The 144179-nt window shown below is 38.7% G+C and overlaps 1 long non-coding RNA gene across 1 annotated transcript; it reads left to right on the top strand.

Annotated features, from left to right (window-relative positions):
* The first annotated feature begins 30237 nt into the window (after positions 1-30237).
* Positions 30238-137829, top strand: LOC138068501 (uncharacterized). The gene is made up of 3 exons (XR_011143333.1): positions 30238-30359; positions 32068-32124; positions 135671-137829. It is a non-coding gene; the product is annotated as an uncharacterized lncRNA (long non-coding RNA).
* The last annotated feature ends 6350 nt before the right edge of the window (positions 137830-144179 follow it).

The raw sequence follows: 144179 nt of genomic DNA, 5'->3' as shown, positions 1-144179 counted from the left end.
GGAAATGCCTCATTCCTGGAATGGATCAACCTGAAGCATGATCTAGACACAGATCTTTCAGTCATATCAATAGATGGTCTAACAGTGATACTCGTAGGACCAGGCCTCTAGAAAAGTGTAAAGGAAAAATATCCCGAGATGTCACGTCAGTAAGTCACCTTCCCCAGTGGGAACCAGATGAGCCTAAGTTCATGGGACCATAATTTTGGATTATGGTCCTTAAATTCTGCCCAAGTCCCACTGCAAGCACCTGATTTCTTTTTAAATATTAACTCCTACTGCAGGTGGCCACCAAGATATTTTTCAAAATACCACTGATATCTCTTAAAAACACGTTAAAAACCTGTCCGAAAGCTTGACTCCAAGTCTTTAGGAGCCAGCAGCAGAGCAAGAAGCTGAATCTAGGTACCTCAGATTCTAGGCTGGCATCCAATTCTCAGCAATTATTAAACTTTCTCTAACAAAATTGGCCCTCTATATCTCTGTTACCCTATTCTTTGCAAGCCAGCCAAAAAGTTGTTAAAAAACAATCAAACATTTTAACAGAAATCTAGATAGGACTTAATGTGGCCTATTTTCAGTGACACGCTGCAGCAAAGATGGTAGAAGTATTATAATGTTATTTCAGGTCATGATAGCTTTGAAATCACTTATCGTTAATAAAAACACTATGAAAAGTTGCCACTGTGCGTGCCTAGCAGCCCTTTCATAAAGTTAACATCTTTGTTCTGTCAAAGTCACTTATAAAATACAGCAAATGATACTTGTCTACATGACTGACTAAATCCTGAAAAATTTGCTCTTTTTAAATTAAAGGAAGCTGGTGTAAAATCAGTAAGACAGTGTTTCTTGTCTTTATTGCAGTCAATAGTTTAGCTATTTAACTCCATTTAAAAATAAAATGAGTTTTCAGTCAGCACGTCAAACAGCATGCAGAATGTCAGCAATAGGTATTATTATGGAACTATTAAACATATAACATATAGGTTTATGCTGGAAACCTGACATGCGGGATGAACCTTGCTCAAATCAGAATGGCATTACATCCACAATGCCAGGCCTGGACTGATTGCCTGGAAAAGAAATTAAGGTAACGTTTACACACACATTCATTATTCATTTTGTATTTGGTGTTGTTGCTTCACTAGCTCCAATAAAGCATAGAGAAGCTACTCTTAGACTCATGGAAATGCCCAAACAGGTGATTGGCATATGTGTTAGCAATCTGACAGTTCCTATGAAATCAGGGGAGTTCTGCACCAGGCTGGTGCCAGGCAGCATCCCAAATTTTATCCATTACACATTTCTTCTCTACCCATGTGCAAAGTCCCATGTTCTGGGCGAGGTGACAGGGCCAATGAGGAAGGGGAACTGGAAACTGCTCCTCTGTAAGAGGGCAGAGAACAACAGATCTCTCCCCCGTGGGACCTTAGCCTTGCAGAGTCATCAGCGTCAGCAGATCACAAAATAAAGCCATGGAGAAAAAAATCTAGGCCGGGGATCACGATAGTGTTGAGAGGCCATGGGGTAATACTGCACAGTGGAGCAATACAGACTTTAATGATGGAAGAGAGGAAAATGGGAGATTCTGTGAGACTGGTTGTCATGGCAGAAGGCCTGGTGGGGCAGCTCTGCAAAAAGATATTCATGTTTATGCTTAACAAAAGAAGCCAACATTGAAAAATACCGTTCCACAAGAAACTATGTTCCTACGCTTTAATTCTAGCTATTGCTGTTGAGCAAAGTTGAATTTTAAACGCACACAGAAGTGGAATCTGCCTAATTTGTGCAATGCTATTTTTTAATAGGTACTAGTCCTTATAAATGAGAGTCCTTCATTAGAAAGAAATCTCGGTTATCACTGCTCCAGAGAGAAAGAGAAAAAAAACGTCTTTTAGGAGTTAGCTCTTTTTTTGTATATATCTTTAAAAAAAAAACTCTAGGAAAGGCTAACTTATTAATGCTCATTCTGTACTATATGTTATTTCATCAGAAAGCATTTTAAGGATCAGCGGCCTAATTACAGATCTATCACAGAATCACAGAAATTAGAAGTGGAAAAGGCTTAGTACATCACTTAGTTTTGCTAATGCAGGAATTTCTCTAGAGCATATTTATTCTTCATTCACTTCTCAGGTCCATTTTAAAATGAGCATAGATGGCTTTTGCTAATGCAGAAATTCCTCTAGAGCATATTTATTCCTCATTTGTTTCTCAGGTCCATCTTAAAATGGATAGAGAAGGATAGAGCTCGATGCATTAACTTTGACGGTGCAGAAACAAGCATATCATGGGACTGTCTTTGCCTCTTTTGAAATACATTTTCAGTTTCCAGGTTATTTTACTACACATGTTGTGTCTATTCACCATCAACGTACTTCCTCTTAATTTATATCACTAGTCAGAGTATAATTACACACCACTGTAAGCAATCTCTCTCCTCCTTTTTATTAGTAACCTGCACGTGTTTGCAGATGGTTATAACATTTTTCTCAGTGAACTCATTATTAATTAATAACAACAGATTTAAATATTTATTTAAAACTCTTTATACTGCAAGTGTGCAGAGATGCACAAAAGAAAGAACAGGAGTATTTATGGAGTATTTATTGTTCTAAAGAAATAAATTTGCTTGAATCCTGCCTTAGAATGTGTCTGGTTTATTGATTATTTCAGTATATTTGCTTTTCAGGGAAACATTAGTACGTCCAATGATTTGATAATGACAAATGACATCAAAGATGGACTAATCAAGAAGTAAATGTTAAACCAACGTGGAACAGGAAAGCAGTATGTGCACTAATTTTAATAGACACCAGTTGTCTGTTTTGGGTTATTTCTTTTCTTTCAGTTGCAAGGTTGTTCTACCAAAGTGATTTTCCATGAAGCTGGTGACAGTCTCATTTTTCACTATCAAGTAAGTCTGCATTATCAATTACATTCTATCTTATTATAAAGCTGTCTGTTCCAACACTCCACAATGATATTGTTAAGGGGAAACAGCATTATAGAAAACTTTCAGCTATGAAAGATTCACTTCTTTAATAACATTTCTATAAATACACTTTCAGAATGTAGTATGTCAAAGGCAAATAATTTTGAATAATAAAAGCTGATATACCTAGGGGTGTGTGGAACAGATAAAATATAGATATAATAGACCAATCTTCAGCTGCTCTCTAGCCACTTTGGGTCCAGCATCTAATAAAAGCAGCAGCCCAGGGAGCAAAGGACTCCTAGAGAGCATAGGATCTCTACTTTTTGACAGTCCCCAAATAACAAAACAGACCCGGAAACCACTCCAGTTTATATCAGCGCTTATCCATACTCAGATCTTCACGTACCCCAAGGCTGAGTTCTGATGTCAGAGTCTGAGAGACCAAATATAATGCTAATGATCTTCACTATTCTTAAATTAAATGGTTGCATAAATCATATCCGCAATGCTTCCTGAACTACATCTCATCACCTTCCCATGCTTGCTGTGATTTTCACTTTTCTTACAAACCCAATGAAATGAATTCCTTGAGAGAGAATTGTTGTATCTCTCACATTGATCTGTGTTTAGAGGTTGAGGCCCTTCTAAGAATGATAATTTTCAGCTCCCTCTGAGAATTATAGCTTCTCTCTCTACTCCTCTGGAAGCAGTTTTAGGTAGCAAACAGGCAGGAGCGTAATCTGAACCATGAGTGCTTCAGTGGGCCCAGAGATGGAGGGATCCATAAAGAAAAACTGGTTGCTGCTATGCAGTTGTTCAGAAATACGTCTGTCTTGCTTAATAGGGAACTGTGGACTTCCATTTTAAAATACTAGCTCCAAATCTGAATTCAAACTATCTCCTTTTTTTTCAAGGGTCAAAGCATATCACTAGAATGGCGAGACTGACTGTCTTCTCTGGATGTACTTGTCCAGACAGTCTTCATGGAAGACAATGAGAATATCAGGCACCAACATCTCATTTCCATGAGATTCTTCAGTGTCATATCAAATCACTTTGGATTTTGTTCTTTGACTAAAATATATGGTCTTGCTATTTATAAGATATTGACATTCTCTGAAGAAACAGCAGTTTCATTTCTCCAGAAACCCAAACAAACTCAAAAACTGTCTAAAAACACTTTCAAAGGGAACCTTTCAATCAGTCATTTTATATCATTTTAAGTGATATATTTTCAGTCTGTGAAAGATGAAAGCATACTGTTTTGAGAAAGATTTCCATTTCTGTAACCATTATTGCATTGTGCTAAGGGACTGCGTTTAGTGCTTTGTGGCCAAGTAGAAATTAGTGGTATTTCTTAAGAACTGCTGATAGCATTGATGAAGGAATACGCATTTTTTAAGTCAATGAATATGATACATCCAATGTCCTGAAAGCTCCCATATGTGTGACTCCCATTAATGTCAGCAAAAATTCCTCAGGCTTGTAGTCCTGAACCTTAAATCAGATTCTCACATATTACAGTAGTCCTAACTAAGTATCCTATATAACACATATTATGACATTAATGAGCCCTATAATCACATATATGCTAAATGGGCAGAAGAAATATGATTTATATCCTACCCATGTAAAGCATATTGCTCCATATACAATGTAGGACCTATAAAACTTATTATGCACAGAAATACAGATATGTTAAGCTTATACCCCCAACAAGATTATGAAAAGGGTCAAAATTACCTCTTGCCAAAAGATTGCAGCTCATGCATTTATCATTGCAGAACGTAGATGTGTTAACTTGACAGACTCCGACTGTGAGATAATAAAGTTCTCTCTCAACTGAAAATTAGAATAACAAGAATGCAAGGCAACAACAATTCGTATTTACTTACTACAACTCTGTGTTTAAATTAGCTCAGTTATTGTCTGTCGAAATGCATAAAACCCAGTTTGATAGGATGAATCCCTTGTACACGATGGATACAGCTTGAGCAAGCTGGCTGTGTTATTGTATCAGCTACTCATTTTATGACACGTAACTTCATGAGAACCATCTTGAGAGACAATGACAGAGGCTTTTTACTAACCCAGTAATTCTTTAAAGTTAGTATGAAAGTAAGTTGAAATCAAAAAGTAGGGGAAATCTAATCTTTTATATTATCTGGTCATGTTCTTGAAAACTCAAAACTTCCTAAATATTTTTATGTGAAAAACAAAGACAACGTGGATCTTGCTAGTCACTACCTACCTGCCTTATATATCTAGTTTTATATAGATAGTATCCATTATGGTAACCTGCATGTCTGGAGAGATAATTACTGATACAAAGACTAGAAAATGGAAATAACGCAAAAGACTGGTTCCTGAAACAAAGTTCTGGATCTTTTGGTAAGCAAGGAGGAATAAGTACTTCAAACGGAAGGTTACAGGTCTGCAAGAAGGTCATGCTCACAGGAAAGGAAACTCATCTACCCTAGGAAGCAATGATTCTGATAGGAACAAGGAAGTCATGGTGAATAAGTAGAAGAACATGAGCTTGTAGTGAAATAATAAGCTCCAAACAGATTTACACGATCTTTGGATCATGTAAGAGATGTGGTAAGCAAGGAAATATTAAATAGGATGAAACAGGTCATATCGCCTTAGTACTGGCACTTGTCAAACCACTCTGGAATAGCGCGTCTCTTTCTGGTATCTGCAGAAGTACACTGAAGAACTTCTACTCCTTGAATTTCCCAAAAGCTGCTTTTATTTCTACATAGCAGCAGAAAGCCCTCTAGTCCTCTATATTGGAAAGATATAACCATCAAAAAATTATTCCATGAGTGCAAGAAATGAGGCAATTGTTTCCATCCAGTTTCTAAATGGAAAAACACACACACACAACCACCAAACTGGATTCTAAGTCTCTCCCACTACAATGTTTGCCAGTTCTTCCTACAGTAGGTGCCCCCAAAGATGGAGAACTTTATTGATACTTTATCGATAATGAGGACACTTCCACAGTTTGTTTGAGGGCATTCTAAAAAAGATCTCTGCTATTGACTGATTTTTCCTATTCCAAATTCATTGGAGTTTTTCTAGTAGCATTACTCTGAGAAGAATCCTCCATCAAACTGAGTCGTACAGAACAAATGGTTCCACTGGCTCTCAGGAGCTTCTGCTCAGGAAGCTGGAAGACTTTTTCCCCCCCCTCCAAAAGAGTTTTGTTATTTTAGTAGGAATGTTACTGCCTCAAAAAATGTCTGATTAAAAAAAAGAAAAGTAAAATCCTCCTCAGTGAGAGCTTGAAAAGTAGAATAAAATCTGTTTCTGAAGTTCTCAGGGTGCTCTTTAACACACAGGCTTCAACAGAACTAGCGTTCTTTCTTTTGCAGACAGAAAATCTACGTAAAGTGCTGTGAAGTTTGGGATTCTCCGGTTTTGTCTGTCCCCCAAATCTGCACGTTCCTACTATCAGCAGTTCTTTTCCCATTGCTGATGTTACTTGGAGTCTTGCCAACAGCTTGACTGGTACCAGACTTAGAACTTAGTTCTGTTCCTCTTCATCCAGTCTCTCATCATAAACTCTGTGTAACAACCTAATTCCCAGTGTAATTGCTATAGGAATAGTAAACAGAGGTTTTTTTCTAAATATACTTTATATTTTGGTTTGGATTACTCAAATATATATTTTAAGCCCTATGTTGTATTCAACGCCTTTACATTTGTTTATTTAATACATAGTAAGGATACTTAACAGTTAAAGAATTTCTTATTCTTAGATCTAAACATTTTCTACTGATTGGCACACTGCATTTTGGTTTTTATATATATAATCTATACGAAACAGCACAATTTGAAAAATGGAAAAATGTAAATACAATATTAACTAGTAATCAAATATATGTTACTCCTAACAAAAATCTGTTTCTCAGTAGAGAATATGTATGTAGTCCTTTATGTTACATTTAATGCAGTGTGTTTGCTCTACAGCTTTGTGTTGGGGAAGAAATCATGCAGATCATGGAAATAAAGACATATAAGAAATCATGGAGAGAAAAATGTGATATCACCGAGGTTAATGGTAAAACTCTTTTTGACTCTAATGAGGTTAACTTACACATTTATTATACAGTGATAATCTTACTTTCTTGTTTGCCTCCGTTAGTTGGAGGCTTGGGAACAAAATATTTTCCTGGAGCTTTGTGCTGAGGTAATCCTGTCACAGAGTCACACAGAACAACTCCCTCAGTTTTTTATGGCATAGTACCAGATTATCTGTACCCTCACTAAACAAAAGGACTTCACCTAGTCTGAACATTTTCTTTTTAGGTCACTGGTCACCCTTGATTTTGTTGTTCAACTCATCTAAGAATTAACTTTCTCTCCTTAAAGCGAGAGGTTCATAGTGATTTTGAAAATCCTACCTTTTCCTGTTTGGACTACTACTAGCTTTAGTGACAAGAAACTGATGGACATTCATTTTTTAATTCAAATGGTAAAATTTTCAACCTCATCTTTATGCAGGTCCCTGAAGTGACAGACCCCTTAAATTTGTAAAGTGAAGTACAGAAAAAGTGAATAACTGATATAAGAAAAAGTAGAGGCTTACAGGGAAAAAAAAATCATTAAATGAGGTTCACAGACAACTTATCTTTTCTTTATATTAGGTAATATTTATCTATTCATTTTTCCTGAGCATGACTGATTAGTCATGCTGATTAGTCCCTGAAACTTTGAAAATATATGAAGGATATTGGTCCCAGCACACAAAGCTATACCTAAATAAAATAAAGTAACAGACCGAGAATTGTTAAAATTATCAGAGAAAACTTTAAATTATTAATTCAATAATGAATGCAGGAAGTATTACAAAATATCACAGTATGGTATCATCCAAATTTTACTTACCAGATGTGTTTTATTGATTTCCAGAACTGATAACTCAAACGTTCTAAAGGAAGTATAGTGGGGAAACCATGCATGCATAAATAAATAATTGCATGTGGAATGAAAAATGCTGGTGAGGAAAGCTTTGTGCACCACAGTCATTTTAATCCTTCTTTTGAAACATGCAGACTCAGGTAGGAGTCATGCAGAAATATATGATAGAGATTTTATTGGGCTTGTGGTTTGCATAGACACTCAGTTCTATTTCAGGCATCTACCTCAGGAGGAATAGTTTATATAGATATTCCAAGTGGCTCAATTTACCCTTCAGTAATTTTATTAATTATTAAGGCTAGGTACTCACACAAATCCATATTAAGGGATTTACCTAAGTGACCTAATTTTCAAACTAACAGTTTGCTCATACATCTTGTTGCAATCAAAGTTAGACTGGTTATGCAAGATCTCTACAGTCTTAACACTGTGGGTAGTAAGATGGTCCAGATTTTATGACAGCCAACCTCAAACTTGTATACTATACCACTGCAATGAGTTAGTCCCATGTAGTGCATATCTATAAAGCTCGTTTGGCTTGAAAAAAGACACAGCAGCCACATCAGCTGAGGACCTATCTAATTTTGAAACCTCCCTAAGTAAAGGAAAGTTCATCTCAAATTTCACAAGAACCATTTAGAAATTATAAAATGATGTAAGATCTACTGGCAGAGGGAGAAAACTTAGACAAGAGCTTAAGAACTTGATCTTTTCTGCTGCAAAACAACAGCAGAACGTAATCCATCAGTCAGACCTGCCTGAAACGGTACACAAAATATTGCAGGACAGATAGCGAGGCTCCCAAAAATTGCTAGAAAAGTGACTGCCTAGAACTGAACAACGTTCTGTCTCATCAATATTCCACAATGCTGGGCCGTCGTAAGGAAGATTACATAAAAAACCAAACCACAAGGAAAGCAAGTGAGCAGAGACAAAAATTCAGAAGAAAGTAAGATTTTTTTTAGGCCAAAATGCTGTGGATTTTCTCTGTGGCTATTCTACCTCCCTCCCAGTCAAGAAGTTGTTATATACTACATTCTGCAAATGTACTTGAGAGCTAGGTAGCTAGCAGCCATGCTTACCATATACAAATGCATTTTAGAAAAGACAACTGTTATACAAAAAGGGAGGAATGTGTCAATACCCCATGGCACTAACATAATAATAATAATTACTAATAACGCCACTTCATAACAAACTCCTTTGTTTCCCCCTCTCAACTTCCAGATTCTGCCTTTTATTTTTCTTCATTAATGGAAACTAGATTGTTTGGAACTGAATAATGCTGAGAAGAGTAGCAACATCTGCTAGGGTGTTTATTACTATTATTATTCTTTATATGAGTGCTAAAAGAGCCTTTATATTTGCCTTCTGTAGCTAGTTGACTAAATCAAGAAGGAATAGAGGGCTATATATATTCATCCTGTTCATAATAAGTATAGGCCAGGAAGCACAGAAGTGAAACAGAAATGTATGAGCAATGAACAAAGTATTTGCATGAGGTTCAGGCTCATACCTCAAGCTCACACTCACCGCCAGGAGGCTCTATGTTCCTGAGAGAACACTGAAAGGTGTTGCCTCTGACTGACTCGGAATTTTTTTTCCTACAGGCTGAACAGGAAACATGATCCATCTTATTTCAATCGCATTATGAGCTCTTTCGGTGAGAATAAAGGGAGCTATGAGAGTATCCATAGACCTACCCCGAGCCACTTCTGAAAGAAAAGATAAAAGAAAGCAGAAAGGGAAATAATTATTGTATCAAAATGCATCTTTTGTACTTCCTTTCTCTTTAAGTGATGAGCCACCTGATAATCTTGGAGGGCACTATTTTATTTGCCTCATGCAAAATCGATTCTTTAAGAAAATTAACATAGCTACACTCTCTGTCTAGAGAGCTGAAAATCCTGTGGCAGAGGGAAACTGTCTTTACAAGAGTGGTGGCGAGAATATGCGATCAGATAAAAAGAGGGGAGCAGTGTGGAAAACAGTTGGACAACGTGGCCTTTTCTTGCTCTTTATTTGACCATCCTGCTTCACTTTTCTATCATGTACTTACACTAAAGTGAACATAAAAAACGCTCTTTTCTGCTGAGAGTAGTTAGGTAGCCCCATTTCTAAGGTGTCCAAATACACTAAAGAATATAGATTGGAAGTATCTTGACACAAGTTTTGTGTACTTGCTTCGTCATTAGCAGAATGAGCATTAACTATGCGAAAGAAGTAACAGATCGGTGCTCTTTCTTTTCCACAAGCATTTGTTCTTTGAGAGAATCTGAGGAGGAAAAAGTTAGATATTTCCCTTCATTGCCCTGATATGTAAAGAAGGGGAAGGCAAGACTGGGAATCAATATCCCTCCCTAAACATAGAAAGGAGAAGGAAGGGACCAGTTATGGAAGGAATTCAACTGCAGCAACCCTTCCTCGAGGGGGTGGAGGGAGGAAGATGCCTACAAACTAGCTAGAGAACATATGTGTCAGTATCAGTAATATTTACAGTTGAAGCTTCATGAACAGCAACAAAGGGCACAGACATACACCAGACAACACATCTTGCAGATTGTGTTGAAGCGGCTTAAGGAGAGACTCTCTCAGTTTAGGCTAACATGTTCTAATTTCTATTGAGAGAGACCTGGAGGTGTCAACAAGGGCATTTACCACATCCTAGCAATTGAGAAGGGATGCTTTACTTTACAGAAGGATGCTTACAGTCACAATCACAAAATTGTGAACCTTTCCTACTCAGTTTTCAAAAGCCTGTCTGTCTGCCTGTGTTCCAGGCTGCTAAGATCTGCCATGGTTCACTAACTGCAACATTTTGCAATGTCAAGGATTCCTTGCTTCTACCTGCATTTACAATACAGGTTAGGCAGGACAGGCTTTCCAAGGAACTGCCACCCTATGGATGCATCTGAGGCTTTATAAAGGGGAAAAAAAATGCTATGTGGAAAGGACATGAAATTAAATCCCAGAACCCCAGAATGGCTGAGGTTGGAAGGGACCTCCACAGATCATCTAGTCCAACCCTCCTGCTCCAGCAGGGCCACCTAGAACAGGTTGCCCAGACTCAGATTCTCTGTACACTTCCACTGTACAGTGATCAGAACAGGGTGTCCAAATTAGTGTAGCAATTATTCTTTAAGCTCAGAAACAATCTCCAAAGCTAAATGGACAGTTTCCAGTAGGGACAAACGGCTTAAGTGGCCCTTTTCAGGGTCTCCAGCAGGCTTAACAGCACAAGATCTAGGTGAATTTACCCCCCATTCTAGGTCCAAAGCTGTTCCGCCCACTGAATTCTTACAAATCCCTGAAAGCTGAGGAAGGCACCCTGAAGTGATTCACTTCTGCTGGCTGTGATGACCTCTGGGCTATTTTTCCCAAGCTCATGCAGTGATACAGCTATGGAAATGCCTCTCTTGCGTTTCTGAGGAAAGTCAGAAATGGTGTATACGGACTTTCAGCACAACCGTAGACACTTTCGTTCCTAGTTATATACACTTCAGGTCCTGCCATGTGCCTGTTGTGTGGAAACAGAAAGCACATACAAAGCACTGGTACAGTCTGAAAACTAACCTGGTTTCTTAGGCACTCTTCAGCAGTGTTGTTTACTTTAAAGAATTCCTTTTGAGGCAGAGAAAATAGGTTAATGCTCAGAGTAGACTCAATGAACTGTTAAGAACAATCTTCACACTTATTTCAATGCTTGCTCACAATTAAGTTGTATGGCTCTGATTTTGGGAATTTGGTTACGTATTACTGTTTGATGCTGACAGAACACTGAAATTAGTCTATACTGCTATAAAAAAGCACACCGAGGTACAAGAAAAAGCGCATGATTGATTAATAAATAGAGACAGATAGACAGATGTATCACTATGACACTTCTGCCATTATTATCATCTCAGCCATAAAAAGATGGGATGGAACGAGCTTTAAAAATATCCTCCAGTTACAGATCGTCCACTTGCATTTTACCACAAATATCTTAACAATTACTTGAAGAGACATTATTCTTCCATTTAAGCACAATGCTATACGTGAATGATGCTATCTGTAAAGGTAATAAATTCAGTCACAGCAGCACAATGTAATTAGGGTATTTTTCTGTGACAGAATTGATTTTGGGTAGGTACATTAAACTTGTTTGTAACAAACAGACACTGAAGTTGCAAAGCTAATATTTTTACGTGATGAAGTTTGCAAATAAAGAAAGATTTCCCACTTACAGGAGATTAACTTTTTAAAGATTATCGTGAGACATTTAGGAATCAATGAGTAGCAGGCTTACGTGATGCGAACGCAGTTTACATGGGTGAATGGAGACAAGGACTTGTTGGCAGCCTATCATCAGGCGACGATAACTTCCCATCGTGACCATGAATCTATTTCAGGCAAGGATGGCAGAGTCACATCAGAGATGGATGAACCAAGGCCCATGCTTATAACTTTTGTGGCCTACTTAGCTACTACTTTTGATGTACCACGCCACAAACGGATCATCATTTATTTTACATCATAGCATGTAACTAATGGGTAGGTTTCAGTGTCTTCCTCGACAGTGTAGCATAACTCCAGAGCTCTGTTAAGGTCTGCTTCTCAGGGAGCACAAGCGCTTCTTGTCGCTGCTTAATTCTACAGGCTATCAACGCTTTCAAACGAGTTCCACAAGATGAGATCTTCAACTGCACAGCATCCGTAATGGAAACGGGTTGTCAGAAAAGATTTACTTCAACTCAGGTGTATAAAGATCTGATACTAAAAAATAATTTTGGAGTGTCAATCCTTAATTTGACATATTTTAGTACATTTTCTGCTATATTTACGCCTACTGATACATTTGACAACTAAAAATTTTCACAGTATAGGAGTCCATTCATTCAGAAATTTTGTTTTCCTTGAAAAATACTGGCTTAACATGAAGAAACAAAGGGCTGTAGAGAAGCTAAAAAATAACTGATGCAATTTAAAAGTATTTTTCAAGAACTACTGTCAAATAGCTTACTTATCCTGTACCTTTTTTTTTTTTTTTAAATAGAAGAAACCATAACATTCTCAGCATTAAATCATAGAGGAAAATATGAACTTGCTTCTCCTCATTTGTCCTTCAATACTGTGATCTGATATCATTTTGCCTACTCAGGATAATTGTATAAAAGATAAGAAGAGATACCTCTAGTGCCGTTATCCAAAATCCATCTATTCTATCCTGTTCCATATAGATTTTTTAAACTGTGTCAATTCCTGTAGCACATTAAGCAATGTGCTACATCCAGTAGCACATTAAGCAATGTGACTAACATCTGTTGATGTGTTGTTTATTTTCTCATCCTTTCTCTGAGGAGAGAAGTGTGTGCAGTGCTACTTCTTTTAATAGTGGTTTTCTTTGCTTTATTTTGCTTTGTTGCTTTTTTTTTTTTTAAAGTAAACATTGTTTTATTTCTAAACTTAGAAAAGGCAAGGTCAAAAAAAATACTCCTGGTATGTGGAACTGTAGGTGGTGAAATGGTGATGACCCTTGGTTTCTGGTGGCAATTATTCCACCCTGTCTCCTGCACAGTAAGATTTAGTCCTGTAGAGATTTCCATGGGGCTGAAAGGTGAAGTTTTCTGCCAGACTTTATCTTTAGAAATCTGGGATAAACGCCACAGAGTAAGGAAGGAAAGGACTGTGATACAGCATTTGATTTAACTTTGTGAACATGTGGTCAGTCAGTGGAGAAAAACAGGAGAGATTTAAAGTGCAAGTCACCTTTTGCTGAAGAGATGTATTTCAGCATTTCTTTTATTACGTGGTTTTCTAAGGACAGCAAGATTCACACCCTGTTATGTCCTACTGTACAATCTAGACAAGAGGTGACAAATGTATGGGTAACTAAGTCCTGCCATCATTCTTCTAGTATAATAATTTTCTAAGACAATAGAAAATGATTGAAATAAATACTATGGATACTGCTACGGAAGAGCTTAGTAACAGAGAAAAGTCTTAGAATGAACTAACTGACTGAATTAGACTCCTGTTCTTTAGGATGTTTTCATTTGTTCACCATCATCATTTCTTCCTTGCGCTCATTTTAAGGTAATTTCTCCTTATTTAGTTTTCATCAAAAAAGCATAAAGCTGGCGTAAGCGGTAAGAAAGGTTTCTCTACAGGTGAGCGAGAAACGCTGTCGTACTATAGGGCATACTAAAGATTGCTCAAGTCTCTTTTTAAGTGCAACCACCTGAATTCTCACATGCAATTTCTCATTATCATAAAAAACATCTTTTAAGATTAACATTTGAGAGAAAGCCAAACAAAGGACCCAGTCATGCAACAGCTGACATAATGCGACCAGAGCCAACAACTGTAGCACAGCTCTTGACTGATAATTGCTTATTGACCCACATACTCCAAGGAATCATTAGTAAAGCTGGAAATTTTCAAATTACTAGCACAGTAGCCCTAATGCAATTTCAGACTGACACTGGCCATGGTTATAACTGACAGGGTGAAAAAGGAAACTTTACCTGAGCTATTGAGGGTTAGTAATATACGTTACAAAACATAACCTTTTTAGGAGTTAACAAAATTTGTCTGGCATAATAAAAACAACAAACTCTTCAACTTGCCAGTGAGTAGAACTTATATCCTGAATAATCAGCACAGCTTAAAGTTCATATGCGCTACTAGTTGCTTCATAAAAGAGAGGAAACTGGTCAGACCAAAAGGTCATTGTCAACTGCAATGGCTGGACATTCTACCCAAAGCAAGCTGAGGATGGTATTTTGAACTATTTTCCGAACTAGACAAATAATCTGCTACCTTATGAATGGAAACTCCTGACCACTATAAATAATGTACAATACTCATTATACAATAGTTCAACAGTTGTTATATCTCTGATACCGCTTCCGCCCTCCTGTACAAAAAGGGAGGTAGCTAAAATGGACCTGCCTGCTGGGTGCATTATTCCTCTGCTATGACTGTCTTGATTAGACGAGTAAAAACTCCACTGATTTGCTTTATTTAAAATTAATTTCTTCTGCTTCCAAAAGGATAAGGAAAAAGTACATATTTCTCAGTTACATTTATTTACAAAACAACATATGTTTACCTTTTAGTAAGCCAGTTCAAGCTCTCATTTACTAAGTTAATAGACACACATTTAGCTGTTTTACTAACAGCTTCAGTCTGTAAGAAGCTTCTTGGTGTCTACAAAAACTCCAAAATGATTCCTACCCACCTATCACAATAAAGTTACATTCATTAAGATAAAATTCCTCCCCTGTTGTCCATTCACTGTTGTCTGTGAATCAATGCAGCAAACTGCACATGTGGCAGACAGCTAGCTCAGCACCAGAAAACAAAAATGGATTGGTAGAAGCATTTAAAACTTCACTTTTTTTTTTTTTTTTAAAAAAACAACTGACAATGTGGCGGTGGTGGGGAAAAGGAAGACAATCCTGACACAGCACAAACTGGGCAAAGAGCACGAGAGGTAGAGTACTCAATAGGCATTTCAAGGGTGTCAATAAAAATAGACTTTGAGGAAAGCTGGATATGTAGGAACGGGCTAGCTTAAAGATTTGCGGAAGGTTTTTGTCAGTCATCAGTTTAGGACGAAACATCAACTTCAGTTTCCTATTTCATTAATTTCATTATCAGTTATAACAGTGAAGCTGGAAATACTATTAATAAATCCTATTTATTGAGGGGCAAAAAGAGAAAATCAGAATTCAAAATAGGTTCTACATTTCACACTTATATTGAACATTCACACTGCACAGCCTTGAGTATGAAATGTATATCTAGTAGTTACAAGGGATAAACAAAATACATTTGCCAAATTCACTTCTGATAGTACTCCGGAATATTGTTTTACTAATTTCATTGCCTTATACAATAGAAATAAGTTAATTACATAATTTTGACAAGAAAATCCCTAATATTGCCATTTTAAAACGCTCAGAATATAGAACCCCAACTAACTCTATAGTAATTATTTAAAAAATCTGTGAATATTATAATAAAAATTCAGAATTATCCACTATCATATATTTCAGCATGACAGAACTAATTTATATCACAGTTTGTTTCTGTGAAATATTTGCATTTATGATCATGCATGGAATACTCCCCTCCTCCCAGATATAATTTGATAAAAAACATTCACAGCTAGAGATGTAAGAGACAAAAATCAAATGTCCATGAATAAGTAGAAATGGCCCGGGGAAGAAAAAGAACCCACAAAATGAAAACACAATTCCTCATGAGTTTCTCATACATGGTTAAAACTGAAAGCCTTCAACTGAGCCTTCTGGTGTTTTTGAATGAACCAGCAGTTTTCACAAAAAACAGAGCAAACCCTGGGAACAAACACAGGTGTGGTTCAAAAAGAGCAACTCATCTTAATGCCTGCAGAAATTTGCCCTGCAAGGTATCAGTCCGTAGATTAAAATGAAAAGTGTTCAAATGGTGTCATGATTTCAGGACATGATTTGTTACTCCATTCATAACATTCCATTGAATAACAGCAAGCCAGGCTCCATTCATCATGCTAGGAGCTAGAGAGCTATAGGTCTTAGCCTAGGTCCAGCAGCCCAAGAAAATACAATTTTGCATTTGTTACAGTCCTCAGCTGCAGGGCGTGGCATAAACCTCCATAACCTGCAGGCAACAAGCATCACTCTATCATGTCAGCTACCTTCAATATTGGTACTACTAGTACTCAGAGAAACTGTTCCCTAAAACTTTTCATGAATGATTCTGAACAAAGACTAATACAGCTTGAGCATTACAATATCACACGTAAGTCATATCTGGCAAAAAAGCACAAAGTTTATGGTTACAAGCACAGATCAGTGCTCTGTACCATGGAAATGGCCACTCACACCTCACAGCATCAAACCTTACCTTCCTTTCCAGTGCAAAGAACTAACATACACTGGTAAATTTGAGTTGAGAATCTAAATTACTGGGCACCTGAAAAATTCTTTTTCTACTCCTGCTTGCTGTCATGGTTCTCACGAGTAAAAGACGCACCTCACGGAATTCCAAACACACTTCAGCTCCAAATCACACGAGAGCAAGATTTCTAACAGACAGGACAGGAGCTAGTACGATACACCTGTGAAGGCGCTTACTTTTTTAACTACAGATTTCCTAAATTGTTTTCAAAAGCTTTAACATTTCAAGATGAGCTGCAGCAGAGGCTGCAGCTCAGGCTCAACTCTGCTAATAACTACTCCAGGTGAAGAAAATAAGTACAAATGCTGGAGTAATTGGGAAGTGTGTGATTAAAGCTGACTCCCTGAGGGATAAAGGCGTAGCTAGAAAGGATAGTTTGTGATGCACAAGGTTGTTTTGGAGAGCCTGAAGATGCTCAGAAAGGTGCATGCATCAACTAAAGCAGCTTGTGAGATTTATGCATCTAAGCGAGGGTGAGAATACCAAGGGTGTTCAACCACAAAAACAGCATTTTGGAAAAGCTAAACTTAAGTTGCTTGTCTTAATGAGAGGCAGAAAACAAACTGAGGTAGAGAGACAGCGTCTGAAACAATATACAATAAATTCAGGCATTCTTAATTTCTTAAGCTGAAATGCTCACCCCTATACCATATTAGTAGTTGAGCCCTAACAACTCTCAATTCTGTACTTTTGCACCTTAATCAAAGTTAAGTAGAGGGAGTACATCAGTTAGTAAGAAAATACAGTATAGCAAATGGTAATTTGTGAAGGGCATTGAGACGGACTTGCGACAGGGGGGGTAGAGAGGCAAAAGCATGTGGAAGCAAAGAACAAGGGAGCTCTAAACAGAGAGTTAAGCATAGGCTTGCTAAACGCATGCAAGGAAAGGAAAAAAGATGTGACCTTTTCATAGCGTACTTGGGCTAAATATGGAGCGTAGGAGGCAAAGGGTGAAGCAGTTTGTTAATGGAACACTCGCACAGTAAGCCAGCATTATTGCAAAAGCTAGAGTTTTATCAAAGGCAGGTTTCTGGACAGCAAATGCCTTCCCTAGACTCAAATCTTTCCAGGCATCTCTGAAAAGAGACCTTGATGTAAAGGAATGGACTAATGCAGATTAATCACACTGTTCAATATGCCATGCTGAGATGCTTGAGGGGGGTGACAGAACTGACACATGTTCTTGTACAGAACGTATCTACAGGTGTATAATTCTGACTCTATCTGCTCCTCTTCAGTATCTTTCCCTTATCCAAAGATCCTCTTTGACACACAAGGAAAAAGAACAGGAAAGGAAAGCCACAGTTCTGGGTTACAGAAGTAGTTTTGCTCCACTGAATGGCAAACCTGAGTTTGATCAAGGAAAACAGTAAGTTTTTTCTGACCCATATTAATGCAGCTTGATTATTTCTCAATATAGCTAACCCCGAACTCATAATACAGGGGATCACTTTATTAGCAGGGCTGAGTAAAAACAATAGCTCAGGTATTTAGTTCTATTCACAGAATGGCCGAGGTTGGAAGGGACCTCTGGAGATCATCTAGTCCAACCTCCCTGCTCAAGCAGGGTCACCTAGAGCATATTGCCCAGGATCACATCCAGACGGGTTTTGAATATCTCCAGGGAAGGAGACTCCACCACCTCTCTGGGCAACCTGTTCCAATGCTCTGTCACCCTCACAGTGAAGAAGTTTTTTCTCAGGTTCAGATGGAACTTCCTGTGGTTCAGTTTCTGCCCATTGCCTCTTGTCCTGTCGCTGGGCACCACGGAGAAGAGGCTGGCCTCATCCTCTTGACACTCCCCCTTCAGATACTTGTACACGTTGATGAGATCGCCTCTCAATCTTCTCTTCTCCAGGCTGAACAGGCCCAGCTCTTGCAGTCTTTCTTCATAGGAGAGGTGCTCCAGCCCTCTAATCATCTTGGTAGCCCTCCGCTGGACTCTCTCCAGGAGCGCCATGTCTCTCTTGTCCTGGGGAGCCCAGAACTGGACACAGTACTCCAGGTGAGGCCTCCCCAGGGCTGAGGAGAGGGGCAGGATCATCTCCCTCCACCTGCTTTAAACATCTATTCAAGATGTTTAAAGTCAATTGATCCAATTCGTTAAGGTTTTCTATGTTTAGAAGGATCTGCATTACCTTCTTCTCTCCCCAAACAGAAGGCTTGACCAGGGCTGGCCCGTCAGTCAAGGCATGTACTAGAACAGTCTTGACTGGCATTTTGTGCTAGTGAGTACTTTGATCCAGAGCGTTTAAATCTGGCTGGAAGCTGCTCAGCAAAACTAGCTAATCTGGACAAGCATAACCAGGGTCATAATTAAAGCACAGTTTTAAAAAATACCATGGTTATGCTGTGAATGAGTTTGCCCTACAAAAGAATATGCTTTCTATAAAGCTAGCAAAGGATGGAATTATGCAGGCTAGGTTGCCCTGGACCGGTCACAAGTTTTATTTTAAACAAATCAAGCCAACAATCTTCTTTCATTACTCAAAACAGAAAGGAGACTTTGTGTGTGTGCAGTCAATTTCTTAACGGGCATGAATTACCTAAATTCTTTTCCTATCAATGGATGAAGATTCTTAATTTCAGCAAAATTCATAAAATTTAAATAAGAAAATGTTTCGACTTGTACACACCCATGACAATTAGTTTACAAGGGCATCTGCCAAAGAACGTTTGCCTTACTGCTCAATTTGGAATTTCAGAGAGGTGTGAAACTGAGCATTGGCTCAAATCAATGCTGTGACAAACAGTTAGCAAACTTTTATTTTAAAAGTCATGCAAAATATTAAAGTGTTTTGAATGTGTTGATTTCCTCTTGTCAGAGAGACTTGCAGGCCAAATTTTCAGATATTTCAGATGTGCAGTTACTGTGACTATGCAAGCAATTGTGCAACAAGTTACCATAAACCGGCATTTGAATGTTTACTTACCCAGATACTTGGCAGATATAAGAGAAGTAATCGTAGTCACAAATTAGTCCCACAATTGCTTGCTTAAAGAGTTCTAGAATCATCTGGCTCTGACTGTCCAAGTATGATGGCTTGTTTCCAAGAAAATAAATTGTGCATCTGGTTGTGCCAGACTTGTGCCTTTCTTTTGAAGCCAGCAATTACAAGCTTTGCCTGAATTTGCAGGTAGGCTTTGAGCACTTTGTAGAGCTCCAGTAGTGCAAAAGGCCTTAAAACATAAACTATTAAGACTAGTTGATGGTTCCTCCAAGGACAGGAACCTTACAGGATAACTGCAACATTGTATCTGACCTGTTATTTTGAAGAGTTTTCTGCTATTATGAATCACAGTACTGATATATTATTCATATGAAACATTAAGGGCTTGATTCTTCACTCAGAGCTACTCAGCTTACAACTAAGTCTACTGGAATTGCTGTGGCTTGAAACCAGTGTAACTTTGTGAAACGAGAATCGAGCTCTTCGAGTTCACCCAGAACAGTGGGACAATGATTTATATAATATTAAAGAATCTTATAACTCTTTGTAAATGAAAATTTGACGGGAAAGCCTCAATAGGCTTGGCAACTCAGATAAGTGCCACAAAGTCAGCTTGTTTATCCACAGATTATCTGAATTATTCAGGCCTCTTGGGTTTTCAAAATTGAGCTGGAAATCTTGCACAGGCAGGCTTTGCCAATTGTGTGTATAGTAACGAGAAAAAAATATTCCCAGAGAAGTTTCCCATGACAAAATATCCCCGGTAATAACAACTTTTTTTTAACTACATGAAAAGATCTTGTCAATCAACTAGAACTATGGTGAAAATGTTCCTGAAATAGCACTATAATAGCTACTGATAATCCAGGAGGTGACCAATGGTCTTTCTTCAAGGGTGAGATAAAAATGTTCTTCCAATTAAATTGTCTCTTCAATAGATTTTTTTCCTATTTTTCGCAATAATCGTTTACCACAAAGAGTCAGGACCTATCTTGACCTGTAGAGGACTAGGACTGGAACTGCAAAGATGCTGGACAGCTACAGTCCTTTTCTCCATCTGCATGCTTACACCCTGACCCAACCTATTTTTCTATTTTGAACTGTACATTAGCTATGGCACTACAAATAATCAACTGCACCCTGCCTAGAGCAGAGTTAATTATGATGGGTAACACACATGGATGATATACAAATGAACAATTTTGTCTCTGCAATTTCAAGAATATGAAGAAGATTGTAGCCGGCAAAGGACATTTTACAAACCCAGAACAGAAACAATGAAAATTCCACAAAAGCTATTCCTGCATTTTCTACCAAGGTAGAATTTCTACTGGCCTTAATAGAAACGATAATCAGAGCAAGGAGTAAAAACCTTGCTTGAAATTTCTTTCCCTTCCCCCCTCCCATCAAGCTGATATGATAGCAATTGCTTTCCTTTGCATCCTTTGCGTTTAGAAATCCAGAGCGACTTACTTAAAAGCTAGGCTCCAATTTCAATCCACAAACCCTTTTCAATTAGATATTATCATGACTGCCTGATTGGGTTTTTAAAAAAAAAAAAAAAAAAGAAAAAAGAAAAAGGAAATCTGCCTTCCTTTCCTTCTAGTGTCCTTTAAAAGCAGTACTATTCAGAACTTGGTGGGGGGGGGGGAGGGATTGGAGGAGGGGTGGAAAGCATCAAGGGGCACTAGTGACTATGGACCCTTCCTTTGGGAGGAAGGGGAGAAGGGCAGCACATTAAGATAAAAGATATTCCTAAATTTAAAATTCTTGTAATAATGAAAATAAATCTATGTAAAAACAAAAATGGGTTTCACAGTGCAAAGATCTCAGTCTGAAGAAAAGTTTTTCTGTTTATGCACACCATCTTCTTCACTTCTCCCCCCATTTGAAAAATATCTGGATTCTCTCTCTTTAATCCCTTTTCAGAGTTATAAAGGAATGGCACGGTTTTTAACCTACAACCACTGTACTGAGGTATGATAAAGAACATTTTGATTTACTTTGTTCCTGACAATATTCTTTGGGATTAGCTTGGGAGAGACGGTAGCAGGGAGCAGACAGCCGGGCAACAGGGAGGTGATGGAACTTTTGGGGACCAGGGTTTGATGAAGTACAAAGTCACTGAGTTAACTTCATTTGAACCTTGAAGTAGGGGACTACCTGCAAGGACAGGCTCTTTGAAAACATGTATAATTCCTTTTCTGTCTTCTCCGGTAGCTTTGAATTTTCTCTGTTTAAAATATAGATTTATCCTGTTTTGATCTTAGAGGATCTCAGGATACGAGACAGTCTGGACACAACCACCTCAAAGCTCTGGCCAGCTCACATTCCTTGTTATCCTTCACCTGTACCAGCCCTCCCTCTTTCTCCTGCAAATTCTGTTAACAGAGACCTTGAGAAAGCAAGACTTCAAACGGCAGGGCAAAGAGGTAGAGTATACAAATTAATGGCAATCAGCAATTGTGCAACTTGCTTCAGCTAGAATTATCTAACTGCCCTTAGACCATTTCCTGCAAAGATGCTAACTCTTAATAAGGACATTAGCAATGATAATGAGGAATGATGAGCAGGAACATAACCAAACTAATATTGAAAGAAAAAGTCTGAGAACTCAAGATGTGCACAATACTGAATAGATGTTTTTCCCCACATATGTTATAGACTATGATTGTTTTTTTAAGAAAAGAGACTGGAGGTTATGAAATTGTAATTGATTTGATTAAATGTTTACCTGTAGGCTAAAACCTGATAATAACAGATATCAATAACAGTACAGTAAAATTATTATTATTAGTTCTGAACCACAAGAGATCAGCTCATTTACAATAGCTAATAAATCAGTCTCTGATGGTAGGTTTCTGAATACTTTTCCGACACCTGATTCTGAGTCAGCTTTTGAGTTACACGTCCAAGGAGTCTGATCTGCAACAGCCACTTCTTTGATTTCAGGAGCTTCTCAATCTGAGCAACAGTTGCACTGCATTTTTAAATGAAAACCAGAGAGAATAATGGAGGCTGAATGCAGAAAACAGTGAAACAAAATAATAACTGTCATTCTTTGTTCAAGAAGGTAAACATTAGAGGTAATAAACAATTCTGGCAAGTTCTTACTCCTCTCCAGCAAACTGAAATTGCATTTTCCACACTGCTTAAAGTTTATTTAATTTTGAAATACTTATTTGAGGGGAAAAGAAGACTAACAATCTAATTCTTAATGTTGTATGGAGGTTTCATCACTGACCTCCATGGATACAGAATCAAGACTGTGTAACTGATGGACCACAGTGCATTTCAATTTTCAATAAAATCATAGAAGTACGTCACTGAAGTACAGGGTCAAAAGAATTTTTAGATACACTAAAAACAAGAATGATTGTTTTCATAAAAGAAGATTTTCTCAAGCAATAAGACTTGTGACAAAAAATAATATTAATCAATGAGTTGTATCTGAAAGGGTCCAGCAATGAATTTCAGTTACATTTAAACTACAACATTCCTTGTTTATTGTTCAGCATGAACTACAGCTTATAAAGCTACTGATTCAATACAAAAAAAATCAACTGTTTTCAATAAAACAAAATGAATGGGATCCCAGGGCTTTATGAAACTTCACTGCTGCAACCTGCATGCTTATTTTCTGACAGTCGGTTCACGTTATTGCCGATTTCCAAATACCTTCTCATAGCATAAAGTGTAATTATAATGGAATTAATATGCTTTCCATTAAAACTCTACAGCGGGGAATTTATAAGAAATACTTCTCCCTTCTTAAAGGTTTTGTGAACGGTATACGTGCCCAAAAGCTTACAATGCTAGTGTACTATCTTTCTTTTATCTGCAAGTAGCTGCTGAATTCATATACCTTTAAATTTAGGCTTCTAAAAAGCCCTCTATCAGGTATTTATCAGCTATGTGACATGTTGATTATATGAATTTAATTTGCAAATGAGTATAAAATTGACTTACCAGTTCTTGCTACTTGAATAATACTCTTTTAGCTGTTTTTACTAACAGCACAAAACCCTAACCTGCTAAAGTATATAGCAAAACTTCTTTGACATTAAGACTGGGGAATCAGTAATACCAGTGAGGTCATCAGCACTGGGATTTTGCTCCTAATTGAAGCAGTAGCTACACCAGCTACTTGTGAAAAATGTCACTAGTGAAGGACAACTACTGGGTAAGCAGGGGCTCCACCTATCCCTGGTACTCCCCATAAGTACGATGTGGGACTCATCCGTGAAACCAGCAACTGAACTTCAAGATTTAGCTGTGTAATAAGAAGCAGTCTTAACATGATAATATACATATTACTGAAAAGTAAACAGAGCTTTCAAGAATATCATAAAAGGTGAGTCACAGAACTAATGAGCTGTGGCATTAAGCTGTGGCATTTATAAAAACAGGATTTAGCAAATGCTTTTTATTTTTACTTCAGTCCTTCGGGGAAAGAAACTCCTCCCATAAACACTCCCATGGAATGTTGATATGAAGCATTTATATTGTAATGAACTATCTCCTAAAATATTTTTATGTCATCTCAAGCTCTGAAAATATATTGTAGGCTGTAAAACATGTCCACTATCATATCGTTATATTAATGGGATCAATAGGAGATATTAAGTGCACCACAAAACTGTAATGGAAAAAGCATGTGATTACTTGTAGTCAGCACTAATATTTTCAATAATGCATGGCAAAAATATTATATAAAATGCATTATTCATGCACTTTTCTCCCACACACAACTGAAAATGGAATGGTTCACTTTGTCTTAGGAATTTTTGTCAGGTGTGTTATTCTGTTCTTAACTTTCTTACCCGCAACACTTTTTTGCCTAATTGTACTGTCAGTCAACTGTATGGCACCTTCTCTTGTTGGATAACTCATTTTAACTATGACTTTTTTTCTTTATTTGGATTCTTGAACAGGAAAAAGAGATTTCTAGTATTCACACCACACACTTTCTCTGCAGGTAAGTTTTTCAGATGAAATCTACAGAACTAACCTGTTAGTCATGCCTCTTTTATTTTTATGAGTGAAGGAGGATGACATTCCAAGTCACTGGGAATGGAACGCATATACTTCTGATAATATATTCGGCTTTGGCATAGTAATATCTCCATTGGTTAAGACTAGTAAGGATTATGAAACAGCATGCAGAAGAGTCCAAGTCTAAAATGCATACATATAGTAGAAGCATTAAACATCCATCTTCATACTTAGAATTGACACTGAGCTTCATTATTAACTCAAATTGCAGTCTTACAAATATTGCTTGTTTTGCTTTGAATGAATGTTTAAAAATGCAATGGTAAATCATTGTTCATTCTGTATCAAACAGTATTATCACTCAAGTGTAATTTTTTTTCCATTAATAGATGGGGCTGCATACATTTTAAACTTCAGACTCTTCCTGGAAAAAGTAGTTTTGACTAGTTAGCACTTACAAGTGGAGCCAAACCAGCGAGTAACAGGAAGAGAAGATAGCAGACTTGCTTGTGATTTCCTAAAAATATTGAAAAATTCAAGTTTGGAACTAACTAAAAAGCTTGGATTTTTTATTTCAGATACAGAACAATCAGTTCCTATAGCCTTGCTAACAGTCCCTGAGGAAGATCACAGTCCTGGATAAACCACGTGCAGAATATTGTATTTCTGTTGTCTTTATATACCATGCAGCGTGCAGGATTTGGTTGCAGAAGAGCTAGTAGGGTTTTTATATGCTTACTCCTATTGAAGGAAAAAAATGAATTGCAAAGAGGCAATCAGGTCAGATCTGTCAATATGCTTGTCAGAATATTTTGACACTTCTTTTGATGACTCCCATAATCTAAAACGGTTATCTTCTGAATCACCATTTTTCAGACAATCTTTATTGTATTATTACAACCAAAAGGTTTCAGGTCTCTGTTCCATGGAAGTAAAGGCAAACATTACTGAGGATTACCAAAATAGAAGCTTACAGAAACATATATTCCTGACCAACTCTCCACACCATCCCCCAAAACAGTCTAAAAATCAAGCTGGGTGCATCTTTTCCAGGTGAGCTTTTTTAAGCTATCCCACTAAAATGACAGAGCTGGAAAAGGGAACAGCTAAAAAAACAAATGAACAAACAAAAACCACCACACACACCAAAGGATCATGAGAATGAGGGTTTTTTTTCCCTGAGCCATTGTTATGACTGCTGAATACTAATCCCAACTACGGCAGGAATTCATTATTATAAAACAGGATAGTAGTCACAGCTCCCCAACACTTTAAGTTAAAAGAGCAACTTTAATAAAATGCTGCGCTTGAGCAACTGTCAAGATACAGGGAATGGCCGTGAATCAGGAGAAACTGTGTCAGATGCATTGGGCTGATGCAGGAGCAGAGTTTTTAAATGCAACGGCCTTGCCTTTCTGCTGTCTTCGTGAAATAGTTTTGTATAGCATGTACACAAATGGAATCAGAACCAGAAAACAGTGGGTTACGCTGTAGGATACATAAATGGCTACACAGGATTTAAGACAGAAAAGAGACTGTCACAAACAACAACATGTATTAAGAGGAAATGATTAGCAGTTCCAGTGTGGAGGATTTGCTTCAGACTCCTGTAAATCAGGAGATGATTCGTCTCTGCTTTCTATGTTAGACTCCTTGTGCCATTCTTCACAAAAGGAAGATGTTTTTGTTAAATCACATGGCATCTCCTATGCTCCTCTCATCATTTAATAACTGTTAGCATCACCAAAGGAGAAAACTTTTCTCGCTACCCCCTTTTTGTCATTCAGCGTGGAGTGTCTTTTATAGCAATATCAGTAACACCTATTAGGATGGGATAAAGGCATGTAGCTCATCACTATTTCTTGAATGAGACCAGACAGGATGGTAATCAGTTTGGGTGATTGACTCTTCATCAGTCTTTCCTCTACGGAGGCTGTAAGACTAGAACAAGAGATAATATGTAGAAACTGTGCTATTCTAATAACAGATGCAAACAAATAAGAAAGAGCCCTTTAAGCTTGGGCGGATCGTGGTTCTTCTCAGCTCTTGATATTACATGGCTTTCCTAACCAAAAAAATCCAAAAATAAAAAGAGTTGTGATGGAGGAATATGCAAGGAAAAAAGGCACCAAATGAGCTACCTAGCTTAGGTACACTATTAGTATTTTAGTCATGACAGAACAAGTAAATATTAGCTGTGAAGTTCTAATGAGAAGAGGCTTAGACTAATACTGCACACCTAAATCACAGAATCACATATGTAAGTTATCTTACACATACGTAGTAAGACTTATTTATTTAGATAGCTAATGTGATTTCCAGTAGCAATTTTAAAAGTTGCTAGAACAAGTCTACACCGGCCCTAGGAATATCATTTCTTCCATTCTCAGCTCTCTCTGCAGTCCAGATTTGCACCAGGCCAAACCTTTCTTCTCTAACTTGCTAACCATCTGGGCTAAGCTTAGGCTGCGGCACCTGCTGGTTTGGGCCTTATTTTGGCAAAAGCCAGAACTTAGGAAGGTTTTGTCAGAACAAATCTATTCTCTGTGCTGTAGCTGTTAGTCAGGTTCTGCTTCTCCAGGCCAGAATTTTCAGACTGTCAAATATCAAAACCACGCTGTTTCAAATAAACTGTATTTCCTGCACTGACAATAAAATAGACAGATTAAAAACCATGCTAGTCTTCAAGCTTCCCCCTGCCACATGCATACCTTCCTTTGAGCCCTGGATTAGCAGTTAAAACTATATTTTTTGGAAGTGGAAGAGGTGAAAAGTTTCCAAGAATGACGACATTATTTTAAAGATGACGGAATTTCAGTTACATTATAGAGACCCTCCCCCCAAAAAAGTAGAAGCTTTTCTAGTCCTGCCAAGTTATTGATCTACTTTCATTCTTTGTATGAAAATAATTAAGTTTTAAACAAACAAGTTCTAAAAAAAAAATTGGTGGAGTTACTTCCTTATCTAGTTAACAGCCCCTGTATATGACGTTGTAGCCTTGCTAAGCAAGACAGACGCTGATTTATCGGAGCAGCTTTTTCTTTCTGCTAACTTCCCTCTGTTTCCAGCCACATAATTTTGTGATAGAAAAAAAATAATTTCCACTTTTAAATTATCAATACTTGCTTTTCATAAGACCCATTTTTCATATATAAGAGTTTCTAAATCAGAATCACAGCTCTCTGCATTTCAGAAAATTCTTTTCACTTTCTCTCAGGTAAGATTCCGACTCCCTCCTTTTCTCCCAGATTACTTAACCATTCTGCTGGCTCTACGCTAGTTTCTTCAGTAATTCAACATCATTACTCTAGCTCCTTCCAGTGGTAAATCATAACGTTCAACAGGCAAAAGAATAGAGCTTTTACTATACCTTACACCATTTTGGTCTACAGAAACCAAATAATTACTGTCTTTTAATGCAGGTCTTTTTGCTTGCCCCAGCTTTGAATCAAGGGTAAAGGGTAAATGAAGCTCAAAGGTATAGCTCAGTTTCATTCACAATTCTAGCCTATTTTGGTTAAATAGGTAACATTGCCATTGTTTGCTATAATGCCATGCAGATAATAGCACAAACAGGATAACAGCAAATCTTCATTTCTGGCTAACTATGATTTGTTCAACTCAAAAGGAAGGAGAGCAGCTTGAACTGAATTCAATTCTTGACAGGTTTGAGACTTTTATATGCTTTTTGAAATACTGTTATGAAACTAGGGAAACAGAAAAAACAACCAACATTTAAGTAAGTATTTAAAGAGATACTGTTCTACCAGGTCATTAAAGATTTATAGATATTTGAAAAACCCTGCATGAATCAACAGAAAGATGAACTATGAACTCATCTGCGACAGTTTAGAATTAAAAAAAAAACTAGCTATAAATACTAAAAACAAGCTTGTCAAGAATACTCTGTGGCACAACATTATGGGAGAAACGTGAAGGACTGTTGATTACAGTCCTGGAACATATTAAAGTAAAATAAACTTGTTAAAGGTAAATCAAAAACCGAGGGAACAATTCATTACAGAACCGCAGGCATGTTAACAGTATTCAGCGGTTCTGCAATCACAGCCATAGACTGTCAGCTGAGAATATATGTCATCATTTATTTGATTATAAAGTACCTAAGAGCGTTCAGCAGGTCAGATTTCTCAACTGGCTGAGTTTCCTAATAGCTCTTCTCAATCAAGGGACTGTGCTGCACAGCGGAAGACTGAGCGCAGATATGACAATGATGGGGGTCACTGACCCATCCATTTAAACAAAAAAGGACCGTCCGCAGCAACTCTACAAACGCTCCTTCCTACAGGATTTTGTTAAAAATCTTTGCTTTTGCTGTTCACGTATGAATTTAGGCCCTTGTCATCGGGTACTGTTGTGGAATATGCTGGAGCTAAACAGACACACAGGGAATCGTTAGTCTGAACAGTTATTTGACCTCTACATATGATTTAGACCTCTTTCATAACATTATGCACATGCTTCAATGTATCTACATGTAAAATGCTATTACAATTAATCACCAGGAGCTAGTTGGTTGAGGAAATCAGTGAAAGAACATTTACTCCATGTCTTATAATTGGTTGAATCTGTTTCTTATTAATCAAACTCCATTTAGCATTTAAGTATTCTTAAATTAAAAGCTCGCTGCCCGTTTTGCTTCCCAGTTCACATTTCTCTTTCACAGGGAAAGCTTTTCTCAGTCATCTCTAGTCTAAGGACAAGTTACGATCAAAAATGAACAATATCATCCAAAGAATTGTAAACCTCTTGCTGTACTTAAGGGCCTTAGGGCCAAACTCAAAGAAAAAACATAGACTCACAACATGGGACTCAAGCACCTAAATTCCCCATGAGTCCAAAGTCAGGATCCTGACAAGCTTGCTCACCTGCCAGCTGATCCTGCAGGTGGCTGAACTCCAAAATGCTTACTTCTTTACTTAAACTTCCCTGAGCAAAGCTGCACCTTAACTCAGACCGGTTTTGAGAGGACTGAGTAAGTCAACACTCACCTCTAAACCAAGCCTAAACAGGAGGTAGGAGCCGGGAGTTGACAAAACCCTGATCAGCAGATGCTCTTGTAGGGAATATGGTATTATGGTGCCTGCTCAAACCCACAGAAGTCCATCCCTGAGGAGATGGGCTTACTTAGCCTATATTTTTCTATCTTCCTCATTGAATTCTGCCAAAGATAACTCAGTATGCGCTGGTCAGGAAAGAGGGGCCCTGACACCACAACCGAACAGGCCGGTACTTCAGGAAGAAGCAGGAAGCTTAGCTTTTGTCTATGCACAATAACTAACAAAGGGTAGAAACCGCGCAGGCCTCCACACCACTCACCTCCTGCGTTTCCGCTTTCTGGTACCGTTATGGCGGGTCGCTTTCCCACACGGCGGCCCAGCACCGGCAGCAAGGCGGGCGGGCGGGCAGCGCCGCGGGCGCGAGGCCGCGCGGACACCTGGCCCTCGCCGCCATTTTGTGGCAAGGGCGGCGGCCGCCCCTGCCGCTTTAAGGAACAGCCCGCCCGTGGGGGCGGGCTTCTGGTTTTGCTTTGTTTTTAGAGAGAAACGGAGGCGCTCCCTCAGGAGGTGAGCGGGAGCAAGGTGAGCCCCATGCCTACCAATCGAAGGGTTTTTTTTTTTTTTTTCCCTCTTCCTCCTCAGCTGAACTTCTAAGTCCTGTATGGCGATGGAGGGCGAAGGCTGGTCAGAAGGGCGGGAGGCTCCGGGCCGCGCTGGCGCCGTGTGGCGGCGGCAGGCCAGGCAGGACCCGAGGCAGGTGGGTAGGCCGGTCGGTAGCCTGGCCGCCCCCTGCTGCTGATGGCGACCGGGGCAGCTTGCAGGGGGAGGGAGGGACGGAGCCGTTCCCGCCGCCCCTGGGGGCTCTGCGCGCTCCAGCCGGAGCGCCGCTCTGAGGCCGGGCCAGAAGGACAGAGCAGTCTGTAGGGATGCACAAGTAAAAGTTTGTTTTCAGAGCTTTCGATGTAATATCTCAGCAGTTCTGAGTTTTCCTTTTAGACTGTAGGGTTTTTTTTTCCCCCCCTAGCTTTATTTCTGTGTTCTAAGGAGACTTGACTTCAGAGTTTGCAGGTCCGATCTGCCCCTTTCAGGAAAGGGGCTCCTTTAGCCAACCCAGGTTCCCGCTTCGCTAGCTCAGAGCTGCTCCCCCGTTCCTCATAACAGCAAATCTTTATAGAAAGATAAATTGCCAGATTCCCCTCATGCCATGCGTAGATAACAAGTGCAGATGCCACCTAATATAAGGTTCTCAATTCAACTCCCAGGGCAAAGAGCTTAATGTTTAAGTGATACGGGCCTACTAAATTGAACCTAGCAATTGCTTTCTGTATACAGGGCTTTGGAGAGGTACGATGATTGCCATCTTTGAAAGCTTAAAAACAGTTAACATAAAATCACTAGGTAGTGAAAAATAAGAAACCATCAGGTTCCATATGGTTTTTTATCCTTCACTCTGCTGAAAAATCTGGCTATAGCGTGTGGGGAGAGAGTGCCGAACAGCTTGAGAGGTTAGAGTGTGATTAATGGGATGATGTGTGGATACCACACGGTAATCCCCCTACATTATGTCCAATTCAATTTGGCCTATATCAGGCCAGAAGAATAACATTATCACAATCCACTATTCCCTTTTAGTGTAATTCTCCTGAAAGTAGGTTTAGTAGGGAGAAATAGTTTCAATAACAAATAGAAATCAGTTAAAATAAAAGAAACCCAAGCCCCAAAAATAAGTAATTGTGAATTACTTATTTGTGAGTTAAGCTATTATTTTCAGGCACAAAGTTGCATTAAGGACAACTCAAACTTGGAAATTACAAAATGATAGCAGGCAGGCCATTAACAATTTTCCCTCTTAGAGAATTTACAGAGGAAATGGGAAAGAGAAGTCTACATGCATAATAGAGTCAAAAACTCAACTGATTAGTTTTTTTTTTTAAAAATATTGGTCATGCAAAAAGGTATTTGAAGGGCTTAAGAAGAAACAACGTTTCCGGGTGACAAAAAAAAAGTATACAGTTAGTTTTTTTTTTTTTTTTAAAGACAGACTCTGTTTTTCTTTCGACCTTGTTTTGTCTGTGAACCGTGTTAATCAGAATGCTGGTAATGGAGCCTTGTATATGCATTTTAAAGGAGATAGCAAGAAAATGTCTTTGGCCACTGAGTAATCATATTATAGGGTAGAATTAATTCACTTGAAGAAGCATCCTGTGCATCTAAGGCCGTGGAGGTCAAACTTTACTCGCAATATATTTTACTACTATTTAAGAATCTTTATCTCTGAAATCATTCACAGAAAAGAAAATACATGGTCATGGACTGTCTTGACACCTGCAAGAACATGATATTTAAGGTGCGTGATACTTCTCCCAGGAGATGCTGAATACTGGTAAATACAATTCAGTAAGTAACAGCCATGTATTCTAACCGTATGTCGAAGAAACAGAAGCTAGGTAGGAAGAGATGTAAAAAAATCTCTTCATGGACTTACTCAGTCTTTTGTTCCCTTTTTTTATTTTATTTTTTATTTTTTTTTAACTTGAGAGGACTTGAACTTAAAGAGGTGGGTAAGTGCTTTTTTTGATCCAGACTCAAGTTATGATATATTTCTTTGTTATGAACAAAACTAATTTCTGCTCTACAGTCAACTGCCACATTTTTCCTTCTGCTGCAAAATGTCTCTCCAAAGTTCAGTTTTCCTTATTTCTTTTAATTCCTTTTTGTATCTTTCTTCTAATCACCTTTCAGTTTATGACCCGCAAAGAATGTGAGAGTAACTTGCAAGCATTCAACTGTCTGGTTAATGAGTGTAAGATGTGGAGATTCGTTTGTCATTTTAGCGTTTGCTCCCTTTAGTGAGTTGTACTTCAATTTTTCACAATCTCTGTGTGTGCTATTGATACCTTTTCTAAGGCCTAATCTTTTCCATTTAAAAAGAGCTTGAACAATAGTAAATCCAGATGTCAGAGGCTTAAAACCATCACCTCTCATTCTGCTTTTTAAGAAGTGGATCTGACAGTGGCAAATGCAAACTCTGTTTCCTAAGAACCACTGAACAAGTCTGACCTCCTTAGACCTTTAAAAAAATGTAAATTTGCTTGCTACTTTTATGAGACTGTTGGCTTGTAAAATGAGTGCAACTATTCCTGAGAATGTTCTGGTAATATGCCAGAATTATGTTTTTTTAAATTATTTTTTATCCTCCGTGAAGATAGCTGTAGAGCTCCTCAGAGCCATTTGAAGTTATATATCTGCAAGCTCTTCGTTCTTTGGCCAAAATGTAAATGCACTTTTATGTATTTATGTTACCTATTGGTGTGGATCAACTTTCTACTTGGATCTATTAGTTGTCCATTAAAAACAAAGCATCTATACAATGAAGATTAAGTATCTAGTGCCAAACATTGGAATGGTGAATTTCTGCATGTAAGTCACAACCTTGACGTAAGGAACTAGTATGCACTTGCCCAATTTGCGTGCATCCTGTTTGTGCATATTGAAGACTGAATTTACAGGCAGTGTTCTTTCTGCTCTGGAACAGAATTGGTTGGGAGCAAAGAAAGGAAAAGGGAATTGGGAAATGACATGAGGAAACAAGACTGTAGATGGCATTTTTCTGAGATCGCATTTTTTTATGAGATCGTTGTTAGCTCTATGTGTGCCTCAGAAATATCACTACATAAATAAATGCACACTCGCAAGAAGGGCAAGATTTCCGTAGTATTTTATGAACCAGAATCAGTAATCTAATTTGTGGGTCTAACAGGCCTTTGTCTGAACCATTATGAACTCTGCTCATTGAGGAACTTTTCACAAATGCTGCCAAAATTGGTTCTGCCTTTGAATACAGTATCTTTAATTATTGCTACTAGTTAGCAAGCTGCAAGTTCCTCTTTCAAGAGTGGATAGTGTGAGCTGACATGTACTCCTTCAGCACACACAAAATAGGTGTATCTGACCTTGTCAGAACACCATGTTATTATCGTCACGGCAAAGCTTCGGGTGGACTACGGAGAAACTGCATGAACCCCTCTTGGGATGAGAGTGCGTGTTGTCAGTGCTCAAATTTTTGTGCAGGTTACATGTGTGTTATTAAGGGTAAAGCTTCTACAGAAAATGTACCTTACTCATAGGAACAGTTAGTAAGCCAGGATCTGTTGCAGCAGGTACACCTGCAGAGAAATAGAGGCACAGCTAATGCTATACTATATGTAATGGATACATATTATGCATCTGTTAATAAATGGGTTGGTACTGCTACAGTACCTTTAAGGTTATGTTCCTGGTACCTCAAGGTTCCCATTTACATAAACCTTTTACTACTGGGATCTGCACATGAAAAGCACTAGATTTGCATTTTCTGTTCTGAAGAAGAACACTTTTTTTCAGTATTCCCTACCAAACAGAATAACAAAATATTTTGCTCAACCTAACATTTTGTACATGATCAAAATATTATATATAATATATAAAGCTTTGATGTTTGCATTGTAAATATATTTCAGGTATAAGTAAACATATCTTTAAATAATATCAATGAAATAGAAATACTAATTTATTTTTAAATGAAAAGCAAAATATTTTAAAAGAAGATTGAAATTTTTTTTTGTTTCATTTTTGTCCTGAAAATGCATATTTTGAAACTGGCATATTGGAACATGCATTTTGCTTTCAACAAATTGTCCTTATGGATGTGTGTATGTTTACAAGATTTGTGATCAGCTTTAGTCTGATGCAAAATTTCATGCTTATTAAACCAGTGTTCCCTTTACTCTGCAGGTCAGTTTTATAAGATATAATCCTCTCTGTGTCTTAGTTAGCAAAGAGCGTCCTTGATCAAAGTTAGCTCAGAGCGCTGGGAGGAACTACATTGAAAGAAGAAGAGATTATAGTCCAGAGTTAACGATAATTTGCCTTTTTCTGAATTAACCTTCTAAAAGCTATCTGGTTACATGTATCAGTAATTTTTAGCTATATTACTGGAAACCAGATACTTTTTTGGCTCTTGTATGGTGCAATATTTTTTTCCTTGAGTTTGTTGGAGTCATTGTTTAAGTATACAAACAACACATTAATAATGTCTTACAACCAGATTTAGTGGAAACTTGGTGTGATGTACTAGCCCATGCTTAACAGTATGTCTAATTTTTGTAATCTAGACATCTAAAATGACGTTTACAATTGATTGGATTTAGGAATTGATAGAATTAGATATTTATACTAAAACAGTTGTCATTAATTCTGTATGAATATTGTATACAAGTTAGTGATGGTGAATTGGCTCTAGTGCACTGCTTGCTTTTTGAAAAAAAAGTTTTATAAACTGACTGATATCATCCTGTAGATGGTAATTAATGGAGGAAGTAAAACTATTTATGCGGTAAACAGATGGTGAAAAATATTTTACGTTGCGATATACTCCTCTTGACACATTAGGTTATTGTCATATGATTGGAAATGATCAGTTACACAGTTTGTAAACGTTTAGCTGAGCTAGAGTTGGCTATGTGTGCAATCTTAATCCAACCCCAGATTCATACTAATATGTGGAGTTTTAAATGATAACTCTGTTAGTTTAGAGTGCCTATGACCTTGTTTGTAGCCCTCATGTTTTCCAGTTCTGGGTAGTTCCCTGCCTCAGCTGCGTAGATGAGATCCTCTCCATCCCTCAGGTTCTCTCCCAGAAATACTCCTCCTGCAGCAATTCTGGGAAACCATCAGAGTTTTCTGGAAGCTCATTCCCAAAAGTGTGTCTATCAGAACAAGGCAATGTTAATATGAAAGCCTGTTACCAAGCTAATAGGTTAAGTGGGTAGATGGGCAACAACAGTATCTGCAGGCTCCTGAACATCCTGTATTCGGTGGATCATTCTGTGCTAAATTTAAGGATCTTGGGAAAGCAGCATGAGAAGTTGTTTTGCACATAAGGCATGCAGCACTGTTCTGGGTGTTGTTTCATTGCAGTGTCGCAAGTTGGTTAAATAATGCTAGTCATCACTAATCACTTTTCAACAGGAATTACCCGAAAGCTTTCATTTTAACTTGAGTATCAGAATAACAGTAACTCCTTTCATATTCTCATACTTTCAAGCTCCTCTACCACTAGCACTAGGTGGAACCAAGTGGCACCAGGAGCCAGGAACTTCCTGAATTCCTCTGGAAAATGGGAGACTTGGATTCAGCTCCCTGCTGTAGACTGGGTCTTCTTACTAGACCCTTCTCTAGACTGACAGCTACTGATTAAGATATTTTTTGAAAACCAGCCAGTCAAAATCATGGAGAGGTAAGATGAAAAATAATACAAAGCTATGGTCCTAAAAGGCAGTTAGAGTTAAAAACCACAGAAGCCATTAGTCCGTGTTTTCAGCAATATTCAGAAAGAAAAATAAAATGTCGGTTAATACAGTCATTCATTTCCCTATGCTGATAATAATGTTTTAATTTTAGCATAATGTATTTTCATGCCATAACAGCTTATTGGAGAGTGTTACAGAACATAATACTTTGGTATTTTTTGAAGGAAATGACTAATCTTATCATTTGTAGTATTTTGCAAGGTTTCACTGCTTAAAACTTGCTTATTGGGCATAAACTAACTCTAAACTTTATGTGAAAGCTATCAATAGTAAGAGTTCAGTTCATTCTTTCTAGATGTCATTTAATGAGCTTTGCTAGATACAATTTTCTGATTAAAATAAAGCTGATTAAAAAGTAAATTAAAAGTAAACTCTCAATGATTGTTTTATATTGTAATGTTTTTAATCAGGGAAGTCATATCAGTTGGAAATATGTTTGCATTACACTATCATGTCTGCCACGATGCTGGTGTATTTCTGAGTGCGTGCACCACCGAGGACTTTGGTTGTTCTGCAGAACTGCTGAAGTTGGATTATGATAATGGCAATCACACATGAGCATTATTAAACAAACAGCCTGATTCAAATTATATGTTTTATTTTTATGCTGGGGAATGAATGTTCCTTATCAGCAGGGTTCCTGGTGCTTTCATTGTTCTCTGATTTCAGAGAATGATATCAAAGTTGTTATTTAATATTTTTAAAACCTTAGGTTTCGGGAAGGTAAATTACCTTTACTCTCCATAGACTATCATTTAAAGCGTATAATTTGTTTGTCTTTTTTTACCGTAAAAATAACTGAAACAGCTGCACTCTTGTTCGTGGCTCTGTTTTCTCTAAATCACTCTCAATAATTTAAGAGAGCCCACACTGTGAGAAAACCTTGCATGTCAGTATTAATTGTTCCTTTGCCAGTCACTGTGAGTTAGAGAGCTGCTTGTTGTACGGCAGGACCCGTTTATCTATAACGTGTGACTGCGCACACTGAAATCATGTTAAGTGTTGATTTGACCAAACTAAACTTGTGTCAGAAAGTGTGCAAATGTGCCTCAGTTATGAGGAGTCAGTAGGAATCCACGTATTTCAAAAGCTAGTCATTTTCTGTCTTCCTGTAATGTAATGATAGCTCCATGTGTACAGCCAGCTTCTCAGCTAGTATCTTAAATCATTTTCGTTCTCTTAGCTTCATTGAAACTATATCAGTTTACACCACGTAAGGATTTGGTCTTACTGCTTGTTAGAATAAGACCTGCTGAAAAACAGAGCTGAAATAAATTATGTTTTTAAAGGGATGTTTCTCTAAGTGCTTGAACTACCCTTAGGGGTTACTAGAGCAAGCAAACAAAAAACATCACAGAATCTAGCATGGAAATAAAAATCAAACTCCTTTTAGGTCTTCTAGACAACAACAGCTCGATGTAATATCAGAGCACCTGATCTAATCATCCCATTCTGCTTGTCTGCATCTTTCTCAGTTTGATTTCTTGAGCACATCTACTTCCTCCAGATCTTAATCTCTTGTGGCAGTGTCTCTCTCAGTGTTGGGACAAAAACTGAGACCACACAGACCTTGAAGGAGCATTGAGGAAGTACAGAGGTTCCTTTGAAAAGCTACTTTTGAATTTTTACTTTGCAATTCACAAAAGGTTGATCTTGCCTCCTTTATCCTAGCAGAAAGTCTGAAAGGAAAACACTCCCTTCCTCTTTATCTGCTGCCTGTCCCAGCCAAGCTGTGTTGGGGTTGCAGGGAAAGGTCTGCTCACCAGAATGCTAAAGCTGATGTAACAGACCAAATCTTCCATTTCAGAAGACTTCTCAGAATTTTCCTTTACCACCAAAGCAAATGTTAAGGTACGTTACATCTTGAATATTCATGCAGCAAGCATTAAAGACGCTGCCGCTCCCCTTCCCTGGCTTTGATTCACTGTAATCCTTAAATTAAGAAAAGGAGATGTCCCCGTGTCAGCCCTGTTCACTTTGGCCAACTAACTGGCCAAAGTCAGCTCATTTAAAACTCTTTTTTTTTTTTACAGAAGTCCTTAGCAAGCGTGTCTTATGGTCAAAGTGTAACCCTTTATATGTTGACAGCCAGCTCCCATGCTATGTCCTTGTTATGGAAGCAGAAGGAAAAGAGAAGGGGGAGGATTGGATTAATTTTTTTTCTTTTTTTTTTTTTCTCCCCTGTAAACTTCACTCTAGTAACATAGCACTGTACAGCATCAACAGTAATGTGGGTGGTAGCTGAGAGCTTGCATGTTCGGCTCAGGCAGTGACCGAGGAGCCAGGGTGAGTGAGGCTCAGAGGAGCTCTGAGACGCTAGACTTTTTTCTATGGTGATTTCCATTTTTCATTGTGTTTGACGTTTTTGAGGGTGAGGTTTGTTACAGCCTAGAAATTTGCAGCACAGGGCTAGAAAGATGAGATTTTACTGCAATATAGAAAAGACATTTTGAAGGACATGAGTGAAGAATTGAAACAGGCGGGTTTGGGAGCTTTTTGTTAGATAGTTGCAATAAATTATTCTTTTGTGATGTAGTCAAATGAAATATGTACATAGACTTCTTAGAACTTCCAAATATAAACAAATAATTAACTTTAACTTGGTATGAAAAAGCTGTCAGGATAGCTTTTGATGAGTACAATTGTACAATGCAACTACCAGACACTACTGAAGTTTCATATACATTTTTACCTTATTTTTCTAATTTGAAGTTTTGACTTCTCTGTCACTTCATGACAAATGGAAGTATTAAAAATAGGCTATGCTTTCTTGTAACTTTTTGTTTTTTTTAGTAAAGGAGCCGTACTGTCTTTGTGAATAACCTTTTTAGTGTAGGAAATATTTTCAGTGTTCAGAGGTAACAAAGAGAGTGTCATTCTCGTAGTTATGTACTGTTTACTACAATTATAGCCCTCAACCTGTAATTCAATCTGTGTGGGCAGACCGTACATCCATGTGAAACTCCATTGACTTAAGAGGTTTTGGTTGGTATAAAGACCAATTTGCATGTTTCAGATTATAAAGTCAGGCTAATGTGCATATCCCATAAGCATTTAAGGACACATTCATAAAGTGTGACATGCATAGAAATTGCATTAAAATGAGTAGTAAGTCCATGTTTATCAGCTGTATATTTGTTCAGCACATAGTGAAATCGTGGAACTCATTGCCACAGGTGGCTGGGGGGGCAGAGAGTATAAAAGAGGTCTAAAAAAGATTAGACAAATTCATAGAGGAAACGTCCATCAGGGCTATAAAGCCCCTGAATCAGGAAGCCCATTAACTGCTCATACTTGGAGGCTGGAAGGATATGCCTAGACAGGATTGGTCTATATTTGTCCTCTTTCTGAAATCCATTGTTGGCCTTGGGTACTTCCAGGCTTCAGCTACTGGGAAAGGAAAATTATCAGCTTTCCTGGAAGAAGAAGGTGGAGATACAGAAACTGAAAACAACTGGGGTAGGGAAGGGGAGCAAGACATGAATAAGGAATGGGTGCAGGTCAAAGGGCCTAAAATTTTAAGTGAAGGACCAGAAGGGAGCACAGTAGGAAGAGGATACTGGACAAGATGGCTGTTTAGTCTAGTCCTCTACCACTTTTTTACTGAAAGAGAGGTAAACAAAGAAACACGGGAGAAGCTTCCTTTATTAATGTTATTCTATATTTAGTTTAGAAAAAGCAGAATATATTTCAAATTGCTAATTTTTTTCAGGGCTCTCTCAAACTTCCTTAAAGGCAATAATAATTTTCTTGAAGTACTGCTAAAACCATAAGAGCTGAAAATAAGAGGCTATAACTTAGTAAGTACCACAGTCATCTGAGCAGCTATTTGAAATCAAAAGAGATGCTATGTATTATTTGTAGTAGTATTTCTACTTACCGTCTATTTGGAAGCGTCAATCAGAAATATGTGGTAAATAACAGAGTTTATGTGTACTTGTATTGTATATCTCACAAATCGAAGGTGCGTCTACATAATGGAAAAGCATTTATTGTTTAAAGTGTGAAGCAGGAGATACTAAAATAGTTTGTCTTTTATTTGTACTTGTATAATAACGAGTAGATGTTCTAAAGTAAAATCTGGATACCATGAGCCAAAACAGCTATTAGAAAGCATATAGGCATAGTTAATGTACAATTGGGGGATTATATATACCCATCAACAGCTTACTGGAGGCTGTCTGCAGAGTCTATAATTTTCTGAGGCTGAAATTCTAACTACATCATTCTTTATCATTTATCATTCTTTATCACGTAAAATGTGTGACTTGTACATTACTTGTTTAAGAATAACTGAGTCACTCCGTTAATGCACTACTGATATATAACTGTAGGTCAATCCAACAAATTAAAAATTACAATATATAACTACTTTCCTATTTTGTAAGTACCGTAAGTCACTGGTCATAGTTTTGTGTACTAAGATGCATTGTTAAGTTGGCAGAGTTTACATTATTGGTAAAGTAGGAAGGGAAGTTAAGCACAGAAATGGAAACGCTTTTTTTGAAACTGCAGAGCAAAGTAGAAGCAAAGCTGGAAATAGAATCTCAGAACTCCTGATTCAAAGTCAGATACTGTAAGGACTTGAACATACTTTCATCCAACCAAAGGCCTAAGACAAAGTTGGAATTGAAAAGGCTTTCTATTGGTTTCAATAAATTAGAGTTTAAATACCTTTTGAATTCTTTCTTATCTTTTTCCTGTTATTCCTTTTTTTCCCCCTCTATCTATTCTGACTCCTCTGAAAATGTAACAATTTTCAGAGTAACCTACAAGCTTTTTTTAATGACATTTCTGTTTTAACAAAAGTAAAGAATGACCCAATTCTGTATTTTTCAGGACTAATGACTACCTTCTTTTGATTATATTTAAAGTATTATCTCTGAAACCTCATGGAATGCTAGTCATGAGCAAAAAGATGAATATGGAATAGCTTAGATAAGATTCTTCCACTTCCTACCACCCACTCTTAATGCTGATGTTGATATTTTTGGAAACAACAGAACAGCAAATAATTACAATAGGGTGAAAAGTAATAAAACTACAAACCTAAGAATCAGTCCATAAGTAGCAGATTTTTGCCAGTCTTATTCTAATTAGTTTTACTAAACATATCAGAAACACTTGTTCCTCTGCATGGTACCATGAAACTGCTTGATTTCCCCTTACTGATTTTTTTTTTTATGTCATTTGTGGAAAATAGGTTAGCTGTGGGATGCCTATACTGAAGTACATAACTGATCTTCTGTAGTCACACAAATCTACGTTTTGTGTTGAAATTGGTACCGAGTAGCCTAGACTGTGTCATGAAGAAAATAAACTATTTTATATGTTTACTTATGCTTTCTTTTTCCTAATACAGTCGTCTACTTCAGAATATTGTTTATGATGCAGAGTGTCTTATTATATTCAGGATGTTAAAACCTTTACGCGTTCCCTAAACTCTCTTGTATTCAAGGCAATCATTTCACTAGAATGTAGGCACTTTTCATGGCAACTGTTTGGCCTCTGAAGATTTTATGAAGTGCAAGAAGTGTACTACTTTACTTCAGTTTTATAGAGTACATAAGCCCCTTTAAAATGAAATTGCTCAATAAACTAGACTAGTGCAAATTACAAGATCAATAAGGAGGACCATTAAAATCTATCAATCTCAGCTATTGGACAAGACAAAAAAAGGAGCAATTCCATGAATATTTGAAAGTAGCATTCTCGCTGCAGTAATAATGCATCACTTTCAGCCTTCATAAACATATAGCAAATACAGCTAAGAAGCGTTCTTTACTTTTAGACTCTTAATCCAGTAAACTAGTGACCAGCTTGCAGCGGGACTAGTGTAGTAATAGTGCTGATCGTAGAGACTTTGTGGTAGGGCTGTAAGCAGGCTAATATCTAGCAGATCCAAGATGGGGAAGAAAATGCTATAAATAGAAACAAGTCTCTAAGGGAGGGTCAAAGAAAAGATAATTAGGGAAATAAAATTTGAATATGCCTAGAAATTATAGTGATCCTGATGAGTCATTCGTGGTCTAAGCCAGCATACCCTCCCCCACAAAATCAGCATAGGAACTGAAATGTAAGAATTATTATATTGTGATACTTATATCCCATTATGATAGTGTCTGATATGTAAATTTGTGTAAAAATAAAGTTACCTAATAAGTCAGGCAAAAATGCAAATAAACACAGTCTCTTCCATAAAGAACCGATGTCCTAAAACAGGACCAGGCATAAAGGACAGAAGAACGGAGTGGCTTCATAGAGCTGCTCAGCAGAAAAGCATAGGTACAACCTAGGTTCTCTAACTCTCACGTGAGTAAGCAGTCCTATAGGCAGTCCTTCCGTAGTAAGCCCTAGCAAGACTGATGAAACAGCATGCTAGTGGGGAAGGATGTTTGATTGTAATTTATTAAGAAACAAAACAAAAAAACAGAGGATTGTACGTTTGTATCTCTCTGTATCAGCTGCTGATTTGAAGCTCCACTGGAGCTTAAGAAGGAACAAAGCTGTCTTAAACAGCTGCTTTTCAAACAGCTATTCTTTATACAACTTTACTTTATACAACTGCTTTTCATTTCCTGATCAGAGCTGAATTTTAAAGCTCTTAAAACGTCAACTTCCATCTGAAAGTGAAGGTAGGAGCAGCCAAGAAATTAAATGATTTACTACTAGTCCATTTTTATTAGCAGTATGCCTCCCCACTGGCGATGCAAGTTATGAGCCTGGAGCAATTCACTTTTATTCTGTAATGGGTTCCTTCCATGGCCTTCATGCAGAACAGCCAAGAGCAACAGAAGGAGCTTGTGCCTGACCTTTACTCTTAATAGGAAAGAGGTAAAGCTATAGCAGTGGTTTCTTGGAGCAGTTTTACAGCGTACCACGACGGCTCATTACATACGGCAGGCTGACCTATATATTGAATAGGTCAGCCTTTCAGGCAGCCAGTCTTCAGCCTTCTAAAATGTCCCATCAACCTCTCCCTGTCATCTCTTGTTCTGTGTTGTTTCTCAAGTTGTTTATACGTGTTTGCCGTAGACATGCTATGTAGCCAAGCATTCCATTGTAAACAACTTTCAGTGTCTTTTAGGTCTGCTCTACAGGCTTGTCACCCTAAATTTTCTCCCTTTTCTGGATTCACTTTCACCACCAATTGGGGAACAAGTTCTTCCTTCTTCTCAAAGGTACGGGGCTGCTTCCCTGAAACGCGTGCTAATACTGCAATAGCTGTTTCTCCGTTCTAGAGAGAAGGGACAGGACTAACCGAGGAAGCAAAGATAATACGTTCATGTGGCTGGTTGGTTTGTGGTAATATGCAAGGGGACAAAGAAGAAAAGAGGAGACGAGAGGCATTTTTCAGTCTCAATCAAAATAAAACCAAAGATTTTCAATTTTTCACATGACTTGATGAGCATTTGATGAAATTTTGGTGGTTGTTTTTCCCTGAGGTATAAAGCCTGTTGGAAAAACGTGATAGAACACAGACAGAGCTGGCAAATTAACACTGGCAGCTTTGGACCTCTCTGCTCCTGGACTGAATAAAGAAGCTTCCTCAGTTGTACTGCTCAGGTCTCAGGACTTTAAGCTTTGGGATCGAGAGGCCTGAAAACTGTTGCTTTGTCTAGAGATGCAAACCTGGCTGTCTCAGGATCCCATTAGCTGCATGGAGAAGTCTATCTTGTGGAGTCACCTCTCTTGGCGCAGTAAGAACCAGATCTTTGGCCATGGAAAAATAGTATAGGAATGTAGATTTTTTTTCCACCAAATTAAGAATGTTTCTAATTAAACATTTGATATTCAGTCCTAAAGAGAAAGGACAGGACTTACAGAGAAAGTAGAGGTCATTAATTCACTTGGCTGGAGCATATATGTGGGAGTGAGATGGGAAGGGGGAGAAGAGAGGTGTATGGTCTGTGTAAATTTAGTTTCATGAGAAACTTTTTCTGTATCTCTTCCAGGACATCTCGAAGCTGCATTCCTTGGAATGCTTTGGGATTTTTTTAGTAAGTGATTGTAATGCTGCTTGCACATCGCTGACTTCTATTGCTAAGCCTTTGTTCCCTGTTCCTCAAACAGTCAGACTGTATTGGTGCGACTGAAACTTTTGAGATATGGTAGTCACTGAAGTTGGATTAGACACATGCTAGTAGAGAGCCATCATGCTACACTGCTTTCCTGTTGAACAGACCTAGTAGGAAATGGTTTCCAGCCAGCAAATAAAACTTAAGCACAGATGGGAACCTGGCCTGCAGCCATTTTATTGACCTGAAAGGAAGGTGCTTTTCAAAGCTTAACTAAAGCTGTTTAAATAGTAACACTGTTAACAAGAAGCAATTCTCTGTTTCCCGCCTTGTAAAAATCAAGGCAATCATGTCCGAAGCTGTTAATGCTAAGGTAAGAGGGCAAACTAGAAAAGTCAAGAGCTTTAAGAGTATATGTTCAAACTTATATTCACATTTACAGCATTTCCCATCTTTGTTTTCCTGATCAAATATGTAAACATAAAAACAGAGCTGACAAAGTCAGACCTTTAGCAAGTCTGTCACAAGCATTTCACTCCCTACATCAAAGCTGTAAGTTGAGATGTAGCCACTTGGCATCTCATTTCTGTGCTCCTCCATGAGGGAGATGAGTGTAAGGTGCAACTGAGATGATGAACAGGAGCCGGAAGTGAAGGAGACTCGCAGGGCAGAAGGCAAGGACTTCAGGCTCCAAATACCTGTAGACAGGATCTTCCTCACTCCTGTTTTTCGTTCAGCTGTTTGTTTTACATGACACTTTTAACCGTATCCCTCAATAGATCTCATTAACGTATATCTGAAGAACTACGTTTCAAGAGAAATCACTTTCAAAAGAATCTGAAATTTATCTATGCTTTACACAGATTTATGTTGCAGAAAATGCATCCACAGTACAGACCCTTGATACTGAGGTGATACCAGGAGAACTTTGTCAAATGTATTTCAACATACTTGAAGGTTTTTAAATCGTCACTTCTACATTTCTTGTTTTCCAGGCTATATTTTGTGTCTCATTTTTAGGCTATCACAAACTGGGAGAGATGACTAGGGATGCTTAGCGTTTCCCACATACCAGCATATTCTCCCAGTGTTTTTCCAAGATACCTTGCATTCTGCTCACTTATCTCTCTTGAGCTGTGTGAGCGCCTGCAACTTTATATCCAGTTCTGGATGCACTGTAGTGGATGTAGCAAATAAGGGGTATTTGGTCATTGATAAAGCCTTTGCTATGGTCTTTGTGCTGCCTAAATCATGGCATTTCCATACAGATGAAAAAATATATGTTACCCATCCATCTAGAGTAGTATTCTCAGTTTTAGAAAAATGGTACAGAAAGACTAACATATAAAATCTCAGAGAGACTGGATACGCACTGACTCACTTGAGTCTGAGCTGGAAAAGAAAATGTTTCTTAACTGTTCTTGCAGTAGGATACTGTGTGACAAATATAACGACAGTGTTTCTGCTTGGTTACGTCCCTAAATATAGCATGTATGAAATGCGGGAGGATTCAATAGAGTTTTTTTTAATCTGGTCTCTAGCAACCCACTTAAGAATCATTGTGCAGGACCTGCACAATCCAGGTCTAGAGCAAGAGCTAGCTATCAATTAACACCTGAAGCACCATGAGCTGCATATAGTCAGACTACTGGGCCTTTTAACTTGATGTGTTTGGCTAAAGAGAAAAAAAAAAAAAAGCCAATGTTTGGCTTCTGTTTTTTCTGTATTTTCTCTTTTCTGTGTATGATGTGTATTTCCAATAACTAAAGGGTCGAAGATCAACAAAGCAGCTGATCCACAAAAATAAGAAAAGGTAATTTGGCTCAGCAATTCCGTGCTATAGATGGAGCATTAAAGCAAATTGCTATTTGACATCAGGCGATCCTGAGACTGGGGCCTGCAGGCCCACCTCTTACAAGTTCATGAGGGGTGGAGAGCCCCAAGACTATGGCAATTGAAAGAGGCAGGGCATAGGCTAGGGCAAATTTTTGCTTTAAAAGGCTGTTTTTGGCTGTTTATGCAGATTTGGGGATTGGTATACTGAATATAGACTTGCTAGCCTGGCTCTCAGCAGCCCTATAAGTAATGTGTTCTGTCCAGCATCTGAAAAACTTAACGATTATTTGGAGTACATCCTTTTTTCACTGCCCGTTGCAGGACACCGTCAAGAAGAGAGTACTTGCTGAAAACAAGAGCCATCAAAGAGGTCTCAGTTTAGATATGCAGAAGTCTCATCACTCTCTAAGTTTTCAGCGTTTTGCTTTTAATTGTGCCAGTATAGCAAAACACTTTCCATAAGCATGATATAGTTCTGTGCAATGCTTATAGCTTTTACATCATCTATTTTTAAATGAAAATATGTCTTATGGCAAAAATAATGTTACAATGTAATTAGGCTCTACAGTCTGGAAATAAACCCTCATTTTAAATGCACTGTTACTAGAAAGCTATTTACACGACAGATGCTGTGAAGATAGCTCCTGCTTTTCTGCTTTGTCGGCTAACCCTACTCTGACAGTACTTCTCGTTTGTAGACGTACAGACATAAATTCTCCCTAAGCGATTCTTAATGCTAACAGCAAAACTATAAATTGCAGCTAATGCAAGAAGATGTATCTGAAACGTTCAAGCATTTTTCTGAAAATGTTGCCTTTTTCTCTGTATTTAAGCCGATTCTTACTGTTGTCGCCTCCCCCGGTCCCCAGCCAAAAATATTTGTTGTGCTTGACTTTATTGGTTTATTCAGCTCAGGAGTAGTAATCAAGTGTTTCAGTTATACTTAGTGAATAGGGTAAATAGTCCCTATAGTTGTTCATTAAAACCTCCATGATGTATGCATCAATTACCAAACAGCTTGAACAAAACAGAGGTAAATTAACTTTCTGAAATGCATTGTCATAGCCAAAAGGAATGTAAAGTATTAAAAGTGATTTCATGGCTTAAAGTTCATCGAAAGTACTATTAGCTTTAAGTCCAATTTTCAACTGTCAAGGGGAATATTTACAATAGTAATTTCAGATCATTATCTTAGCGTTTCAATGCAAATAGCCACAATTTAATTCATTATTACTCACATTACATCTTTATTTTGCCACCAACTGGTGGCTGACATTTCCCAAGCTACTAGGAAGAAATGCTAATTAGACTGGAGTGCACTCTTACCCTTTCTTAATTTCGTCGTGTGTGGTGTTCTTCAGTGACATGAAGCATTTCCCTCCTTCTGGTCAACCATTGCCTTTCATCCCCCGTATCTCCTCAGTGGGCTAGTTGGCAAATTGAAATAGTGATAGGGCAGGTAAAATAATTGCCTGCTTTCTGTCTTTTTGGTAAAAAAAAAAAAAAAAAAAAAAATCTGTTTGACAAAAATGACCCTTTTCCCTCGGCCCACCCACCCAACTTAATTTAGAAAATCTAAAGTGATCTCTGGAGTGGAATACTATATGCATTAATATGCAAATGAACTGCCAAGAAAGTTCAGATTTGCATTTAGACTGGACAAAGGGGAAGGAAATGGCTTTCTCATGCTGTTCCCTTGCATCACCACAATTTCACAAATTACTAATCCCAGAAATGATGCCAGAAGGGGCTTTCTCAGTACATTTCATTCATGCTCAGATGAGTTTGATTCATCTCAATATGCCTGGCATTTTACAGTAAACCTGCAAATTTAAAGTGCAAGCAGAACCTAAGCAGCTTTTCCAAGAATCACACGTGTTTGAAATAAACACAATTAGTACACATCAAGTAAAAGATCCCCTCCTGCTAGGGGCCAGAATAGCAATAGGCAGGGGGTAAGGTAATCTTACGAAGGTTTCCCTAAGAATTAACAATTATACCTGCAAGAATATCTTACGTCCATTAAGGATAGTATTATGCCAGCCTGCGTATATGCCACAAGTAAACTTCGTCAGTGAATGCCAGAATTACTGAGGGGGAAAGAAAAAGGAACCTTTAAGGCAGAACAGTAATCTAGTTTGTTGATAGATAGAATTTAAGCCGCCTTCTCTTGATTTGCAACCTGCAGTTTAGAGAGCTTATAAAATGAGGAGTCATTCCTGGGGTTAAAATTCAGGTCCTTTTAAATACATGCAGTCTTCCTCCCACTTCTATAAAGTCCCTCAAAATTAAATAATACTTTTCAATAATTTTTTTTCCTTAAAGACTTTCTTTATGTCTAATATCTGTTTTAATCTGGAGGCACTGGTTAATTTTATTCTTTACTGAGCAGGTCAGTGTTTCTGTATCTGAAAACAGGCTAGTCCTCAGTAGCATAGGTGCCCCAGTGGGCAGGTAGTTTTCAAAAATAGGTGTAATGTTGAAAAAGTACCTGCCCTGGGGCATCAACAAATAGGAATTTCAAGATCAGTTTTATGTTTGCTCCTTAATCTTTCTGGGGGATTTTTTTCTCCTCCCAGCTACTGTAGCAAAGAAAATACTGTTAGTCATCACATTTCTGTTTGCCAGCATTTATTTGCCCTTTGGTTTAAATGTGCACAGTGGGAGGGTAATAGGGCAGTGCCTTTTACTGCTGGGAATACATTTTGATGCGTCCTTTTTTAGATGGCTAGAAATGAAGTATTAATATTTGTTTATTGGAGAAAAGCAATGAAGTTTTTCCACATCAGAGAGATTTTCCTCTCCTCCCACCCTGTCCTGCCATCCTCCTCTTAACTTCCCCTTGTGGCTTTCAAGTGAATACAGGGACATCCATTCTGAAACCTCCCCCCGCCCTGCCCTGCTCATCTCCACATGAGAGGGCGGACGGAACTGTTGGTAGCACAGCTGATCAAACCTTTCCTACCTTTACCGTGCCTTCATAAGACTTTTTGTGCACATGCAAAGTCCCCATTTCAACCTCCTGCTCATATCCAGCAGAAATTGAAATACATATGTATTTCTAGGGTTCTGATTAAGTCCCATTCTTTTATGATGCCTAAATTGAAGAATATTCATAAGTGTTTTCTGAAATGTGTATATAGAGAGGAATGTGCTTAAATGCTGTGTTGAAATGAGGATCCAGCAGCAGCTGGAGCAGGGTGGGGGTGGTATCTGTGATTGGCACTGTGCAGCAAAACCCAGTCTAACACATGTACTCATGCTGATTTAGATAGAGGAGAAAGCCATGGGTGTGAGGCACTGCTCATCACACTCAGGATATCAGCCCTTCCCCAAGCGTGCAACATTAGGTTAGTACCACAGGTTTAGCTTAACAAATGGTAAGAGGCAACAAAGAAGAACACACTGAACTTGATTTTCCATCTACCTGCACCATGTGTTGTTAAGCCTAAAGCAGCAGTCACAAAGTGCCCGTGAAACCAGCAGTTTTTATTACTGCAGCTTTTTACCTCTATTTTACATAGGTATATGGTGCACAGGAGGATGAGGAGTCCAGCTGCCCTGTCTATTTGAGGAAATTTTTAGTGAGTTTTACAGTGCTATGTGATTTGTTTTTCCCACGCTAATATTTCATTTCTTGATGTCCCTCTGATTTCCCTTATATCTGATTTGTGGTCCTCTATAGGTTGCCCACTATGAGTCACTGTCTTTGTGTGCTGTTCTTTATGCTGTAAAGCATCCTTTTTCCCTTGTTTTTAGACCAAGCAATATTTTTATTCAGGGGACTATCTATTACACTATTTTTGTCAGTTTTCTTTTGCTTTCTAATGAGGAGTACAGTTACTCCTCTGTTTCCAGTGCTGAGCATGGAAGAAAGCTGAACCAAAAGACAAGCCAATAACTAAACTGTTCAAGGTCACTGAGACAATGAAAAAGAATCCCTTAAAGATACGCACCATTTTTAATGGTTTAAGCAAGAGCAAGGGAAATAAGAAATTGCACCCAAGCACTTTCAGAGTATGTATTTTGTTAGCATCCTACCATCATTAATGAACTTCATTGATGACCCTTTTCTGGCCACCTTTGAAGTGAGGCTTTGGCAACCTCTGGGTTATAAGCTTATTCACATCAATAATTAAGGTGAATTAACTAAAAGTGCAAAAGTTAGGGGCATGTTAATCAAAGTACATTTAAAAAAAATCTCTTGATCTCTTATGACGGGGAAGTTTGTGGATTTGGGTCAGAGGTCTAGAAATGTTAAAATATCTGAACAACGTGTGCCAGATTGATGGCTTATGAGGCATGAAAGCAATCTGTTGGATGTTCTGTGTGTTTTGGGCTTCCCTTCTGTTGCCCACAACTTCCCGGAGAGAACTATGTGTGTGGGCACTAAGGAGAGCATATGCAGTAGGCACAGCCTTTCTGAGAAGCTTGCTGTGTGCAGTAGTCTGACTGGGCTGCTCTGTAGCTAGAATTCCTAGACAGACACAAGGTCAGTTCAAGGCTTTTACTCAGGACTACCAGAAGACCAGCCAACCTCATCAATAAATAAAGTCAATAAAACGCCGAAAATTTATCCTAATGTAAGAATTTCCTACTAGGGAAATTTTTTTTTTTTAAGTCTAGGAAAATTCATATACAGAGTAGGTCTTTGGGGACTAAAAGTCTGTTTCATGGGTGAATGCTAGTGCTGGGGGATAGACCTGGTAATGCTAGTGTACCCTGTAGTGTTGGGTTCTGTTCGGATGTAAACTAGTTTTGTAATTAAAGTAACCTTTAAATTTAACTAAAGCAAAACGGGGGCACTTTTCCTTCTGATTGAGTGTCCACACAGGAATTTAGTACATCTTAACTTCACATTTCTCAGTAATTTACTTTGAGTTTTCATTTAGACCGCAATCTCAAGATAATAGTGATACTTTTCACGCAGACCAGAGAAACAAAACCACTTGTCATCTCCTGTCTAAGGCACCTAAATAGATGGCAAAATCCTAAAGACTTTTAGGCACGTATTCAGAACTTCTTATAACCCTGGTTCCGTTGATTAGTCACCTGTCCATGTCACTGAGGACAAGGATTTCACCTCAACTTTCTAATTGCCTTGCTGATAGTTTTATCAAACATTTAAAGTTTCGGGAGCCAGCAACAAACACCATCTGAGTCGTAGTCTGGACACTTTGTTTAAATCATTTCTCTTTGTATTTAAACACTGAAAATTTGACTTTTGATGGGAATCTTCCTCCTTAACCAGACAATAGTTTCTGAAATTACTGAAAGTGATGTATAATTTAGTGCTGGACTAGTGTTGACCATGCCCCAGTGAACGACCAAAAGCCCTTTGGGAGTGGTTGGCAGAAGCAGCCTTTCTCAGGAATGAGAGCACTCTTAAGTATTGCTATGAGTAGAGCAAAGGGTAGCATCTTCCTGCATCAGCCTTTCTGCTATAGCCAGAGGAAAGAAACGCAGCCTGATTGATGACTAAATAACATGAGGCAAAGAAGCTTCATTTCAGAAAATTTATCAAAATAACCAAGGTAGTACAAACAAGTGGAAAATGTGTAAGATTATGGGGTGGGCAAAAGCCTTTAAAATTAACACATTGTTTTCCGAACTTTTTCCCCTTTATTTCCTGTGCTTTGTAAAATTAGTCATCCCTGCCTTCTTCTCCCCACCCACAATTAACATTCATAACAATTCCTTCTCTCCCTTTCTCCTCTCCTTTCTGCCAACCCACTTGAGTCTGCTCAGTACTTTTGGAAAGACTGTGTTAATGCTAAAAAGAGAAATGCACCTCCACCTGAGACTTAAAGTCTTGGTGGAATTGCAGTAGAACGATGGCAAGAAGACCAGATCTCTGAAATAAGCCTAGTAGCATCCCGCACAACAGCGTGGGAATTACTGACAGTAGACACTATTTTTACTGTCTCTCACTTCTTTACTGTGTGTGACCACCTTAGAAACCACTTTCACGTTCTGTAGCTGGAACGCAAAGCATAAGTCTTTACACCTGACCAGATAGTATCTACACATTGGGAGAATGTCACCTTGGGTCAAGGTTAATTCTGTTGCTTTGGTTGCCTGTCTCCCCTACCAAAATCCCTCTGAATGGCTAAGGGAAAGAATACTTCATTTTTTCATTTTTACCTGTCGTCTCCTTTTTTTTTTTTTTTAAACTCCTTTCTCACAGAATTCTTGTGTGTCTTCCTCTGCCTCTTTCCTGTTCCTCCCACTCAGAACATGCGGCTGTTCTGAATCCAGTCGCAGCGCACTGTTCTTGTGAGGGGTGCCATCTGACATATGCTCAGCATGATCGTCAGCTGTATTTCTAATGCAGATTTGCTCTTCACTTCTGGTGTATCTAAGAAACTGCTGCAGTCCCTTGAGCTCAGAAAACCTCTCCGTCACAATTAGGAGATCTAGTAAACAATTAATGATGGTGCTAAATGAATTGCCATGCCCGGGTAGAAGGCTTCTGTGAAAGTGTGTAAAGATGAAGACAGAGCAAGAGCATAAAGTGTGATCATTTCTGAAACGCCTCGTTATTAATAAAAGAGGAGAAAGAAAATGAAAGTGGATATGGGAAAATGCTTTTTCTCTTTCAAGTCCTAGAACTTCAGGCAGGGAGCCTGAAGTTAAAAGAGCCTCCCATCTTTTTTAGATAAAAAATTTCTCTATTTTTGCAAGCCCTGCCCTTTTTGAGCAGTGACCATTACATTGCATACAGACACTGTGTCCTGTCTGAAAGACCACATGACTACTATGGCAAACTAGATCTAGTCATTAGAAAGAGTTATTTCCTGTTGGTTTCTTTCTTACACATTCTTTTACTCTCTGGTACAATACATGTTTTAAGCTAAAAATCCTTTGCATCCTCTAATACTGTTCTGCAATAGCTCTGCCTCTGGACGCTCTTATTTCACACTTAGAGTACCCTTTATTTATCCACTTTGCAAATGGATTAAGCTCACCCTATGAAAAGGCATTCTTATAAAAAATTATTAACTTAACATTTAGCCACAGCCAAAAATGATAAGCCTGGTAAAGTCACTAGGCCCAGTTGTCTGCAGTGGGCTCCTCTTTGACATTACCGTGCCACAGCAGGGTCCATAGTCACTTTGAAGAATTTCCTAACCTTGCTGCAATTTATAGCCCCGTATGTTGGTAACTTGCCGGTCTGTGGCAGGTAAGGAGCTGTTCTGTAGGATATTAAACCTTTGGTTCTAGCAGTCTTTTGGAGGGGGCTGCAGCAAACAGTAGAATAGGGTTTTTCAGCAGTCCCAGCCTACTCCATGGACTTTGTTGCGTCAAAACCATTAGTACTCTCACATAGTAAATCAGTAAGGAATTGCCAGTGCACTTACATTCATGTTGTAATTTATGCTCAGTAACTTCCCTGCCCAGTGAAGCTCTTAAGTTCATACCATCTCTGTGTGCTTTCTTGAAAAGCTTTATTTCAAGCTTTCTGGTTTCTGCATGATCAGGGTAACTTTTAAGCTTATTTTTAAGCTTTCCTTTTGGCCTGAGCCTTTTTAGGCTTTCAGTCCGAAGAAAACCATCCTGATGAGCAGCAAATTAGCATTAAACAGTTCCCCTAAGAGAATGGTTGTTAAATCGTCACAATTTTGTTGTGATTAGTTCCTGCAAATAGTGAATGTCTCTGGACTAAGCAATCCTCTCTCCGAGCGTGAAGAATCGTTGCCATCCTCCTTTGGATTATAGCAGCCTGTATGAGCGTCGTCTGCCCTGAGGTGACGCTGTGGTTCTTTCTTCCAAGTTTATTTTTTCTTCTCCTTGCGTGGTATTATAGCAGCTAATTGCACACTGCATAGTGAACTGCTCAAATCTTCATTATCTGTTCTGAATGGAGGAGAGTCGCATCCCAGGACATAACGTGTGCCTCCATGTTTTGAGCTCTTGGGCGGGGCTAAAACTTTCCAGTATCTCCTAGTACTACAGCAACTAACTTCTGTTAGCTCAAAGATGAGGACTCTAAACCTCTTCTCAAATCAATCTAGTTTAGGAGAGATAATATCATTGTTGGTACTAGGCTAAGATAATCTGTGCTTCAGGGTTGTGTCAAGTCTAGCTTAGGGAAAAAATTGTGAATAACTCTTCTTGTGTACCTTCTCTGTCCGTACTCTTCACATGCAGAATCAGCCTATAGTGGTCGTTGGGAAAGCTGTTCTTTAACAGAATGGCTCTGAGTGTCTACATCTGTATTTTATTTTTGCTATACTTCTACCTTCGATATCACGGTTCTTTTCTTCCCACGTATAGGGAATCTGCACAAATACCTTAGAACTACAGAAAACTCTTGAGTTTTTGATAGTATCCAGTACTAGCTGGGTTATGACAATGCATTTTCTGCAAGGCTAAAGGCTCTTTGAAAAAACACATTTTTTTCAGTAAAAACTCTGTTGGTTTAACTAAGCTGAACTTCTAACCAGCTACTCTTAACAGTGTCTACACTCCTCTTGTGCTTTAGTCATGGTAGCTGAATATCTTTATATGGTTCTTTGTCATTTAATGACCTTGCATTATGTAAGAAAAATCATCTGATCTAAGAGAGTCACTGAGGAAACTGGTGAAACTCCTGGTACTCCTCATGAGCTTCTTTAGCAGGCACAACAGGGAGTGAAGGGTCTCTGGACATCAGTGAGCCAAGAAATGTATTTATTCCTGCTTAGGACAGGAAGCGTACTTTAAAACCTTGAATTCTCAGGTAACTTCCTGTGAAGAGAGAACTCCTCTGCAGGACATCAGAGTGCCCCTCTGCGATCACTAGATTACTCGATTTTCTTTAAAAGCTCCTGAAAAGAAGGAGCATTTAGAACAGAATGTCAGTGACAGGAAAAGTTGTTTCATCTCTCTATTAGAAAAAGGACCAGTTGGCAAGTACATCGTTAGGTATCCTTGCGATAGGCATTTTAATGTTAATAAAGGTAGCATACAAGTGCACTTTCTATCCCAGTACTGCCAATTAGAGAATGCTACTCCTACACGTTCTTTCTGCACTCTGCTTTTTTGCAGTGTTTTCACCTATGCCATCTGTGATGTTTGTATTTCTTGATGACCTTTTCAACAGTTTGTTGTTCTCATTCTTCTGTCCATATGAGAGAGATGGAATTCTCCAAGGCAAGCTACTTGAACATATGGCAAGGTACAGTATTATAGTGTGTAAACTGGCATTCATTACTGCCTCTGTGTACTATTGACTTAATTTATTTTTCCTCTAATTTTTTTGTTTGGCATAAGGTTTTATTATTAATAACAGTTCCAACTTGGGGAAAGAGCCTCAAATGGATTGAAGTGCGAGCCGAGTTCACACTAGCTGAGGAACTGGGTCAGGCTGTGGATGGAGCCTTCAGACACACAAAAAGATGGCTGTGACCAGAAGTTACTTGTATAACAAGATCAGGGGGACACAATAAAGAGCTTAATTTGCTTGTTTTTTTCTGCCAAACTCTACTAAGCATGGATATAAGAAATGTATTGGACTGTTGTACAGCAGCATTTGTGCATCCCAGGGCAAAAAGCATTTGTGAGTCAGTGGACTCATACTTGGGGCTATTATAGATGAGGGCCAAAAACTGAAAAGAAGGAAAAAGTTGCAAGGTGGGAAGGCTGCTGTTAGTTAAAACGTAAGGGTGTAAATGTCAGGAAGGTTCTCACAAGAAAGGAATGTTACAATTTAGGCAGGGAAAAGCTATGCATATTATGAAGATAATGACAAATTCAGCTTGATGTGATGTGCCTAGTGAGGGCCTGAAAGGTAGGCATAGTATGGGTTAAATGATGGAACTATTTTTGCAGTTTGCGTTTCCTGATGACCTTCTTAACAGCTGCTTGCTTTTGTTCTTCTGGCCGTATGAGAGAATGAGAATTCTCCCAGGGAGGCTGCTTGAATGCATGCCACATCCATCCGTTTGTGTAAATTAAAAGGGTATTGTGTGGGCATCATACAAATCTGAAAGGAGATGGGGGCTACTGAATTAAGACGGAAAACAAGTAATGCATTATCAAGTGGTTTTGTTGTCACAGTGAAGAAGAATTGGATAATTTACAGATCTGTGGATGAACAAATGACAGAACTTCATAGCGCCTGACATATGTTAGAAGAAAGATGAATGGGCAATAATCTGATTGACAGGAAGAATGGTGAGAAATTCCCAGAGCAGTGGAGAAAGAAAGAAAAAGAATGTATTTTGTTTTGGAAAGAAGGAAGGACTCTAAAGTTTGAGTGAAGATGTGAAGGTGAAGATGTTGGTGGATCATAAGGGAGAGATGTGGAACAAGATGTGGGGGGATTGACCATAAGAGGTGAACCAGCATCAGAGAAGGATGATAGGTAAAGTCGACTTTGAGAAAGAAGCATTAGGAAGGAACATGAGATGGGATGAGAAAGAGATTCAACAAAAGAAGAGAAGTCACAGATGTTGCTGCTGAAAATACCAAATTATGATGAGCGGTGAGATTTGAAGAGGAAATAGCTACCTAGAACCTCACAGTTTCATTGAAGAAAGTGGAACACAGTTTGGCGAGGATCCGAGAGAGGATGTTGTAATTAAATCTTATAGCTTCTGTAAGGCTGAGAAAAATCCACAGATGCAATTTAATGAGGGTCTCATTCGAGTAAGGACGTATTAGCAGAGATATTTATGTTAGTGCATAAAGTAATAGATAGACGCGAATTCAGAGCTCAAATGCTTGTTTACTGAAAGTCTGTACAACAAGAACAAAGACTTAAATTTTTCTGCATTGTCTTCATCTGTAATACTTTTATTTCATATCTCTTACCGTTCAGAGAAATCATCAGGTTGACAGCTATAGAGACTGAAGTTTGCTTTTTAACCCACAGAAGGCTGAAATACAAATGGAGGGTGATAGAATAAGATGTGCCATACTGCCTAGTAACAGAAGCTTTAGATGGCAACTGTGGGGCCTCCACTAGTGTATGATACCACTTACAGTGATATTTCAGCAGTCCTTAGTAAGGCTGCCAAACAGACATGAATTTGGGGAGTGAAAGGTAGGTTGCTGATGATACAGAATGAGAAACATCAAATATACTGAACTGGACCCCCACTGACAAAGTTGTGGTACACGGCTCATTTGATACTGCAGTTGCAAATAATTCACATCCCCATAAAAATACTTTGTTTTCTGCCTGTTTGCTGATCAGGAAGCCATCTTTGCAAGGACGTCCATTTTCCTTATTGCATTCAAAACTGGTATATTTTTAATCAAGCACTGTGAATGGCATATCAAATGAGGCAGTTTACCATCAAATCAGTGTAGCAGATAACCTAATCTGTTTATTATATTTGAAAGAATAAGAGCTTCTATCCACTTTGATAAAGAACAAAAATAGTAATCACTGGAAAGATCTTCAGCAGGTTTCAGATGTTTCGCTCCTGTTAGCTTCAGTGGAGCTGCTAGCTCTTCTGTAATTCCAAATTTCAAATACTTAGAAACTAAGTGAGTGGGAGCATGTGCCCGAGGAAAGCACGCACAAAACCAATTCTCTGATTCTCTGTTTACTTACTCCATGGAGTTGTCTCAAAGCACCAGCTACAATCTGAAAAAAACCAGAATGCTTCCCTCTGGACCCTACTTGCATAAATATTTCAGTGGATAGATACATAAATTTAAAAAACTTTTGTGGTAAACAGAGAGGAGGAAAAACAAATCTAAGATGGACTGATCTGTAAACCAATAAATATTACATTGCCTTTACACAATAAAGTTCCATAAAGGACATTGGATTATCAAAGTTATGAGGAAAGCTTACTAGCTATCAAAAGAGAAGACTCTCACGATCCTAAACAGCTTGTAATTAAATTATTTATTTTATTTGGTGGTTGTCTTTTAATAGCCAGCTGCCTGGCATTTGCTGTTTGATACTTTATTATTTCCTTATTTTCTGCTGTATCCTGTTATCTCTGTTGTAATCACTGCTAAGTAATTATTCAACTTAGAAAGACTCTGCACTGAGCATTGCTAATGTCCTGTGGTTTCTTTGCCCATCTGAGCTGTCATATGGTGCTCTTTCCAAAACCACATTTGCAGAGCACAGCTTTGGAACTGTTTAATTTTCTGGAGTAAAGTTTATTATTAAACATTAGACTGCCGTCAAAACAATTCAATATGCATGACCTAAATCTATTTGTGGTTAAATAGTAAGGTCTGAAGGTTAATAAAAAGCTGCAGCAAGCTGCTCACAAGATAATGCAAGAAGCTTGGAAAAGATCACAGAATTCCAGCCATTTTCCCATTAGGCTCAAGATGAAAAGCAAATCTAAAGGAAGGTAGTATTTCTATATTAGTGTTTCTTTAGCAGTATCAAGAAAGATTCCGTTGTTTCAAAGGTTAGGTTAGAGAGTGAGCAACTTTGTGCAATTGTCAAAAGGTTACTTTATTTCAAAAATTTAGCTGAGTGGGTTTTTTATCCTTTCTGGGTAACTTTTGTTTTTTAACTGAAATCTCCTTAGCCTTGTGAGTGCGAATTGCTAGAGTAGGAAGGAGAGGAGACCTAAATCAGCTTCCAATTCATCATTTTAAGCAAGCGCAGTCACTTCTCTAGTGCTGCTGAGTGTCACAGCAAGACTGGGAAGGGAAGTGGCACTAAACGACTCCTGAAAAGTCAGTAGGCTTATTAAGTCTTACTTAAAAAGTTGATTGGGAAGCTAATTTAGAGCTCCCCTGTCCTGCCTTTTAAGTATGATGAAAACCCTTAAAAGACTCTTGCTGGCACTAACAAATTCAGAGTGGCATTGAGTGTAGACATGAAGTGGGAACAGGGAAACACAAAGTTAGAAGAATTGGTTGCTTTTTTAGAGTCCATGCCTGTGCATTTCTCTTCATGGAAAAGTGGAGGATGATGGATATTTTACTATCTGTTGCTCCAATTATTTTTTTGTTACTCTATTTTTAACACAGGGAGCCAGAGTCCCGCTCCCAGAAGCCTCTTTTTTTAACCACTTTGCCAGGGTATAGGAGCCTAATGAGGGTGTAAATTTTATGCATGCACATTTTGATTTCCTAAGCAGTATAAAGGGACTGTGGGGTGAAAAGCAAACCTTAATGCATGTAAGGGGTTTTGTTGGTGATAATGGCATTCCGTCATTGTTCTAGTGGCAACTGAGATGTCACCAGAAGAGCCAACCAAGCAACCAGAAGGTGGCCCTAGAAGCTGTTATTCATGCTCTAATTTGTTTCTAAGCTGAGCTTTTAAAACTGAACGAGGTTTCATAGGAAACTGCCTACCCTTTTAATGGAAATGTCTGTCCTTTAGAAAAGTTCTTGTTTAGAGGAACCATGTGGTAGACAATACTCCTAATGAAGATCATCTTCCTTTGTCTCGGCCCTTGCCCTCTCTTTTATTTTGTTGCATAGAGATATCAGCCAGGACTCTTCAATTATGGGAAAAGCTTTTCATTTTAGTAACTGTTTGGTAGACATTCTTGCTAATGCATTTTGTCTGCCTTTGTTTTCCAGCCTCCCATTTCTATTGTCATCTTTTAAAATGACAGGAGACAGAGCTTTTTCAATAGGAAAAGAGCTAAGAGGAGACAGTACAGTTCAGGCTGTGTTTGGAAGAAAGAATAAAGGCTTGACTGTTTGATTTTAAATTCGCCACAGGTGCATATTAAACAAGATATTATTTTCTTAAGGCCATTAAGAGTGTACTAATTGAAAATAGTATGAGAGAATGAATTTTAAACCTTTGACATCAACAATGTGACCCACTATAGAGTCTGAGAATATTTCATCCTTTGTGAAGTGTGTACATGCTTGCTTTTATCCTCTCCCAGTCAAGAGTTAAAACACATAATTAGTTTGAACTTCAGTGAAAGAGAATTAAGATTAAAGCTTTTTTTTTTTTTTTTTTTCCCAAGGGGAAGAAACCGAATAGTCTGTACACCGGCAGTTATGGCAACTCTTGACTTGCTAAGCAGACAGAGACGGTGTGCATCCTATTGTGTTTCCCAGCCTGATGTCAACAGGAGCCTTGGCATTGAATCTGACTCTGCTATTAGAATATATGCCTAGTATTCCATTACGCTAAAGATTATCTTTCGGACCTCAGGAAGCTAGCAAGGTCTCTGTTCCTGGAGGTTCCTCTGTTTGTGATTTCAGATTTATCAGATATAATGTATCCTGTGCTAGATATTTCTAGGAATTCTTCTTGTAAACTTTCTTTCTCTACCCCCCCGCCCATTTCCTCCTTTTTATCAGAAGGGTTATGATACCTCTTTTAGGCTGCTGAAAAACTTGCCATGGCTACTACTATAAATGGATAAAATAATCCACCTTTGGACTGTCCATCGCAACTTTAAATCCAGAGGCTATCAGAGAACAAAGCTAGAGCGTTTGTATTTGTGCGTCAACTTTCTGTGGCATTCCTGGTTACTATTTCTTAAAACATATACGCAATTTATAACAAGGTGTTTCTAAGCATTATTGGAATCTTCATTCCCTATCATTAAGCAATGCATAAACTCTCCAAAAGTTTTTCTAAAGACTGTTTCCATCCCTACCTTGTTTCAGAGGCCACAAGATGGAAAAAAATCATTAAATCATCGGCAGATGATTGAAATGTAACAGCATATGTATGGAGATCTATATGGATAGATATTTAACAAATTTGATACTCATTACATTCTTTGTTTACTTAAGAAAAGGCATAAACCGGGTGTGGGGTTAAGTGTGATATTCTTTCTCCACTGAGGAATACCTTAGTCTTTAATTCTAAAATGCAGACCACTGTAAATATGTATAAATAGTACATGTGTTTTTCAGTCTCTGGGTACCAATAAGGGAAATAACTGAGGCTAACCCCTCCAAATCTCAAAACACAGGCCCTTCCATAAATAAGCATGTTATTAACATTACCATTAGGTTGCCACAGTCTTTCATGATACCAAATTGTGTTGAATTCTCTTTTTGCGTGTCGTTTCTGTACCATTATTATTATAATAAGGAAATTGAATTGATTTAATTGCTCCAGTTAGAGCCTACTCTAAATTTGCAGTATTGTTGAACCTGCCTAGAAAGGGAGACAAACTAATTTTATTATTAATGATAGTCTGAAATAGATAAAAGAAGCATTATTCTTTCTGTGCTTCTAGTTAAATGCTCAGCAAACTACACTGGATATGCTAGACAATCCTCTAACGTTGAAAGAGTGGCTTCCAGCTGAGACCAGTTTAGCATACACTTAACACCTGCTGGCTTACCCAGAGGGAGGCTCCCTTTTGGCTCCTCAGGCAGAGCTGCTGCCAGGGCACCACATGAATCCCATTTTGAGTGTCAGATGCAGTAGTGCGTAGGACAAACACGCAGCACGACACCCTGCCAGATGAGGACTCTACTAATTGGTCAGTCTCCCCTAGTTTCTGACCACCCGTTGACAGACACAATAACAACATCCCAAAAGGAGGAGTGGTTGTGCCAGAATGAAACAAACTCTGATGGCTCACCCCTGTGATTTTCTGGCATTGTGTTTCAAGTTTGTGCAAAATAACGTTTTGTGGGTCTGAGCCTGTAACGGGCTGTTTAAGCACTCCATGCTACTGCTAATTCCGTCTTGAATCCAGGTTCTGCCATCGATCTGAGATAAGTTAGTGCTTCCATGCTGCTTCCTTTCTGAAAGCATTGTTCTATTTTGGAAACTGGCACAGTCTAGGGACAGTTATTTTGTTATCAGTGCCTGACAGACCATGGCAGCCTATGATAGAAATATACTAGGCAAATGTATGAGATGCTTCTATCCACAAAGCCCCAGATTTCTTTTTCTCCAAGGTCTGGCTCTTCTCTTAATTCTTCAGCACCTTCAGCAGCATTGCTTGGAGCTGGGTTTCTGTGCCTTATGGCTGAATGACAACAAAAGGTGCGGTACTGATCTCATCATCAGTTTAAATGGCTGCTTCTCTGTAGAGAGGAAAAAAAAAAAACCACACACATACACACACAAGAAAAAGAGCGAACGGCATCTGTGTAGAGGTAGGAGTGAGCACAAGGGCATTTAAATGAGAAAGCGTGGGGAAACGGCAAGACTGGTCCAGAAAACACAGATATGTAAAACTGAAGGAGCCTGAATGTGAGGGGACTTGGAGAAGGTCAGGAAGAGAAAGAGACCTAAAATCAGAAGAAAACAAGTAAGACTGGGGGACTCTAGAAACTATCACAGAGGAAGGGTTAGGCTGCAAAAATAATAAATCCCTACAAACCTTATCATGTGGGCCATAGCAGGGGGTCTTGGGCTAAGGCCTAGCCTACATCTAGAGTTAGGGTTAAGGTCTGGAGAGAGAAAAGCTAGACTTGCAGTTTGAGTGAGGCTGCAAAAGGGCTGCCAAAGGATGGGGTGGGCTGCAAAAAGAATTCTGCCCTAAGAATATTTTCATCCTCATCCGCAACCTGAATTCTGCAGTTTCCATCTCCACTGGAAGGCAGCTTTGGCAAAAATCTAGCGAAGTCAGATTATCTGAAGCTAAAGGTAAGTGAGATAAAGGAGGAGCATCCAAAAATGTCAATATGAAACAAAACACCTTCCCAGTAAAATTCTTCATTATGTTTCCTGATCTATATAATAGCGGCAGTGACATTTGACTGCTGAGGTAGTAACAGGTAAATCCAAGCAGGTTCTATTCTCTGCTCACTTGAGTATGTGTGTTACATATTCAATTGTGCATGCCTAGGGATAGAGGGATTTACATAAGGTTGGATTGTTCACGTTCATGTAAACTTGAGGGCAGACAGCAGTGAGAAAAGACAGTAGAGCAATTGTTCTCCTGGTGCACAAATGGTGTATTAAACCTCCAGTCGTGGTTACAGATCACGTGGACTTTAATTAAATACTAGCCTGATTACTACGGAGTAGAGTGATAATCTAATAATTTCATACCCACTTAAAACAAGAATGCAACAGAAAGGAAAAGAGAGATATAGCTTAACATTCATTGTGTTCAGCAAAACAGGTTTATCACTAAACATCTGTCTCACAAGGAAAGTGACTGTGTGCAAACACTTAGCATTCAGATACAATTTATTTCCCTCTAACCTGGATTAGGATCTCGTGGGTAACTGACTCTGGAATCAGTGCTGGGCTGTTTTGAATGTCCTCTGGTAGATAGCCAGAGGAAATTTTTTTGTTGAAATGACAGGAATTCTTTAACATGACGTGTTCTGTTAGTTCTGTTATGTTGAAATGTCTTTATCGTTTTGATTATGAGCTTCCTTTCTGGCACCTATCAATATATGTTCATGGTAATCGCAAGTAATGTCTTGTCAACAGCTATCTACCATAAGTGATCCTAATCCACTTAGCAATCATTTTCAAAGCCTCTTCATTTTCACTGAAAGGATTGTTTTGTTTAGAAGAATTCTTAGTAATGTGCAAAATTGCCCTTAGTTAAATCCATTGTAGGAGCTGAAAAGGAGCACAAGTATAAACCTTCACAGCTGGAGCACAGATAGATACTGTGGATGTAGCTTACACTTCTCATTTTTCACATGCAGCATATGCTTGGAGAGTGAAGAACAGATGCAACTTGCTTAATGGGGCAAATCACATACATTTTGTCTTCATGACTCCACATTTGGACGTTGCACTACCGCTTTATCTAAGCCTAATATGACCCCAGGTGCACGTGAATAGCGATGGCAGAATATTTACGTGGCATGGTTTAAGCTAGAAAATAAAGGTTGCGTGGCCTTCTTATTTCAAGTTCGTTAAAATGAGAAATATGTGGTGTACAGGTGGCAGCAAAAATACAGCCTTAAGTGTTTTGACTAGGCTCAGATTGCTAATGCCAGAGGAGGGCTTGGCATCTGAAGGAGCTCTCTGTTATTATCGACCAGAGCTGGAGGCCGTGGCTTCACCTGCTGGTTTGGTCTCCTGCCAAACCCCTGTCTGGCACTAGTGAAAGTACTTTCTCCATGCTCCTTCGTCCGCTGGCTCACTGGCGGTATTGCTGGGGGAAGATAAAGGCAATCTTGTCACACTACATGCATAATTTTACGAGTCTGGAGATGGAATAAGCAGCTGCACTGGACATGACTTCTACTGTTGTCAGCATCCTAAATGTGAAAAACTCTCCAAATATCCTGGTATGTGCCCACTTTCACTGAAGTCACGCCCCCTGCTTTGTTTCGTTCCTCTGGATTGCTAGAGAATAAGCAGATTTAGTTTTCTAACACGGCTGACCTTCCTGTGGTCTAGACTTTACACAGTATTTCTAATGTTTCAAAGTTGGTATAGCTGCCTTTTGCTGACCCTGTCCATGATGTAGGGGAGCCAGGCAAGTCCCTATTTTAACCTCACACACTAATTGGAAGTAACATCAAAAAATTACTTATGCAAGATAGCGTAAAGGAAATTCAGCCACCTGTTCCTGTGGGGTTGTGGGCTGTTTTTTTGGTGCTTCTTTGTAACAATAGCTGACAACTGCATCTGATCCCAGCTTCCTCGTGCTACGTCAAGATTTATACTTCCATGTGGGAAAAAGATGATGGATATGATATGTTTACTACTGCCATGCATGAGAGGTGTTAAATACTAAATATGAGAAAAGCGGATAATTAGAATAATTTTTCGTCAATTATTTGTCTATATAATCACACTTTTTGGGGAGGGCTGTTATGATTTGGATTTGTTTTTTTATTAGGAGCAGGTAACAGTGGGATACTTAGATGCAAAAATATTTTCTTGGCAGAAGTCCAACCATACATCTATAAAAAGTTATATTTTCTCTCTCTCATTTTGTCTTCTTTGCCTTCCCTGTTATTGATGCACATAATAAAACACTAGAAAAAAAGACAAATCCACCCAAAAGGTCAAAATCAATGATCCTTTTACAGATGGCACCTTTGGGAATCCTGGGTACTTTACCATCAGCTTGCGCTTGAGACTGTTACTTGAATACTTGTTTTTTGATGACAAAAATCAATGACTTCTTTAGAGAAGACACCCTTGGGGCTAGAGGGATGCAGACTTTGAAATGTTTACTAGTCTGTGCCTGTCTGTGAAAGACTAATAAACATATTTATAAGTTTATGAGCTCCTATTTAATTTTATGGATTGGAAATGGTGTATGGTTTCCACAAGAATATTTAAGCTAATGTGCCCCAATGAGACACATTCTGTATTGCTTTGCAAATTTGCATAGAGGGTCTGATCCAGAACCAATTGAAGTCAACAGATATATTTACATTAGGTTTAAATTTATCCCCGTGAAAAAGCCACCAAAGTCACTGGACTAGCCTTATTAATGAATTTGCTCCAACAGCCAAATACTAAATCAACTCTCAAAATAAAAAGATAGAGAGCGCACTCCCATAAAGATAAATACTCCTTTCAGCAAAGATTGTTTCATATATTTTTATATACAAATATGTGTTTATTGTTACTCTTTTGAGCTTCAGAAAGCATTTGCTGTTTAAAAGCAGACACATTTTTCATCTTATTTTTTTACTGCTAATTTAGCATTACATTTATTTATGACACCGTAATTTACTTTGACAACAGGGCAGATCTTCCTTGATTTTCCTGAATGAGCAGGGTTATAACAGGCTCTTGTAGCTTAATAGGACACTTGATCTGGATAGCCTGTGATGCGGTATTGAGGCTTCAGTGCTGGAGTCTGGAGTCCAATCATTTTTCTCACCAGCTGTACAGACATAAACTTTGCCAGGAAATTTCTTTCCATTTTTTTCCCCCCAATCAAAGATTCAGAGTTGTTTCAGTCTTGTGTTTTGCAAGTACTCTTCTGGGGAATCAGCTATGAGTTCTGGAATTAGATTGGCAGTGTGTAGTAGCCTTGCAGTAATTAGAACAAATTAATTTGTATTCATTCTCCTTTAACTCTAGATCTAATCACTAAATACAGTGATATAAGATAAATAGTCAATCCTAACCAAGCAAGTACATTGGACAGATAATAGTAGTTCATGTCATTTACAACCGAAAACGTGAGAGAACATGCATGACATTGAAAGACGTGCTGTATTAGGCATTCCATGCCATCATTTACTGATCTTGATTTAAGGTTACTGTTTGCAGCCTCATACATCAGTGTTATTCTGGACTGTAGAATGTCATCCAATCATTAACACAGCAAAAATGCTTTGCTTTTGAGGACTGCAGGGAGAACTGCTGGATACTTGCTTTTGTGCCACAGCAGAAAGACGGAATCAAGTGTGAAATGCCTCTGGAAGAACTTAGTTGCAGTAGAGATGGTTGGTGCATGGAGTCCTGTGGACTGTGCACCATGAAGCAGTGTAGACTTCAAGAAGTACTTGTGTCTGTTTTGACCAAAGTAATGCTGACATCCTTCACAACTGTACCTGTGGCTATTTATTTTTCACAGACCGAATTACCCCATCTCATTGTATTTCATTTTCTCAAGTATGCATTGAAAATGGTAATACTTTCTTCTCCACTTTTTGGTAACTTACAGTACATCATCTTCATTCTCAGACCCAGAAGAGAACTTGGTTGGAGATCACATATATAACTGTGGGCCAGGCTGATCATGGAAGAGGTGAAAGATTGTCACTGGAACTGAACAGCTCGATCTGTCTGCTAGAGGGGGCATGCAGAAAGAGTTATCTGAGATAGTTCTACTTATTCTTTTCTTATGTTCCAAGTATCTAATGCTGTCTGGTCACTGTCAGTAAAAGAATACTGCGCAACGAAGGACCTTTGGATCCTTGGCTCGTCTTAGGATGCCAAGTTCTGACTAACTTCATATCACCTGCCAACTTCACAGCCCAGAGTGGAGTGACCACCTTGTGCTACCTGAATCCTGTTGCGGATCAGAGAGAATATACATACGTGGGTGAGAAACACGTACAAAGGGATAAAAGTGTGCCTGTAATTTTTAGCTCTTGCACTTGTCTGAGGTTTTCTCCCTTCAGATAAAGGTGTTCTTTTCAATGCAAGTGTGACATTGCCTCTGTGAATTAACTCTTGCTTCCCCAAGGAAGGGAGCTGAGGTGCATAAACAGAAGCAGGTGTCCTCTTTAGCCCACAATATTCCTTTATGCAAGTTAGGTCTTTATGATTGGGATGGGTGAACAAAAGTTGGGTAAAAAACTGGTTGGACGATCCTGCTCAGAGTGTAGTGGTTAATGGGTGTACTCGACCTGGATGCCTGTGACAAGCGAAGTACAGCAGACATCACAGCAGAGATCTATTGAGAGAGTGATAGAGTGCATTCTTGTCAAATTTGCAGATGACAGAAATTTGGAGGGGGGGGGAGATCAGTACATTAGCCAGGACTGCCATTCAGAGGGTCCTGTTCGGACTAGAGGAATGGGCTGGCAGGAACCTTATGAAATCCAGCAAGGACAAATGCAAAATCCTATAGTTGGGGAGGAATAATCCCTTGCAGTAATACTAACTGGGGAGCAGCTCTTCTGGAAAGGACCTGTGGATCCTGGTAGACAGCAAGCTGAGCTTGAACTACCAGTGTGTCCTGGCAGCAGAGAAGGCTAACAGCACCCTAGTCTGTATTTACAGGAGCATAGCCTGTAGATCAAGTAAAGTGATTATCCTCCCCTACTCAGCGCTCGATAGACTGCATCTAGAATACTGTCTCCAGTTTTGGGTCCCCCTATACAAAAAAAGTCATCAATAAACTGGAGCAAGGTCCACAGAGAGCCACCAAGATGGTCAGGAGCTGGAGCACTTGCCTTCTGAGTAAAGGCTGTAGGAACTGGGCTTGTTCAGCCTGGAGAAGAGAAGGCTTCAAGGGGATCTAATAGGAGCCCTCCAATACCCGTGAGAAGGTTGTCCAGAAGACAGAACCAGGCTGTTCATGGTGCATGCTGGGAGGCCAAGAGACAATGGCCATAAGTTGAAAGATAAGAGGTTCGGACTGGATATAAGGAAATACTTTTTAGCAGGTGCGTTGGAACAGATTGCCGAGAGAGATTGTGCAGTCTTCACCCTCGGAGGTTTTCAGGATAAAACCCTGAGCAACATTGCTTGATCTTAGCTAACCCTGCTTTTGGCAGGAGGTGGGACTAGAGACCTCCTGAGGTCCTTTTCATCCTGAGTTTTCCTGTGATTCCTATGATTAGCCACAATACAACGAACAAAGCTGAGTTGTTCTAACCATCACAGTCCAAAGTTACACATTGCAGGTACTCTGGCAGTACCAGTGATTGTTATTTTCTAGCATTTTTCGTTGTAAGACCTTGTTTTAGACTGCTACAGGCTTTATAACTTTGCCAAACCCCATGTATTTGAGCTGAAATTTGAGAAGGATTTATTAATACAACTTCAGTCACCTGAAAGCAAGGCAGGGCAAATATACTTCTGTACTTCCATTTAAATGCCCAGGGTCCATTCGGTGATGGGGAGGGCATTAACTGTGAGAACTCTGCTGATGTGAAGTTACTGTTTGATGCAAGAAAGAGGGCTGGAGACTCTCTTTAAATTCTTGCTCAGCTTATAAGCCACTAGTGAGAAGTTTTATTATCACAGTTACAGTAAGAGGTTAAGATACAGTTTTCTTGGAAGACTTTGCTAAGTCTTAATCTTAAGTTCTTTGCATCTGAGGCAGTGTACTGTGGTTTGTTTTTTTTTTAATTTACTATACCGCAGAAAAAAATATGCTGATGTTATTTGAACAGTTTGCAACTCTGATGCTATTTCCCCTTAAGAGGAGCAATTGGTTGAACTCGTTTAATGTTGGCAGGAGAGTCATGAATCCCAATAAGGCCATGAATGCATTTATTATTCATTTTCTTCTCATTCATTTTTAATTTTCTGTCAGACAGAATCAAAGGCTGAATTGGTGACTTCAGTGTTTTCTACCTTGCTCTACTGGCTTCAGAAGTCCTTTAATAAGGCAATTATTTATTCTGGACATCACTGGGAAATCAAAGGTAAAGAAATCAGGGATATCTAAACCCTGTGGTACATTAATACAAACAGTACTCGTTGCTGGATAGGGTTCATGTCTGTGGTTCTTTAACGTTGCCTGGTTTGGTACTTCTTGTTCATTTTAGCATTAGCTGGAATGTGTAGAATGGAGAGTGAAGGAAAAATACAGAAGGATTTAGCTTATTCCTATAAGCAAGAATTACTGGAATCAGCAGGGGTTCTGCCTTCTGGATTCAGAGCAGGCTGGCTCATTGTACTGGGAGCAGACAAGCAGAGGATTTTGAGAAGAATTTAACTAGTGCTCACAAGGCTTTCATTAGGAAGTTGTAATGTAGTAGTGGCTATATATGCCTGTTATCTCCTAAGACCACAAGGAGGAGTAGATCTGACTTCACAGTAAGCCCCTTGTCTAAGGGATGAAACTCTGATTTCATTGAAGTCAATGACAAAACTTGCTTACGTTTTATGTGGTCAGGATTTCATATAGAATGTAAAGTGTTTGTCTAATTCCAGTACATAGTTTATATTTCTATTGCTGTTTTTTCAGGAAGTGAACAGAAAGTAGGGAAAACAAAGCGCTGGTAAAGAGATACCTGTATGTGTGATTGAGGAGGAGGAGTTATATGTGTGAAGACAGCCCTCAGGTAGAAAGGCTGAATTTCTTTTCTTGTAACAGACACGATTTTTATCTGTACAGAAGTTTACACTTCTAATATTCTTTCAGGTCTAGTACATTTGTGAGCCACTTCTTCAGCACCATGTATTGCTTTTTGTACATTATTGATAGGATTCCACCACAAGCAGAAGGTAGCATTTATTCCTTATTCAGGAAGTGTATAAAAACCTCTGTTATTCACAATGATTCGCTATCAAGATGTTACTGCAGTCTCTTTCTATTTTGTTTTTGCACATTCTTCAGAATTTTGGCCTTCTAAGAAGTTGACTGAACAAGAATGAAAAGGATAGAAACATATCAAACCTGACATTTAAAGGTTCACCCTTTCAATATACTGAGCACATACTCTAAGGAAAACAATTACAGAATTTTCTTGTCTTGTATCCTGAATTCTTCCTGCAGTCCTCCTTGACACTAAGCTGCCTAACTGTAGAATGATGTAGTATAAATGCGTTTTAATGTTCCACAATGGGCAGGTAACCCTCTGCTTTAATGGTCTATATTGAGCAAAGCAACAAGAGGCTGTTTGAAAATATTTGGCCACGTGCTCCTAAGAAAACAAACGGCTTTGTTCCTCACTGCGTAATCATTCCACTGATCAGAACGCTATTCTGAGAAAAAGAAATATTGTACAAGTTGCCATCAAGTTTTACGAGCCAATTATTACAGATATAATTGTCCAAGGTTATAGGGGTCTATAGATGTCTTATTTTCCATAGGCCAATGCCCTTTTATGCTCCTCTTTTATAGTTAATGCGATGCCTCATTTAATAATTTAAAAATAATTTATTGGAGTTAAATTGCTTTTTTAGAAGGCATAATCTTATCATTCTCATTTTTATAAGAAACTCATTTTAATTTGTTTGCTGTGCCATTCTCACATGAATTTAGGAGTTTAATGGAGTGAAAATTGAAGGCTGATGGCATCAATGAAATTTTGGTAACCGAAAGATTTATTTGGTTGATTTAGATGGAATTTTCAATACCCAATTATCTCTGGACTCTATTAAAGAATGAGGTCCCGCCAAATAACAGTTCTCACTCAGAGTTCCCCAGGATGAATTGAAAAGGACATCTTCATTATTGCTATTGATGTTAATGTGGAAATCACTTACGGTTAATAATCCTGCAGGACAGATAAAGGCTTATTTTTGCCCTCAAGAAGCTAGGTACCAAACCCTAAAAATGTTATCTTAGTGAATGAATATTACCTGCAGATAGCAGACTTACCCATGCAGAATATTTAACAGTTTACTTTTATCTCTACTAAGTCCCGTTAGAATAATTTAGTAGAAGTAAAATGTCTTTCAGTCATGCAAATAAGTTTGTCTGATTCTTTTTTATAAAGCTGGCAATATAACTATATGGAGAGACTATCTGAGACCTAGACATGAGCATACAAAAGAAATATCTATTTTCTGTTCTAATCCATAAACCTTCATTTTTAGGGTTATGAAGAACCCTTCCATAACAATCATCTCACAGGTTGAAATTTTTAAAATAATTATTTTAGTAGTATCATGCTTGCTGATATACTTTTGTATGCAAAGCCTGTTTTTTCCTGAAGAGCAGCTAACACCAATATGACAGCGTATCCTAGTGAAAGGGTCACAGCCTCTGTTTGTTATTTGAAACTGTCCTCGCTGACACAGCTGTAATCTAGAGAAACATATTTCTCAGTTATTCTACAGTTGATAAATGTAAATAAGAGGAGAAGGAACTGCAGATGAAGCATTAATTGCCTTAAAGTTAGTGTCACATGTTCAAGGGAATCTTAGTGCTTTTTGAAGTCAAAGTGGAACGCATACTCAACCATGTGCTAAAAATGCAGAGTATGAAGCTAATTGCACCACAACTACAGATAGTCAAATGCTGATACTGTTAAATGTCCTAGGTATTAATGTTCATTTCCAAATCATAGAATATTGCATCATTGCTGCATCTGGAAGATTGAAGTTGGGTATTAAATGATTCCTTGGCAGAGTAGAAGTGGAAATGTGGAAATGTCTTTTGCTCTCTTTTTCTGAGTGAAGGTTTGAGGAGGAAAGTCAATTCCTTACAAAAGTTAGGTTCCCAGAGTGCCAGAGGTTAATTGCCTGAGACTTCCGCTTTTGATCCTCACATTCTGACCCAGCATATGCTGTTCTAGTCATATGATATCACTCACACATGTTGGCTGTGGGATTTTTTATATATGTATGTATGTTCATCGTTTCTCCGTTCATATTTACTGTTTTTGAAAAGAGGAAATGAGAGATTTAATAATTTAAAATAGGCTTTAAAATAGTTAAATAACTCGTGCAAAAGGATATAAATATTTAAAGAGAAAGGAAATGAATCAAGAGCTCTTCATTGGCTTGCCTGAGACTTGAACTGTTCAAGTGCAGCAAACAAGGAACAATGCAGTGCAAGGGTCAGCCCAGAGCCTTCAGTCTCAACAGCTGTTCACGTCTTATTCATTCATCAGCCAAGAAAGTTATCCTATCATTCTTCTTCTCCCTCCAGTGCTCTTATTTCCCCAAACCTGTTTTCATTCAGTGGAGACACTCTTCTGTTATACCGAGGGTGTGTCTTCGTGCTATAGTGTGGGCTGACAGGAGCGATTTCTGCCTGTGCTCAGAACTAGTGGAATGCAAGCCAGTCCCAATCAAAACCTGTAAGACAGCAAACCCCTATCAAGCTAGTGTTTCTTCTCTCTCAGGAGGACATACTAAGTTACAGCTACTGCCACTCTGCGGCATCTATGTAACAGAACTTGCTCAGGCGTCTCACATCTTAGGTGCTGAATTCAAGAAGAGAAGCAGTGCTGTGATGCTCCTGCTCTTAGAAGGAGACAGTAAACAGAATGGGAAAGAGGCGCAGGTGGGATAGATGTCTGAGAGAAGGACTTGAACTGGGCTTGCCCCAGACTGGTGGGAGAGTTGGAAGATAGGAACTGTTGCTCCCTTTCCTTCCTTCCTCTCCCTTAATAGCAGCCGAAGCTGCAAGCATGGATTAGCAGGTCTACCAGATGGCCTTAGCAGGCAGTAAATAAATTACACATTAGCAGCCTCTTTAATGTCAGCCTGTTCTCTCCTCTTCAGTTTTCCCTAAGTCTTTCCATGGAGACATCTTTTACTTGTCTTCCTTACAATGCCTAAGAAATGGTTTATGTTCACTGAGATTCGGGTGGCCTCACATCAACATCTGTTTAACTGTTTGGATGTGTCATATACAAACATAAAACTCAGTAACTGAGTTGTACATGATCATAATATATGATTAGGTTAAGCACAAGAGTGCAAGGGTCATGAAAATGCTCAACGTTGTTAGTAATGACTACTACAGCACCCTTCCTTTGCACATTCCACTGAAGTTAATAATTTCAAACCTCCAGGCTCTCCTGTTCTCCTGTGAGTTTTTTGAGCTGCTGACAATTATTGTGGTCAGGCCATCATGGAATACAACCATGTATTTCTCAGCAACGTATCTGCGTTTTTTACTATTGACTTTAACATCTTCTAAGGACAAAGGAAATTGCTCAGCATTCGTTTTTTGTTTTATTAGATTTAGCATTTGTGAATCAATTAATTTTTCTTCCTTGGGCCTCCAGTTACCTGTGTGCAAAACAGAGCTGGGGTATGCAGCCAGCTATGCATGCCAGTGTTCCAGCTCAAGTTAAGAAGAGCTTTGGCAATTTTTGCCTAGGTTGGTCCACATTTATAGCAGCAGGCGTTCTCCCATCAATATCAATAGGCTTTCATTTGAGCCTGATGGACAGGCAAGAAATTATACAGATCCTGTGATTAGCACAGAGTAAGAGAATGTCTTCACTAAAATTCATCTCCCTCTGTCCACAACATCAGTAAAGCCACTAAGGACAGTTGAAGTAAAAATGGGTTTTGCTAAGGTGGCCTAAGAGAGAATGGATGATTTTTTATTTTAATTAAGGTTGCAGCATTTTGCTTTTGGGTCCAAGGTCAGCTATAGGTCAGGTCCTGTTGCAGCTCTCAGCTCATACTGAATTTAGAGGTTATAGCTTAATCCCTGATGTAGAGCCCTCTGCCTTTCTGTACTATGTATAATTTGTACAGCTGGATACAGGTGATGTTCTCTGCTCAGGAGACACTCAGAGCAGAACTAGCATGAAGACTTTATTCTAGCAGACAATGTCTGTTGGATCAAAGAGGGCATCATTTCTGAGGTAGGGAGAGGAAGCTTAAGTAAGTGCTGTCTACAGCATACCTGACCTTTGTGTAAAAGCCTTCAGCTATTTGTCGTTCCACTCTGTCAAGTTTCACAAGGAAAAATATTCACATGACTTTAAAAGTGAAATTAAAGAAAAGAATCACATTTTAGTCATACAAAAATTGTGAAAGGAATTCACATATCATTCTTCTCCTTACATGTCATGTGAATTTTTGGTGGATTCTTTAACTCTTGTAAGATTCTTAAAACTGTTCTGGGATGAGTAGAAGGGGTATAATTCCCCTTCCTTTTCCCTTCCTCCTAGCCTTAGTAACTTAAAACAGTTTAAACACATTTTGCACCACAGTTAAATAGCTGCCTCCATTCTGTGATCAACAAAACATCATCTGCAACTCTTTTTACCACTTTATGCCATGCGCAGTAAAGACAAATTCGTAGAGCTGTATCCTAAACCAAAAATCCAGCTTAATTCGTTTAATTATTAACAACATAAAGTGATTCCTGCTTCTCAAGGAGCTGTGATACAGGCATAATTAGCTCATTTAACCACAAAGAAATAATTAGCGAACATGAAAGGAAATGGAAAAGAAAAAGGAAATGTTACAATGCCACGGCAGTATGTTATGCCCTTTTTTCTAGCAAAATTACTGTCACATGGAAAGGAAGGCCATATGATATTGACGTGCCATGTTTTTTAAGGTAATGAAGTGCTAAGGTACACACGGTAGCAGAGCACCTTAGTTCCGTCAGCCTTCTGAAGAGCAACAAGTTTACCCAGATGCTTGTAAGTTCTCTGGGGTGACTTTCTCCATCTTTAGAACCCGATACACATTTCTAAATCTGACCCTCAACTAACTCTTCTGCTAGCAATGTGAAAAAATATGGCACACAAACCAACAGAAATCCGAGTGATACAAAATTCATTTTCTAAGCCTAGGTAGCATATTTCATGACTGGTATTTTTAGCAGAAACAATGAAAAATCTTCAAGCTGGAATTAGTTCCTGTTAGTTCAGCAACTTTGAGGTGAATAGCAAGAGCGTGAATAGCTTGTTCATCTTCTGGGGTCAGACAGAACCTGTCCCAGCGTGACTGTAGTCAGCTACTGCAGTGTCACTTTGCAGAGGAGTCTGGGGGAGATCTTCTTCCTCCCACCGTTGCTCTTACTCTTCAGAGCAAATTAATTCTCTAGTGCTGCTGCTCATGTAAGATAGCAAAGATCCTTCCTGAAACTTGGAACCCTATGGATACTGCTGCCTGTTGCACTTAAGAGTGAAAGAAGCTTGTCCCTTAAAACCCTTCAAATTTTTTCAATAGGGCTATTAATTAATTACATTTGACTTCAAACTGTACAGTAACTCATCTGATCAGCGAGGACAACTTATCATGAGCCCTTCCAGTCTGTCTGATAATTACATATTTATTCTTAAAGTCATGTTCTATAAAACACACAACAGAACAGTGTAATTAAAGGGGGTGAAATGGGTGAAGATTAGGGGCAAAATCTATTCAGAAATTCACAGTGAAAATGTTCTCTCTACTACCACAGCAAGGATTTTTCTTAAGTCTCCACAGCAATTAGGGCAGTGGCTGCCTTCTTTTCATTGTATTGAACATTCTAAAAGATTTTGGATTAGTATTGATTCTTGACAGGTTAAAAGGGATGCTTTCATTGTGTGATACATGAGGTAAAAAACGAGATTCCCAATTGCCAATACTGTATCAGCAGTTTTTTTTCCCCAAAGGTCCGTGTCCTGTAGAATGGTGAAATTCTTCCCTTCTTTGTTCATTTAGGTCATCTGTAGGGGAGGAGATTTTATGGAGACCTCAGAAACCCCAGATACAGCTAAAGGAAATAGGCTAGGGCAGAAAAGGATAGGAATTGCACAACATACTTCTGATTATCTAGGGTAAAGATGTGTTAGACTGGTAGAAAAAGCCCAGTGGAGATGCTAACAGTTGTACAGGATACTGACAGTATTATGGTCTTAAGAACCGTCAAAGGAGGTTGCCGTATATTAAATGTGACATTAGAACTGATTGCGTTATGCTAACTGTCTGTTGTACTGCAATTTCTTTAAATACGTTCCCTTTTTCTCACCTGGAAAATTTGTCCCAGAACTTTGAGGACGCTTGTACAGCTGTCCAGGAGGTCTGGAAGCCTCCCTGGACCTGAGTGACTTGCAAGTCACCTAAAGAGTACCAGACAGCGCCTGTGGGATCTCTCTGACGCCAGAGATCAGCTCTGGGATACGTGTTGAGTGAGTCTGATGCTGAAGGATTGCAGAACAGCGCTATGTCGAGTTCATCTGAGTCGTCTACATAGTCGATGCATTCCAGATGTGAGGCTTTCTGTAAGCCTTGCAGTTGCACTTAATGTGCTACGCCATTGTGTGTGTGCATTACAATCCGGGGAGCAACTGGGAGGGATTCAAAATGGTCTTAAACTCCTTTAGCCTGCTTCTCCCAGAGCTGGGAGTTCTCAAGGTACAGACATAGGGTTTACCCACGAAGCTCTTAAAAGGGAGAGAGGCCTCTGTGTCAAGTGTCAGACAAGCAAGATGGTTTGTAGTCATAGTAAAAATAAGTTAATAATGAAAGTGCTGACAAAACCTTAGCTACAGTATCATGAACTTTGCTGTTGTAAAACCACTAGGATTAAGTAGAGTTGTGTGGATAATAAAATCTCCAAAGAAATAAAGTGTCCATGAATGTATAATTATAGCTTTCTCAAGGATTCTAAACTCTGTGCATATTTCTTGTTTATATTTCACTCAAGTAAGCACCTAAAGGACTGTTGGCAGGATATTGTCAGTGTTTAAAGCTACAAAATCTTTCAAACAACAACAGCCTGAGGGCTTTTGTGTATTACATACTACTTTCACCATTCAGTGAATATCACTTTTACACAACGCAAACAATGTCAAAATCAAAGGGAACAAATATTGACTAGAGAGTATCAACAGTCCTGAACACAGCCTGCCATCCTGTGAACTTGCTGCAAAGCCCACTGATAGCTAAAAGTGGGAGCTCGTTAATTCTTGAAAAGTGTTTTAGGACAGGTCAGATCTTATGTTTGCCTCATCTTTTACGTGGAACAGTGTAAAGGGGAAACAAGTGCCTGAGGGTTTTTTTTTTTCTTCCCCCCAGTATAAGAACATTAGCATTTGGCATTAGCCTTGGAAAAGATAATTGGTGCTGAGTGCACCCGTTTGCCCATGCAAAACCCTACATTCACAAATGCAGATTGACAGAGCATGACATTCCCACAAGCAGCAGAAGTGCAAAGTTGAAGTTTGCAAGTGTGAAATAGATACTGCAAGCAGTTGTAGGGCTTTGTTTGTGCAGTTAAAGGGAGACTTGATAATTTATGCCATAATAGAGCAATATTTATTATGTTATACATGGTGTACAGTCAAATTCATACATGATGCCATTTGGCTATCACAGACCAGATTTTTCATAATTGAGAAATTTAACATAATATGAATGCCTAGTGGGTTTTACAAAAGCTCGCAAGTACCTTAAAGGCCTACGTCACGTTCTAGCTTTAGGTACCTAAATACCTTGGCAATTTTGACCCTAGATCAGTTCATTTGTAAAGGAACTTCTATAGCTAGCCTTACCTCTGGGCCTTTGCCATTTTGTTTGTCGATTCACTGCCTGTCAAATGTAACATCTGCGTTAGCTCATGACAAAGGGGCTCTTCTCGTAACAGAAACATGGGCAAATGTTGCCCCTACTTGAGAAGGACATGTATTTCACAAGCCGCCAGGTGTTTGTGGGCTTTTTGTTGTTGCTGATCATTCTCAAGGGCGCACTGGTGAAATGGTAGAAGGTTAATGTGATATTTACTTTATTCTTCTGTATGAAGGAGCAGAAGGGGTAAAGGGTGAAGGAGAGAACGGAATATCCAGTGCCTTGATGAAGCACAGGAATGCCATCTCTTTGATGCAACAACAGAACAGAACACAAAGTTTTCTCAAGGGAATGTGCTGCCCTGTAAGAGGAGTGTAATGAGAATAAAAAATGATGTCAAGGTTAGTATCTCAAAGATTGTGAATTATACATTGAATCCTAGGGTTCGTTAGTAAGAGACTATCAATGAGCCATAAGGCAGGAGAACATCCTGACAGTGTAAGTACTTCCGTGTTTTCTTTGACTGGCCAAAGAGAACACCTATTGTATGTCTTTTCACACTAAGAAGTGGTCGGAACGTTATTTTTGTCCTGATACAAAGCTGTTTGTTAGTGGTGTGAGTATCTTTTTACCTCTATAATCTGATACCACCAATGTGTATGCACAGATTGATTGGTATCTGGGGAGGAAGGTCTTTATATGCATAACATTAATCTCCCAATTGGGAATAAGATATGTGGTTGAGATGTGATAGTAGGGTATTAAGCTGAACCCAATAGTGTTACCATATAAATTACAGTAGCTCAGGGACAGGTGAAGTAGTATGATTTTGTGTGAAGAAAAAAGCTGAGAAAATTAATCAAGATGACTGCTTGCAAATACCTGTATGTGGCACATTTCAAAAACCAAAAGAAAGCCAAAGTCAAAAGAAATATCCGTTTAGTCACTCTAATGTAAATACAGCTCAGAAAGCAGCCAGGCCAAATTCCGTAGATATCCTGCTAGTTCCAGAAATAAATGGTTGCATTCAGTGAAATAACTGAGTAGAGAAGAAGGTTCCTAAGATGTGGCATATTTCTAAACATAGCCTTCTCTTGAATTAAGACTCACGCTGTGAGTGTTTGTTAGCTTTGAATCAAATATTTTGCACCATTTTACACTCTCTATAGCCCCTTTCCCAGTTGCTCAGAGGAATCCCTCTAATACTATAACTCATGTTTACTGGAAGATTGTGTTTCTGGGGATAATATTTCAGAGCCCATAAATCAGGATTTCAGTCCGTGGAACTCCCATGCCCTTTGTACCAAGTAATCTTCAGGAGTGAACCCTAAGAAGCAGTATCTGACTAACAATAATAGCAGTTATTGACACTCTTTGTCTTTTTGCTATTTCAGTTTTGTATTGCTTCAAGAGAAGGAGTACTAATGCATAAAGCTACGCTAATCTATTACAGGATCCTTGCAGCTTCTGTGGTTTTGGATACTGGCATTCATCAGAAATAGGATATTTGAACTGGATAGATCCAACCTGGCAGTTCCCCTGGTCCAAAAGTTCAGGGTACTGCAAATATCATGTGGGGTTCATATCCATTCATATCCATGTTGCACATGGCTGAACAGATTGAGTGTCTAATGCTAGTGGAGTCTTCCATAGTACTTTTCATCTAACATACACACAAGCAAAACCCTCCTGTAACTAAATGTGCCCAGATAAAATGGATATTGGCTGTGTCCTTGAAGAGAGAAGACTAGTGTTCCCTCCAAATCTGAACAACGCAATTAGTAACAACCCTAAAATATTGTTTCTTATTTAAGAGAGTAACAGTATTTTCTCTCTTTTGTTATGTTTCTCTTCTTGTCTCAAAAAGTAATTCTTAGTTCAGTCAAGGCCAAAGACAAAGCAAAATAGATGTACTGAAACGTATAAGTACCAGGGATGTGATTTCCTTGGCAATGATAATCCTGTCACAGCTGTCAAAATTTACTCCTTTATCCATATGACATTTTAACAGGACGGAAAAGCCACATCAGAATAAGCAGCTATAAGGAACTCAGTCCAAAATTGCTAACAACAGCAGGCTCTCCCAGGCAATGTATTGTTTACAAATTTCAGAGAAATTGCTTTACCAATTATTACGTTTGATTTTGATGCTCCAAAGCTTGGCCATAACTCTTCTCTTTTATTGTGGCGAAGTTAAAACAGGCAGTTAAAAATGTTAATTTAATTTCCGCAGGGATCAAGAGGAAAAGTGTAAAATTACTAGGCCAGAAAAGAAACACTGTAGGAAATGTACTTCTTTAGGTTTCATGAAAACTTTATTTTGTATCAATGTATTGTTGAGAGGGAAAATTAGGAACCAATTCTAATACCCAGGCCAGTTTGCCTCAGCTCAGAGGAAGATAGAACTTTCACACATATAGGTGAGATGGCTCATATATGTCAGAGCTCACCCAATTGTGAAGTAGATTTGCAATCTAACCCACCTCTGTCAGGTGATTCTGTGTTCATCCGTCTTTCAGTACTGGCTCTAAATCATTATACATTCAAAGCAAGGTAAAACTTTACTTTTAATGCTATTGCAAATGGAACTCTGGTGGGCACCTGTGGAACTCGTGGCCCGATTGGCAATAGGAATTACTACAACTCTTAATATTCTTGTAAGGTTCTTCTAATTTGGGAAACTTGAGATATAGGTAAGGACAGAGGGGATCAACTTGCTATATCACTTGGTCAAATACGTTTTTCCTTCTTAAAGTTTCTAAAATTTTGCTGATTTAATAGCCTATATTGGATAGGGCTTCCATGGTAATTCCATTCCCTGCCAGCTCTATAAAGTTAATGCCTGTATTCTGTGTCCTGTACAAAGGTGTTGATAGCATCTAGGCATATATGTCCCCTATGATCTAGTTTATACTTGAGCTGAGTTTTATATATATAGTGACCAAACAGCCTTCTGACAGATACAGGAGAAACCAATTACTCTCTTCAAAATCGCCGCCCGCTTTCTTACTTGGCTTCCCTTTGAATGATATATTATTTGTTGTGTTCCCCAGGAAGGTCTTTATTCAGTATTTTATGCAGAGCCTTTTTGATGCATCGATTGAATACGACACTAAGTTATAATGTTATCATTAGAGGAGCTTCTTTGGGCTATGGATGACCGCGCTGTCTTGGAGGTAAACCAAAAGTCATACTCACATACTTGTCACTTCTACCAGACTTTATCAGAAAAGTTTCACTGGAGTAATTGCCAAGCCATCAGGAGGACTTTTTATTTATGGATCCTTGTAATTTCATCACACCGAACACGGTTCACCTTAAAAAGGATATCAAAGACACTTCTCTACATAGCTCTCACATCAAAACGAAACGAACAGAGTTTGTAGGTCAAACTCTAGTTAAAAACAAAGAAATATCTATTCTTAGCATAATGATAGAGGAAACATTTAAATGAAGTAGGCCATATTTTCATTTGGTTTAAGTCCTTGTGACTGAGTAAGAGAATTATGTTGATTCGCACCAACTACATAACTGGTTTATTCAGCTAAGTGTAAATACGGATTTTCCATTAGCCAAGTTAAATTACGTAATGTCTCAAGTTAACTTCTTGCCCTAGTGAGTTTTAATGCCAGTTTCAGTGGGGCAAGACTTTCATTCATAATCTTTAGTCATTTAAATACCTAATGGGACTAAAATTGTCAGAAAATGAAAACAATATTAGTTAATTTCCATGTTAATTATCAGTCTCTAAACGTTTCTGGTTAGGACTGGAAACAATTTATTCCCCCCCTCCACTTTTTTTGCATCAGCAATTTTGTCCTCGCTCCTCGCCTGAAGAATAGAGATCAGGTTTCCTGAGAAAACTCTGCGCGTTTTTTGTTATTTAAACTTTCATTTTCCTTTGAAGGAAAAAAAGGAAATAGCAAATCTGACAGTGTTACTTGTTACACGGATCAGAGAGTTTGGTGGGACTGATCATTCAAGTTACTGTTCTTTGTGATAAGGAGGACAGCATCTTAGAAATATCAATGCGTAAACATCCAATGTCTTACTTGATATGTAAAAAAAAAAAAAATTATTAGAATTTCTATTTAAATATAAATATATTTCCTGACTTGGTAAGAATATATTATATTGTAGTTCGGTAGAGACTATCAGATATAATTTTCTGTAGATATAGATATAGATTAAAAAACCCATACATGCGTAACTAGCTCAAGGAGCCCACAAAGTAGTTTTAAAAGCTTCCAGCCGATATTCTGAATGTGGCAGGCACAGAAAATAGCTTTATCTATCCTAATCCTGCTGCTCTTTCTAGTCAATGTTAGTGACTAACATTGGAGGGATCCAAAGCTTAAGAACAACAGAGATAATTGAAACTCCTCTTTTCCTCCCATGTGATCTTCTGACACCATGGTGTAAGTGTGGTATGAGATAATGATTGAAGTAATTACTAAATAGGTGTCCAAAACATCATGATAATCCCGCAGGGCTTTTTAAAAATGTCTGTGTTTTTTCTTTAATACCTGGTCTGTTGTGTATTCTAATTATTTCCAAAGAGTTTTCTTGAGATTCAGGAAAGGTGCCGTGCAAGACTTAATCTAGCATGGATCAATATCCATGGATCCAGTGTACACTAAACAAAAACCCACTCTGAGTCTTGTTGACAGGCTTTTAATTTCACTTACCCAGTGCTAGTGCAGTGCAGTGCTAGTTCTGTGAGAGCATTCAGTTTTTCTTTACAAGTGTCTGTTTGATGCTAGATTGTTCAACATTGTTTTAAACCTAATGCTAGTTCATGAAGTTAATATTCTTTTGGACTTCACATATTACTAATTTAAAGACGACGATGTTGTATTTGGAAATTGTTTAAAATTGAAAAATGACCGTTTGAACAACAAGGTAAATGATTCTTAAGCTATTAAAAATCAGCCTCCTTTAAAACATATATAATGCACAGCTGTTTGATTTAATAAAGTGAGTAGTATTATATGGTTAGAATAGCTCCAGATCTTCAGCTAGTCGTGTTCTGTAATTAGAAACAGGAGATGTTATGAAGTTATATCTTGACAAAAAGTATTTAATTAACCTGTGCCTTTGAGAGAAGAAATTGCAGCAGGAATGGGAGGGAGCCAGTGGCAGTGTGGAATGTTCCAAGGTAACCTTATTGTGCACCTGCATGCAGCAAATGTAGAGGGTATGGAAACCAAAACTGAATTGCTTAAGTGTATGGCATCTAATAAAGCACTGCTAACTTTTCCTTCTTGCTCTCTTGGGAAAATCCATTTGTAACAAAGTTGGAAGTCTTTCGTTTAACATGTCATTGTATGTTTAGTTACTCTGCCGGACTTCCTTGCAGTCTGCGCACCAGCCTGTGAATTCCAGCAGGGTTTTATCCCAGGCTAGTACTGCATGAACCAGGTCCTTAACTTTTGGACAGATCTAATCATAAAGTAGTACTAAACAGAGACTCTTCTTTTACTGTATGTGGAAATCTCATTCACCTTAGTGATCTCTATGTCAGTGAGACTGATTGCTAGGTTGGAAGCTTGCTGATTGTCTTTAAAAGGATTAGATACATAAGATCATCATGTGTAGGATTTTATGTGTAATAATATATCAGATTTTTTGATTATAATGGCTTATCATTTGGAAAGGGAAGCAAATGCAATTGTTCTGTTCTTGGAGTGAGTCTGCATCAGGCTCTCCTGTGTCATCAGAATATTGCATGGCATGTGTCTAAAGAGCAAATGAAACTTAATAATGGCTTCCACAATAGCTGCAGGTTACTCTGTCTCCCTCTTCTCTTATCACAGCCTGCCAAACGTTGCTGGAAGAAGTGTAGTCTACCATTTAGGAGGTTCTCTCATTTGTGTTTTCACAGACAATGTGATTATATCTTCTCTCTTAGCATACACTTGAGAGATAAGGAGATGCGGTGAGAGACAGAAGAGAGAGAGAGACAGGGAAAAAACTCACTAGGATTCTCCTGATGCCATTAGAAAGAGCCTAATTGCCTCTGTGCGTAGTCAGAAGATCCAGAGTTGCTAAACGGTGTATAAATTTTCCCTGAAGAATTCTGATTATCCTCAACAAACACAGGGCTCAGATGGCTGCCAGACCATCCATGATGACAGTAATCACTAAGAGCGGGGATTTCCTATTGTCTGAAACCCCAAATTATTATATTTCTCACACATTATTCTGAATACTTCTGAACATTATTTGTAAATGATTATTCATTAAGTTTGTCCCGAGCTTTCAAAACCGGAAGCAGGGTGATGTAGTAATGGGGATCAGGCATATTATGGTTAGCACTGAAATGTTGATATATGGGCTTCCGTGGCCACATGAGTAGAAATTCTTTGATATATCTCGGAGTTTGCACTACGTTAGATTAAGGACTCTGCTTTGAGAGATGCTGTTTCTGCTGTGAAGATCCTGTGTACTTGTGTTCTCTTCAGCACCCTAGACCTATATTTTAGTCAAAGTTGTGATGCTGACCAGCTAAGAAAACTTGAGCATACCGCGTCACCCCTATGTTAGCTTCCCCAGCTTTAAAGTAGGTAAAGATACTGATCACTTTCGTAAAATGTTTTGAGCTCTCTGGATGAAAAGAAACATATAAAGCAAGGTTTTATTATTTCACCGGCATCTTAGTAAACCTTTCTTGTTAGTCCACCTCTGTGTAAAATGGAGATAATAATTATCGTCCTCTGCAAAGTGCTTTGAGATATACAGAGGGAAAGGGTTTATAAGAGGTGTTATTGCAACTGTTTCACCTCCACTTTTAAACAGAGGATTTTGGTGTTGTTGCTTTGAGCACGTGTTCATACTTGAACTGATACACATTTGGTGGACATGCTAGACAGAATCTGCTTTATTCATTTCTTCTCCATTTGTGTTATGTTCCTCAGTGACAATGACTGGGTCAAGTGGGTCCTCTGGAAGGATGAAGAGAGCTTTTATGTGCTGAGGGCAACTGAGAACATTCAAGGGAGGGAGGATTCCAGGGACTGCAGTGTGAGGCAGGCAAGAGAATATATGGAGAGGGTCACAACAAGGGTCTGTGACCTTGTAGATCAAGCAAAGAGAGGCCAGGCCACAGAAATGAAAGAAAGAAAAACTTCTAGGGGGTCAAAGGGGATGGGCTGGACTTCCCACAATTCACAAAGTCACTGAGTCAACTGAAAGTCAGGAGGCAAGGAGGCACCTATAGAGACACAGTTAACTGGTGAAGGGTTATTTATAAGCCCTTTAATTCGTGCTTTCTCATCTAGTTTATATTCTAATAAAATCTGGCTTTTTTGACTGTAAAAGCTCTCTATGCTCCTTCGAAGGCTCAGTGCAGGAGAAGTTCTAGGTAGATCCTTCTCTAACCTTGGGCCATTTTGAGTCCCATCACAGGATCTTTTTGCTTCTGTGTGTTTAATGAACTATTGTAAGCAAAAAACAAAACCTAGCATGTTTATTTGTTCAATAAAAGGATTTTTATGGAAACCCTGACAATTCAGTGTCTCACAGATGTGGCTGTACCTGATATTTTTCCGCAGTGCAAATCTATTCTGTTTTTTTCACTGTCACCTACCACGCTGGAGTTTGGTGAAGCACAAGTATCTTCAGTTGAGTGTTGACGCACACTGATCTAATGACTAACCTGATCAGTGAAACATGGTCACTCAGCAGAGTAGTAGGTTCTGTGAAGGGGCAGTGGAAGTTGAGTAGGGATGGAATAGCTGGCAGCTATGCACAGATCTATTATATGTAGTGCTGAACTCATTTGGTATAGCGATTGCTATCATTTATGACTATCTATTGGGCTGGAAGAGAAAGCTTTCAATTAAGGAAGCTCTAAGTCACCATTAAAATATTGTAAAGAACCAGCTAGTAGTGGATGAGAACTACTGATTTTAAATAACTTGCTATTGATTTTGCAAAAATTGATCCCATCAGTATGGTTGGAGTAAGTCAGCACCATTATAAATTCAGCAAATATTCCTGATACAAACAAACGCACAACTGATGGAGAAGAATGAGTGCAGTAATTTGCAGCAGGAGGAATCTCTGTTTAGAAATTATGACTACAACCAAGTTTCAGGGTCATCATGTATATTTTTGGAAACAACCATGCTGATGAGTGTAATTGCCTTTAAGATAAGCTTTATGCTACTTAAGACTGATTGCTGCCAGCGTTATTATTCGTCTAAAATTGCTTGGAAAAGGGCATACGCTGTTTCATATTGAAATTGATAACTCTGGAGCCTTGCAGTTGGCTAACCACATTTCCAGTACATGCATTTCATAATCTGAATATTCAAGTGCTTTAAATATTTTCCTATTGATCCAATTTTCTTTGTGAGTTATGTAAAGGCTGAAAACTCAATTTTCTGTTATTTTGCTTTATATTTTACAAATTGCTAATAATAAGGGAACAGCAGCTTAGCAGAGATATGTGCATAACAACATCATAAAATGGCAAAAGAAATACCGTTGAACAATGCCTTTTCCTAGGAGACAATGTTATTTATAATTATATAAACAAGCACGTGAGTCTTATGAAGCAAGCTTGTGTCACTGGAATATGATTCAAATTCTTTCCTAGTGTATAATCATTTCTAGTTTAGAATTCTGCAGTTGCTCATATTGTTAATGGTGAAAACATCCCTGCAGGGTACATTCACATTGGAGAACTGGTATCTTTTTTACGGCTAAGCACAAAAGGTGTTTGATTTTTACTATGTGATGAGCTGAATTCCAGGAAAGGAAGTACTCACAAGTGGAAAGATTCAGGGGGAATTACTAGCTTGAATTCTATCAGTCATTGAATTTAATCTGCCTTTGTCCTGCCATGTGCAGTTACGCTAGGACAAAAGGATTTCAAGATGGCTTGAAGCAACATTTTACATTGACTAGCTATAGATGTAAGCTATATAGGCAAAATAGAGCGGGAAAGTCTTCTCATTTCCCATGATTGCTCCAAGGTTTCATATTTGTTTTTATTAAAATCACAAAATCAAAGCCAACACCCTGGCCCCTCCATGGAGGTAAGAAAATCCGGTACAAGATGGAGTGGGGAGGAGATAGATAGACGCTATCCCACACCAAGTGGTGGCTCCATGTCTTACTGTACCCGTTCTCTGGAAAGCAGTGAATGCTGCTAGGCTGCAAAGATGCGATGAGCTTTGGCTGAGTGATTATATATCTCATGCTTCAGTCTTATGTTGAAGCCAAAAATTAAGCCCAAAATCTACTTTTAGGAAGAGGAAGTTGATTGGTGATTTTCTTTTTAACTTACAAAGGGAAAACCAAAGTCTGATTTGTGCCTGCTCAGGACTGTATGAGTAATACATCTTTCCATAACATAATTTTCTCAGTGAATATGTCCTATATCACTGTAATTTCCAATCACTAGTGAAATGGGACACAGTAAATTATCTGCATAGTCTGCTGAAATGGTAAATTGCAGGAGCCAGGGAACTCTTACAGTAATATTTAAATCTTCCATTTACAGAAATATGGACCAACTTAAACTAGTTTCCTGACCTGTCTGGATGTTTTGGCTAATTATCAGAGAGTTACTACGTTTGATGTCAGCGTCTAAAAGATTATTTTTCTTCTGCATTAGATTTTTGCCCCCAAAGAGCACTGAATCAGCTTTTGCATGTGCTTATACATAAAAGCACAAACTCTATACTCCGGTTCATGAGCAATGGATAAAATAATAGGAGATACTTATTATTATAAAGAGCTTTAGAATCTAGAATTCTTATCTATGCAATACTTACCCAGGATGATAGACACTCAGAAAAATGAGGTCCTATTTAGCTAAGGTTTATGAGCCCAATAATTTTCTTTCCTAATGAGAACGCATCTCCATTTGAAGGAGAGGGGATATAATTATGGACTCCTTTACAGTTTTTCCTTCTTGTTATGGTAGGCACTCGTTCCTTGAGCTAATGCTTCCAGTGCATTCACTTAGAAATGCAGTTCAGGTCTTCAACAACATCAAAGCCATAATAGCATTATCTTTTTGAAGTCTTTTATCAAACTACTGAAGCTGACCTATTTAATTGTGCAGCCTAAGATGATCTGGATTGACTAGAATAACATATCTTTTTGCTTTTAGGGATTTTATTTGTGCACTGTAATAGAGTTTCCTTAGGGTCAGAGCCTTACTAGATGTAAACTAATATTTTTCAGTTGGAGTGGACGCACTTATCACAGTTCTAGTAGCTCAGGCTCTCTTAATCCTCAGGAGAGGGCAAACATATTAATTGAGTATGATTTTCCTTGCTGCTTTATTTTGTAGTACTCCAGTGCTTTATGCAAAAGGCCATAGTACAATTCACAAGTGACATTTATGCCCAAGATCAGTGTTTACTGGACTGATACTGGAAGGTTACTTCCTGTGATGCTCTTTGGCATAAAAGTCCTATTGTCAAACTATTATTTTGTAAAATGAAAGGTTTATTTGATTTTTCTCTGATACAGTTTATTTACTTGTATACTGCAGTTTTCTAGATGATCAAAGCATGAATACAATTTTTATCTGCAACCTATTCAGCATCCCAAAGGGCTGTAGTCACATTGAAGTCTGATGGTGTACAGTTTGTCATTTCAAATCAAACTTAACTTGAATGTCTGCCTGAGCTTTGATCTCAGTCCAATTGTGATTCTCTGAAATCCTTCAGGGATATTTCGTGTAGATTAAGCACATCAGATTTCACAAAATTAGGGAAGATTAAATCAGAATTAACAAGCCTAGTCTGTGAAATGGAACTGAGTGCTTGAGAACTGTCTACTTGAGCTGCTGACAGGAAAAAATTGCTATCGGTCAATCTTTACAGTTGAGAGCAGAGTCAAATGCCTGATAGATCGGGTACGTTGGCAACATCTATCAATGCTTTACTGGGTTTTTTAAAGTGAATGTAACGGTCATGAAAAGTGCTGGGATTTATAGCTCTTATTCATCATTTCAAATTTCAACTAAGTTCAGCACAGACTAGAGCTTAATCACAACCATCTGATGGCTATTGAAACTATGTGAAATGCATTGCTGGTCTTAATATTCCCACAACCCTGAAAACTCATTAAAGGAATTTGGGGAAATACTAACAAAGGGATATAGTGAAGCTGTTTGGCAGCCTGGAGATGCAGAAAGGTTTTGTTAATTTGTCAGATATAATTGTCATAAAATTTTGTGTGCATTTTCAAAAGACGTTAAACATTTTTGAGAAGTCAGAAAGGAACAATAAAAGCTAAATGGGAATAAGGGCTGGCTTAGAGAGATAGAATAAACTGGATAATAATAAATGCGCTGTTGGCAACTCTTTAAACTTTTGGCTACTCTGAGCAGCAAGAAAGAAGGAAAAACTTTCTCCATAATAAAGGATGAAATAACTTGGAGTGAGAATCCGACATCATAATTCCGAAGCTGTGGCTTCAATCTTGCAAATCCTTTTCTGATGCTTAACTTTACAAATCTAAAGACTCCTCTGAGCTCATTGGGACTACCTGTGCAAATGAAGTTGAATGCCTATATGATTAATGAGCACATTGACCATTTTTCTTACTATTCATGTTCTACCTGTATGTGTATATATATATATATATGTATATATTTTTATCTGATATATATTGTTATCTCCTCATACTTTTTTTCAGAGCATATTCTCCAAACTTGTATATTGTAAGGTCCAGATGGGAACTGAAGGATGCAGGATGTTGCCTCCATTATAAGTGTAACTCTGTTGCTCCATCCAGCATTTGCCAAAGGCATGTTCTCCTATAAGCAAAGGGAAACCACAGGAAAACAGTTCCTTGGTTTCTAGGAACGTAACTAAGATGAGCTGGAGCTGAATGCTTAGGGCCCAAATGAGGTTTATATTGATTTGGCAGAACATGAAATCAAATGCAGGGATAGAAAATGAAGTAAGGAAGATACTTGCTCTGAACTTTGTAGAATGTGGTTAAATAGTGATTGAACACTGGAGCACGTTGCCCAGAGAGGTTGTGGAGCCTCCATCCGTGGAGATACTCAAAACCCCACTGGACATGGTCCCGAGCAACCTATTCTAGTTGACCCTGCTCTGAGCAGGGAGATTGGACTAGACAATCTTTAGAGGTCCCTCAGCTCCTCTTTGATTCTGTGCTTCTATGAATTGCAATAACTGAGCTACAATTTTCCAGGTATAAAGCATTAGAGTTCCTGGCACTTTAGATAGGGTGATCAAATATAATTGCTGCTGCTCAATCTCAGAAGGTTCCATGTTGTACTTAGCTACGTTCAGTATGTGTACATCATTTATAAAACCATCTTTCCTAGCGCTTAGGTCTTTCACAGTGAGGATCAATTTTAACAAGCGATGCATTCAGGGGGCAGAAATTAGCTTCTCTCAATGTTATGTCCTAGAGATGAAAAACATATTATTGTGTCCCGCTGGGAACTACCCTGTAGGCAAGCTGGAGATCTGTGTCAGCAACAGCTAAAATTCACTTGATTGTATATATTTGTGAGTATATTTAGATAAGGCATGTGAAAAGGATGTGCACTCTGACCTCCTGTCCCACTTCCCATCCCTGAATAACATTTCTGAGAATGGAAATGGCAAAGGCCCAGTTCCAGTGCACACCAGCCTTGCCATCGGTTGCTCTCCAAATGAATGCTCATATTCCTCTCCACAGTGCACAAGCATCACATGGCCTGATCTAGCAGTCTGTGATCTGAGGTCAGAATTTCTCAGACTGTAAACTGTCTTTCTCTGTGAGGTGATTTATCATGGCAGCCATGCTCTTTAGTCAAGAGAGCACTTGACAGAAAGAATTAGTCTCCAGAGAGCGGGCAGAGTTCTCTCTCTCTTGGCTGCTGCTGTCCTGGGGCGTTCCCAGCTTAAAAGCAGAGTAGGGTTTGTAACAGTAAGGGATACGTTTATACTGCATATAAATAATATATGCATTTATAATACTTTACTATAACCTTTCTGTTCTTCCCCATGATCTTTCTGTAATGATCTAAACGGTGAATGGTGTGTTGCTGATGCTTGGAACAGAGGGAAGGCCAAAGATGTAGTTATCTCTGCTTTGGTATATAGGTAACAAGGTAATGACCATAATAGCAAAGCAGAAAGAGAATTCTGTAACTAAACTCGAAAACAAAATTAGTAGCAAATTCACTAAAGCCACATTTTACTGTTTCAGTGCTTTGATGTTTAAGGGAAAAAGGAGTGGGAAAAGTCAAGGCTCCCTTGAGATCATTAGGAAACCAATGGAAAAGAACGCAGTATGATTTAAGAGGGAGAGGCATCCCAGCCCAGTTTAGCAGCAGTTAAACTTCGTAATCTAGGCAAAAACTAATTCCTCCCTCTTGTCATTTCATTCAGACCCTTGAGGCACTTATCTCTATCTTCTCCTCCAGCTATATGCAGGCAACTTCAGCTAAGATGAACTGTGAATGATTCTGAAGGTCAAGGACTTAATGTAGCCCTTAATTCTTCCATTTTTGGTACACTCCATAGCTTGACTCTCCGTTTATTTCCATCATGAAGATGCTGAAGTTGCAGCATTCTGGCCTCATGCATCCTGTCTCCCAGGGATCTCATTTTGACTGCTGCCTTGATGTTTCAGACAATCCAAGATTTCTGTTCGAAGCAGGTCAAGTTCTGAGTTTTGTTTTAAGGAAGCACACTTTTCATCAGGACCCGAAGGACAGACACAGAATTTTTTGACTTATTCTTTCTTCCAGATCCAAGGAGTAGACAGAAATGAATTTCTCGCAAGACTGCTGATTCATAAGTATTAGGTATTAGTATTGAGAATCCTGTTGCAATTTTCTACTTTGACAGCTAACTTGAGGACCCCCATTTTTGCAATAAAGAGCCTCCTAGTCACGTTTTACTGGATGACAATCTGGCTTGTGATGTCTCATGTCCAGTTGGATCCATCATACAGTACTGTACCACTGGACAAGAGCTGTCAGCTCAGCACAGCATTAGACTTGCACTGCAGTCCTGTTTCAGGAGCATATCTCAGTGATGGCTTTCTATTTTTGAGAATCAAAATTCAGTTATTATTGAGTTGCTTGGTAAACCATTTTATCCAAGATACCATTAATAATGAGCTAAAGTCAAACTTAGGTGAGTATATTCCCTGTTGAATGTCTGTTAAAGGTTAAAGCTAGCTCTAGAGGATATTTTTATTTTGTAAGTGAGAGAATTATGCAGGTTACCTACAATCCCCTTTCCTTTCTGTGTCTCCAGATCTTTCAGTTTTAAAGTGAAGTTTAGTTCGCAAGAGGGGCCGTGTAGGAGGTCTGATGGGTTTTTCAGTTTTATGCCTGGCTTATTCTATTTGGAAATTGTTATGAAGAAATTTTTTCCCAAGCACAGGAGACTGAACCAACCAGTTCATTAAATTACTCTGTAAGAGTGAAGTTTGGTGGTCAGTTCCCAGATGGCTGCCTCCGTAGTCTCCCAGGTGGCAAACATTCAGTACGTTCCATTTTGCTGATAGGTTTGTATTTTTGCTGTGACTTTTTTTATAAGCTTTTTCAGTAGCCACTCATTAACAGTGTTTTTCTTATAACACCTAAATAAAGCACAGAAGTTTTTAATCCCAGTTGTAAAGATGGGGACTGAAAGATTTAATCAACATGCAGAAGATCACAGGGGAAATTAGTACCAAAAACTGAATGATAGCCTAGACTTCAGTGTAAAGGTTTCAAAACACAAAACTGCTTCAGTGTCTCTCTCCTGTTTCACAGAAGGACAACAAATACTTCTTAAAGGACTATAAAACAGAAACCACATTCTGAATAAGACTAGTTAAGCATATCAGTTAAGTATATATGTTTGGGGGGGGGGGGGTTGCTGAGTCGTCATCATCACATTTTGCATATCCTTAGATCTATACAGCTAATTGTTTAGCCGAAGGCTCTCCTAAAATGTTTGTGTAAAATTCCAGACTCTGCTGAAGCCAGTGAAAATTTTCATCCTGCTTTGACATAGAAGTCAAAGCATCATTACATATGAAATAAATGATAAACATTTTCATCCTCTTCTTCTGTTCAAGTCTGACTGTAATGTTAGCTTCATGAGTGAGAATATGGCTGGTGGCTCCAGACAGTGATGATACATTTATTTCAAGTCACAAGAGCCCAGAAACTGTAAGTCCAAAACCCCAGTGGGATATTCTTTCATCCTAACTACTTGTGCAGTGTCTCTCTTCAGCTGCTAGTGACCTTGGGTCTCCCATTGGGGCCTTTCTAGCTGACAGCAGCAAACCACATAGTTTATATAAAAAATTGTAACCAAAGAAAAAATGGAAAAAGAAAAAGAAGAAATCTTTTTACTTGTTTAAAACCCAGGGCCCTTAAAACTCCTAAAAAAAACTTGCCACGGTTGAAAAATTTTGCTAAGGAATGCAATTGTTTTTCAGATTAATGGGCCCAAGATTATATACTGGAGATACATTTCAAAAGACAAAGAAATTTAAGACGAGAAACACAGCAAAAACAAATTAGTGCTGATGACATTAACACTTCAGCTGAGCTCAGTGCTTCATGAGTCATATAGTATAATTGCTTTGCCACATTTTAGCCTTGGCAATTTAAAAGACCAAAGTTTTGATTTAGCCAAGATTTTAAATCTAAGGGGAAACTATAATAAGGGCCTTCAATGGTTCACGTTCACTGTAAGTACCCTTGGCTGCATGCTGTTTTTTGAGGATTTTCTGTTTTATATAAAGGTAACAAAATTCTATCAAAAACTTTTCTTCTCATGAAAAAAGGCAGATTGTTTCCTAGCAGAGCATAAAAGAGGGATTGCTGTGTTTTCTATTAGAGCCACCAAAACAGTTTGCACAGAGGACAGTAAATTTTGTTCATGCTGTGCAGACATTTTAAACCAGATGACAAGTCCATCAGCTTGGATTCTCTGGAAGGTGAGATTTCAGTGACTCCAAATGAAAATGAAAAAGCAAGATTGAGAGACACTGAAATGAAAGCCACTTGGATGAGTGACAAACACAAATCAATCAACTTTATTATGCCCTGTTTCTCCTGTAGAGCTCTGGGGCCAGGAAGGCGGGGTGCATGACAGGTATATCCAAATATGTCAACAAATCTACTGCCTTCAGCTCTTCTGTGTGTTGCTGCCCAATGCGATCATTGCCAGCAAAGGAATCGCATGTCTGCATCATCGGTGGCACATTCTGGGAAGGCAGAGGCATTACCCTGGCGCATTTTGCTTAGTTTTGATCTGATTGTGCCGTATGGTAGCGTTTTAATTTTGCATTTACATGCAACACTTGCTGCTTCTGACCCCATCATCCAGATTCCTCTGTATGATTTATAGTTGATGAAGAAGAGGTTAGAAAGAGGGAAGAACAAGGAGAGTGATTGGCAGTGGTCTCACTTGGGCTGTGTGGATGAAGTACCCTTGGCAGTCATCTGGGATGAACAACTGGACTAGGGAGGTGCCGATGCAAAAGTGGAAGGAAAACAACAAGCCCTAGCGTTGCTAGAGGAACAGGCGGAGAAGGGAAAGCTGGAGTAGGAGAAAGGCTAGATGAGCAGAGCATCAAAATAGACTGAAGAAGGGGAAGTAGGAGGTTGCATACAGATTTGTGCCAATAGCTAGCAGTGCAGAGACGGTGCAGAACATAAACTGTCAGGGGGAGAAAAAAGACAGATAATACAGCCAAGTGCCACTGAAGCTCAGCCCAATCATGGATAGTTTTCAATGAGATTTAGCAAACTTTTGATTTTGAGGAAAAAGGAACAAAGATCTGTGACTTTGATCTGATCTGATCTTGTAGTGGCTCTTCAAAGTCAGCTACCTATTTGAATAGCCATACATTGATTTATTTGTAAGTACAGATTTTATTGCAAGAAGTGGGGAAAATTACAAATGATAATCTCTGACACAGAAGCACCTAGCACCCCCTACCGTATGCCTGTCCTGTGTAAGATCACCAGGAACATGGAAAGAAAAGGAGTCACATAGCTCAAGGAATCGTGCAAGTTACATATTCCTCACATATCTTTGCAGATCTCAGCCCAGTGAATAAATTACTGAGCTTCCAACAGTCAAAGCACTGAATGAACTGTTCCTTAAATACATTTTCCATCTGCCTTCAACACCTCTTCCATTACAGAGTCACATTAAAGTAGATTAATAGCTGCTGTGCCAGTAAAAGTAGGAATCCCCCCATCATAATTTTGTGTTTCACTGCACTAAACAATACAGCTTCCCTCCTCATTGGCCAATTACCTGTTGAATCTGAGTTGTATGGAAACCAGCATGAGTCAACCTTCTTAAAATTAACAGGAACAAAAATTCCCAGGAGAGCCTCACCATTTAAGACAGTAGGAACCACATGGCGAGCATTTAGTTTCAGAAGCTTTTTCGCTAATTTGTACAAAAATCTTCTATATATGATTGAAAAAATTCTAGAGCTCTTCATTATATGTTGGAAGAATCTGTAGACTGTTGTTTGACTGTTGTCCTCAGATAGGCAATACAAATTCAGTTATATTCCAGATCTAAAGATTGTTTCTTCCATTTTTTTGTTTGAGCAGGGAATTGCTCTTTAGAGAGGAACATGTTTTCTACTGTGAGAGGGTCTTTTCTGTCATTGCACAAATGTGTCCTTTACATACATTGTAATCTTTCATTTCAGCCCTTGCTACAAAGGAACCAATAAATCTGCTGTTTTTCAACCAGTATGGTGAATTCCATTTTATATTACTGTACGGTCATTGCAGAGTTGCAGTGCTTTATAACAGTGGGATGTTCCATAAAATTAAGCGGTCTACTATCTACTAGAAAGGAAAGAGCTTTTCTTTTGTCATCCTCCTTTTTTTACTTTGCGCTAAGTGGTAATACAAATCACATTTTCCATTGATTTCAGGAATGTGTGTTTGTTCTCTTGTGATGCTAACTAAATTTGTAAATTTAAACTGTCCCTAAAGAATTTGGGGTTTTTTTTTGCTTCCGCTTACCATATAGTCTTCGATAGCCCTGTGGTCAGCAAATAATTTTTTTTTACCCGATGAATCTGCAGGCTCTTCACAACAAAAGATCTTCTGACGCAGCAGGACCGATGCTTTAAGTTGAGAAACGGTATATCAATAAAGGTCAGCGTGACAATGTGATTTATTGAAATACTGTGCTGCTCCTAGCAGTCAGTACTTTATATTACATGATACACGGCAGGTATTTTTATTCATATTTGGGTTCCCCACTGAAACCTTGTTCAACCTGTTTCATTATTTATTGTTGCCTTTTAGAGATGAAAGAAACCAATTTATTCAGCTTTCATAACTATTCCTAACAGTACAAAGAAGTTAAGGGCTAACAGGAAAAATCAATTGGTTAATAAAATAGTTAATTGACTAAATGCCTCTTCTAACAGGCCTCGAATACAGACTGTGAAAAACCAAAGGAGGTTGGTTTAATTAAAATGGGACCTCACTGCATAAAAACCTTCACTGCAGATAAGGTTTTCAAACTTCAGTGTAGTTGTTCCTATTTGTTAGAGTTTACAAATACCGCAAATCCAGGTAGCATAATTAGATCTTTTCACAATTTTTAGCATTCACTTTTCTCAGATTTGCTTTTATGATCATGACAGATGGCAACATTACAATGACAGCATATCTAGACATAGAAAAAACAGTTAATATGTTCATTATAGACCTAGAAAGATTACTAAGGTAAGTGTATGAAACTCTGACAAACAGATACCTTCCAACTCTTGTCTCATTCTGCTGGACTGTCTGGAGGGGTTTTTTATTTGGATTTATGCTGCTGTTACTCAAGAAATCCAGAATTTTGAAAAGGTAAAGGCAGCTGGAGGGTAACTCCCTTTTAAACCACTTTGGAAAGCCCAGCAGAAGAACATACATACACAGTTGATTTAAGACTCAGTAATGTTGGCTGCTGAATGCCTTTTAGAAAGATCCTGAATGAATCGATTTTTTTTTGAGGTACTGTAGCCATCACTTCATGGATGCTCCTGAGCATCTGAGATCCGTATGTTTTTCTGATATGTAAAGTGTTACCTGTAAGTACATTATAAACAGCGATGTCTAAGGGACACCATTAAAGAAGCCTTGAATACATGCATGAGAGCAGCTAAATTCACTTTTGCATAAACATTATACTCTCCAGTTCAGTCTTGTAAACGTGAAAAAAATATTGTGCTTGCTTGTTCTTGAGTCCAGTAGGAAAATCTTGTCACATTCCACCAAAGAGGCCAATATAGGATCTGTGTACAGTCCTTTCCTTGGCTGAGCCCTCTCCACGCCTCGCCGCTGGAATCAGGAGTCACTAATGCACAAACCACGTCAGGGGAGAGTGATGGGGCGGCCTGACTGCACACCACGAGGAAAAGCACGTGATGAGGAAAGTCAGGTAGCGGAGGATTTGGACCTCTACTCAGTGTACCCAGTTACAAGAGGGTTTCCAATTGGGTAACAAGATGCTTTGGTGGACAGAAGGGAGTATTTTGAAATACTCATTTGTATCCGGATAGGCATAAAACAAGTAAGTCTGCATTTTTCATCCTTTTTTACTAATCCTATTCCCCCACCCCCACCCCAGCATTGTAGCTCGTTCTTTCAGGCAATTTTTCTGGACCCTTACAAATATCCTGGGGAGAGGATTGCTATCTTTGTCTGAATTAAAGAAAAACCCACTGGTAGAGTATTTCAGATACTCCAACAGTTCAAAGCTAGCATGAACAGCACCTCTGTTATCCCCACATTCCAGTGCAAAACCAGGCAAGGAGCAGCAGAGCCATCTCTTGGTCTCTGCCTTGTGTTCTACATATCCAGCACTGTAGCAGGGATTCAGAATGAAGGCGAATATGTACCACTGTTGAGCTTCAATTCTCATAGATTTCAATGCAAGTACAAGTACTTGGCCCCTGTAATACTGCCAGCAAGTAATTCTGCATCTGTGTATTTTAAATTTAGTTTCCAGATACCTACGTTACTGTCCCTTCATTTATCCTTAAAATACCTCCTGCAGGCAAATATTATTTATTCCATAACAAAGGCAAAGGCGCTCTACCCGTGTCACAGTTTTCTGACTCAGTTAAACGTGACAGCATTTGACCACCACCACCCCGCAGCACTTAACCAAGGTGTCTCTAGTTCTTGGAGTCTGTCAACAAGCTCTACCTTTAATTGAAATTAAACAAAAAAAAAATCCTGTGATTTCAAGAATGCAAGTTCTGCTGATGTCACTTAGTGTTTCATTTGCCTGACTCTCAACAAGTACAACACGTTGGTAAAGGACACAGTGTGAATGGCAAGGCACTCTCATTGACCTTCACTGTTGGCTCATATTGACATTCAGGCAGGAGCGATATTCAAACAGTTAAGGTTAAAAGAAAGGAGACTTTGATTAGCAGTGAAGTAATGCATGGCAGTTCCAAATTATGTGGAAGTCTGTTCAGGCTACATTTTGTCTTGTTTGTTTTTAATTTTAGTTTCAACGTCAATGCAAGATTTTAACTCTCTAGTTACAGTTCTTTATCCACATAATTCTCTAATGTAATTGTGATATAATCCTCAATTTTATTAAGAGATAAGTTAAGAAACATCAATGTGTTATTCAGGATATTGCCTTCACTGGCAGTTTAAGCTAGTATAATGGCCTGGGAACTCTTTTTCTGAGGAGAAAGTATACATTTGCTTCTGCTCTAGGGGCACCTCCAGTACTGAAAGATGAAGTAAACACTAGTCTTAAACCATCACCAAGTAAACACTAGTCTTAAACCATCACCAAAGCTCCTGAGTCAGGGCACTTCGTTTGTACGGCCATAAAGGTGGATTTATGTTAAAATGTCAGACTTTACACTGTAATGCCTGAAGGCTGGGCACACATTCCCTCCTGCTGCAGGAGAGGCAAAGTCTGGCAGAGGAGCAGAGAGGGCAGTGAGAGGAAGTAACTTCCTAGACCCCCATAACAAGATTTGTGGGAGCCCAAATGCCCAGCTGTTCAGCTCTGCAGCATCCACCACTGTAGCACCTAATCCTTTTGAAGATCGTGGTTCCTTAACAAGGACAAGAAATTGATACTAATTTTCATTTTACTGCTGTAAAAAGCACAGCAAAAATGGCTGTTAAAAGAATTTATAAAGAGTACTGTTTAAGTCTTTGATAATGAACGCTGAAATCATGACAGGCTCTGTTGGACATGGTGCTTTGTTGGAGTTAAGCTACCCCAGCCTAAAAGCTGAAAACGGTATTAAGCCTGAGATGTTAAATGCTAAAATCTTTTTCTTTTCCCAATGGCTTCCTCATCCACAAAATACATGCACCCACATTCCAGCACATGTTATTAAGAGGGCTCCTTCTCCCACATTCAGTTTTGATCCCAAACAAACAGCTTGAGATTTCGTGTAGGATAATTGGGCTTTACATGCATTTTAAACCAAAATCCTGGTCCTTTTATAAACTGCTTGAGTGGGGAGACATGCAGAGCTTTTGCTGAAAGAAATGCATTAATCCTTTTAAGTTTGATAAAAGGTTCTTTTATACTATACTGTATAGTTTCCTGCTGTGGGACCACATTTTTGTAGAATCTCCATCTGTGGGGAAAGAAAGGCACAGACTCCTCCTAATGGCTTGAAGGAAAGACTGATAAGTGAAAATAATGCACACCTGGATTTAAAATTGAACACAATTCAGGGGAGGTTTATTACATTAATTAGTGTTAATGGATGTGGTCTATCCCTTTTTCTTTGTACTCCCCCAGTGTGCTCCTAGGAACTGCAGGTGATAACCCTTTCTTCGAGGCTAGCTTTGTAGCAAGTCCAAAATTGATCTCTGTACCAGGATATGCAACGTTAGTGAAGTCCGTCATTGTTAACTCACAGGGGCCACGCCACCCGCTCTGTTTTCCTTGTTCTCCTGCTGCATCTGCTACTGATGTTAGTCCAGTGTCTGACAAGTATCTATAAGGCATTACAATAATCTGCTGCCAAGCAAGCAAAACAAACGGCTAGTTCATTTTGTTTCAAACCCCCACTGGCCTGCATTTATTTTGGCAGCAGTGATATTTTGTTATTATGACCAGACTAGTCCCGGTCATTGCTGGGCAACGTGACGTTCAATATTCTTGACTTAGTATGTCCCACGCATCAACAGTGACTAGCGTCAAGCCAGTTAGACTACTACTGTTCATTGATCGGGTATTATTAGTTTTTTATTTCTCTGTCTCTTTTTATTTAGTACATTTCACTTTTACCAACCCAATGGAATAAAAGATTTGGACCATCCCTTTGCACAAGGGATTGTGTGTAGCGCAGCTGAAGTAAAACATGGTACATATCTTCTAGCAATTGTTCTCCCTGGAAACCTCCGAACTATATATTGAGCTTGTCTGAGTCCAAACTCAATCCAGTTAAGTCTAGTACCTAAAAATAGTGTGAACAGAACTTCTCTATGGATAGGCTCATGTTTTACGATATGAACTGATCTAACGTAAACAACCACCTCATCGTTGTAGCACAACTGGGAAATGAGGTCCCCCCATGATATTCCTTTGCTTCTGTGTTGTAGAACAGCAGAGACTGCCCTAAGGTCCAGCCCGTCAAATGGGAGTTGAAGCTAAGCAGATCTCTGCTGCATCGTGTAAAAAAACTAGTGCAGGCTCTGCTCCATTCTCCTTCTGGTAAATGGTAGCTGTGAAGGAAAGGTGCCTGTGCGTCCAAGTGCTTTTACAGTGGTGGTTCTGGGCTGACATAGCTTTGCGCTACCGCGTAAGGCAAGCTCTGTCCAGCTTTGCTGATCTTACTGTTTATAGCCAATGCAAAGTATCAGAGGTGCAGCCTTAACTGCATCCCTGGCCAGGGGATCATCTCTAAAGGTTTAGGTTTAAAAAACATTATTTTTTCAGTGTGTAATCCAGTGCTATCTTTGTTGTAAAATCTCAGACTAACACAGAGAGATGTGCAGTCACATCATGTAGCGTTACCACCTATAATTCAGTATGGCCAAGGAGACAAGGTTTGACAAGTCCTCTGGACTGAAGCTTAGTTCAGAGCTGAAGATAAAATCAGTGTTCTGGTGTATTGTGAGTCTGTTGGTCTTGACAGAAGCAAACCTACAGGGATATAAATGCACCATGGGATTCTTTTAGGACATCTAGAAGTGGAAATTGTTAACGACCAAAAAAGTCTTCCTAAGAAAACGAGCCAAAGTCAGTTCTGATGCTGTTATGTGAAAGAGAACTAATGTCTCCTGACTCAGAAAACTATGCGTGGTAGCGTACCTTTAAAGAGCCCTGCAAGTGGATTTTGCAAAATCTGAATTTCAGGCAGCTACAGACACCCTCAGATGATCTGTGAGTAAATAAAAGTCTGTATTTCATTTATAAGGTAAAAATGTATGCAAACAGGTCTCGTCGTATGTTAAAAACAAATGAAGCAGGAATATTCATAGAAGCTATTTTATAAATACCTCCAGCTCATCAGAAATCTATGGGATCCACGTAACACAGGCACGGCCTTTTGTCTGTATGAGAAACATCCTTTCTCCTCAGCTGTGAACCATGCTGGCGTACCTTTTGGGGATGTTAAATTCAGTCCTCTTTAACATCACCAATAAATTTTGTTCTTGGAGGTCATATTAACAGACTACTGGCCTGATCATTTAGATTGTAATGTTCTAGCTACAGCTAGTTTGAACATTTCCCCTTTTTATGCTTGTAGTTGAAAATGTGACTTCAGCAAAATAAAATTAAAAAATATGCATGAAAAAGTGCATTTTGTCAAAGTGTGATCCATCAGGGAATTTGAATGACTTTCAAAACCAAAAAGCTAGCTTGGTATTTAATAGTTCTATTATTATTATTTAAACCTTTAGGGATATACATTTTTGCACCATTCATTGAACTGTGGGTGCAATTTATTTAATAGAGACACATTTTACCACGCAACTTATGCCACCAGGAAAGGATTTCAAGCCTCAGCCAAGTGGAAAATATATCCCAAGGTATCTGTGTTGCCTAGTAAAACTGGGAGATTTTAAAAGTCAAGATACAAGCTGACTGTGAAAGCACCTTCCACTGGTATAAACCTATGCAGTTCTAAAATGATGCTGACAACCCCCACAAACCTTTAAATAGCCATTTCCAAGCTGGCAGATCTAAATTGCAGGAGAACAAAGTAATCACTCAAGGAATTCTTTGCAAATTGAAACAGTTCCTTGTGGTTGCTTTGTGTTCTGGAACTTCACGAACAACAATACTGTCTCAGAAGCCATTTTCCTATTTGCTTTTGTATCAAATACTTTTTCTGTAGAAGTAAATACGCTGTCAGTAATAAAAAAAAAACCGTTGGTAGATAATGCTAAACACAAACAAAAAGTTATTAGCCTTACATTTTAAAGCTGGTTTAAGGAATACATAAAGTCTTGGTGTGTATCTTATTTATATGTAGAATAAGAGAAGTTCCTTGCTCTTATATCATTTTTGGCCCACCTTAACTGTCTGAACGGCACCTTCGTGAGACTGTATTTGTGCAAAAGGCTCGTTCAAGGTTAGCACACCATGTGAGTTATTGAGTATGCTTTCAAAGGACCTAGGATTTGTGCTGCCTTTCTACACAAGGATGACTTACAAGAGAGCCTTTTCAAAATGGACAGAGGAGAGTCCCTTGAATGAAAATACCCTTGCAGATACTTATTGAGCTCATTATTTGTGACAATTTTACAAATAAAACCAAACTCTGATATTCAGCTGTAAGAAAATAAATGCTTATGAACCTTGATGAAATGAATTAGGAGTTCATAGAACTGCATACATAGCATGAAATTAGATTGCAGAGCGAGTGCAAAATACAAGTCTAAAAACCCCAGGAGCTCTTCAGATGTTCATCTGGCAAAGAGGCTGAGCCCTGGCATGAAGTACATTGTGGCAACTGGCTATTGCTGGCTGTGCCTGAAAGTAGAAGCCATTACTGTACGAAGCATCAGTGCTTCTTGGACCTCAGCAGTGACATTTCCTTGGCAAAGTTGTTCATTATATTGATAGTCTTAGTCTTGTTACACCCACACAGCTATTGACCAGCCGGTGTCTTCATACAGGCCAGGATTTCACTCCTGATATAAAGGAGTGAAAGCATTATTCAAATATTACACAAATATTTGAGTATTTGAAAATGTTACACAAATCTTACATTTTTTGTAATATTGGTGTGAAGAACGTGCTTTGTTCAGCCTGAAGTTTCCTCACTTTGCTATTGAGGTAGAGGAGCTACTTTCTCTTCAGGGACAGAGAAATAAGAGAAGATGAGGTGCTGATGTCAGAGCCTACCTTTGGGGGTATAATTCACTGAAAATAAAGCTGGCCATATGGCCTATCTTGGTGCCATACGGCAGGACTGATTCTACCTGTGGCAGCATTATTTTTCAGAGATTCAAGACAATTCTTCTAGATACTACTGGAGCCAACACATACTTGTAGCTGTGGAAACAAAGAGCGCCAGGAAAGAATCACATTTTCAGTCCTGAAGTTGGTCTTTGTGATCTTTGTGTCCTACTTCATGAGGCCTAATGGCAAATGACTAGGCAGTGGCTCTAATGAAAGGGTTCTCTCTGGGTATCAGTTTTGCCCTGAAAGACTGATTTCCACTTCAGGGACTGCTCCCTGGTTCCAAGGACATAATACACCACATTAGCAGAAGGCCTGGACCTCAGCATTTAACTTGAAAAGGACATTCTAGGAATAGCTTTTTGGATCTCTTGTTAGGCATTCTAATGCAATCACCATTAAAATTACCACGTTTCAAAGAAGTACATCTGCACAAACATTTTCTAGTGTTCCATTACAGAATGCACATTCCTTTCTGCTTAAATCTTGAAATTTCCCTATTCGTTAGAGTACTGGTAAAAAATTGAAACTGGTTACACTGTTAATTTTTGATAAATCCCTATGCAAAGTCAGAGGCAAAGGGCGTATCCAAGATCTTCACTGAACAAAGGACTGTTCTGGGCGTTTTAGCATACGGAAAAGTCTCGTACGTGCAAGCTGGTAACTGACTGGACTAGCTGAATGAATGATTGAAATAAAACTGGTTGTGTGAAACGCTAAACTGGGATCAGCTTTGCTGGAACACTGTCTGCCAAGGTTTAAATCCCTGGAATAATGGACAGGAAATGAAGAGAAAATGTCGTATCTGCTAATACATCCTGAGAATATTTAAGAGACACTGAAATCAATACCTTACAGGAGCCAGCTCTGCTACCTCCTAATGGTTAAAAGCAAATGATCTGAGCGGGAACATCTATGTGCAAATAATTAGTGAATGAAGTAAAATATATGTTAGCTGTCTAGAGGCTGTACTTTGTGGAGCTTCACAAATAATGAGCATCCAGTTGTTTCTAACAAAGAAAGAGTCATGTATATACTGTTTAACATTGTAATTCACTGACACCTGACTTAACCTGATCTTTAGAGTACCAGAGAAAAAGTCAGGCATATGGCATAATCTGGTAACTTTCTCTGAACTAAATTTGTAGAAAGTCATGTATTCAATTCTTGTACTAGGAAAAGGACAAAGTATTCTGGAAGCTCCATTATTCTTAAACATAGTGTGAGGCTGGGCATCTACCCAGTTTAACTGTGTTAGCTGATAACAGTAATGTCATGATGACTCTCTGTTTCACTAATCTCTTTTGCATTCCTGGCTGCTCTCAAAAGATTATTTGTCAGAAAGCTCACCTTGCCAGGAAGATGAAAACCAAAGAAAAGGAAGTAGTGGAGGCATTTTATGACATGGCCTTCAGCTCTTTATTTTTGAAAGGATTCTTTCTGCAATTTATGTCTGTTTGAGTTAGAAGAATTTTTAATTCTGCCCTTGAGATGTGGTGCAAGTACTAATGATAGCAAATATTCATCTCTGGCAAACATTTCACTGAATTGAGGCACTGACAATTTATTAAAACTAATTTCCAATGTCACTTCCAAATCTCTTCCCATTCATTCAGCAAAATAGTAGTAGTTTAAGATAAGTACCAATACAAAACCCCTTTTAGCATTATTGCTGTTTTTGCCAGGGGGACACCACAATAAAGCAAGTGGATTTTTGAAGATGTACATTACAAACAGTACAGTAGAGTTGGTGGAATAGCCTAAAAATAAATTGGTTGGCAAATCACACTTGTGCCAAAGATTAACAGTTGAGGGACAGTTTATTAAATGAATAATACCAACTGATTGCATCAGCCGCTCTCTCTAGAATAACTTCCTAATGTGATAGAGCTAGATTTCATAATGGGGCTCAAGGCAACCCTCTCTCTTCATGGGGAGCTCAGTGCATCTGTACTGCAGATGTTGCCATATGTACATAGCTAGTCTATCTTTGAGCTAGGATCCTTGTAGCTGACCTTAGGAGCAACACAGAGCTCAGGACAGGAAAACTGCTCAAGTGGATATGTAGCTCCTCACGCAGGTTTCACAATGCACACCAAGCTCTCTGTTGCCACTGCTAAACTGTGACTGACCCTCAAACTCAAATTTTAAGAGTTTAAAACTATCATCTCAGGTATGTGTATGTTACATTGCAGTACATTTCACTACATCTTTATGCAAGTGACTGTCAAACATTAGAGAAACAATATGCTTGGAAGGGTTGTTTCAGAAGAGTTCACAGTGCTGGAAAGACACTTGTTTTATTGCTGCACCGCTTTACTAGACGGGTCAGTAGTTAAAAATCAGTCATCAATTTGGAAGGGACAGATATATGCCTCAGAGAGAATTTAGTTCTCCAGATGATGCCAAAAGAGCCATTTTAAACCTTTGATAAAGACACTTCAGAAATCCAAGCAGATAATAGTAACAATGATGACAAATAATAACAGTACTGAATTGGAACTGGCATGAGAATTGCTTTTCCTGTATGGTGACACATTACATTTTTATATAAATGGGGACACAATTTGGCATGATCCATTTGGCCACCTTCATTAACAACCTAGTATGGCACTGAAAAACTGAAACCCTGAAAATGTGTAATGAAAGATAAAACAGTAGGTAACTTCTGATAAGCATATTATAGCTCATCCATCTCGGGGAAGCCTGAGTTTATGAGCTTTTCTTAGCAGTAAGGACATAAGTACTCCGGCTGATAATAACAGAAGTAGTTAAGTCCAATTGCTCCTTCCGTAGAGGACATATAATTCAAAATTATCTGAATGAATGGACCTGTTTCATATTGCATTTATTTTCAAAACTTACTTTTTGAAAACCCACATCCTGAACCTGAGCATTATGGTCTTCAGGCACTAATCTCCATTTCAGAAGCTCCAAGCTGAACATCATGCAGCCATTAATATAGTCAGTGCATATATATATATTTTATTGACGCTATACAAGCTTTTTTCAGCAAGTGGATTAGCTAAGTGTATTTTGTCAGGGATGTTGTCTCCTCTTTTTTGGCTATTGAGAGATGTGATAATGGATCTTCTCAAATTAGAACAAAATGAACAATCTCTTTAGTCTCTTCTCCTCCTATGGGGAAACATATACCTACACATCTTTTTGAAAAAATGGGGATGTTCTTGCTGGAGATATAATTATCATGTCACTGAACTCTCCTTGGTGTGTCCCTTGAAGTTACAATGCATCACATGAGATAACTTACAGAGTGTCACCTGAATGACTGTGATGCAGTAGTGTGTGACATTTTAAATTGAGAAGGCTGGATATGCATGGCTGATCTTTTTTCCTTTGGAAGAAGAAACAAAAATCAATTTGCAAGCAGCAAATATTTTCTTTCACAGTGAGGACACCTCTGGCCTTAATTTGGGCAGCTGGCCAGACAGCAGCTACTAGCTGAAATTTATAGATGCACTTTAATTTCCTTGAGTAGCGTGCACACAGATTTTCCTGCATGAGCACAGATTCTGCTCCTGTGGGGAACTGTGGTTTAGTTAATTGGCCATGGCATTTGGAGGCAGGAGAGCTGGTCTTAGTTCTGATTCTGAGACTAACTATCACTTTGGGAAAGGTGCTTTACGTTTGAGTGTCTAAACTGGAGACAGTTATATCAATGTGATTTACCTATAAATGAGCAATTAAAAAGGATTACCATTAAATAACTGTGGCCAGTAATTTCAATGTAGACATATTGTTCCTTGAATACAACTAATTATCCCAGTGTCGGACTCTGCCTCTCCTCCCTTTTGCTTTAATTGGTTCTGTCATTTTCTAGCTGTATTTGGAGGTTCTCATTCAGCTTCTGTTAAACTCAGTTTTCAAGTAGGTCTGCACAGTAAAGCTTGTAGTACTTTTAAGACATTTTGGTCTTGGCGCTGTGATTTGGACAGCCAGGCAGATGCATTTTCTGCTAAGGCAGATCATGGTATAGGATTAGGGCCATACTTTGTAGTGCACACACAGTGGATTGGAAAGCGGTGCTACCTCAGACAATGAAATGGTTGTGGTACCAAACTGTTGGGGTGTTATGGTCTGCTTAACTGCAGAGATTAGTATGTTCAAATACAGTTAGTCTGTTTATGGCTAAATGCAAAAAAGCATCATTGAAATACAAATAAATGTTCAGTGGGAATTTTACTTAGAAGAAAGAATTTAATTAGTTAACAATTTTGATGCCAGAACAAATGACAAAAAAGTATAAATCAAAGATAGAAGAAATCCATCCCCCCTGTGGCTTACGTTTTTAAGAAGATTTTGTTTGTTTAAATCTTATTTATTTTTCCTCTGTGTCTTATGAACAAGATTTTGCTATAGGTCAAAACCAGTGAATGGTGCTTACAGCTGGAGAAACAAGAAAATCAAAGGCATCGTCATTTATTAGACCCTTTTAGTGGCATTTCGCATTTGGCTGTTTGCTCTACTTGCATTTAGCATTGTTTTGAGCTTAGTCTGTGTTTTGAGAAGGACTCATTTGCTTCCTCAGGGTTTATTTGTGCCCATTTAATGCATGAGATTTCTTTACGCTGGAAAAAAATCTGTTGACCGCACTATGTACACTGTCTTTTAAAGAAACTGCAATTTTAACAGGAATTGGGTATGTTCACTTTATCCCTTCCTTTGCTGTAAACCAAAACAATCTCAAAATACCATCTTTGCAAAACCATTCCAAATCTGAAATGACAATATTTGGCTTCACTGACAATGTTTCGCCACTTGTGTATCAATCACCTTCTGGATACTGCTAGAAGAATCCAATAAAAAACAGTTCTGCAAGATGGGTCTCACCATCTTTGCTGTTGTTTGCCTAGAGCCAGTCAAAACTAGCTAGTTTGATGTTTTTCCAAAACATGATCTTTTCTAATTAGGGTTGGTTAAATATTTTCCTCAAAACCGTTTGTTTTTTTTTTTTTTTTTTTGCAAAAAGCTTGATTTTCTGTTAACAATTTATGTCTGAAAGGTACCCATATTCCATATAACAGAAATTCTTTTCCAGCAGAAAATAAGACTAGTCATCCAGATTTGCTTTTCAAAACATTTTTTCCCCTGAGTTGTGATTAATATTATTATTTTTTAATTCTTTTGGGGGGAAAGAGAAGGAATTAGTTTCCATTGAAATCCAATACTAATGAAACCTTGTAAGTATAATGGCTCTGATTTTATGTCAGTGGTTTACATGAGAGGAGAACTGGGCGATCAGTCATCTGTTTGCTAAGGAAAAGATTGTACTTTAAGACCTCTGATGAATGTGGGGCATAACCAGAAGCATTTGAATAATAATAGGGAAATTTTAGGGAAAAAAGAAAATTGGTTTTATGAGAATCTCAGGGGAAAACTTGAGAAAGGTTCATAACAGTTTTCAGCAGAAACCCTTATGCTCATTCCGTTTGTTGTTGCTATGTTTACAAAGTTTTAAGTTATTTGATGAAATCTGATAAACTCCCATTAACTCAATGAGGCCAGGATTTCACACACAGTTTATTGGGGAGAAATGAGAGAAGAGAGTGAACAAGACTGCTGTGGGAGAGCTGTCACATAACTTGCATTTTTTTTCCGACATGCTGAGCACTGAAGCCACAAATAAGTGATGCCTTGCCAAAATTAATACAGCTATTAGAATAGCTAGCTGCCTCATTCAGGAAATGTTCTTTGCTGAGATTTAGCATGTCCCTGCCTGATTCAAACCTTTCCTGAACTGTGTGCACTACAAAAAGTTTATATACACAATACTTTTTGTTTATTTAAAACCTAAATTGCCAGGAACTGTAATCCAGAGTTTTTGTCATAATTGTTAATATTTTTCTAAACTTGTGTGCCTCATTGAAAATGAAGTGGAACTGGAAAAAATGGCTTTGTCAACTCCACAATCCTTAAGTAAGTAAGTTTAATGCTCACTACTACCATTGATATTCAATATCACTAGATATTTTACCTTGAATAATCACTGATGGACATTGATTTTGTCTTTGCTCTTCACAGCACGGCAAAATTAATGTGAAAGTCAGAGTCAAATGAGTCCCAGTCGTGTCCTCCACTCTGCTGAGAGTACATTTCAGATACTGAAGATCTGGCAACTGGCTCAAACCTACGGGGTATCTTGTATTGCAACAATTAATGGATATGAATAGTTCTCACCGGAGGGGTGGGGATCAGGTTACCTCTGTATCAACTTTAGAGATTAGACTCCTGAAACAGACAACGATGCTAATGTATGGTACTTTATGAACTGATTAATTATCTTCTTTAAATCCAGTTAAATACTTTCTTTTTTCATGTTAGCATTCTTTTATATTCCTTTGAAAAAGATTATCACTTGCATAAGAAAGTGTTAGCAATGGGGATTTAAATTATGAAGTTCAGAAAGATCTGAAAGATCAGAAACATATTATAGAGTAAATAATCTGGTTTTCTAATAGTAATGAAGGGTTTAGCAAAGCACCCTTTGCTACTCTATTCTTCCTCTAAGTCTAGAATTTTAGATGTCTACAGGCTTTCTTTAGGTCATAATCACATCATACAGCACAAAATCCAAGGTGGCTATGAGGTTAGCCATATGGATATTGCAGCTAAAATGCATTATGAAAAATGAAAAAAACTTGTAACTGAGGAAAGCATCTGGTTAACAGCTTCAAAGTCAGAGGCATGGCATATATATGTACACTATGGGACAAATTTCTGCTTTGCTTCTCTGCTCTAGTGGTGGATGGGTTGGAGTTATATCAACTGAAAGAGGTTCCCTGAGAACAGACCATAATGCCTCGGGGGAGCTAAAGAGCAGCAATCCTTGTAGCACTCTTTACAGCTGCTTTGTAAAGATCACCTGTTGTCAGATGCTAATAAATATTCAGGAACGGGTACAGAGTGGTGCATGTGTGCAAAGCAGCCGTTCTGCCTCGTGTCTACACAGGTACTCTAGGGAGCAGGGAAGAAAGTAGACAGGCTGCTCAGGACTGATTCTCAGTGTTGCCAGCTATAACAGGTCAGAAATTATAGATCAGCTCCCCAAAGACTGTGAGATTTAGAAAGAAGAAAGAAAGAATGTTTTTAGCGTCTTTTGATTTTCAGACTCCCTTCTACTTTGTCAGTATAGCAAAGTATGTGATAATTTCAACCTGAACAATTTTTAGTGCATACAAAAATGCATGCAAAAACATGTTCCAGGGGAAGCCAAGCTTTCTGACTTTACAGTACACACACCAAAATCTTAATCTGGCCAATCTCAGATCCTAGACCACCTAGAAGGAAGGAGTAGGTGATGAACGTGGGTGCACTCTCATGCACTGTAGTGGCTGTAGTGTCTCCTTGCCCTGTCCTACACTAGAAAGAGTAGCTTGGACCTGGGAAGAAAACAATAAAAAGGAAGCAATGAAAGAGAAGAAAGGTTACAGGGCCTGGTACTGCAGCTCTTGCAGTCTCTGATTCTGCTCTTCCTGGCTTCCTAGTGCTCAGGCATTTCTTTATTACTACTATCAGAGGACCAGTCCTTATACAAAAGCTGTGGCCCGGGATAGAGCAGTATGGCCTGAAGATTCTTGCAAAAGACTTTTTTCTAACTCAGGAGGCAGCCTTCACGCAAAAAGGGGAGCCTCTTTCCAAGGGCAAATTCAACTCCTCAGTGGAAGAAGCCAGAGAGGTTTTCAAGTTGTAGCCTTGGTTAGAAAGTTCGTTGAATTTCTGGTCCTAAAAGATTAGTACACTTCAGTGTGAGATCATCAAGGCATGCCACTGCAGAAAACATCCTACCTGCAGGAAGCACAGTGAGCATTAGAAAGCGCATATGGGATATAAACACTGTTTTCAAACTTCAGCTGCTGTTCTTGACAACTTTCTCCTGTGGCAGAAACTTATATGGGGTGACAGGATTTTTCTGTCACTGATCTGTGCCTGCTGCCTGCACATTAGCACCATACCCAGTCTTCAAAGTTCCACTGAAGAGCTCTTTTTTTTTTTTTTTTTAAGTTTTCAAACTTCTCTACAAGTAAATGATTGGAAAGTTAGTGATATGTGCAAAGAACATTTTTTCAATTAGTAATGCCCATTAGCTGAATGAGTATGAAGGGCTGATATTTTTCCCCCTGAATTAGCAAGTACACATGTGGAATTTGGGTTATAAATCATTACTTAATAATTCACTAGAAAATAAATATGACATAAAAGATAATTAGAGATTTGTACCACTTGCCTTCACCTTAATTATGAATGAAGGATATTTGGCATTGTCTGCAGGACTGTTAAATTTTGTTATATGAAGATGAGTCTGGAAAAGAAAGATACAGCAAAGTCATTTTATGACAGAATATAACTGCTAGCAGAGTGGTCTTGTACATCATTTCAGGAAAGGTATCCAACAGTTGTGATCTTAAAATCTAAATGCAATGTGCTGGAACAAGAATGGTGAACAGGTTTGTTTTGCTATTTCAGTAATGACCTATTGCCCAGCTCACAGAAATACATATGCCAGCCAGTTTCATTGGAAGAAAATTAATATTATATCTCTATGCTGTAATAATAGTTAACTTTGGCAAAACAGAAACAGTTGGATATACTTTCCTGTCCTAGGATTTGCTGGAGATACCTGGAGATGTAATGTATACTAATCATTTAAATTCACAATGGATTTGAATACTCGTCTGTAACATAAACAACCATAGTATGAAGCACAGCTTTTCTCCTTGCCTAGGCTTTGCCGACCTTAAACATCGAGTCCTTCTCTGTCCCCTTTGCTGATATAAAGCAGCCAGGTAAGAATTCCCGTTGCATAGCTGGAACTGTATAAATGCAGTGGTTATCTATACACCTTTTTCAAAATGTTGCTGGCCACTTCTCCCAAGAAATACACAGAACACAAATCAAAAGCCAACAGGTACCCTAACAAGCACTGGTGATGGAGTGACATCACTGATAACTGCCTGACGAAGTTAGAGCAGCCTTTGAGCTGCCCTACTTAATCCAAGGATAAGGGACTACAGGGGCAGATAGGTGCTAGGAAGCTGGTTGGCTGGCAGAAAGATCTCCACAGAAGTGTGCTGGTGCAGTTTATATGAAATAATGTGAAGGTGTGCTCGTGGTCCAGAATTGAATGCTACATGTTATCCAGGATGGACAGAAAAAAGGACTTATATCTATTAGCAGCGATCTCTAGACTTCCTGTAACTAGTCTGTGAGTTACAGAAAAAAATGCTTTTCCTGCTATAGGTCTCTGTTCAGTAATATATTTCCTGCTTTCCTTTTGCTTGGGAGACTTTGTACTCAGTGGGCTGTTCCTTTACCTCTTCATGTTTATGGCCTCCAATTGCACAGTTCCTGACAAACATAACCAGCTTCTAAAATGTGCCAATCTTTTCAGATACTGTCTGCTTCATTAAAGGGTCAGAACTTTGAAGTGAAACTAGTGATCGGGGATACACTGACAGATGTGAAGATCCAGTATGTTATACTGTCTTTCACTCTTGCTGCCTCAGTAGGCCACTGAACTCTGATTTATCTGCAGTTTTCCTAGGAACTTTGGATTTAGACCCAAACAGACTGAATTACAGTGTATCAGCCTGAAACAGAGACAAGCCAAGCCATCATGAGAAGATTAGGAAAAGTCTTTCTGTTGGCTGAAGATGAAGAATATTCCTTTGGTGATGTGGACACTACAAAGGCAGTATGATATGCAGCATGAACAAGTACCAGTTACTGCTTTAACTGCAACATCCTGGACTGAGGATGATGAAATTGTGCACAGGTTCTTTAAACCAGATGATTTCAGTCATGCTTTGATTCAGTTAGTTTTTTCTGATGTTTTTCATTTTATTGAGTTACTACCCAACTTCTAATTTCTAATCTTCACTGAGACAGCACAGTCAAAGCTGGATATAAAAAAAAAAAAAACCCAAACCATGAGCAGCCTGTCAAAGACATTTTGTTGGCATTTGCTTTAAGAGTATCCCTTGATGCTTCTACAGAGATGTCAGGTAAGAGTAGTGGCAGGATTGAGCCTTAGCAGTTCTGCTTGTCAGGGCAGATAGCGTGCTTAGAAGTGATAGAAGTGATGGAAGATCTGCTTATCACACTACTTGATGTCATAACAGAGATAGTGAACAATCCCTAGATCTTGCCACTAATTAAAGAAATAGCTTCATATATTCATTAATCTAGCTACAACTCAAAACACAAGTATTTTATTGTGGGACAGTAAGTTATAAGCCCTACTTTCATTATAAGAGGTGGAAATACTTTAAAAAAAAAAAAGAGATAATCGTCTGCTAAGGCATAATTAACAATCATATTGACAGTCTCTAAAGCTGCAGCTCTGTTTTCATTTGGTTACAAATATTGGTTAACTTTTATAATACTCATATATTTTTGAATCAGTGAACTTGTAAGTATGTATTATAACAGTTGGGAAGCAGGAACACCAAAGTGCCACAAGCAACTCATCTCCTGACAGGCTCCCAACACATATTGGGAGTAATAGGCCTTAATTTAGGCAAGGTGCTTAAGCATGCATACTAATTGTAAGCATGCTAGTAGTCCCACTGATTTCAATTGGTGATTACCATTAAGCACATGCTTAAGAATCTTTCAGAATTAAGGTTTGAAGAGAGTTCTGTTGAGTTAAAAAAGCTCAGTTATGATCTCAGACTTTAATGTTCTTCTCCAAATCCAACTAGATTTATAATCATTTTGAAGTTTTCCCCTCATTGCAAGTGAAATATCAAAGTGATAAAAATATATCTTTTTGAAAGAGGCCTAGGCATACACAGGCTTTTTGAGATGTAGATTAAATGTATGATCTTGCTTCTTCCACTTGCTACCCCCTGGCTCCCATTAGATATTGCTAGTTCTTACAGATTCTTAAGAATCTGCTCTTGGGTTTTCCCTGTGTCACTTGGCTTTCATTGAGGCACAGAAAGATTTCAGGTCTTTGTCCTTTTCCTTTAGCAGATGAAACGAATGCTATGCTTAGACTGTCTGCTTTGTTTTAACAGCTTTGTTATTCTGACCTTTTGGCACTGATTCTCACAAAATAAGGGCCAAAAAGCCCTATGCGTTTGCACCTGGGCAGTCAGCATGTTATTTACTGCATTTGTACACATGAGTGTGTGAGCGCATATGCACTTGTCAGCAAATAGTAAGTGCAAAAGTTAGTGTAAAAATATATATACGTTTCAGGGGTAAGACTGAAAACCTCGCCCGCTGAATCAAATACTTACTAACTCTAGTGGTCCACTTGTCCTTTGTGGCTCCTTGTGATAATGACTTAAGGAAACAGCAGAACTCCTGAAAGTCACCCATATATGATTTCTCCTGCTCTAATTTGTCTCACGGGAAAACCTTACCAGGAGGGTCTAATAAAGTCAGCAGCTTTCAGGAAGTAACATCATCTTGATTTCTGTGATGCACAGCATTGCTTTGTACAGAAGCGATCAATTCACGTGCATCTTGGCTGTGTGTACATATGCCGGTCATGTATCCACTCCAGAACAGCCTTTTCAATGGCTTCAGCTGCAGGAGATAACTCCAGACAGCTTCAGCTCTTCCAGCTAAGTTCTCACATCTATGATGCACAGCACTCCTGCCAGACATTAGAGCAGATCATTTACCATGTGGATTTGTTACTCTGCCCTTGATCACAGTCCTTTCTTTTCCTTTCTTTTGCAAGCGGCCCTGCAGTTTGCAGACATGACTTCCGAGCAAAACAAAGGGTGAAAAGAGAAAAGTAGGCAGCCATGCACAGGCAAGGACATGAAAGAAAACTGTACTGGACAAAATAAGGCTCACCAGGAGTTCATGCATCTCAAACCCCATTTCACAAAACAAAGAAGATTTCTATTAAAACTTTGCTTTTGACCACGGGTGTCTGACCACTTGTCTCCTGCAAGGTGACACAGAGATTTAAATACATCTCGCTAACAAGACACTGTGCAATGTAGGTTCAATTCAAGTGTGAAATAATCAACGTAAGAAATATCAAGTGTCTACACCCATATCCAACTGTGCTATAATCTGTAATTATTTAATACGCTTCTTCCAAAGCGGGCGATGTACCTTTCAACCCAAGCATAGGTGGTTTTTTATTTGTGTACTATCATTTTTTTCCCCCTATAGTAATAAATACTCCCTGTGCTTTTAGATAGCTGCATGGAGATCTCTTGACAGCTTAGAACCAGGACAGTATAGGCCTGATTACACAGCTCCTTTTTGCCTTGGTGGACAAACACCTATTTTCTCTTGTAAGGGCTGTACTCACACTTGCGTTACGTATGCTATGCATCAGGTATGTACATATACAACTAGCTTTGGATATACTCCTCATAAAGGGTTTCCTTTGGAGGAGGGCATGTGCTCACTAATAGGGTGAGAGGCACTTGGAAGTGCTACCTGTGCCTCACAGTAATGGACTAGATTGCAATTCCCTCGCTGGTACTGATGAGCAATTATTTGTGTGAGTAATTCCATCCTCTGAGGGTTCGACTTGTCCCTATGTAACATCTCCCTCTAAGTCTGGCAGCCATCACCTGTGGGCTCAGGCTCTTCCCCTGTTGCTGCACAGATTCAAGTCCTTTATGCAGTCTCACTCTGCCTCATATTTCCTCAGTACTCCTAGTTATCATCATTAACATCCCTTTCACATGGATGATCCTGCACTGATTTGTCACCGAGGTCTCTCTTCCTTGTGCCTACTTCTCTTGGGCAAGGGCAATAGCAGTCTCTGCTACAGTCCCGCCAGCCTTACAACTTCTACTTTTCTTCATTTTCTCCGATCTGGAATTCATCCTGCCTATTTATCATCTTCCTTGCAGCACACTCATATTTCCTCTTTACCTGTGCTGCTAGCTTGATTCCCAATATTTAAGGTGTATCAAATAACACAGCAGAGTTGAAACAAATCCCTAAATCTGCATGATGTTCTGGAAAGAGCTAGTTGGGCTGTTATTCAGCATTGTCTGTAAATGATTTCTTCCTGGTTTTCCTTTCCTTTGTTTTGCTTTCCTACAGTTTTTTCTTCTCTGCTCTGCTTCTCCTGTCTTCCTTTTTTCCTTCTTGTCTTCAGCCTTTGATATTATATCTCACATCATATGATCCCCACAGCTTCTGACATAAAATAATAAGGTGGGACATTAGTCAGCATGACAGACAACCTTCGAGTTGTCTTTCAGTAAGCTAATCCCCTGTGTTCCTGACAGCGGCCTGCAGAAGCAGCTGGAGTATATGTTCTTAACAGGCAGAGCATATGCTCATATATGTAATGAGCAGCCTTCCTTTTATATTCCCTCTAGCACTGTGCTGTGCATTTGCAACAAGTAATAGAATGAGGGAGGGAAAACTCATTCTGTGTGATTCAAAAGAAATAACTATCTGATTTCCCATCAGTAAGAAAGGGCTGCCAAAAAGACTAAGATAGAAAACAATCTATGGAGTGATTTTTCCATTTCTGCTTTACTAAAAAGGATGCACAGTTACTGCTTAGTCGCAGCTTATGATCTCTTGCCAGTACCAGCTGATTTTCTGAAATGGAGGATAAGAGATGCTGACAGCTGTGCCCTGTATGGAAACTGCCAAACTGCAGCACAATCTTGTAAGGCTGCCATGTGGCTTTAGGCCAAGCAAGATATCGATGACACATGTAATGAGATACTAAAAGAACTAGCATGTATCATAGATTCTAAGGAGAACTGGCAGAGCATAGGGATGGCCTTATGTTCCTAAACACGGTATAGTGTAGGACTGGAAGGCTAGATCTTTATTACAGCTACGTTTCTGGATCTGAAGGAGAAAAAAGCATGAAATGTAGTACCCCAGATAAAACAAAAGGAACAATGAGTTACACCAAGTGACCTTGCTGCAGTGGCACCTGACAATGATTTGTGACTAGGGAAAACTGGCAGTGGCAAAGAAAAGGTGTGCAGGGAACGAAGGAGAAGGTGCACAGAAATAAGAAAGCAGCAAAAGCATAGACTCAGACTCAGAGGTTAAGGGAAAGAAGGGGGAAACATAAATTGCTGTACTAAAATAGATCCAACCACCTAACTTAAAACTATCACTGTCACAAGAAAAAATGGAACAGAATGAGTTTGGCCAGTTAGGGCAAATGAAATTCTTATAAATGCTAACATAGATTTAAGCCTGTCTTGGATGATGAATGTACTGGACTCCAGACAGATGGTCAAAAGGGGGATTTGAGGAAGTACTTGGGAAGTACTTGGGAAAATACACTGCAAGTTTGATGTCATTCTTAAAAAAAAAAAAAAAAGGAAAGAAAAACAGAAAAAAAGAAAGAGCTCCATTTCCTCTGTTTATTTTCAACATACATTGGATCAACAGGTTTTGCAATTAGCCTAACTTGGAATCCTGTCCTATGGCCAAAGGTAAACAAAGGTCTTTTTAGCTGCTAGTCTCCTAACCTTGGTAACAGTCAGAACCTGCCTGTCTCGTCCTAAAATTTCTTTTGATGGTGTATGTCAGTATGTCAGCATTCTGAGACAATATGCTTAATGTAATACTTCTGCTTACTGGGCCATTACTGTTAGGACTCTCAGCAATATACTTCCCTGTAATGTTTTAGTTCCTTACAGTCTGAATTTCTGCCTAGTTCCAGAAATTTATCTCTGAAACTTTATCATCTCCTGAGAGATCTACAAGAATTGTACATGTACTACCAGTATTGTAACCCCTGTGGGATAAGAGACTGAATTGGTTGTACTACAGCTCCTTCTAGCAGAGGAAAAAATAATAGAAACCCTGGCTATATCCTCATTGGCAGTGGACCAGAAGCCTTGGCAATGCTACTCAATCCAATGGGAAATTCTCTTGAAGGGAGCACTCATCCATTATATCTGAGTTTGTCTGAACTGGAAAGATGCTTGTAAATGCCATGGATTTCTCATAGACACCTTGCACATATGCCAAAAAAATCCAAAAATAATCCAATCTAGTTTCTTCTGCTCCTGTAATGCTTGTTTTTATGATCTTCCTGCTTCAAAAAGTCTGTACTGCACCTGGTGGGAGGAACCAGGTCCAGAAAGTATGCCAGACATTCTGTCCTGTACAGAATCCAGCTTTGAACAGATCTAGAAGTTTACTCCCAAGTAGGTTCTTGCCAGACTAGACACCTCTTTGTTTATCTGGACAAAAGAGGAGTAGAAATACTTTCTCTAGGGTTGTTTATTGGTTGAACTATGAGATGGAAATACAGGATAGAGGAGTAAGTGATCCATAGACACCAAATGCTCCTTTCTTTATTATGCTGCTTTGCCAGCTACAGCTCAATCCAGATTATACCTTGTACTTATGCATGGGCATTGCTAATGCAAGTGCCGTGCCACAGGCATCTTTGGCAAACTCTGGCTCAACTACTGGGAAGATGCCATATCTCTAATGCAGGTAAGCAAATGCTTTTCTCCTTTCTGCATCCTAATTTACCTTTCATCCTAAATAGGATCCGCATGATTTTGCATTCCTGCTTCTTGAAAAACTATGAAAACATGATGTCATAATTAAATGGGGAAATCTACATCAATGGGCTTATTACCTCTGCACTTGTACTATGCTCATGTTACAGACCTTTCTGCGCAAATAAAGACAAGGACCCTGAGATGACCCTTACTGCACGTAACCGGTAAATTCTTCTAGGCAGAACTTTCTTTTAGACCTGTGCCTTGCTTCAGCAGGCTCCTCCTTGTAACAGTGATTCAGAGCTGATTACAGGCATAAGATTTAAGACTCAACAGAGAACTGCTGTGAGGCTCATGGCTCCTGTTCTGCATAAAACAACAACATCTGAATGAGACCAGTTAGTCCAATTCGTTGGAAAAGTGATCCACATACATACCTTCTTTATAACCTCTTCTTGGTTTTAGATTCCCTGCTTGCCTTTCTTCAGGATGGTTGTGAATTTCCCCCCTCACACACACAAACACTCACACACTTTTTTATCTGGAAATGAGCAGAAATAATTTACATGTCTTATGAATTATACATATTATCTTTTATATTCCTTTTGTGCCTTATGCATTTGAAATTCTTTAGGAATAAAGAGAGGTTATGGAAGGTGCAACAAGCTGTGCTGCTTCACATGGAACAATGGCTTCACAATCCACTTATGTTTTTACAATAAGCGTTATGTCCTGCCAACTGTTTCCTTGATATGAATCTAGGACTGCTGTTATAGGTGCTGCTCCCACTGCAGCTTAGCCAGTTTAAATGGTTACTGCATCCAGCTGCTCACTACTGCTTCCCCTTTTCCTCCAGAGGTTATCTTCCCTTTAGCACTGACAGCATAAGTGCATGTGTGGTAGCTCACTTACCCAATTTTGTCAAAACAATCTAGGTTTATTAACTGCTCCTACCAGCAGGGTTTTTAATCTGATTGATTTTGGCACAAGTGGGTCAGGGGAACTGTTCATGCATTTAAATCATCTGATACGAATGCTGCCATTTTCCAAGAGAGAAAGTGAAGAATATAGGTGGTAGGAGATGAACATAATAAGCAGCAGGAGATGATGACCTCTTACTCTGGTTTAGCCCTAGCTGTAAGAGAAACATCTGGCCACAGCCTGAACTGCCACAGTAATTCAGTTTTCTGTAGCAGAATTTTTTTTGTTGTGATTTTAATCTGTCTTTCATATAAAACTATGAAAGGAAACATGAGCGGAACTACTCAATAAGTCTCGCTTAGACTCCGAGCAAAATATAGACTCACAGAATAAGAAAAATATTCATTGGAAGAGATCTCTGGAGGTCATCTATTCTAGCCTCCTGCTTGGCACAGAACTATCGCTAACACTGGGTAAGGACAGCTGCAGGTTTTTCTGGCCAAGTCTTCAAAGCCTCCATGGATGATGATTCTACTTTCTCTCTGGATAACTTGTTCCAGTGCTGTGAGAGCTCCAAATGAAGAAATTTCTCCTAATCTCCAGTTGGAGCCTCCCAGGCTGCTGTTTGTGGCCATTGTCCCATGTTTTGCCATCTGGCACTACTGAGAGGTCTGGCTCCCATTGTCTTTGCAATTTCCTTTCAAATGGTTGTAGGCTGATAGTAGATTGCCCTTTAGCCTCCTCTTAGCCAGACTAAACAAGGCCAGCTGCCTGAGTCTCTCCTTATAGGTCATATCAAAGGTAATTTTGGTAAACGTCTGTGTGATCCTCTCCACTTTCTCAAGGTCCTTCTTGAACGACGCATTCTTCCAAAATCCATCCTTCCAAAACTGGACACAGAGTTCCAGGTGCAGCCTTACCAGTGCCAAGGAGGAGGCAATAACAACTTCTCTTGATCTGCTGGCCATGTTCCTGCTAATACAGACTAGTATGCTGTTTCTCTTACCTGTGATGAGGGTGCCCTGTTGGTTTACAGTCAGGCTGGAACTGTGACCCCACGTCTTTCCATTAGGGCTCCTCCTCAGCCAGTTGGCTTCCAGCCACTAATGATGCAGGTGCAAAATTGATTGATTCCCCAAGCGCAGAATTTTGCACTTCTTGCTCTTCACGAGGTTTCTGTTGGCCTTCTCCTCGGTTTTCTTAAGGTCTCTCTGAAGTGGAGGTCTGATGTTTAGCACGCCAGCCACCCAAGTCCTCTGATTTAGTATCACCTACAATGATTATTACCCTGTGAGCCCAGCAAGTCACCAGTCTAAAGTCTATTTGTCCAGCGCATACCAAAATACATCAAAATACGAAAAATACAAAATAAGCTCTCTGGAATAACAGAACATGGCAGCACTGTGCCATATTCTGTTTTTAGTAGATTCCAGTCATCCAAATGACTAAATGTGCTTTTAAGTCTACCTTCCTTCCAGCTAAGCTAGCGAGTGCTTCATAATTAATATGTATGTGACTCCTGCTACTGCTAATGTACTTATGCTTCAGTGATAAAGATGAATGAGTTTCATTTCCCCTCACTACCTTTTCTCTTAAAAATATGAATTCTAGCTTTGTCTTCCTGTTCTGCATTTCACCTTTTGGTGAAAATCTGCCCTTAATCAGGAAAGTGTTTTTCACTTTATCACAGTGATCTGGATGAGAATCAAGAACTTCCCAAACAAAACAATCTATGTTGGGGGAATACTTTTTGGCTGGACTGGCAAACCTTTTAGTAAAGACAGCCTTGTTCCACCTGGCATTTTCTCTTGCAAAGAGGAAACTTAAATTGGACCAGATTATAGGAGCATTTCATAGATTTCTGCAGTGCTGGGATCCAGCTCTGGGAGAGGAGACACCAAATCCTGTCTTAGAGGATGCAGTGTGCATCCAGCCAAATCTAAGCAGCCTGTGGTGTGTTTATCCACATTACTTGCCTTTGAATCTTGCCTTTAGAATAATGTCTTTAACTCCTATTGCCTAGTGCTAGAAGACTGCTCACAAACTAGAGATTCTGAGGATGAGTAACAGAAGCAATAAGGGGATTTACAAGGGAAGATTATGAGTACTAAATACGCATTGCTTGGTCAAAGAGTGACTAAGGGGGATATACTAATTATCTTCTAGTATTACAAGCTGATAAACTTCAAAAAGGGAAAAAGAATTGTTTAGAACTGTCACAAGGTATACCACTAGGACTAATGAGGTCCTAGTGAGATTTAACATAGGAAAAGTTAGGCTGAATATCATGCAGATCTTCCAAACAAGAGATTATGCAAAGCAGTAGTTTGCCAAGGAATTAAAACAGTGGAATTTTATTTCTAGAATCAGAAGAGGGCAAAGTCAGAGGCAACAAATTGAAGGAGTTTTATCAAAAGTGATTTTTTTCTCAGAATTGAAGAAGCACGCATGCCAGATGTGCCTTACAATTTAGGGAGGAGTCTGCAATTTTCATTTAGTTAAAAAATTTTCTATTTCTCTTGGTGTCAAAAGGATATGATGATGATGTGCTTCATCATAAGGGATTGCAGCTATTACTAAAGCACATAAAATATATATGAAATGTAGATGTGATAAACAGATGAATTTCATCCTTGGCCTTAGCAAAATGCCATTGAAACAACTGATTTAAAATAAGGTTGTATTTGGCGTGTTGTGTGTGTGAGATACAGTTAAAAATCCAAAGGGAAGGAAAATAAGGATAACATAACTTTGTATCTACGACAACGTTATATATTCAATTATTTCACAATATTCCAATCACATGTAACTGATATTTCTGAAATGTATGGTGTGTCAAATAGGATATAGCCCTAAATCACAGTAAAAAACAAGTTTGAAAAGATGTGACATACCAAGCTCTGTTCCTTATAAGAGAGAAAAGCGAACTACACGACTCAAGACTGGACATAATGACAGCACGAACAAGAATCTTGGCATCTGCATGTGAGAGCACACATTTTAATCCGGTCACATACCTAAAGTGGTAATAAGATAGCTTGATAATGTGTCAAATGTCAGCCTCAAAGCTCAGTTCCTCACTGAACAGTACATCTAGGTGTTTGACCGAGCAGACAAGTGCCACCAATTGAGATGGCAATGTGAGAAGCATTTCTGAGCAGGTGGTGAGAGCTAAGCAGAAGGACAGCAGACTTACCAAAATTAAATCTATTAAAGTTAAAGGACATCCCTAATCGAAGCTCCCACCGTCATTTCTTAGAAGATGCTACTATTAATGCAGCAGGCATGAGCAACTGCGCTGCTTATCTTTTTCCTAGCAACGACTATCCAGAGCAATACTTCGAAGTATGTGACAAAGCAGCAGATATTCATACAAGAGCAGAGTGCTGAGGCCAATGCAGTATAGAAGGTAGGAAACAATGTAATATTGGTGTTCTCCAGGATAATTAATGTAAAACTTGCTCTGCTTCCTCAAGCTGCAACTGTCCCCTATACACTGATAACTATACTTTACATGTCTACTATAGAAACGTATTCTGAAGGAGTCCCCAACGCCCTTTGTGTGAATGAGGAATAAGTACTTTATGATGATGTAAGTAAAAACTATATCATACCATGGAAAGAGCTGGAATAAGGTTGAAAGGACAACTGGAAGAAAGCAGAATAACAGCTTTCAAATGTTTGATTTCATAGCCTCGGCTTGCTTTCTTTAAATATATTTTGTTTATATACTATATAAGTATATATATAAAACAGTAAAATATTTATTATAATACACTGATGGTATATAAAACAGTGATGTGCTTTTATAGCAGTGATAAGAAGTTATTCTTATGGATGGTGAGTGTTTATGCATATATACATCATCTGTGATTCATAAACACAAAGCAGACCTGATTTTAAGAGGGGTAATGAAAAAAACATAACTTAGCTGGTTGAGACTGCAGAGAGAAGTATGGAATGATTTACCAGGATGCTGGCAAGTAACCTACTGCTTGCAAAAAATACTTAATATGTTGGAGCTTTACTGGAGACGTTAACTTGCCCGTTGGTCAGCGCTTGTTAATAGTCACAAGCTGGTAAGAGAGAAATTTCTATTTCTTGAACAGTGGTCTCACTTCTTGAGTGGATGCCCTGTCTTCTTACATGGAGAGGGAAAATGACTGGCAGCACTAATCATCCATTCCAGGTGACCTGAAGTGAAATGGCTGAAGCAAAAGAAAATGGGATATTAATATATTAGTTAAAGATGACAGGACCAATTGCAAAAGAAGATGAGCTCTTGTACTTCTCTGAGGTGCTTGTTTACGTAAGGCAGTTGCCCTGGTTTGTAGTAGTTTATTTTCTGTTTAAAGCTATCAGAGGAGGCATGGACTATGGACAGTCAAAATAACACACTGCAGGCACAAGCGGTATCCTGGAAGAGACAGAGGGGTCACAGGTTTATTTATTGACTGAGCATTGATTAAGAAACCCAGGTTTAGATGCAAACATGTAAATAGGTGTCAGACTTCCTTCTTTTGCGAAAGCAATGTTTCTCTTTTTCTTTCGAAAATGGACTTGCCGCCACTTAAAATACTTCAGTAGAAAGGATCCTTACATAATTGGCACTACACTGCAATCTTTCAGAATCCAGACATGCTGCTCATCCAATAGCATGTGTCAAGGTGGAAATGGTTGGATGAAACATTCATACAGCTGAAGTAAAACAATAAGCTGCTTATGGTCAGAGCAGCTGAGCAACTCACTTGAAGAGCAAAATTTCATTAGATGGAGAAAGCTATGAATAGAGAGAGCACAAGCCATGCCACCTGAACTTAGAAGGTTAAAATGCCGATTTTGATCTATTAGTTTACTTTGGCTCTGTACCTTCTAACTAAAATACCTAACTTCAGAAGGAGTCTACAAAGTCTACAAATGACTCATTTTTAAGGATATGAATGACTATTCATGGCTGCAAAAGCAGCTTAGTTATCTTAGCGTTGACTTCTGCCCAGGCTAATATGTCCTGCTGAGAAGCAGGAACTGTATTCTGTTGTGACATGTAAACATACCCAATGAAAGCAGAGAAGCCTAGTTTTCCTCTAAGATTTAAACAATATTCTGTTTCTCCCTTAGATCGTCTTTTAGACCATGACCTCGGAATTAGGTCCCAACTTGTATAGTTCATTCATTATAGTACATTTTCATCAGAAATGTCAGGAAAATGAACAGTTTTTTGATTTGCTTGAGAGACTGTATACCACAAAGACTGTAGATGTTTGTTTACTATCTGACAGATAATTTCTATCCACGCTACTCTGTTGTTGTGCAGTATGCTGTGGGCCAGCTGGAAACTGCAGAAGTAGCTACATTTCAGAGGTGATATTCATGTGTAGCTTATGAAATGCCTTGGGACCTTGTGAAAGAAAAAGCTCTTTATAAAGTGTGAAACATCAAAATGAGTTCTCTTTTTGCAGCTAAACCCTAAACCCTGACAAATAAGGGCTTATAATTGAATTGATGACAGTTCCTTCACTATAATGACGATGGCAACAGGTGATGAAATCGCAATGTAATGTGAAATTTGTCATAAAACATAAAACAGGTAGGAATAAGATAAACTGCAGAACTATTTTTAAACATTTAGCATACTTTTTTTCTTTTTTTTTTCTCGGTGTACTATCTTCCTAATAGCAATTTCAGTGGGGAAAAGGAGTATTTTCATCACTGGTCTGCTTTAAGCATAAATGAAAAATCACTGTTTGTAAGTAAATGCTATCCTATCTTTCAATTTTAAGTGCAATGAATAGAATAGATAAACATCAAATGAAAATAAGGGTCTCATCTCTTTTCAGCGTGGGAGCTAAAGCCATAGAGCAGATTCTGGATGAGGTAAAAGGCTTTAGCTGTCAAAAGATTTCTGACTTCCCAGAATTCCTATCACATTTCCCAAGGTTAAATGCATTGCCTCAAGGCAGCTGCTTAGAATGATAAAAGGGGCACTACAGGACAGCAGTGCTCTTTGTAATGTTAATAAACCTTGATTTTGATATCAGATGCAACCCTGGGAAAACCTGCCAGTTTTAGACTTAAAAATCTAACGCTATTTAGCAGAAGTTTGTGTAAAGAAGTATTAGTTTGGGAATGGTGACAGGCTAGTTTGAGTGACATATGAAAGTAGCAAATACACTCTCTTTTTTTCCTCGTCAAATCTTACTTTTGTTTACCAAGAACAAAAGGAATTGCCCAAGTGCTAATTAAACTGAATGCCATATTAAAATGCACTGTGAAGTTTCCTCTATACATTCAGCTTTTGAGGTTAACTGTCAGTTGAGCTATAACTCCCCCGAAAAATAAAAAGGGTGTCATTTTCCACTGAGATAGCTAACTTGATGTAAACTCTGACTGGAGCCAAATCAAGGATTTTTTTCTTCTGCTAGTTAGCTGACAAACCTCTGACAAGAGAGTATGGATATAATTTCTGCAACAAAATCAAAGCTCTGTTAGGGTGGATTAGTAAGTCTGGAGTATTATTCAGAAATAATGTGAACTTCGTGAAATGCTTGTCTTCCTAAAATTCTACTTAAACATGACAAATATCTAAAAAGTAATGGCCATTAATTCAGACTGTCATTGTTACCTGGATATTTCTGAATCAACAATAAATACAGAAGTTAAAACTTCAGGGGAGTGACTCAGAATAAAGTAAAATGAGACACATTTATGATCAAGGCAGCTATAAATGAACAATGCATTTTGGTCATGTGGAGTTTGGCAAAATGGAACTCCAGCTTACCCTCACAAAGAAACTCTGCCTCTTTGAATCCGTGACAAAACTCCCACTGACCTGAAAGAGGTTTGGATTTCACCCACTAAGTTGAGCTGAAATCTGAACAAAAGCAAAAAGGCCTCTCACAGTTCAAGGGATGGGAAACTATGTATTCTCCTCCTTCAAATTCACCAGCAAGACCCATTCCCATAATGGATACTGAAGAACAGTGCCCCAAAAATGCAAAAAAAAAAAAAAAAAAAAACCAGATTAAAGAAATTGGAAGCTGTTTGTTGTGCACGTTGTTAGCTGAGGTAATCATATAACCTTTTAACTACCATCCTATTACCCTTTTCTTTTTTAAAGAGTATTCCCAGTGTCTGTCTGGGATATCTGGGATGCTGCGACACTTACCAAATAATGAAAACTTATGGAGTCCAGTGACTAGTTGGAGCCCAGGTACCATGGACTGCATGAATACCTACTAACAGTGTAACACAGGTTAGTTACATATGCAGCTATAAAAGAAACAAGAGTAGTAGGCTTTAGAGTGTGAATAGGCTTTTTTTTCCAAAATGGGTCTTGTCTTTTCACCAAAAATTATGTCAAATTAATTTTGCATCATTCCTCATTGTTTTCTTAGAAAGGTATTTCTCTTATATGTTACTATATACAGCACATACAAATATGTGCATTTAAAAATATTTTCAGGCTATAATAGTTAGGAAATTTCTGCTATATCATGATTTTTCAGCCCCGTTTCCAAGGAAAAAGGCTTAATTGCCTTCCTAATACTGAATTATTTCTTTCCCTTCCTCCCGTGAAACTTAAAAATGGAAAGAAACAGTAGGGAAGGACCAGAAATTCTAAATATATTCTTACAACAAAATTTAAATTTCATCTGATTTTTTTTTTATATAAAAAGAGGATGAATTTAATAAGAAAGGGACAGATATTCCCTTTGTGACATGAGGTTAGATTTATAAGCCAGGATATTTTTGCTTTAACTACAACAGTGAGTAAGACTTGATTTAATTAATACTTTTTTGGGGTGCACGCAGCAGTCCAGTAAGAAAGTGTGTATTGGCTCCAGGCATATTAAGTATGTGTCCAAAAATTACTTTGTCATACCTAGTAGCATGTCATCTTAAAATAAATACTAGGCACAAACAACCAGGGATAGTGAGTTAACCTGGAAAAATCACTGTAGCTTGCACAATATGTGTTTTTTTTTTTTAATTAAATCCATCAAGTAGAACTCAGTGTTCCCAGAACTTCATCTCGTGTCACAACAGCCACAGAAAAAATTAGAACAAAAGATCCTTCTTTACTCTAGAAAAGCTAAAACTTTGCTCCAGATGAAGCTAATTCTCTCATCTCCACCACTTTCTAATGTTCAAACAGCAGGATTCTCTGGTTAAAGCTACTTTGCTGTTTATACTTTAAAACACTATATGGTAGTGCTACTGCTCCTTGGCAGCATCCACAGGTGAACTACTCTTTAACAACTCCTCTAATGTCTCAGACACATCAAAGCTTTTTCTTCAACACCCAGCACTTTTCACTGAGCACCTCATTTCTCTATTACTGCAGAATGTTTCTGAGAATATGTATATACCACATACTGGCATATCGTCTCTTTTTTTCTGATTTTTCCTTACATCTTGGATATGCAAAGAGTTTATTACTGAAAGAGAGCTTTTATCGGGCGATCTCAGAACAGTGACCATCTACAGTTTCACTGTTCCAAATGGAAGGTAACTAAACAGACAGAAAGAACCAAAAAAGCCCTTTCTCTGACAACCATCCAGCACAATGTTATACAATTCTTCCCTGCAGGAAAAATGAGGAATAAGAATGAACCATATGTAGGAAGTGTTTGTGACACTGTTTAAGGACCAACTGGATGTTATTTAGATACTGCAGCTGCAGGAGAACCTGCAGAATTTCAAGTGTGGAATGACTATTTATGATAGTCATAAATTCTTATTCTCTCCTGTTTTGGTTTGTTGTTGCTATGACTGCCTGGAAGCTGTCCAAGTCCAGGCAGGGGTTCTCGGCTTCCTTTTTGCCAGTGTGGACAGAGTTTCTGTGTGAGCTAGTTCATACCCTGCTTACTTAAGTTTTCCTTTCTGGAAAACCAGACTTGGAGTTTATTGGACTGAGAATCCAAGTCATCACGTAAGACAAGGGAATGATCAAGTCTGAGCTTGAGCCTCAGGGTAATGTGCTATTTCTCCAAGTAAAATCTTTTTTCTTATGAATTAATAGTTTGCCCAGTCACCATCGATCTTTCTTCGGCTGATCTTTTCTTCATTGATCTTTTCTCAGCAAGAGAAATGCCAGTCAGCTAATACACTGATCTCACTGCTGAGTATAAACAGGGAGTCAGTGTACTCTCCTTCTTAGAGAGTATTTAGTAGTCTATTCCTGCAGCACTTGTTCATTTATCCTTTTCATGTTGAATAGTCCTTGAGCGGTGTCACTGATTTCAACACAACTATATTAAGTATCTGATAACGCAGCTGAAAACTCACATGGTCCTGGTATTTGGAAAGGGGAAGAAAGGAGTGACTGCCCAATGAGTATTGTGCTGTTATTTCGGTAACTGAACAGGGTTTTTTTTCCTAGCCATACTAGATTATTTTAGGTGATGATATTGGGGGAAACCACAAATTGTTACAAATGAAAATTAAAAATTGTATTGAGCTAATATGACTCACTGACTTATCTTAAAGCTCTTTTGAGTATTTAAATAGGAGTAAAGCACAACATTAAGTCTTCATTCACATATTCATTTCATTGTCTTCAACAAAACAAAGAGAAAAACAATTGGAGTATGCTTTACTTTCTTTCCCTTTTAAAGACACCCCTTGTTATTAGGAGAAGTTTCAAAAATCATCTCCACATGAAGTATTATTCTGTTTCTTGGAATAAGGTTCTCTAGCAGATGTATTCAGAGCTACCCTATGTATCACTAGGATAAAGTAACAATCATTCTGTACAGCTGAACTCTATTTGACCATCAAAGGAAGAGAAAAAGTATAAAGCCCCATTATAACAGATCTCAATTTTTTTCTTCTATTCCAACCTTAGTCCTTCAGTTCAGAGATAGCTCCATCAATCATTTAAAACCACTGACCATACGTTGCACCAGCTATCAGCCGTAGTTCATACTGAGCTTTCTGTGTGCTCCAAATAGCTTTACATTTTATGTGGAAAGCTGAATTGAAAATTTATAGTTTCTTTCCTTCTGACACCTGGATTTCCCACCTGGAAAATAAACTCCTTTAACTACTTTAAATCTTCATGAATTTCTTGCTGTCTTGATCTCAGAGGGCTAGATCGTGACTGCTACCGCATGCCCATGCCATGAAGTAATAAACCTATTCCACTGTGTGTGAGCCTATCTATCTGATTCATAGGCTCCAGACACAAAGCAATAAGCAGGCACTGTCTCCCCATTTAAACCCAGATTCTCAAAATCAGTTAGGAATCTAGCACTCAATTTCAAAGAGAATTTGATGCCCAAATGGCTTTGAGGGTCTGAGCTCTACTACTGCCCCAGGTAGGTAAGTGGGGACAAGAGGAAAGTGCAGGTGACTTTGTTAACATCTGTTCTAGCCAGAAAACCACTGAGATTTGTAGTTAGTACCGGCCAGCAAGAAACCACTTGTTTCCTAGTATTCCACAATGAAACCATTTGTTTTCTAGTATTCTTCATAAAGCTTTCAATGGGTTACTTAGTTTCAGGCTCAGAAGATAATGTTTTTACCTTTCAGTCTCTGTCTGCCTGTAGCGTTGATGCTAATAGAAGTGTGCTAAGCATCACTTACACAGCTATAGATAGTTAGATAACTATATCTTGAAAATAATTCAGTTCAGAGGCACCAGTGTTTTTAGAGAGTCAACTACACCTGTCTCAAAACTCCAGCTACAGGGTGAGAAAATCCTCGCAGACAGCCACATGGGTGAACACGCAAACATAAAATAGCAACAAGACAGTCAGAACTTGTGAACTGGGGAAAGGTTTCATGTTCAATACTAAGCCACACAGACCTCTGAAATGAAATTCCTTCTTGGCCTATCTCCTTGGAATTCGATGATTATGTTGGTCCATTCTCAACAAATCCAGACGAAGGGGAGCTCAGCTCCCAAGCAGCACAGCCTGTTCCATCTTTCTTAAGCCATCAGTTTTCTCTGTCTGCGGGCTCCTCTCACAGCTGCAGAGGCACGGCATAACAGTGAGGGAAGGCTTGAAAGATATTATCAGGGCTTCTCTGATATAACTTAATGAACAAAAAGTGGCAGAGCTCATTTTTTACTGCAGAACTTAAGAGGTGTCTTAATCATCTCTCTTGAAGGGCCACAAATCCACTGCAGGCATTACAGAGAATGAAGCAAAGCAACTACTAAGACGCTGTGTGATCTCTGTATTACGTGCTTTGAGGATTTAAAATGGTGCTTCCAGAAATACCTCCTCCAAATTTCAAGTATTATTTTGTGTTGTTTTCAGACAGAAGGCCACCTCATCACGGTCAGCTTGAAGTCAACCCAGATCTCTGTCATCTAGCGCATTTGGCCACTATCTCTAATGAGGTTTACCTACAGCTTCATACCACAGAAGTTAAAAATAAACTGTAACTTACTCCACTTACTGAAATATCAGTTCAACATGTCATGGGGCTTATTAGCACACTGAGAATGTTCTTCATGCCTTAATACTAGGGCATGACTCTGATGTAAAAATGAAATGGAACTATTTAAATTGACTTGGATACTTATTAAGGAGAGGCTTCCATTTAATTCCCTTTTCTGTTTTTCTCTCCTATATAGTAGCAGCCATCTGGGCTTGATGGGAGGTAAGGCAATGACAAGTCTACTCTGGGAAAAACACTGTAATTTTTAAAGCACTATTACCAAATGAGACTCAATAGGCAGAATGTATAAGTGAAAAGTGATTTGCCTCACAAAAAAAAAAAAACACCCTAGCTGTTTGCTATAGGGATCTCATGATGCTAATTGGAAAACTCAAATTTGTAGACATTTGCAGGTTGAACAGGTGACAATGTAACTGGTTATAACCAAGGGCTAATTATCTCAACTGGGAATTAGCCATCAGGTGTTCTGAGCCAAATAAAAGGGGAGGGGAAGCCTAGAATAGTAATGTGGGCTGTTTATGTTGAAAAAATTGACAGGAATTTATATAGGATTTTAAAAAAAAATTAAATGATATAAACATTCTCTAGGCTAGCACTCTGTGCAACTACTGTGGTTCTATATCTTACAGCTTTTTCAGACCTTTGACTGGGAGGAACAGAAGGAAGTAACAATATAGAGCTGTGTAATTTACTTGCTAAAAGACTTTTCTTTGTTCTCTTGTGAATTCTGCCAAGGTGAGAAAAAAGAGGGTAGGTTAGCAGTTTCTAGAGCAATTTACCTGAAACTATTATTATTAATTATTCTAGTGTAAAATGAATATGTGGTATAGGTCTATGGCTCAGAAAGGTGAAGTTATTACAGATTTATAGAAAAAGGAAAGGCAGAGAGATACAAGAACTAGGCAATGCAAATTAAGATGTACACATATACCCAGAGTTATAGGTGCTGGTATACCTTCTGCAAGTTTCAGAAATTCCTAGTTGGATGCAATATACATAGAGTGCACTCTTTTAGTTCTACCTTGCCTCTAACTTCACCTTAATGCTTATTGTGAAACTTAAATCTTAATGAATAGAGCTGAATCAAAACAGGACCCTGGGGGTTAACGGGAGAATGATAAAACAACAAATGAGCTATAGCAAATCAATTCCTGAGTGCATCACCTTTTTTCTTCTTTCTTACTATGAACACAGTGTTATTCTTATATTTTCCTTTTCTGTCACATCAGGTGAACAAAAGTGACAGCACTTTAAAAATAATATCAAATTCTGAAAGCAGTCAGAACCTCAAATTGGAATTTCAGTCTTTGACATTGGAAACAAACATATAAGACAATTGTTAGTATTCTGCATTGTGCAGATAAAGAGTTAGACTAGTAGCAAATTCTTCTGAGAGACATGCCTGATAAGATTATAAATTAGGTTCTACAGAGAAAGTGCATTTAAACAGAGATTTAATTGTTTGCCAATAAAAATCTCATGTTGTATGGAGATTTCAGAGCTCATTTTAACAGTTGTTACTATTCAAATGCCTTGTTTTAACAGTTCAGTTTTTTTGTTTGTTTGTTTTGGTTTAATGAATTCATTGTTCTAACTCAGAACTTCACTGTTCTTCTGACTTTTGTGACAGGCTTAAGATTTTACTTCCTTTTGTGATGCACTATTGCTGTACAATAGATGGAAAATGTTATAAGTAAGTAAACATCTTTTTGACTTGTTATACTGAAGAAAACGCGAGTGTGAAAATCCAAATCTGGGTGCCCAAGATTGTCTACCTTGAACTGTTGGGCAGCTTATACACGGCTTGTTTATGACTTCTTACTTCTGCACCTAAACTCTGATGTTAGATTTCTATACCCGCACAATACATTGGCAATTACAGAATCCAATTAGAATAGCAGAAGTACATAAAAAAATATTAATTTTTGTTCAGGTATATAGATGCCCTGATAGGACAGTGGGATAACCTCAGCTGATTCTAACCTTCAGCTACAAGTCTGAATGAAGCCGTACCAGAAATTTGGAAGAAGTTCCAAAACATTTTCAAGGTTAGCATTTGGTTACATTCACTTACTTAAACATCCAACTTTTTTATGTTTAGCTATACCATTCAGTTTGCTCAGGACAAAATATTTGCTGAATTCTCCTAACATCAGTGTATGTTTTCAGTAACAGTTGGCAACACAGACAACATATTTCAAAAATTGAACCTATGAGTGTAGGTAACACAGCTGCCCGTTTATAAGAGATCAACATTTGAACCTGAATCTCATTAAAATAATGAAAAGACTTTTGTTGATGGTAATGGTCGTTGGATCAGGCCCATGATGAATACCAATTCCTTAGCACTCGTATACCACAGACTGCTATCAATTTAATTAGTAAATATATTATAATCTCCATACATACTGACTAAACAGTACTGGTAAACTACTGAAACCTCGATGTCTGTAAGCTCACAGTGAATGGCAAGGTGGATTTCTGCTAAGACATTAGCCAGATTCTCTTCACATCATCCCTTCAGTCTTACAGTTTCTACATATTTAACCTTCTGTTTCTAACAAACAACATCCTTTCCATCAAAGGGCTTCAGGACATCCATTTTTTGCTGACACACTCGTGCTGTGCTTTATTTATGCATCATCAAAGTATGGTACTGCCCAAAAGGTGAAATGACCTCTCTCCCCTTTAACTCATTTCCTGAGTAGACCAATATCATCTAACTTCAAACACTGACAAATGTAAATTGAGGTCCATGAAATTAGAAAAGTGCTGAACTAGAGTATACAGAAAAGTGTGACATTCTCCTGTTGTGAATAACAATCTAATATAGTATCTCCCATAATGAGAAACGTGGATGTTGGATGTGCTTTACCTATTTGTAATGTACATAGTAAAACCTTTCTAATGCTCTTAATGCACAGAAAAATTGCACACCCTGAACTCTATTAATGCTACTTTTGTATATCCAACAGTAGTGAGAATAGATTCCTTGCAAGGTTAAACTGAGGGTCAGAACACACTTTTGAAGTTTCCTGCAGTAGTTGTTCATAGTATAAACTACTTAGGTGGTGGCCATGCACTTACTGAGGTACTAATTCCTAACTTTATATTCAGAATATGCCATTGGAAAACAAAAGAACAAGCTTCTTAAACATCTCTCATAGCCTTGAACATAAACGATTAAAGGAAAAAGGCTTCTGAAATCTTAGATGACAGTGGGTTCTTCTGAGTTTGTAGATTCATAGGAAAAGGCAATAATAAGAGGGCAGCACTGCCTTATATCCGTTTCAGAGAATTCCTGATAAATTTTCAAATAGCTTCTTCTGTTGATTATTTACCTATGAAAGTCTTCGTCTGTGAAGAAGTAGCTTTTTATTTTGATTGTTGAATATATGATGTATTTTTCAAGTAATGTTTCCAATTAGTTCAAGCTGAGGAGAAAAGAGAAATTGATATTAAAGAAAGCACTCAGATCTGTTTCTAGCCACATGTTTTCTGCTCCATTTTTCACTGAAAATCGACCTGATCTTGGATTTCGGTAGAGATTACTAAGACTCGGTGAATTTTCAGTTTGTTTGGGTTTGTTGATAAGCAGCTTAAGACAGAAAAAGAAGAAAATACCAATGATTTTAGTCGTTTCACGTGTCTTTACACCCTTTTTGTACAGTGCTAATTAGCGCTAGTTTCACACAAGCTAAATTTGCTGACAAAGCAGGCTCTTGCTTACTGTCAGAAAGGCAACTGTCCACAACAGGTAGATTAGGTAATTAAACACCCAATATGTGGTCCTGATTCTGGGAATACTTAACTGCATCTGCATGCATGAGAAATTCTACTGACTTTAAAGATACTACTTCTATAAGTAAAGTTACTATTTTGGAGGAGAAGCTTTGAAGTACATTCACTTAAGAAAATGACATAAATTTGCAAGTTGAGTTGCTAATGTGCTTTTATATGTCTGGAGACTCATGGACTGAGTTTGCAACTACCATTCATTAGTCCATTCACACTTACACTTTTCTTTTTCCTCATACACAGGTGGCTTCCATTTGGCATTTCACAGCATTCCACCAGAGGTTTCTGCTAGCCAGGCTAGCAGGTGACTCAACACAATTGTGTTGTAACGTGTGCTGTGTCATCTTTTGATGCCCTGGATTTTGGTGTTCAATGGGAAACAACAATAAATTCATGGAGCTTTACTGCCTCTGCCAAATGTGACACCTTTCAGAGTATAACATGCTGAAAAGCTGGCACAATCCGCGCCAACTGCCTGATTTAGCTGCTATAAAATCCCTCTGAATCAAACCCATTTTGAAATAAAGAAGAACCTGCCTGAGAATTTCATTGTGCTGTTGGATATCCACTCAAAGATCAATCACCTGTCCTCATTCTGTATTCCTGCTGTATTTTCCAGCTTAATCTTTTCTGTAGCTTACCTATTTCATTAAGGCTGGAATTTTAAAAGACTTGCAATTGCATGCAGAGGCAGAGTCAAGAGTGAGAAGAGTGTCAAATCTGGACAGCACAGTACTGTATAAATCATACTGTGATATTAGAAAAGGCAATCTCTTTCTCTTTCTTCCTGTCTTTTTTGTTTCTGTGGGATTCTGTATATCCAGATAATGCTGAGTATAAGCGTTCTGTGGTTTGGCATTCCAACGTACCTGAATTCCCTCCTGCTCTGAGATTCGCTTGGTGCAGAAAAATAGTGTTGGCAGCTAGAGAACAGTTTAGCACCCCCTCTTCCCCCAAATTTCTGCAGTTTTCTTTTCCGTGCAAGGTTTTATACGGTACTCCTCACCGTAACACTTATATATGTTACAGTAATCTGTTGAGCAACCTGTTTAAGATCTCTTAATGTAATGTTGTCTTGGTTTGGTCTCTGCCCACAGGGAAAGAAAGAGTATGCAGGGCTGTCTTGGTATGGAGTAGTGGTAGCTTAGTTTTGGTTTTATTTGTGTTTGATCTTAGTTATTATAAATAAACACACTGCCATGTGTTTGCTGGATAAGGCAATGTCAAAGAAATGTAGCTTGTGTCAAAAGCAGAAGATGGTGATAACAGTGGTGGTCCAAAGTATTTGTGGGAGGCCAGCGAACCTCTATTTTTTTTTTTTTTTTTTTTAACAGAGAGTGCCACGAATTTCTTTCATGCAGAGCTGGAAGGAGTTCTGAGGCTCAGGGTTTGCAGAACTCCAAAGCATGTACGCATCAAAAGGAAGCACAGGACTGGAGTTACTCAGCAGCACCAGAAACTGGTGGGATGGGAGTCTCTAAACCTCTACAATTTCCTCACAGAGTGTACGAAGGATGGAGCAAAGGGAACTTTGTGGAATCTATGGTATTACCTCTCTCCCTCTGCTCAGACATGGCAAGTAAAGCGTCCCATGCAAACGTGGCTGATGAATCCATTGTAAACACCCTCCCATGCAGCTTGAGAGCGTGACTACACAACCAGCACATACCTTTGGTTTGGAATGATCCTGCCATTTATAAAGCAGAGGAAGGTATTTTAATGTATGCTTTCATAGATGTTTCTTTATTCTGTTGCCTAGTGCAGGCCACATAGGTCACAGTATCCCTCCAGAAAGGTGTAGCGACAACTCTGTAGCCAATTATAGGACTGTCTTTGCCTTCTGCATCTACTTCCACTGCTTTGTCCCAGTAATTTACTAACTTTGCTGTATGAACTTTGTGTTGGGGCTCCTTTCATGAGCCATTTGCAACTCTGAATTCATGCCCTAAAGAAAGGGAGTCTTAGCTGAGGATTGAAAGCCAAATGAGAATGCAGAAATTTTAAGATAAAATGACTGTTTACTTGGTTTTGTTTGTGGATGTTATAATGTATCTATCTGTTCTTACAAAAGCATTCCATACAGTATCACATAAATGCAGATACTAAAGGCCCAACTGGTCACCCAGACCATCCTCTTTGAGAAGAAAACACTGGTTGTCACAGTTCTCTGACAACAGTGTCAGTTCAATGAGAAGAAATTACAAAACTGAAGTGAGAAAAGGAGTTTCTTTTTTTCTTCTTGATCACTGGCAAGGAAGGGGAATGTGGAAAGGAAAGACTAAGACATTTTGAACAGTCTGTGCATGTCCAGCCCTGGAATTTCAACCAAAAAGTGACTCGTTCAGAAGTTAAACTAAAAGAAAATGGTGTACTGTTTGTAGAAGATCCTTTTGAAGTTAAATCTCCTCTCCTATCTTTTAAGTAAAAAATTTAAATTACCAAGAAAATAAACACTAGATTTGAGGATGGTAAAATCAAGCTAACTGATAGTGTATCAACAAAGAACTTTTTGTTTATAGTTTAGATGCTTGTCCATTGTACTACTGCACTGAAAGGGTGTTTAATTAACACAGAATGTTGTATAATATTTGAATCAAGAGAAAGGATTATAATTATTATATTAATTTGTTGGTTCACTCTGTGAAACATTTCTAAAAAATCCATTCTAGAGCAACCTATTAAAATGATAAATTATCATTGCAACATCTGATCAAAAATTCAGTAAGTTAATTAATGTGCCTTTGTCCTAATAGCTTATATAATGAGAGGGAAGTTTGCTAAATTAAGCATAGTAAAAAAATTTTGTCACCAATTTGATGTAGGTTGGGTTCATGTATTCAGATGTTGTTAGAAGGTTTAATAACATGGAAAATGTACCTTTGTGGACTGTTCATGTGTATGTGCTTATGTGTGTATCAAATTCTCCTGTTAGACTTCTGTGGTCCTATGACTGTGATTTAGGCTGCTAGCAGTAGTTACCTAAATTATTTGCCATCACCTGTTTAGAATATTTGATTACAAATTTACATAGGAAAGGCAACAGCCTGTAATGAGAGTATAAATCACCTTGGAATGATTCCTTGACTGCAATGAAAGTGAGTACCCCTTGTATTCAACCTGAGAGCATGCTAATAGTGGTGCATATTTATTTCTAGGCCATGTAATTAAAAGCAATTTGAAGAACTAATGTTCCAGCAAGTTGAATAATGTCTGGAGAGAGAAGTATGAATAAAAATATCTTCTTCCTTTTTATGATGAAGTGTTTCATCTTGACTTTCCCCTTTTCATAAAATTTATTTTATGATCATGTGATCCTAAATCTGTCATGAGTAGTTCTGAGAAACTAATACAAGCATTGTCCCTTCTCTCTTTATTGAATGGAAGCACGTTCTGTTCCCAGAACAAGTTATTCTCTTCCTTGTGACCACAGCAGAGAGAAAACATAAGTGAGATCTGTTGATGGCAACAGATGGCAACTAAAGAAGTATTTAGCAAAAAAAAAAAAAAAACGAAGAATTTAGTCATGGCAAGTGACCCATAAGGGAACATGCTTTTTCAGTGATATGGATGCAACGGTAAACATCATTTGGAAAACACTGTACTGTGTCAAAGGTAGACTGGTTGCTTGATGTCTTTATTCACCTCCAGCATCATTAGTAGGAATTTGCTTTAGTCTGAAGTGAGGGGACAACAAAGGTGACATCAAGCACAGTTTAACAGAGCGTAACCCTTTGCTTCTAATAAGTTTGATGTTCCTTTGACTGACAACTTAGATGGAGAGGCTCTCACTGACTGCAAAAAGTTCTGATTCAGACCATGATAGTGTCATGCAGTTGTGGAGCTGCTAAGAGAAAAAAAGAAAAAAATTCATTACTGACTTCTTTCCGTTAACGTTTCAGAAACAACTTTCAGTTGCTTCCTACAGAATCTACAAAGGTTCGTTGCAATGCAGCTCATCAAGAGATGGCTAACAGGCTTTTGTGTTCATTAATTTGATTTGGTTCACCACTACAGTTCAGCCTCAGGGCTAAAGCAGACCATGTAACTGGTTTAGGTATTGTGCTTCTGTGAATCTAAGTACCAAAGCAGCGCTACATCCCCAAAAGATGAGTATGTGTGCAATTATATATAAATAACAACTCATTGATTAATCGAAACACATTATGGTCAAAATTTGGGCTACATGTATAATTTGATCTCATTTGCAATGCCTTTTTTCTTGTACTGGTTCTGTTGATTTCAAGAAAACATATGTATAAAGAAAATGCTGAAATTCTTCCTTTAATCAAATCATTGGAAAATTCAGTGAAACTTTTGCAGGATTCATGATAAGAAATCCTGGCCCTGCCTGCCTATGGGTTCCTCACTGTAAACCTCTTGGGGCCTCAGCGGTTCTGTACAGATGGAAATGTGAGTGCAGATGGGAGTATTTTCCCATTTATTTCTTACTGTAGATGCAAACCAGACTCTAGGAACAGCCCCACTGGGTGGCCCCAATCCCCGTCACGTTCAGATTTTAAAATGTTCTTTGATCCAGTATATATCCTTGGAAACCACAAACGCTGCCTGTAGAATATTCTCAACTATTTTGCCCATCCCTTTAAAAAAATTTTAAAGGTTTCCCTTCGTTTTGTTTGGATACTGTTTAACAGACTGCTGTACTCCACATTCACAAATCTTTTTTTTTTTTTTAAATCTGCCTTAATTACAGCTCTAAATAAATTCTCTATTTTTTGCCCTGTAGAGTAGCGCACAGGCGGGGCTGCCTGTTCTGCCGGGTGACAGTTCTTGGAATAAGAAGGGCGTAAAAGTAGAAAGTAGAAACGGGCTTGGGAGCGGGCGCCATCCGTGAGGGGAGACGGCCCTGTCAGCGGGCAGGGAGGCAAAGACCACCAGTACCAGTCCTCCTCTCGTTTCCTACCCACTGATTGTGAGGCTCTTGCACCTGCCGGGCCCCGAGCAGCCCCTGTGCCGCTCCGTTCAGCTTACCCGAGGAGGGTGGCTCAACCCCCTGGAAATCTCCGCCAGGGCGGAGAGAGGCAGGGCGGAGAGAGGCTCTGCAGGGGCCGCTGCGGCACCGGCACCGCCCTCGCCCTCGCCCTCGCCCTCGCCCTCGCCCTGGTCAGCCCGCCCCGCCCCCGCCCGGCGCCATTCGAAGGGCGCGGGAGCCATTTTGTCCCCCGCTGCCTCGAGGCCTGGGGTAGTCGTCGTAAGTGCTTTCTTTTAATGTGTGGCTTTGTGTATCCAACGATTATATGCAGTATGATACTGTAGACTCGGTTTTCCTTAATGATCAGTGCTGGCAATTTTGTGAGGCTGTTCTTGTTACTGCAAGTCATTTTTCCTATTAGCTACTGAATAGGGCGTAGTCCAAACGTGGAAATGCTGTTTGTTTCTGGTACTGCTTAGGCTAACATCAGACACAGTTGGTCATTGCTTCCTGATTTTTTCTTTTTCAATACTTCCTTATTGTATGATTTTTAAATCTCCTTTTACACGTTTTTTTTTCCTCCCTCATTTCCCCCCTCTAATAAAAAGAAATGGGTACATTTTGTTCTGTCTCTCCATGGCTGTTTTTACTCTTAAGTATTTATGGCCTTTACAGGAGCAGAGTTAATACTATGTGATGTCAGTATTCTTTCAACATAGTTATGCAGCCGTCTTACATTTGTGACCTTTTCCCCCTCATAATTAGTTCCAGCTGAAATTAGATTCAGTGAGAGCCTCGCTCCAATTACAGCCAAATCTGAATAAAACTGATTCCACCGTGGTTGTCTGGAGGAAAAAAAAAAAAAAACAACAGCAACCACAACAAACCCTTTTCCATTTCACTGTAGATAACTAGGTCTCACATCTCTGCAGTAAGTCCACGCTTAATAAAACTGAAAAGGTTTTAAGGGCCGGCCCTGTTGAGAGAGGAAAATTCTCATCTCTGCCAACAACTTGACGCAGAAGCCCCTTCCCTTATTCACACCACTCTTACCCCTTGCTGCCCCAACTTCACTGAGGCAGGAGCTGCCTCGGTCTGCGCAGCTCTCCGTGTGTCCAAAAGCTGAGGTGGGCAGCAGGTGCTGCGTGACGCCTGTACCTTTGCAGAAGATTTTTGCTCTGGAGGGGTTTTGACCCCTGCAAGCCTAGGTGAAGCCTAGTCCTTTAGTGCAGATTTGCCAGGGTGCCTGGTACAGATATAATACAAACAGTGATGGGTAGAAGATCCCTCCGTAAACTTCCCTTGATGCTGACTGCTACAAAGAGTTATGTGACAAATACAAAGAGTTACTTTGAATTCAGAGGTGTATTTTGTGTTAGCCAAGTGCATCAAAAATAACATTAAGCCTTTTTGCTATTATCTGAGATATTTAGCTGGGATTAAATGTTTGTTTACCTCAGATGGGTTTGCAGCCGGGTTTATACTTTTATCACCTCCAGATTGGATTACTATAATCCTTTATTTGCACATTATCCTCAGTTTTTTTTTTTTTTTTTTTGGCAGCTGGGTCAGCACAGAAAACCAAAAATTGATTTCTGGCACCCAGAGGAGTAAATTACCTCTTATCCACTCTGAAATCATTGTCATATTGGGTTCTGATTCCAATCCAAATTGATCTTCAAATTAGATTTTGGATCGATAATAGCCTTATAATGGAATGACATTGTTAAGGCTCCTACCAGCTGCTATGACCCATCCAAGCTGATGAAAGAGTCTCATCACAGTGTATAATCTCAGAAAAATTAATGCACATCCAGTGCTGTTAACTCACTGCTACCTTTTCCATCAGGCAATAACGTTCCTAGGGTCAGTATTGCCTCTAGCCATGTTCTCACAGGCAATTCTCCAGTTCAGCTGTGGCTCCCTGGCCCTGTTTGGAAAGCTTTGCAGGTTTTGGCAAGGGATAAATGTTGTTTATAACCCTGAGCCTTCTATGCCAATTAAATGCCTTCTGAGACATGATGAAATGGCCCTGCAACATCAAATGATACGAATCTAGAGATTAATTAAAGTTTTGTATTAAAAAGTGACAATCTAAGGAATAGGAATAAACTTTTAGTGAAGAGAAGGAAGGTTCGGTATTCTCCAAAGCCCCTCCAAGAAGCAGGAATTGCACCTATGGTGCAATTTCCCTTTAAGCTTTCCCAGGCCCTTAGCATTTCAGAAGTGATTTATCTGGAAATATGTGTGAGGTATTTTGAGGCTGTTATGATTATATCATTTGATGAGATTTTTTTCTTTTCTTTTCTGCACTGAGGACTTTAAAGTGAGAGAGACAGTCTGGAGATAGCTTGTGATTTGTTTAATTAACTGGCTTTCTTTTTATGGATGGTTGCTTGCAAGGCTGCTCTTTCATTTGGTGATTGTTTTTGTTATTAATGGTTTCAGACAGAGCTCTTCACGTATCAAGTGCAAGTTTTTGCAAAGCCAGTGAAGGAATCACACAAGAGGGTTTTTTTTTCCCCTCCTCTTTCCGGCAGCTCATTTTTGCCTTCTGCGGTGCTACTCTCCATGGTCTGCTCTGGTTGTTAGCACTTTGCTTAAAAAAAAAGATGTTCAGCAGTTCAAAGCTTTTCATCTCAGATTTGCAAAGGGATATTTGTTTTGCAAAGGTGTCAGTAAACATTTTAAGTTTTTTAAATTTATGCTAATATAGTATGTTAATTTTTAAATAATGTTCTAAGTCTAGAATAAGCCAGAGCAGTAGTCCAGGAGAATGAATTTTGTTTATAATCTTCATTGTCCACATAACATGGGAAGTGTTAACTCTGAAGCTCTCCCTGTTATATCTTAGTGAAAGAAGGGTCTTTGTGTTCCATGCAGGAGGAGAGAGTGGAAAGAGGTAAGGGAAGGCAGGGAGTATTTTATTTATATGTTTGTTGGGAGTCAGAAGGGCTAGAGGCTTGAGTATTGTCAGTGCTGATTAACAACAGGGGTGTGTGTGAAATGAATTTCTTGGGTCTCCCTCTTCCCCCCCACAATAACTTTATTCTCTTAAGGGAGCTGAAAGTAATTCAGGTGAGCACCTCCTGTTACTGCCATCCTATGAAGGTCCAGATTATTCTTGTTGTATGTTAATTGTTCAATAACTCCAAGGAATCACTCATTACAGTGGCTCATTTTCACATGCAGTATAAGCCCATAGTTAGACAGCCACTATGAACTGGCTAAGTCCATGCTACCACTGAAAGAGGCAGTCTCACCATTTCTTCTTCCTCAGCCTGCTCATTCCCAGGGTTTTCCTTGTGCTGGAATTAGCTTTGAAGCAGCCATATCATGGTTATTCGGGCCAAATATATGTTTTATTTTCAGACAGATCAGCTCCTTCCTCTGGCCCAGTCCAGCCCTGCACAAGCATTTAAGTGGTAGGATTGAGAAGAAGGAACAGGAAAGTGAATGAGGCAGAGCTGCATATTTGGTGGTAAGTGGGCATACATAAAAGTAAAGAGATGAGGAAGCCACAGTTTTAAGTGGTTCCTAACCTATCAAGACAAAGATGAAGGAAGTAATGTTTACCACAGTACATATGAGGACAGAAAGCATCAACGGCAGCAGTAGCTAGCGTAAGAGGAAAGAGTGTTTTGGGACCAGTAAAGTCCGTTAGAATCACAGTAGAAATGTTTTACCTGTGCCTTTCTGCAGAGTAAGGTACTACTCTCTTAAGTATCTACTTACCACTCACCAACACGAATTTGTCTCAATAAGGCACTAAGATGCATACTGAGTCATATTTTCTCCTAGCATCATGCCTTTGAGTATTTTACCCACTGCATTTATCTCTTTTGCTTCTAAAAATCCTTCCCTTTATCTTGTTAACTCAGTATGTATGTGTTGCAATTTTCAGGCTGAGGGAGGGAAAGAAAATACAAAAATGAGAGCATAGGGGCCATTTCAGGAAAATAGGAATGGTCAGCTATTTTTATCTTTCCTCTCTGATGGGAATGAGGCGAAAATTCTCTGACAAGAAATTCTTAATATTAAAAGTTTGGTTTAAATCCATGTCAAATCATGGCCCTCTTGAGAGGTGAAATCTCTTATCTTTTCTCATGTGGCTGAATCATTCTGTTGTGTCTTCTGATCTGGCCTTAAACATTTCTTTTATTGCATGAGTGCAGAAGAGCTGAATGTGCGTATGGTTGCTCATTGGAATGCATTATAAAATCTTTTATAAAAATGTGTGAATGTTGCTTGCAGTTACAGGGATCCAGGGTCACATTAAAATAAACAGAATATCCCAATAACTATCATACAGACACTCAAAACATCTGTTTCTTGATGTATTGTAGAGTTTGCGCTGGAGAGTTAGTTTATAAAGGTGACTTGGATATAAAGACGAGCAAGGAGGATGAAGGTAATAGAATTTTAGGGGCGTAGAGGAGGCTTACGTTCATGCTGCTATTGGCAAGGAGGATGAGATTGAAATAATAATCAAGAAAACAAAAATAAACTGTGACTAGAAAAAGCAGAAGCTGAAGACTTCTACTCAGGCAGTGATTTGAGGCAAGACTTTGGGATACAAAATTTCATAATATGATTTGAAAAGAAGTAAAAACCCCATTTTTTCAACATATGTATAAACTGTGTGTACAGTGGTAAAAGTGCGCATCCTTTGATTGGAATTCTAATATTTCCTAACCTAGAAGAACTTCCCTTCTTAGACTATCGAGCAAACACTAGGGTATTATAATTATTATTGCTAAGGTATTGCTATTATTGCTCTGTTTCAGCAATACTATATGCGCAAGTGGTAAGTTTGCACTCTAACTGCAGTGAAATAAAATGTATCTTGAGAAAGACAACTGCTGCACTAACTCATGATAATGATGGGAAAGCATTGCTGGAAAATCCTTTTC

The sequence above is a fragment of the Struthio camelus genome, chromosome 10 (genome assembly GCF_040807025.1).
Source record: "Struthio camelus isolate bStrCam1 chromosome 10, bStrCam1.hap1, whole genome shotgun sequence".
Taxonomy (NCBI): domain Eukaryota; kingdom Metazoa; phylum Chordata; class Aves; order Struthioniformes; family Struthionidae; genus Struthio; species Struthio camelus.
This window is presented reverse-complemented; position numbering and strand designations above follow the sequence as displayed.